Below are 144,179 nucleotides of genomic sequence, written 5' to 3'. Positions count from 1 at the left end.
AGAACCAGTGATTAATAAGCAAGAAGCTTTATAAGCATGCCGTTGTCTTTTGGGGTCCGTGATGTTGCATCTATAAACATTCACAGCTGTCAGTAAATAAAGGGTATGGCACCGCATCTTTCCATCAACGCGTTAATATTAGAGAGAACATGGTTATTTGCAGTCGCCATGGACACCTTCATTTTAAACAGGCTGTTTTTCCACAGCAGGCATTAAACTAGTATGTGAAAGCCCAGGCTTTATGAATAGGTGAGAGTGAGCTAGCATTCACACTATCAGGACTAGAGATAACACCAGATAATGGCTGTGCCTCGGCAGTGGGCCACTTTGAATCCATTTGCAGACGAAACATCAATCAGAGCAAACATGAAAGATATTATTGACAGTATATATTTGTGACAGATTTCACAGTTTATATATATATATATATATATATATTTTTCCGATCATTTTCTTGTGGAAAATTAGACTCTGAAGGTCAGAGTCATTAATTATCTACTCTTCACTAAGATTGGTTGAAATAAAACATGTTTAATAATGCTAATAATAGTAATTGAGTGAAGGGAATTGTCTCGCGAATTGTTTGTGTATTATGACATTTGAAAAGGACACCTTTCTGTTTGGGAGGTTAAGTACAAATCGAGACAAGTCGAAACAACCAGTCAGCACAATTGAATTGCAGTTGCCAATCGAACCCAGCAGCTCAAATCAATAGAACAGAGCCATTATTAGTTACACGTCTGATTTGGCTGCTGTAACAAATCACAGCGTCCACCATTATATTATTTCTCTAGGCCTAAAAGTCTCCGTTATGCAGCCACGGTGAAACTAATCCCAGCGTTTGGCTCCGGGTGCAGTGAGTGATGATGTATTGGGGTCACATTTAAATGTAACTTGAAAGTTGCGACTTCCCATCTATTTGGATGATTGATTTATCTGGTCAACACTCATTTCTTTAGTCAATATTCTCAGATCACATCATGGCTGTTGTGGAATTGATCTTTGTCTTCTCGTCCATTATGGGTTCCTGCACTGCATTTTAACATAAGTTATATATCCTGATACTCAATCAACATTTTAAATCTTGTGTCCAGTACAGTGGTTGAAAAATCCTCATCACTACTTGTGGTGCTGCTGATTGTCTCTCCCAGCAGCCAGTTGATTGCACTTAAATGTGACCACCGTGGACTCCAGGTGTAACTCAATCCCTGATTGGATAGAAACCTGCAGGTTCTGATCATGATCTGAGGCTACTGCTCCTATTTCTATTTGCTGTGCAGAATATCATTACAACTAATAACCTGAGGGGCTAGAATAGGTGTCCAAACTGTGCCATGGAGGGCCGAGATGCTGCATGGTTTCTTTCCAGCTGGTAACTAAAGCAAGTGATTTTAATTATCGACCCTTCCTTCAATTTGAGAGGAGTTCATTAGTGAGATCAGCTGCTGCAGAGATGGTTGGAAAGAAAACCTGGAGTGTCTCGGCCCTCCATGGCACGGCTTGGACACCTCCGCTCGATCTTCCTACAAATCTTTAAGCAAAGTAACTGCAATAATGTGAAGGCATTCATACATGGGTGTAGTACATTTCCCTTTAGAATGTGTGTTTGATTGACACACACACACACAAGAAAACTGCTGAGGTGTATATCTTGTCATTAATCTGTCTTCTAGTGGTGGTTCTGTGATAAATCACTGTCTGTTATTACGTCTGTCTCTGGGTCTCACGTGAGCTCAAGAACATCAAAAACTGAAGGACTGAAAAATACATTGGAGAGCTGAGAATACTTTTTGTAAACCTCAGAGGAGGCAGGAAAAAGAAAACTGTGAAAAACAGACTGGGAATTGTTATGTAAAAAATCAGTCTGACAGCTATATATGTATATATGTAAAAGTAGCAAAATACTTAATTTTGGAAATTAATAATTAAATAAAGGCTTTGTTATAATTCTAATAATGCAAATCACTGCGCATGACAGCCAAACAAGGCAAGATATTCACCATCAAGTTCTTGACTATTTCTTTGTTCCAGGTTTAATTAGAAAGTCCATCCAGTTTCCGGTCCTCCGTCGCGCTCACAGGAGCGTCTGTCAGGTTGTTTCTCTTTCAGTGGGATTATATAATGTAGTTGTTTTTATGTCACATAAATCAAATTCTCAGTAGAGAGGAGCATTCCAGGAAAAAAACAGACATGATGTGAACATGCTGACTTCTCGCGTTCTTCTGCACGATAGTCCTTTTGGGGCTGTATATAACTATTTTAAGTCCACGATTGCAATATCACCTCCTGACCCATTATATATTACGATGTAAACATGTTGCATTACTATATGTTGTTAGCAGGAGCAGAGGATTCAATGTATTTCATTACCCAATGTTTGCCTGTTAATGTGTTTCAATTATTTAATTTGCATTTTTGCATGACATTCCTTTGCCAAAATGCACAACTGTTGACAACGCATGTCAAAGTCTGGAATGACATGGAAGCGAGGACGTTTTGCTCCACCTGACTGAGCATGACTAGAGCCGGTGGCACGTCTCACAACTCCTGGAGGTTCGATCATGTCTTCTGCTTTCCTCCGGTTGGCAAACACCTACGATCCCTGCCTTGATTGTCGTATCAGTTTTCTTTTTCCCGCTGGCTAGTTTTTGTTATTTTATGTGGAATCTGGAAGTGAAAGCTGCCACGCCCCGATGACTGATGAGGTCTCTAAGATGGTCTAGTGCAGCACCATGCAGAGAGAATCTTTGCACTATCAGAGGCATTTTGTGAGCTTTAATAAGATAGGCGATCCAGTCAAGCATCGAGGGGAAGGTTGGATGTAATGCCAGAGTGATTTTACTACTCAGTGAGTACTGCTGAGAGTGAACTCTGTGGTATTAGTACTCACCTTGGGCTTGGACCTGACCTGAACAGATTTACCTAATCTGCTACTGCTATACCCGGAAGCATTCTGAGCAGGAACTGCTAATTCTGTATTTCCCCGGGTGGTTAAAATGATGGGAGGGCAGATATGCACACAGCGATATCCAAATAATATGCCAGTCAAATATTTGAAACTCGGACCAGCCTGGTGGCCTATTTAAAAGTAGTTTAAGATTCAGCTTTAGTTTGGAAAAGTCTACCGCAACTGAAAGCCTAAACTGCAATTATTAACTGCTTCTGACAGAAATAGGTGAGAGCTCGACTTAAAAGTTTTAATGAGGAATACACGATTGCACCCCCCGCAAGAGAAGGAATTAAAAGGATTTCATTTGCAATTAGTTTTAACGATTGTTTGTAGCCTGCTGCGGTATAATATTTTGTCAATATTCCATTCTCAATATTTTATCTACATGCAAAGAGAAGAGGTACTTTAATAAGTACCTCCAGCATATTTTTTTTTATCTGCACCCAAAGAAGACTGCTACTTAAATACCTCTAGCAGTCCATTTGATGTAATCAAGAGCATTTTGTCATCATGAAGCAGACGGAAAAGAAACCTGCCTCGAATTATTGACAAGAATTAATTTACTGAATTTTTAAAGCGCCGACATATTTCCTAAATCCCACATATTTTTGCTGCAAGATTTTCCAAAGCTACTTTATGTCTTATTGATTTAATACTGGCATGAAATAAATATAAACTGATTATGTTTTCACAGATTTAAAATCACTTGAATAGTTGAATCCTCAACTTCTTGTTATCTTGGAATGAACTTTGTACATGTTCCACATATTTTGCTCCATTAATGAGCTAAGTGAGATGCATGCTGCATGTTTGTTGTCCTTTATAATCCAAAACGAGCTCTTTTGTTCATTTGGCTCTGCAGTTCTTGTACGTCATCCTGACAGCTAAAGACACAGTTGTGCTGCTGGACAAAAGAGATTTTTGACAAGTATCCTGAATCTGTACGTCTCAGTTACCTTAGGTGGGTGTTTTAGAGAACAGATAATTTACTTCCCGAGGACAGCTGGCAGCGTCCACAAATGTCATGTATTTACTAAACTATTGGCTCTTAACTCATTGAGTGCCAGCCGTTTTCAGCTCAGCTTTATGCAGAGTGCCCCAGTTTTTGTGTATTTTTCCTGATTTTCCAAGCCCCACAGAATATTCTTTACTATGACTATGTACCAAATATATTAAATTAAAGATTAGTGTGTTCCTAGCATTTTTCATTCTGGAATTATTGGCTGTTAAAGAGAGACAGATTTCAATGTCAGGGTTGGCAGTGAACGTTTGGGTTTCAAAAAATGTCTTTACTACCTTTAACTCAGAGTTACCTGCATAGAACTGTATATTTTAAACATTTAGTGCGAATATCTATGACACTAGAAAAATAACTCAGTAGTTCATCTAATAAACGACATTTATGTAGTTATTTTTTTTTTTTTACCACGCCACTCGGATTGCTTGAAATATTTGTTGATTAAATAGTTCAGATGTCTTAGGCTAGTAATATCCAAAAGCTGAAAAGTAGGAGTGAAGTGGCTTTTGCAAGCTACTTTGGCAAACACTCACAATTTACGTGAATATTTGCATGAGTGATTTATGCTCAGGGCCTTTACCCCAAGAAGCCCAGCGCTCATCCTCAACATGCTCTCACAATCCCATTTGTGTCCGTGCATCTGAGACGGCAGCAGTGCTATTTGTTGCATAACGGTGTCTTGGAGGCAGATCACCAGCAGAGTAAAGTTTGTGTGAGTTAAATTTGGCTGGCGGAGGTCGAGCAAAACAAAAATGAAGAAGCTTGGATTCAGCTTCCTGCCGTTCTAGCAGCCTCATTCTATGAGTTACGTGCAGATCATTTTACATGTTAGCGTTGACATGCAGTGTTTAACGCAAACAGCTACAGCTACAGGTGAAGGTGATGGGAATTTAGGACCAAAGTATGGGGCAAATTAAAATTCTGAGTGATTCTTCCTCTTAATATGTCCATTTGTAGTCAAACCAACTGACCGACCAATGTCAGCATCCCCACAGCAAAAAAAGAAAAGGTATATAAACATTAAAATATGCTTTTTTCAGTACGTTTGCAACTAAACATATTTCGAATGGAACAAAAAAAGATTTGATGATGAATGTTGCCATCCAGGGATGCTCAACCTTGGTGCGGCCGTGAGAAAGATAATTGCCGGGGCCAGAGATGGAGACTCTGCGACTAATGAGGCAAGTCACTAATTAGCTGCCAGTGTTGCTGGCCTTTCTACTCTAACAGCATGAGTGTGGGAGGGTGCTGCAGGGTGTGTATGTGATGCAGGCAGAGGAGGATAAGTGGAAGCTTCCCGGCATGATCAGCAAGGACGCCTTTTTATTATGGCTTAAACGATGAAAGAGACCAATCTGATGACCGATGATACCTGTTTGTTCATATTCATAGACGTAATGCAGCAAAAATGTCTTCTTTACAACCGACAGCACGTAGCAACGCAAATCCTTTGCAGTTGGTCCACCAGATTCATCAAATTCACCTTTTACCCCATTTCTCTCCCTTGAATCGCCACAGTAGAGCCAGGTTTCCTGTGTCAGCAGCGTTATTGATACACTATGAGTGCGATCTGACAGCCGATCCTCACATGTATTGATTTCTTTATAGAGCTTTCAGGGCCAGTGGAAACTGATGTGTGGGATTCATTTTGCACACAGGAGGAACGGTGCTGTCAAAAACCCGCTCAGCCGCAGACATCCCTTTTTGGGTCTCCGTGAGCAGACGGTCCTCAGCCGTCCTCCAGCTGGTGCTCCTGCCATGGGTTCAAGTCAGTAGGCATCGTGATCCTCAAGGTGCAGTCAGCGCAGCTTTTCATACTGAATCCCCCCCCCCGAGCTGTTGTGGGTGAAGACCACAGTGCTGCTCACATGACATGGCCTCAAGAGGCCGAGAGACCTGTGTGCACTCTTTCTTCATCATCCAAATCTAGAAACGCATGCGTGTGAAGCCTTTTCAAAAGCCAATATGCTGGTGGTTTGTCACAGTCTGCATGCACAAATACGAAGTGCAAAATTATCACATATTAGTGATGTGGCACTTTTTAAATGTGAGAAACTGCAGCTTCAGCATCAGTTTGAGGCATGGGCGGTTAGACGTGGGCTTACTCCACTTCATGTCGATGTAATGGCTTTGCCCCCGTGCTTATACATCGACCTGATCCCATCTCGATCCCAGGTCATGCGTTGCTGTGTAGGTTCCCTCCCTATGGAACCTTGCGTGAAGGAGATGGAGAACATCGAATGTGCAAAGGCCTTCAGAAATCACTCTATATCTGAAGGCTATTTACCACCCCCCCCCCCAGCTCCTTATCTAGAGGCAAGAGGAGATGATGAGCGTTTACAGTCATTGCTAAAGAACAGAAAATTGGAGAGCAGTCACACTAATTGCGATCAATGTCTGCAAAGCCATCAGTCGGTGGTGCGAATGGCTTTCGGTGGCTTTGACTGTGATGTGCTCACCTTCGCTTGAGTACAAGTTTCATTACTTTAGCAATAAATTACAATAAAACCTGAGCCTTGAGAATAAATCCCAGAAATAAAGGTGCGATCTACGTCCATTTCTCACGGGATTTAAGGAAAGATTCTGCAGTAAATCAGCAGGAATGATCCCTGACATGCTCAACAATGGGAATTTCAATCTATTAACTTATGGAAAAACCCACAGTTGCTTGAGTTTCTAGATTTTCTTGCATGTAAAGAACAAACTTTCAGCATGAAGACAACGTGAAATAATAAGCTTGGCATTTTACCTCCAGCCTTTTTCTCGGAGGTGCGTGAAGATTTCTGTTGAGTGTGGCCCCCTCGTTTCCTTGTCAGAGCCGAGATTGTCCTTCCATTGCTTTTGAGGCGCAGCGTTGCTTCATCTCAAATCTCCGCGCCTTGTTGCATAAGCTTTGCCTAAGACATGCAAACTTTGTAATTGTCCCCTCGACTCCTCAGGCACTGATTGATCGGAATATATCTGTGGCACTTTTACCGCCGCCTCCTCTCCTTCCTGCTCAGCGCGGCTGTAAAATGAGTCTTGAGTGAGTGATGCAGAATACTAAACAGACTGGAAAGGTCAGTCAATATCTAATTGCTTTGTCAACTCAGTCTTTATTCACATGATAAATATTTAATATTGTCATAAAAAATGCAGAAGCTGGATTGTCTCACTTTGAATCACAGGTGGCATCGGGGAAAAGATCTCATTAGGCATTTTTCTTAATGAATGACATCTCTTCTGTCAGTAACATTCTGCTTTACATGGGAGCCCACGCCACGGGGAGAGATCACCTCGCCTCCAATGGGTGAAATGTGAAACAAAGGAAATGAGAGAATGTCTTATCTTTTCTGAGGATAAAAGATAAGACACCCTGCAGCTGCGGTGGGCATAGTAATTCCACCACTGTCTGCCTCCAACAGGGAAATGTGATAATGTATTTATTTGATGAGATTTTTGGTTTTAAAAAGGTTCACTTACGCTCCTTATCTCGCACACTAGAAGAAGATTTTGTCTCAATATCAGTGGTTTGAGGGGGATTTATCATTTCTCTCTGCCCAAAGATTATAAAGTTGTTCGTGCTGGTCTGGCGTTTGGTACCATCAGTTGCAAGACGAATGCAGCCTGTGTCGCTGATGTCACACTGACAGAAGCAGAAGAACCAAAGAGTGCAGATAAAACGTTACGCTCTGAGTCACGCACTGAGTCACGCACTGAAGAGAAAACTTTGTCAAGCCTGATTAACACTCGCAAGCTCCCGAGCAGGGAGGCAATTTCTTGTGTTAACACTGACATCCACTGTAATGCCCCTTGAGGGTAGATTTCTCTGTGTGTGTCTCTCTGCTGGTGTTGATGTGTGAAAGTAGCAGAGAGGGGGAGATGAAGGGCTTTCTTCCCTTCCCGTATAACATGTTGCATGAATCCCCACAGCGGCTCAAATGCAATAAACACAGTAATGAGGTGACACTGGATGTGTGCACCTGTGTAAGAGAGGCTAATTTGCACCTCCTGAGCACATCTTCATTTTAAAGAGCCATTGCATCGGAGCCATATTCCAGGAAATTCTATGAACTTTCTTTCAATTAAAAGTGAGCATGAGCAAAACAATGAAATGCCAGAAGACCGGTAATTGAAGTCTGGAGATCGTTTTCTATTTAACAGCTCCGACTTATGCATGGAAAAGGTGGCCAGAGTGCAGCTATATATATATTTTTTATTATTAAACATAATAAATTGTTGAGGTTATGGAGCTATGTTGAAACTTTCAATGCAATGGTTTGTTCTTTTGTGTTTGTGTATTCACAGTTATCATACTCATGGGAGCTGTGCCAGAAAAGTTGCCCTAAGTTTTATTCCAAACTTTTCTTTATGCATTTTATGTGTTTATTTATTTGTTGCTGCACCCGTCCCAAACATTTGTGCTCACTTTATCTCTCATTTAAAAAAAAAAACATTCATAGCCGCTTAGGTATTTCTGCCGTGCAGCAAGGTCATCCCTAGCAGCTCCATCACCTTTATTTATCTTTTTAGCCGTCACACTGGCAGATCAACTCTCCCACACCTGAAGCCTCCTTGCTGCACCACACACACACACACACACACACACACCTCATCTCCCACTCATTTCACTGCATGTGCGCCACCCTGCCTATGCCTGGTTGATTGACAGCAAATCACTCTGACTCGATTTGACAGGTTATATTGCTCACAAAGTCAGACAGAGATGGAGGGAGATAGAGAAAGTGGTGTGTTACAAAAAAAATTGAAATAAAAAAACTTAAATAATCAGAAATAAAGAAAAACAGGTCGATAGGCAGACAAGAAACAGAACTGTTCTCAGAAGCAGATGAACGGTGGCTCAGGTGTTTGGGTCTTGGGTTGGAAACCGGAGAGGGCTACAGGTTCAAGTCCCAGGCCAGACGGAATGCGGAGTGTGTGCTGGTGGCTGGAGGGGGGCCGGCCTAGACTCAGAGGACTGCTGAGGTGACCTTGAGCGAGGCACTGCCCCCAACTGCCCTAGGTGCACCGATAATGCTGCCGCCTTCACCTTATGCCCCTTTCCGCTTGCTACGGGGCCCCTATACATATATGCACGATTGTGTGATTGTTTCGAGGGGTCCCTTGTATAGGGTGTAAAACAAAAATCTCATAGCAGTGTGTTTAACGTCTCAATGACAAATAAAAAGCTTATTTCTTCTTTCTTCTGGTGGAAAACCCTGTGTGGAACTGTTGACTCTCAGAGGTGTGAAGTGCTCCAAAGCCTCCCAATCAGCAAACATAAATATGAACCCTCGACCTGAAGCAGCTTCAATGCTCACTTACACCCGACACATCATGAATAAATTCTGAAATGATGCGAAAAACAGAAAAAACAACAGCTTTCAATGCGAATCTAAAGAGACGCCCGAGATTGATTTAGACTTTCTCACCTCTGTTCTCAGGGCTGTGGGATAGACGGTTGACATTTACTTTAAGGATTTTCACTCAAATTAATTATTGATTTTTTTTAAAAATATATATATGTGATGATCATTTCAGTATACCAGGATCAATGAGTCTGATTACACAAAGATATTTAGGGAACTATGAGATTTTGTGAAATAATTTCTCAGTTTTACTTCAATTTGGAATGTAGGACTTTTCAATGTCTCATTTTCATAACATTACAAGGCACAAATGCCCGACAAACCGCCGGGAGGCACAAATGCCCGACAAACCGCCGGGAGGCACAAATGCAGTTACAAGATGAAACCAGGTGCTCTTCAGTATTTGCATTTTCCATTTATTTCAAATGTATGTGGCTCCATTTCGAATGTTGTTCCCGTTCGCTTTGATTTATGGTACAAGATGATGTATATGATGAAACTACATTTATTTATTTTTGTAATGACGATAACAAATATTCTACCCATGCATACACACAGTATGTATTATTGTCTCCTAAAGTAACCTTTATATTGTGCAAACAAATCAAGTCTGAAAAGAAACTTTTAACAAAAAGTGATATATCTGGCCTTTTTCTCCTGTCAATAATTATATAACTAGTAAAACAAAAACAAACAGACTATATTTCCAGACAGCTTCATCTTAAAGTTCATTCAATACCAACAGTTATTACAAATAGTCAAAGTAAATCCCCCACTTCTGAAGGGCTCTGGAAATCATTATGGTTTCCACTGAACAACAACTTACAAACAACACATTTAATCAAACGGTCCCTGAAAACTCCTGAACTGCAGAGCCCGTCTCCGTTCTCCTCTCATATCCTCCGTGCCGTATTGATTAATCATGCTGCTGCAGGATATCTCCTCACTTCTCCTGCCTGCAGCCATGTGTGGGCCAGGAGACCTTCCTTCACCATCGACATATAACAAGTGAAGAGTTATTTCATTGAAATAGACACATCATCCTCGGAATAGCTAGAAATAGCCCCCCCCCCCCCCCCCCTTACCTGGCAGGAGTTGAGGGTGAGGATGTGCTTCCTTTTCCGGACTCATTATAGCCTAATGATGAATCTCTGCTAATGGTTCTATCTTGTGCTGTTCACAATGGGCGTCTTGTTAATTGGCCTTTTGACAGCGATGCCCACCCACCGGTGACCAACTGGGGTTTGATAAAGGAGGTGCTCGCGATCCCTGCACTCCCTCCACGCTTCGTGTTTGGGGAGTTGAGTGAAGTGGGTGTTTGTTCTCCGGAACACGTTATGAAAGGTGAAGTACGCTTTGATGCACACGGCCACTCTTAAGAACCGCAAAAATAAACAATGTTTTTGAGTGTGTTTTGTATGTGAGCTTAGGAAAATCTGCCTTAAAATGAGGATCTGAATATTTTCTAGTCATGCCAGGTGTTTTTAAAGGTACTTTTTTTTTTTTTTTTTTACATTCAACAATCAAACAAGAACAGATCTGTCTGATAATAGTTTGTCCTCCAACCATAAGTCTGAGTAGACCTAAATGCAACACAGCCCATAGTTCTCAGATGGATTTCTGTTTTGTATCTAAACAACAGCCTTGTGCAAATCTGCATTCTGGGGATTGAGGGAAACCAATAGGGGGCAAACAGTTTCACTTTATAAACTCTGATTCCTCTCTATTTATTTCTCCACTTTTTTCTTATTTTGTCTGATTTTACTTGTTAGAATGGAAGGAAGACATCGCCTTCTGTGGACTGATCAATATGCAGCATTGGTGAAATGCAAATGATAACCCGTGCGTGGACTTGCTTATTTTGCCAGCCCTCACACAGACACAGTCCTGATGCTTAGTTCTCTCCCACGTACTGACTTTAACACATTCATTCACGAGTATTAAATTAGATTTAGGCCATCGAAGAATTACTGGGCATTGAAACTATGTTGTCGGGTCTTTAAGAGTTGCAGTCGATGAGGCAAGCTGTGAGAAATGTGATGCACTAAGATTTTATTTCATTCTGCGTTGACAGAGTCGAGTCAGTTTTATGGCTTCTCATAAATGGACAAAGTAATTAATATTGTAGAAATAAGGAAGCAGAGCCTGGTTTACGGAGCAGCTGAAATATGGTGGTAACCTCCAGGGGGCACTGAACGACCAAATTAACCTCAGGTCAACATAATTTATAAGACATTGTGCTCTGATTCCAGCAGGCACACTCTTGTCATTGCAACACACATCTCCATAAGGTCCGTGTCTGAGTCCTGCTAGAAAAATGTCTCCTCTGTTTTCTCTCTGGATCCATCCATACGGATGAAACAGGAGTTTATAATAGCAGCGCTTGAACAGTCTGAGTCTGGGAACTGTAAGAGGAAGGTCAATTAAGATGCCCAAAGTCTGGTCAAATTCTCCCATCATCTCTCTTTTTAGCTTCCAACCGCTTCTGCCCCTTTTGCCTCATTGGCTTCTATTCTTCATTGCTTCCTTCTCTCCTTTTTTGGGTCTCGTTTTACTTTTAATCCCTTCCTGCGTCCGCAGTATGCCTCAGCACGCCGTGTTTCTTTCCTCACTATTTCTGTGGCTCAGCTTCTTAATGGATTGATCTAAGTGCTCTTCTTGTGCTTTGGAGCTCCCTGCTGATAGAATAGAAAGCCTTTATTGTCATTGCATAGTGGATATACAACGAGATTAGGATCCTTATAGCAGCAGAAGCTCTGCCTTTAGGTGTAGTTTCCTTCTTTCGGGGGGGGGGGGGGGGGGCTACGGTTGAAGCCCTTGATGAGATGGCACAGTTGCAGACAGAATCATTAAGCTACCTAGATGTGACCCGTCACCGTATATCACAGCATCCAAAGATGTTTTTGACTTTTGTTTGCGTGCTTTTTCTCCCTGCAGGCATTACAGTCCTCCACTATAAACTGAAGAGTCATCAACTCGCTTGAGAACGGAGCACCCTGCCAGGCTCTCTATCACCTTGCATTCAACTTTTACAGTTACCCAACTACGCGTCAGTGGACATTGCCCTCTGCATCACTGGGAGTCGCTTGGTAGGACGTATCTCAAAAGGACAATCTCAAAAGCAGAGGTGATGCACGTCCTCTGGCCTCACTCCAAACCTTATTTGGATGGCAAATCCGATTAGAGTGCACAAAGACACCAAATCGGATCATATTTGCTGCGCCTTCCCTGATTAGGGATAATTGAAACGGGGGCCTCCTCCTGGGATCAGTGTGGGAATAACTGGGGTCTCAGTGCTTCACACCAGCTTCACCTCCTTCTCCGCTTTGGCTCGCCCCGCCCAAATATCGTCTCATCGAAGGTGGAAGAACGAAACAACTCAAGCAGATAGTTATCCATACTAATCGCTTGCACTAATAAAGCATGCAGATGGCTTGCTTAAAATAGCCTGTATTTGTCTCCCTTCAATGCTTTTATGTTGCTTTATCTCTGTATTTCACATCATAGCATGCATGACCTTAACAGGAATACTAGAACTGCGGGTTATCGTTGCCTCTAAGCAGAGCTGAGAATAACAAGGGCAAACATGCCGATCAGAATGCTTGTTAATTTTGAAACGGGGGGCCCTTGATTTCGCCCAGGGGGGGGGGGGTACAGAGATGTAAGGTTTTCAATTCCCGCCTGTGACAGCTGATTTCATTGGCTGAAACAGCAATGGCTATAGCTAACTAATAAAGCCCCATTAGCTGATTGAACGCACTTCCTTTGGCAAGCGTTGCATGACTGGGTGGACTGTGGCTGGCTTGTTTCCATGGTGCCAAAAGGACAGGGGCATTATGGAGTGATTAGGATCAACTGCAATGAAGAAATGGCATTGCTTGTTGGGTATGCATCATGATCTGCTTAACCCTTATGTTATGTTAAGGGTCAATTTGACCCGTTTCAGTTTTCGTGTTGACCAAAGTACTGGTTATCCTTTATTTTTCGTCATACAATTTTGTGACTTTTCCTCATCTTGGGTCATGAACTTGTGTGTAAAATCTGGACACCTTGATGTGTAGTATAATGTCTGTGCAGAGTTTGTATACGAATATGATGTTGGGGTCATTTTGACCCGGACACTTTAATGAGGGTAAGAAACTGTTCAGATCCAAAATAAACATTGATGTCTTTTATGTCCTTTATTTAGATTGCCCAATTATTTGTATTTTGACTCTCTCTGAATAGCTATTTTGACACAGAGACCCAGGTGTGAGTAGAGGAGGAACTTTTTCTCCCTTGTCCTTGTCACTGTTCTCATGTCATCTCTTTGACAAACACACCAAAAATGAGCTCCAGAAGGTTTACAGTTGATGCTACTTTGGCTTTAGTGATGCAGAGGAAGAGATTTCAGAGACCGGGGACAATGTTATTGATGATCCAGATTGTCAATTTTCCTCCAATGAGGAGGATTCAGAGGACGAGTCTGCCATTGTCTCTCCATCAGATGAAAACCAAGGAATGCAGCAATAATCATCCACAGAGGGGACATGGGCATCTAAAGTTGGTAATATAAAATGGTCAACAGCACCACACCAAAGCCGAGGTGGACTGTCATCTTCCAATGTCATCAAAAGGACTCCCGGTCCTACAAGATTTGCTGTCACACGAGTCGATGATATTCAATCAGCATTTCAGCTCTTCATATCCCCACCAATAGAGAAGATTATACTGGACATGACCAATTTGGAGGGAAGGCGTGTATTTCAAGAGAAATGGAAGCCACTGGATCAGACTGACTTGCATGCTTACATCGGGATTCTGGTATTAGCTGGAGTCTACAGGTCAAAGGGAGAAGCAACTGCAAGTCTGTGGAATGAAGAGAATGGAAGGCCAATCCTTTGAGCAACAATGTCTCTGGAGACATTTCACATGATATCTCGTGTGATCCGATTTGACAACCGCGACACCAGAGCTGTTGAACATTGAAAATCTGAGGAAATGGAGCAAGTCGAATGAAAAAAAAAAAGTGGTCATGAAGAGGAAAAAACTTCAAATAGTTCTTAAATATAGTGTTGGAATTAAAAATGTATTGTATACCTCTTTTCTAAATGTTCATATAATCTAAAATGAAGATGTTATTGGTTTAACGCGTTTTTTTTTACTGTTTTGAGTGGATTTACACAGTGCGGGTCAAAATGACCCTAACATAAACAACGTAATTATTTTTCAACATAATACAAGGGTTAATTCACACACATCAATATCCATGTCAAGCAATTATTATATGCCACTTATAATTAATTATAATTGCGTGTCCTGAAAAAAGAGCATATGTAACAATATTGGAAGGATTAGCACCTTGGACATTTAAACGGAAAGGAGGCTTTGTGTGCAACCACTAAGACTAAATACTAATTGCAGGTGGTGTGAGTGCTCTTGAATAGTTGGACCCCCCCCTTTCCCCTCAGCAGGGGGAGGTATTAGTATTGCATTACACTATTGAACTGTCATTCATTCACAAAAGGCTCGCTCACTGTCACTGTTGTGCTCTTTGATATGGTTCCACCTCCGCCAGGGTTGACCCGTAAATCTCCCTCATTCAACTGCTTCTGCTACTTTGCTGCCCCCCCGTTCTCCTCTAGACAGAAGCTATTGACCAGGAACATTAATAAGAAAAAGTGTTTCAGTCACACCCCATAAAGTTAGACGTGACAGTCATTAAGGAACAGAGGGAGGAGACAATGTGTCATGTGTTTGATGTGAATTCTTCCAAAGGCAGCGCACAGCGTAATAAAAGCCAAGTCAAGCTAACAATACGGGCCCTCTGTCACGGGGCGGGGCAGGAAAGAACCCAAGCGCGCGACTGAGCTGGGTAGAAATAGTGTCCGGGCTGATTGCTGACGGGTTGCAGGTGCTGACAGAATCACAGGTGATGGGAGTGAAGTGATTGCAGGCGGACTGTGAGGCGAAGACAGGGAGAGATAGTGAGGGAATGACCCCGCCCCGCCTCGATTATTGCTTACAAGTTTTCATATTTGCTAATTGCAAAAAACAACTTGTCCAGAGTGAGACATCTGTCGTACCATTGTTGTATTTGTAGATTGTCCCTGACATTGTCGGATTTCTAAGCTTGCCGAAAGGTTTTGTTCTGATTGCAAACATTCAGCATGAATGGAATTTTCAGGTGTCGAACCTCTTTATCAAGAACTGAGGTACTTTATCTCCTCGTCAATGTCTCTCTACCTCTGTGATTTTGTTCCTAGTATATTTGAATGCTGTATCCTTGAGGCCTGTACACATCAGTGCAAATTTGAGAGTGGGTATTGATGCGAGGGTGTGTTTGTGATAGTCCCATCCATCTTCTGTGCTCAGCAACGGGAGCTCAGGATGGCTTAAACTTGGCCCCCCCTGATCCGTTCTCATTTGGTTGGCATTTCGTTACGGGCCAAATACTCTTCCTGTGACATGGAAAGAATCACAAACGAGAACTCCTTCTGCACCTGCCCTCCTCTACGCTATTTCTCTTCTCTTCTCCACACCATCTTCTTGTAACCCCCCCCCCCACACACACACATTAAAAAATAGATGGGGAGGTTTTTTCTTGATTGTTCAGCAATATAAATTGCACATAATGATTTGCACACAGGGATGGTTTACCTGAGATAAGCTACCGGTACCTATACCTCTTTTATTGCGCAGCATTCTGTACACCTCGTGGTTCAACACAGAAGCCAACGTCAAGCCAAGGCAAACTTCATCGGGATTAAATGTGATTCCCTTTCATAGTGGCCCACTAGACTTGAGCTGCTGGTCCCACAACGGAGCCAGTCAATGTAATCACAAGTAAAGGTGAGCAGGGAGGTCACGAGAAGGAAGGGAGGCTGAAAGAGAGCTGTGTATGTGCCCTTCTGGGAAGTTGAGTGGGAGAAAAGGCTTCGCATCATCAAGCCTGGGAATGCAGAGACGGCCAGCTGGATCACAGAAGAGTGTGTGTGTCGAGAACTCGGAATCATCCTGTCTGCTCTTCCTGCTGTCAAAACTCCAACCTGAACCACTTGTTTTCCATCATTGCAATCCATTGCAACCCGCACATATGGAGCATCTTGTGGATGCACCATATATGTGGACTCACACTTTCATCCGGTGAAATACACAAAGGTTTGGTTTTCTGTGCTGCCCATGGGAATAAAGGCCCATTGGGTTGTTGTGTACACTGAGGTGAGCACTCAAGTCTAGTCAGCACAACATGGCTTGTCCGAGCCACTGGATCTCCCCACTGCTGAGCTCTGCAAGCAGCGTACATCTCAATTTGTTCTGGGAGGGATCAAATTCGATAGCCTTGCAAAATCTCACCAAGAGGAGAGGCGCATGCTGAATAAATGGAGAACTATCAGAAATACAGAGCTGTGTTTGGACTGTACTGAATCCAGTCAAAGAAATAAATAAAATATACGCATGCATGCTACCTACGGGGACGCATCATATTCACATGTCCTTGTGGATTAAAGGTGTGCCCTGTAAACATAGCAAATAGTATTCGTCCCATGCTGAATGACAGCGATAAGAATCTGAAGGCTTATTAATAATCCCAGCCTTCTGATGAATGTTATTAATCTTTTATTCAGAACAAACCCGACACGGAAAAGAGAAAAGTCCTTAAAGGTCTTGAGAAGGTTGAAGACCAGAGGTTTAGAAAGGACGACTCCGCTCTAATTACCATCATTACTCACACCAGACTCTGACATATCTGATCATCTTTACTGGAAATAAAAAAATAATAATAACTGATACCACGTAGGGAAATCTATTTCTTGCTGCTCTTTTACATTTTCCCTTCGTCAAGGTGGTGCGAGGTTAAATGAATCATCCTTTGACTACGGAAAGGAAAGGGCTTCTTGACAAACTATCATTTAAGACTTAATGAGCGTTTGACATTTATTTAAGATAAACATGTCACATTGTGACCTTTACTTCCATATGGCTGATTTCATCAATCAGCAACCAGAAGTCTGCTCACTATTAAGAAAAAAAAATGGTAGGTATCTCTATCTGCTTTAAAATGAGCTATTTGCAGTCCTGTATGAAATATCAGGTTTAAAAAAATAAAACAGTTATTCTCATATTTGACTGTTTGTTTTTAGTTTTTGTTTTGGTCGAATAAATTGAGGGAATTGTATTCTTTCCAAGATAGGTTGAATCATTAAAATGTAACTTTTGCACAAAGTGTCTGGTTGGATGAGGTCAATTTGAGAAATACAACAATACAAATTTGCATTCTTATTTTGCACCACGGTCATAAGGTGAGCTCATCTCGACCCTGAGTCTTCTAATCATTCCCTTCGCCAGATAAAACTGAGGCGCTGAGCGCCCGACATTCTGAGGAAAATTTCAGAAGGACACGCTTGCATCAATCTTTCGTAGCCAAACCGGGGTCAGACGAACCGAGTTGCACGTCAGGACCTCAGCAGGTCTCCTCTGGCTATAAGATCAGACAGAGTCCCCCAACTTTAGTGTCCTATCACACTATTGACACTCCAATGAACAGAATATTTGTTACACAAAACTTTATATTTCTGAACCTGCATTTTAGACCCATCTTCCTTCATTAACAATATGCCGATTTGATCACAGGTAGAGTTTCAAGACATCGCGGTTGTCTTCGTCGTGGAGAAGTAGAATCCAGGAGCAGAGCTGAAAGACGGAGCCGATACGGCAATTATTTTGGATTTTTAATGTGTAGAATTAGATTGTTTTTAGCCTAACCTGAAGGCTGATGCCCAGAAGCCTCCATCATCACAGCAAAAATGATAATATGAATAGAATGAAGAGCAGGGCCTAGGATACAGCCTCACATGGCTTTGGTTGCTACGGCTGATAGAGAGGTGATTCAGTTCATATGCAGACAGGAGGCGGTCCTGCTCACAGATTTGAACACAAAGCAAAGTGGATCGGCCTTGATGGAGCTGCTGCTCTCTGAGTGCCTTCTAGAACCATTCTTCCCACAAGCCTCGGCGTTGGATGGTGTATCTCAGATGCTGAAATCACATGACTTGGGGGGACGCAGAAATATGGATTAAAGTGTTGATTTGTAATTTTGTTGTTGTTGTTCAACTTCATCAAATATTGAGATTTAAAATGTAGGAGGGCATGCATTGAGATATTTGAATTATTCAAATAGTGGAACTATACATTAAAACACGCGCACGCACAGACACGCACACACACACGCACACTGTAGCTGTTCATCATGCACAAATGTCATTGCTCAGCTAAAATATGAAAATATACATTACCTATAATGTACTCAGTGCAATCCTTTACAAAGTGACACCACAGCATCAGAAACAGGGTGATGGAAAAGAAATGGGAGCGAGAGAGAGAGTGAGTGAGAGAGCGAGAGAGAGAGAGTTTGAAATGTCTTTAAATGAAATGACTGTTGAGTCTAGAAAGGCTTTGTGCTGATTTATTTACGTAGTGCTAAACCTACTGAATGAACTTTCATGGCCGCTCGGGAGGAGGATGTGCTCTAGGCCAGAATAGCCACAATACGTTTGCTGCGGATCAGGATGAAGGAGCAGATCCAGGATTTAGAACAGTTTTAAACATTTTCATTTCAGCGATGTTGATGGAAATCTGAGCATTTTGATATATTTCAGTGTGGATTGAAGTAAACATCTGGAGCCACCTCATTCAGACATTGTTAAAGAGCCATGCGTTTGATTTTGAATTAGCCATGATTGAATTAAAGGGTACCGCTGGCCCTCGGTGGAAGTCTGCAATCTGCTGTGAGCTGCTCTGGCTTTATATTTATTAATGAATTAATGACATTTACAGAAATAATAATAATAATAATAAAACACTGAAATATTATCGAGTGCATGTGCTCTCCTCAAGTTTAAAGTAAAAATCCTGCAACTGTTTACTTTTGTTTGCAATGTGGGACACGTTGTTTCAAAAATGGCTACTTTTTGGTTGCTAAACCCGCTCCGGTTATCATTAACTTGCATTACGGGCCACGAGGGGACGGAAAGCCTGACAGCTAAACCTGCAGTAAATTGGGGCCTGAACAAATAGTTATTTTCAGATGCTGAATATTGAAACACAGATTTACAGATTTCTCTTCTTTGCTGCACTTTGTTTGGAGCAGTCTTCCCTCCTGAGAGACATTGTTGTAGAGATCAATAACTCATCAAAAGGCCCATTAGCAGAGAGGATGAATCTAATGGGGTGGCAAAATGAAAAAAAGAGTTGGTTTAATCCAAAGCGGTAAAGCTTGATTTGAATTGTTGGTTGTGAAGAGGTACAGAAGGAGCAGTTACCAGCTGTATTTGAAATATTTTAGCCATTAGCACCAATTAATCCCAATTACAGCTTTGGGATTGACTTGAGATTTACATATTGTTGTAAATGTGATGAAAGAACTTGAAAGAAAAGTAAAAGCTGTATGAAATATGCTCGAATCCAAACGTAAATATCACATATCATATATTTCATTTTGTTGTGAGATGCTGGTGATAATTCTTCTGTGGAGCAAACGTGTGTGTTTTATTTTGGGTGTGTCTTGTTTGACTCTTACTTATAGCATCCATTAATACTGGAGTTTTACTAAACATGCTGATTGGTTTCCTGGACCCTGTAATGATCGTGAAGCAGAGCAGGTGGCCAGTCACTGCACTTCCTCATTCCTCCATTGTTTTCTTGTTAAAGGTAATCCATTTTTTGTGCATGAAACCCTTAAGTGTTTTGCTGCCTACGTCGAGTGCTTTCATTTATCAAACAGACGAACCATACCTCGGAGGACCGCTCACTTCTCCGTTCTATTTTACACAGCAAACATTTTATATTGTCCTCCATAAACAGCGGTGATAAGAATATGTAAGAGTGAGAGCTGCTCAAGCATCAGAATATAACTCTCTCTAGTTTTGCCTACTCTCCCTCTGCTGCTGCCGGCGCTCCCGGTTTCTGTTGACTTCTCCTTTTCCCGCTTCCATGTCGCTCTCGCCTCGTCTCCTCCCCTTCCCGTGTCTCATGAAGGCCTCCATTTGTCATCCATCAGGTGATGAGTGAAATGTTTTTCAGCCTACCTCCACTCCAGCACAAATGAGGTAACAGCTATTATACTTCATGGCTCCATGGCCGTGTAGAGACTTGGGTCAAATAATGTTTGAAAACTATTACTTTTTTTGGTGACTCCAAACTGGGGATTTTTCCACACGAGAGACCGACAAGCAAAGCATCATCTATCTGAGAGCAATCAATCCCCCCACCCACCAATTCCACATTTAATCCCCCCCCCCCAACCATCAGGGTCCTGAAACATTTCTGCAAGTTTTACAGAGCTTCCTCTAGCTCCAAAACACACACCATATCCTTTGTTAAAATTCTTATCTAAGCTGTCAATGTCAGTCCCCATGCTTTTTGTCACTCGCTGTGTGCTCGACTGAATGCAGCAAAAAGCAAAAAAGCAGACAGCAGATGTTGTAATGAATGAAAGATGAATAGCAGTGCCTTTGGGAACAAGGATATTTGATGTGGGTGTGACCTTAAGTTGAACTTTTGAACATCCAAAGACTTTCTAATAATTAAAATACGACAGGAGTTAAACCTTGACTTTCCTTTTGAAAAGCATTTAATTTACGTGTGAAAATGAACCTTTAAACCTTTAAAGCCCGCAGCATGAAGTAATAATCAGAGCACTCTAATATTTGGAAAATAAGGTCTTAATGGAACCTTTTGACAAAAAAAAAAAAAGAAAGAAAAAGAAACATACATTTTTATGTTCGCGCTCTAATTTATATAACTTTTGCAAAGTCCGGAACTTTTCTCATGGAAAATGCAGATGCATGTGTTTGTATCTATCAGCTTTTAGTAGACGTCTCAAAATCCCGAAAGGCCATGTGTATCAAATATGATATGTTTGGCAATAAAGGGTTAAAAGTCTTATGTGAAAGGTACGGTATGTTATGGGGGATTGCCAGAAAATATCGGAAGTCCAGCCTCTGAATAAACCTCATGATCAAATCTTCCCTGAAATTCCCTGAAATATGAGTTGGACCAAGAATGACGCAATAAAAATACATCTCACACAAATGGAGTGGAGAAAAATGCATCCATTCTCTGACAACGCTATTGTCATTACACACGTCGGGGAGGGATGAGTAAACTTTCTCACCACCCATAATCAGAGCCCACGGGTGGTTGCTACGGTGGTGGAGCTTATAGAGCAGGCAGCAGGAGCGCTGACAGGCAGGTGGACTGATGGGAAATTGCAGCAGCTTAAACAAGGCGCTAAATTGTGAGCATGTTTTTGATGACGATCGAGGAGAATGAGGCCCGTCATGTCGTGTATTTGAGATGACAGCAGTAGAACACGGTTGTCTGCCAGAACCGGCTGGCAGCTCTCACGCCATTACTAAACTCAATTGTTGATGCTTGTTATTATGTAGTTTTATCAAATCAACACATCATTTTTGGGACAAAAATATCAATCAACTTAAAAAATAACAATATTATTATTAAAAGCTAAGGCTAAAATGTAATAATTTTGAGGGGTTTGTTTGGGGGGGGGGGGGGGGGGATTTGAGAATTGTCCAGTATGAACTCTGTCTCTCTAACAGCTGAATTATGTTCCCACAACAGGCACTATGAACTCTTTTAACAAGCTCTAAATTGCTGTAAAGGTATACCATTATTTATCAAAGCTATAATGGTGGTAAAATAAATAACATGGGAGCAGGGGGGTGGAGTATTTCAGTTTAGAGGACTCTTAAAATATCAAATAACATTACATTTACGGGCTCAAATAAACAAAGCATGAAGTATGTAATAAGATTCCCCCCACCCCGACACACCACTGGCCATAATCAGGATTTAGTTACAGGCGAGCAGCGTAAATAAATAATAAACTTCCTTTAGTCAAAAGCTGGCAGGGCCACAGTACTTCAGACCTCGACACAAGACCTGAATTTACAGGCTGAACTGTTCATTTGTGACAGTAATATTTGGGCTTTGGGCCTGCAAGCGTTGCCTTCCCAGAGGCAATAGCTTTGGAAAGCTGGAAGCACAGTGTTCTTCTCATATTGGTGTTATTTAAAGGAAAACTTTTGCATGATCTCTGATCAGAGGATTGATGGCGCTCTTCTGAAACACTCATCTACACTAAATATGAAGCTACGACCAGGACTCAACCAGACAGACATTACGAATGGAAGCAGTGGGGGGGGGGGGACAGACATTCTGACTTTGAAGGTAAGCAAATCGGTCAGATGTCCCTTTGACACTTAGTTCTTCTCTATATGAACATAAAACATGTTAGGAGATATGGATTAAGTGTTTTATCCTCTTACAGCCATTATTATTAAGCATTAATTGCCGGCCTGATTAAGTACAAGCATGAGAATGGTCTACTCTAGGGTCTCCTCTAAATCTTGGAAAGGAAGCCAATTAGCTATACCAAACTATAAAATTCCTTTAAATCATATTCTATTGAATCTGTTTTGAATTAGATGCATTCTCTTGAGCCCAAAATGACTTTAGAATGCCAGTTATTGCTCCCCTTTGTATATTTGATGAATGCGTTGTGCAGAGCACTATTGAATAAACGTATTCTGGTACATGCAGCTGATACAGCTCTGTGCACAGATTCACTGACTTGTTAAAGACCAAAATTGAATGTGAGGTCTGACAGAGACATTTGTTGATGCGACTTCAGCAGAGCTCTCGCTCTTAAATTTACTTCCTTGCAGCTAGTGGGTAAACCCTGCAAGAATGATTGTTGATTTAGTCTTGTACCACCAGCATCAACACACTCACATTGGCGGCTGAATTGAGTTTTGAAATGTTTTCATTAATTCTATTTCATTTATTAATTTTTTCTCCCCCCTCCTCGTGATTTCGAACCAGTCCAAATTCTCTGTATTTTTTTTTTCAGAGAATACTGCAAAATATCTGCTGTGCCTGCTCCAAAAAATATCTGATGGCCTAAGAAGCTTCGCCTCTGCGTGGATAATGATTTAAATGCATATAAATAAGCTAAACATAAGAAAGGAGCTCTGCCACAGCCATCATGACGGTTCCTAAAAGCAGTGAAGAATTGTGAGGGTGACAAAAAATGGGAACCTTCCTTTTGAAGAAGCAGATGTGTAATGATTCCTAATGATTATGGACACTTTTCCTGCTTCACTGTCAGCTCCTCTGTGAATTACCAGTCATTTGATTGGAAAAGTTTCCACAAAGTCAATCATTATTCCATTTTAAATTTTGATTTCTGTTTATTTTTCTCCCAGACACTGTCTCAAATAGTATACTCTCATGATTGCCATCATTTAAGTAATCCTATTTTACATTACTTTGTTATGATATAATCTGGCTGGATATGAAGAGTCGATACGTTGACAGCATATTGTGCATCATTTTCCAGGACAATCAGAGCAGAGAAGCGTTATGCACAACTGAGCCTGAATTATAACTGCAGGTGATATTTGAAGAGGCTTTGGAGCAAACACATTGGGGGGTGGGGGTATACCAAGACTTTGAATGGACCAAGAGTGACTTTAAATATACTTCTGTATATAATAAAATAGCATTTTCATTCCTTTTATTTCTAGAACAGAATTTTCTGAATATTTTTTTTTTTTTATCAATTGTGTTTCATACTAACATTTTAACGCAATTGGAAACAACAACACAAACACGTCACACACAAAGACGAAGCAGCACGAGAAGCTGCAAACCTCGTCCTTGAAAAAAACAAACGTGGGATTCCGGTTCCTTTTTTCCTTCTGATTGTTTCTTCCCCTGTGTACTACTCTACTTATATTCAGTGCAGATAAAGTATTGTCACACTTCCTTGCTTTCCCCCCTGCACGCTCTAAAAACAGATTACATGCAGTGGACTGACAGCCAATGGGAACAAAGAAGTGGAGCAGAAGATTGAAGCGGTGACTCTAAGAACAGCACCACGACTGAACTGCAGCTCTGAAGGCAATGACATTGAGCAACAGCAGGAAGAGGCCGCCGGTAATGTAGAAAAACGACTTGGAGATAAAAGGTTATATGTCACATTTCTGCAAGACCCATCAGTCAGATAAGATAAAAGTAGCTATTAATGTCTGTGACATCATTTTAAAGGCAATTCTTAAGCCTAATTCATAAAACAACAGGTTTTCCATTTTACTAAAAGGATGTACTTGGCTGGATAAGCACTATTGCTGTAGGTTTAAGATTCACTTTACTCTCAAGTGCATTTCCAAACAACATTCTGAACACTAGAGTAGAAACCAATGATGGCTGTGCATCAAGTAGGGATCAATCATTTTCCTCACGATATCGGTGAAGCCAATAGCTCTCCAGTTTCAAATGTGCGTTGTGTTGTTTTGTGAGACCAAGGGGGAAACTACACTTATATTACTCACCAAAATACGTAGGTTTCTGCAAATAGCAAGTTTAAGGGAGTACTTTTACATACAGTAATGTCGTTTTCTCCCTGGCCTTGACTGGTGGGGAACAACACAGAAACCTGAAACTGAAATACAAGAAAATGCTTTCTAACAATAATCATTATCACGTTGCACATAAGTAACAAACAAATCCAAGTGATTTGAACTTGGATTAACTGCTCAAATTGTAAATTACTTTTTGAACATTTAAATCAGATGACATCTTCTAAAAAAGCTGGTCCTGGACTTCATTGCATGCAAACCAGAGCTGCATGACCTTCAAGTCAATTTAAATACTTCGGGTATCGTAAATATTTTGAGATAATTGGACAGAAAAATTGATCTTTTGTCGGTTCATTTGTTTGTGAACACAGACCCACACATAATTACAACCAAACATTCTTTAATCCTTCATTCTCCTTTCACATAGTTTGCCACTGACACTGCACCACGAGAGACACATCCCTGCTGTATACAAGAATTGCTGCTGCACTCATCAATAGGCCTTGTGAGTAAAAGTGGAGCTGACAGAGCCCTTCCGTTCGGAGCAGTTGCCCTCTGCACGACTGCAGAGGAAGCAGAGCAGCGCCAGAGCAGCTGGGCACGCTGAGGAGAATCAGGGCTTTTAGGGAAGCTGGCAGGGAACGATGGAGGATGCATAGTAGGTAATTGGAACACAGTGATAGCCGCCATTTTGGCTCGTAACCTAAATAACAGCTTTGATAGAGGTGAATAGGCCCATAAAGAGGGATGTGGTGGGGGCTGATAAGCGTCAGTGTGGCCTGGCTGGTGTTTCAAGGCTTTTGGCATCCTCAAGGAGTCTTAGCTTTCCCACAGCTGAGGTCTGGATCGATGGGATGGGCACCTGGGGTTCCAGATGTCTTGGGTTGGACTCTATGGTGACATCCCTCAATGGGCATTACTGCCCACAGTGACATTTACCGGTCAGCGTCTGCACAACGGAACCAGCGACACGGAGCCAGCTTCCTTTCTACCCACACATTTGTGTCTGAGTGAGCGTTGGTGGAATTTATGATTCCTCCAGTCTGCGATGAAAATCAGGATCTGTGCAGAGCTTCTGCACTCTTTGGAGTCTTGGGAAGCTGCACATACAGCAACAGATGTTAATGCAATAAGTGTAGGATTCCACACGAGACACAATTATCAAAGATGACAATGAATGGAAAATGTTTTCCTTTAAGCACAGCAGCAGTGGTGTTCTGCAGATTAGAGGCGCTTTGAAAAAGCGTCTGTAATCTGTTTGCTTTCACGGCATAGTGGCGTTAATCTGGGCTGAAGCTGCATTAAGGGCTGTTTTGCTTCAAAGCATGCCACTAATCAGAGAAAACATATTCAAGTGGAAGCTCTTCTGTATCGGGATGCAATTAAAGAATCATTTGACTGAATTCACCTATTTGCAGCCCGAGACGAGCAAACAAAGTGTTAAATCCATCAGGGCCTCTCTTTGGCCTCGGGTGGAAACAAGCACATGGTGAGGAGAAGCAAGGTGAGCTACAGAGATCAGCACTCGCTGCTGTGAAGTGTGTATGTGTGTGTGTCGGCTCAAGGATTCCACTGCATGACAGCCATCGGTAATCACTTTTATTTTCCCACTGGAAAAATAAAAAACTCACATTCTCATGACAGCTCATAAATTGTTTAGTAGCCTTCACTCTGCCCTGAGGTTGTTTAGTCAATATCTACTTCCATCCCTTTTCCTGGCTAATACAAACATAATCTAACAGTACATTAATCACGCTGTTTCCTCCTTTAAACCATTTTCCCACTGTGCTGACCGCACGTCCTCTAATTCCACAATCAATGACTCATTAATTTTGGCTGGATTAGCCACTGGCACTGAATAAGCACAGCTGCTCCAGTGGCTGGTTGGTAGTGGTCGGGGGGGGACATCATTTTGGGGCATTTGTGTAGTTAGTCCTGCTGATATTACTTCACAGACAGACCGGTGGATGTGCTCGGGGAAGTGCTGCGAGGCCGGTCTAAAGCACAGTGATCCATGTGAATGTGAGAAAATGTGTGTTTAATGGGATGTTCATGCTCCGTTACATGCCCGGCAGGAACAATCTCACTCCCTCACCTTGTTTGCCACTCAGAGGCTTTTGTACACAGGCTGCTAATTAACAAAGTTCCTGAATGCGTCATGAGCTAAATGGAGAAGGCTGGCCGCTATTGTGCAAGCAGTACAAACTTTCGATGACGAAAAGTACAGAGTAGGGAGTAGATCCCCCTGGATTCTTGAGGGGCAGGGCTGTGAGATGAAGAACACTGATTGGTGGAGAACACTTTTGCAGTGTTGGAAGTTTGGGACAATGGTTTTTCCATCAGACCATTTCTCCAATGTGCTTCAAGAAGCAGGTGGAAACACAAGGAGACATGGTTCCCATATCTAAAACACAGAAAGGTGCCCAAATAAATGTGATCATTTCACATTTGTATTAGGATTCTTTTATATCGTTCTTATACTAGGATATATTAGCAGGACCAGACTCCTAAAATACCAATGAAAGGATCCCAAGGAGCAAACAAAAAGAATAGTTGAGACTGAACATTACAGGTCAGGGGAAATAAAACCAAGTGAAGCCTCTTGGGCCAAATAGACCAGCTTCATGGCTCTTTGGTTACCAACCTCGTCCAGCCAGTACCCTGTGCCAGATCCACGGGCTCGCCAGCCAGGGTTTAATGATTTAGACATTAATGTCTTACAGGATGCGTGCAGTGTTTTACTTGAACAGATGCAGCCAGTCATATGTCTCATATTTTTTATGCACTTTAACAGTCTTTCCTCCGCTAACTAAACAAATTACTTCCTCCTACACGTCCACTTCAAGTTTCACATCAGACCGGTGTGGACAGGTGGAGAGAAAACAACTGCAGAATTCTGAAGTGTTTCTTATTAAACTTTAGAAAAAGATGCATTGTTTACATTAAAAAAAAGATATAGTTCCTTAATAGAATTCTCAATTAATGCGTTATCTTAGGTTAGAATAGAATAGAATAGAATTGTCCTTGCATAGTGGCTACACAATGAGCTTAGGATCGCTGCTGCGTCTTGTGTTTAGTAACAACATAAAATTCAAGTAGTAGAAGACTAAAACAACACAAATTTAAAGTGATAAACAGTGCATGCAGAGATTATGCAAAGGTTTTGTAATCTGGCATTTTTTATTTGAGTTGACACTGCCTGACTTTGCATGTACTACAATGTAACTGTGGCACAGTGCAATGTCGCCTCAGAAATAACATACTGTACAGCCCACCCCCCCCACCCCAAGAATACAGGGGGCGATGTAACCCATGACACATCATCCAGGAACTACAAATAACGGAAGAAAGTATGTGCAAATGCTTTGTAAAGAAAAAGTGAAAGGATCCATAAAGTCTATGTGTTTCATCCTCTGGAGAACATGCTGACAAAAACTTTTAAAAAAGCAATCCATCCACAAGATTTTAGGATATTTCAGCCTGCAACAAAGTTGTTGTGAGCACAACACCTCCTATAAACAAGATTCTGTCTATACCCCACCCCATCCATCAGGCAACACCTTATGCCCCTTTGACTTCTTTACAAGCGCTCTCACTGCTCCCTGACAGGCACACGCCCTGCTCTTACAACCTTTAGCTGTGACCTTTAGTAGACCCTAAATGCCACTTTGGGAGTCATTCATTGTCTCCGGCCTCTGCTGTCAAAGAGGAATGTCATTCGTGTCTGACTGATTGCCGCTGCATAGCTCATGTTGCTGACAAATTTGCAGACTGATGAATCTGCTGGTTGTGTGTGCACGGTGTGTGTGTGTGTGTGTGGGAAATGTTCATTATGTGTGAAGCCATTAATTATTCATCAATCAAGATTTGCGAGGTCAATGTGGAACGTTTTCCTGTTAGACAATGGGCAAAAAAGACAGTATCCTGCCTTTTCCAACCTTAACTTGCATTCTTGCACAAACACACGTCATAATTTACTTCCCTTGTGTCCATGTAGAGATCTCTATTTTCTCAATTTAAGGTCGAGAGATTGATTCTGCAACCAGACAGCGCTGGATCGTACACCGGACTGCATCAGCACCCTCCCTGTGCCAAATAAAGAGTGTGGTGATTAATAACACTCTTTCCATTATCCTCTGCACACAGATGGGACATCAGGTTGAAGGTTGATGGAGAACAGCATGGCGTGTGGTATTGTACCCCCTCATACAGATTAGAGTTTGGACTTTAGACAGCGTCCCTCTCCACCTTTACCTCGCTGCCTCATGCCATTTGTATCCTTCAGGTATCCTTCTGCTGCTGCCAATGCCATTAGTCACCGCAGGGCCTCGCTGAAGACTTCTTTTTAAAAAAAAACTGGCAGAGGGAGTCCGCCCGTTTCTTCCAGTCTGATTCTGAGTGATTTATGAAGTGCTGGTGTGTGCTAATGATGCTGTGGTTCTACAGGGCTTTGTTGGAAAAATATCAAAGTCTCTGAAGTTGTCATAGCAAACCACGGTGGACAGAGGAGACTTTATATCACTGCTTTCCCTCCAGCTTGACGCTGCCTTGGTGCCATAAAGCAAAGAAAATGAAACTTGAAGGAGGAAAAGGCAAACCGCATCACTCACACTCTGACAAGTCTGTGGTGTACGAAGCGTTCTTTAATTTATGCACAGTAACACAAGAAAACATGTAAAAAGAGTTAGTTGCGACTGAGCCACCGAGTAAACTAATATCGGTTATACACTCTGAACAGAAAGTGGATGAATGGATTTCATCTATAGCACATGGTTAGCACTCCAGTTGGGGTTCAGGATAGACTTTGCTACACTCCGTCCGTACAGCAAATAGCATTAACATCCAACACATATTTAAATCAAAAGTCAATAGAATAGCGAACACTATCAAAATTCAAAAACATGTTTTTTTTTTATTTTTACAAAAAATAGAAAAAGTACGGTGACAACAACTGAACTTGAAGCAGGCTGATATGGATATTCCCCATTACTCTTCAGAATTCACACATTGTTTTTTTTTTTCAAAAAAGAAATGTTTTATTCTTTCTACATTTGAAACATTGAATAAATGTATTTAGAAAAACTACAGACATATGTTTTGTACAGGACGTTTGAAGCCTATCTACCCATCGACAGCAAAAAAAAAAATGTTTTACAGAGAAATTCAATCACTGCTAGCTGCTAAAGCCCGTTAACAGAAAGAAAATTAAGAAAAACAAACATGACCACAGAATTAAAATATCTACATCCTGATTGGAGGACTGGGGTGGGATCCATCTGGAGATTACAGCAGCAGTAAATGCCATCAGGCATTGCCACGGTCTCTATTTTTATGACCTCCAAAACCAGTCGCAAATTTAAGACCAACAAAAAGGCTGCTTGCATGTACCAAAACTTGGAATGCAATCAATCATGCAAAATGAAACATGTCAGATGAAATCATGCAAAGCAGTTTCGTGGTTATTTCTCATCGTTACAAATACAGGTCTGTTTTGGAGGCATCACAGGAGAGTCATAAGGGATTACATTTCCCACAGTCTCGGTGAGTTGATTTCTTTTTCCCCATTTTGTCCACATGTGGGAAATCCAGTTGCCTGTATCTCAGTGAGAGTCAAAAAAAGAACACTCCAAGTGTACCCCAAGGCACCTGAGAGAAAATGGGTATTCTCCTCTGTTGGCAACACTGTGTGTGTCTGTGTTTGTATGCCAGCAGTCTCAGAGTGGGACTATCCCAAGCACGGAGTCACAAAAATAGAATACAGTGAGATGATAGGGATGATGTGCCTTGTGCGGAGTCGAAAGGACTGAATTGAGGGTTAATAGTCATCGTACGTGTTGAGGTCGGTGAAGTATGCGTTGGTGTAGGTCTTTCCGGCAAGCTGAGGGTTGAAGTACTTATTTTTTTCCTCCAGAATCAGATTGTTTTTGTTGAAGGCCTGCGGATAAAAAAAAAAGAAAAAAGATGGACAGGAGAAAAGGAGATGAGTCAGTATGGACTTGTTTGCGACACATGGATCAAGTGATTATTCAGCCCAGATGGCAAGATAAAAGCAAATCCACCCAACCCAAACAAGAGGAAAAAAAAAAGAGCAACATAAATTAATGGGAGGCCGCTCAGTGAACGAAACATACATTTCACAGAGCAAGGTCAAAGCATTTCCAAGCAGGCAGGAGAAATGATAAGCCACCACAGTGCTGCATTATTTTGATGCGCGTCCGTATGTCCACCTCTGTCATCCCTAATACACAGCATCAGCAGTTTTTATGCTCTTCAGATTGTTGGTCCTCGAGGACAATCTAAACCATAAAAATCTATCAAAAAAGGCTATTTTCTATCAACCAATAAGGAAGAGGCATGGGGGGGGGGGGGGGGGGGGCACGTCTCCGTCTCCGTGTGACACAGTCGACACGGAATGAGCTTCTCATGTTGTGCTCAATACAGCATCAGCTACTCGCAAAACGGATGCGCTCATATGCAGTCTGTCGTGGAAAGTGTGTGCGGGGAATCCCTCGGGGCCGTGTATTTGAACACTAGATAATGCAGCTTTTGTTGCTGATGGATGCTTATAACAGACACTGATAGGGAAAGAGTGTGCTGGACAAAAAAAAACCTTATGTATTTAGCATTTTTACTCCAGAGGGCGTATAATCAACACTCCAGGAAGATCTCAGCAGGTGGCCCCATGGCTGCTTTTAAACAGCTGTGCTGAGATGCTTGTTAGCATCATCTAATTTGTCTTTGCAACCGAAAACTCTTTAATTGGCTTAAGAATGATCACATTTGAGTTTTCCTTGCAGCAAACAACATTTGCCGAAACTGTAATGCGGCATTGGTGACAGAGAGGTAACAGCGGACCGTTTTTGGAACGGCATCACCATCATTCTCAAACCATCAAATCAAACCATTAAGCGAAAGCGGAGGACAGAACAAGAAGACAAACATAAAAAACAAAAAACGCATGCAAATGGAGGCACTTGTTGAAAGAGAAAGAAATAAAGTGGTGGTGGGGGGGGGTACAGTGCCTTCTCACAAGCAAGGAGGGAGAAGGGGGGGGATGGAGGGGTCTGAGCAGATGAAGAGAAACTAGAGTCTGTACTCCAACCTGCCACACACAGGAAGTGCCACGGGGAGTGCAAGGGCAGGGCACGGTGGGGGGGGGAAGAGGAAGTGGTGGTGGTTGGGGTCAAAGAGCTTGTTGGGGATGCAAGAGGCGGGATGTTGTAGAGGTCAGAGGTCAGTGGTTAGTAGAAAATCTCCAGGCCACGCATGGACACCCCCATGTTAGAAGAGAGAGGCTGGTGCATGGCGGGGTCGTCCAAGGGCAAGAGTACTGACACGTCTGGCTGCAGGGAGGAGACGAATGGGCAAGAGTCACCCTCAAAGAAAGCCGCATTCTGTTTCACAGGAAGCCTGCAAATGTGATAACTATACAAAAAACTGCAGTTTAATGGTGATGAGTTTGTGATCATAAACCAGACTGCTGGAAAAACACCAGTTGGCCAACAAACCAGCATCTATGATACATTGCACATAATAATACGACTGGGATCATCAGGATTTGAGCCAAAAGTATGGCATTAGGTGTTCATCATTCCTGCATATAAACACTGGAAGGAGGCATATCATGGTTCTGCACACTTAATGACTGAAAACTCACAGCATCATCCGAACCGTTTAGGCTCACAGAGTGACGGCTAGAAAAAAGTGGCAGCATTCATGTTTTGGTGCAGCTCCTTTTGTATTTCCCATACATTTCCTATATTCATATTCACCCGAATCTGCAACGGACCTAAATGATTTATGCTCCTTGCACTCGACTCTAATTGCATGACTGATGAACGCTTTTCACACCTTTAGCACACAATGAAATTACGGCAGACTCAGAAGTGTTTGCTCTGAGGCAGAGGATCCGATCTCTCCGTGGCATTTTAATATGTCTGAAATGCTTTCGTAAATTAAGAGTTAACTTAATTTATAATGCATATCTGAGACTGATATAAAAACATGAGCAGAATGAAAACTAAAATTCTTTCGTTTCACAGTAAAATCAACTTTATAGTGACGTCTACACTATGATCTAGTAGTGTAAAGCTTGGAAGGATGACCGAAACATCCACTAAATCTCTCCCCTGAGGGGAAATTGTCCAATCACATCTTGGCATTGTCTAAGCTTTGAATTTTCGGAAGTTAAGTCTACTTTCCAAGTGGCTCTGGACGAGCATTAATCACCAGCTCAGTCTCTCACTGAAGGCCTGATGTGTCAGTGGATAAGAGGCTTTCTGCATGATGAGAGTAGCCGGATCTCTGGCACCGGCTCTGGTGCGCATGGCTGCTGCACTTTAGCACGTAATAATGACACACAGAGCCTGAATTAGTGGAAAAACACAGGGACGCAGAGCGCCCTCGCTAATTACCTCCAGCACCAACACATTAACAAGTAATTGCATTATTATGCCATGAGGAAGCAGTGTATAAACACCGACACAGGACAGTCACACACTGAGACACACAGCAGAACACAAACGAAGAGAGAATGTACGCTTAACTGCTTATCTGCTACGCGACGTGAGAGCAATAGTGTGCGACAGAAAGTGGTGTGACGGTGAGAGTCATGCAGCAAGTGTATTTAATCACGACTGACAAAGCAAACAACTTGCTCACTGACTCAATATGACATTAACTGCAAGGAAATATCCCAAACTCAGTGAATGCAGAGCAACCCCGTCCACAGACCTTGATGGCTTCCACCGAGTCGTACTTGTCCAGCTTATTGATGTGGTTGGTGATGCTGGTGTTGAGCGGGGCGGCCGAGATGGGGTGGATGACAGTGGCGTCGTGCGACTGCTGTTGGTAGCGCTGGCAGTACGAGTAGACCAGCAGGGTGACCAGACAGCCGAGGATGGAGCTGCTGAGTCCCACGGCAATCATGTGGAAGAGGTTGAAGTCTGGAGGAAGAAGAAGGGAAAGAAAGGAAAGAGAGAGCAAAGATGATTCTGTTCAGTTTACAGGAAGCAGGTCAAGTCTAGTTCTACTCATATAGCACCAAATCACAAAGTGACTTTATTCTGCAGAGACCCAACATTCCCCACAAGCAAGAACACGGACAGAGTAGCGAGAGGACATTGTGCCTTTTAACAGACAGAAACCTCGAGCAGATCCAACACCCAAGGTGGCTGGTCCTTTACTTTGACAGTTTGGGGTAAAAGAGAGCATTTTAATCAATTACATGAAATGGATCCATGTTTTGTTTTTCTTTCTCTTGCTTGGACAGATCCTGAGGGCAGCCATTCTGTAGTGCACATAAATCGGAATTTGGATTATGGTTTAATTGAATTAAAAGGGACTGTTCAACCTTGATGGAAGAATGTGCTCAATTGAGTGCCGTTCTAATTTACATTGAAATTCTTGTGGGTGACTTCCTGCTATGTCATTTAAAGAGATTGATGATATTAATACATTAATAGAGAAAAATAATGCTTTTTACAAGATTATTATATTCTACTATATTACTATTAGGGACAGTTAAAAAGCACTTAAAACATCTTTTAATTATTCATGGTAAATAGAAAAATTGTTCTTTCACAATAATGGCAGCCTAATGCAAAAACAAATCCCCACTGGTTCTATCATAATTTAGACACAAACTGAACATTATGTTTCACTGGAGAGGCATAAACCAGCTGAGACATAAGTTCGCTATCAGTTGCACAATAAAAACACCATTTCATAATGATTTCAGCTCTCTGCTGGCTTTCATTTATGTTCGAAATAATTCTGTGGTAGAAAATAATAATTTTCTTTACCCCGAGCATCGTCTGCAGGCTGCAGAAGCCCAGAACAGACTGCAAGAAGGTTTCCAAACCTTACTTCTCTTCACGAGGCTAGTTGATATGCATGCAATTCAGATGAGTGCATGGTTTTTGTCAGCTCATCCTCATATCTGGATTTTTGTGGCTGGGCTGTTGAGAATTATTTTTAATGATTCCTAAATCTCCAGCTGCAACTTGAGCAATCGAGGCCGTTGGCTTCCTAGAAATAGATTTTTAATATATAGATGAAATAATTCTATGCTTTCAAGACATCAAGGCAAGGAAATCCTATTTACCAATAGTGCAGCTGTGACTCCCCCCCCCAGATGTGATCTTCATGGTAGCTCGGTTTATATGCCGTTAAGGAGGATTGGAAAGTTGTGCCAAAGATGCTTTACATTTGCAATGCCAAGTGTTGTCCTCCCATATATCGCTCAATACACACACATAGAGAAAAAAAAACTACCTCCACAGCGCCTCTCCTCTTGGCTGGAGCGTGCAATCGAGACTTCTGATGAAGGAGAAGAAACAGCAAAAGGCAGCAGAATTAGAGCCCAAACCATGCTCACATATTCTCCTGTTAGCATGACAAATTGTACCCTTGAAGGTGAGTGTGCAGATGAAAGCTGTGCTCAATATGAAACAAATTATCATAAAAACTCAAATGAGCTAATCAAGGCTGTGGCAACCCGGAGTGGTGCATGAAACGCATCAGCTCTCATTAGAGGAAATGAAGTACAAGACATTGCTAATGAACCTTAATGCACTACCTTTTCCATTAACGGGGATGGATGGTAAGGTATAAAGAAATGGTTGACTCTATGGAGACCCGTAAAGAGTTTTACATGTCTATTAAATCCCTGTTAATTAATAAAGAAAAGGTTACACATTTTTCCTTTAATCGAACGTTTATTCTGTCTAATACTTAATAAGCCATTAAGTTCAAACACTCCATGTAACTTTTTTCCAGACACATACAAACACTTCGAAGCAACTGTACTGGATACAATGTAAATAACACAAGCCTTTGTTGCAGGGGAGGCGTTTAATGATCTCTGCGTTGTGAAGATCGATGCTCCGGAGCGTCTTGCATTACCAGCTGTCAATAGGGCGATGCTTGTCTAAGCAGATATCAATACTAATGGTGTCTGTGGGTTCAGCTTGTGGATGCTAAAAGTTTGGACTCACTTGTTGCATTGATTTTATTTTCTTCCCGTCAGTTATTTTAGTGTAAATACAGGATAGTTTTGGAAATAAATACATAATTTAGATCTTAATTGGTTTTGGCACCAACATATTAATACTGCCAGATCTGCTCTCATCAATATTGTAAAAATCAGTTTTTCCAGTGCTTTTGATTCAAGTCCTAGCAAATATTTTGACCAAATATGATAAAGATAAATAACAGGGACATTTGGCATAGGAATAAGGCTGAATATAAAAACAAATAGCTACAGTTACAGCAACAGAATTACACTACAATTAACGCTGACATTACTTTTAGATTTTATGAAAAAGGTTGCATTCTGAAAGGGTAAATGATGACTGAATCCATAAATAGTTACAAATGCATTACATGCTTATGTATATGACTTGGTACAGAAAATAGCATACAGGGACCATTTAGAAAAAGTAAAACTGCTGGTGTAAGAGCTTTTTGCATGGCCTGACTAGACTCTTAGGCTCATAATAAAACTAATATAGCAGCAGGGTTGTTGGAATGAGTAGTTAGACTGCCCTTAAGTGAAGCAACTGGGTTCACCCCCCCCCCCCATGTAATCACCTGCTGCACTCAGGAGTCCTTGGGCAAGACAATAATCCCAACTATCCCCAAAAGCGCTGCCCTGACAATGAACCTGCCCTCTGACCTGCAGAGAGCACCTCAGAGCGAACAGTAATGCATTTGATTATCGCAGAATTCTTGGAAGGAAAAGTAATTACCACTGCGGGCATATGGCAGCGCAGGATGAGTGTGTGCTAGAATCTGTGTGCTAAGTCATACATGAGTGCCAAAGACTCTCCTGAAGAAAAGACACAACTGTCTGTGTGTGTGTGTGTGTGTGTGTGTGTGTGTGTGATCACCTGGAATAAAATTAGAGTCAGAAGCGCATGTCCTTGTCTGGCTGTTGTTTCCTAAGCACTGGCTTCCAGTAGGAAACAGGACATCACAATGACGCACACGCATCTGGGCTCCGCTGGAGTCACAGTGGGACCACTCTGACCAGCTGGACCAGCTCTCTGGAAAAGGCGATGACAGTATCTCACAGCGTGGCCAAGTGTGTGTGTCCATAAATACAGTTTGTGTGTAACCTCAGCTGCACATTAGTCTTGCTTGAACTAAAGAAAATAAGCAATGGTCCTGTGACAGATTGGTGGCCAAGTCAGCTGCTTATCGCTGAAGTGTGTGTGTGTGTGTGTGTGTACCTGGACAGGGTTGCGTGTTGCACAGCGCCTCCTCAGTGTGCAGACCCAGGCAGATGTCCCCACCGTAAGCCGGTGGAGGGTTGCTGCAGGTCCGCGTCCTCATGTAGTGCCCCCCTCCACATGTCACAGAGCACTTGGACCATGAAGACCAGCATGACCAGCTACCATCCACTAAACCGGAATATCAGTGTTGCTTTTAATGATACAGAAGTACAAGGTTCTTTGGTACATAAAGATGCAGTTAAAGTTCACGGTTTCCTGATCTCCAAGAAAAAAGCTTTCCTGTTTTCTAGGATTTAGGTTCCAGGCCATTTCAAAAGACAATTTATTGTGAAAATCTAGTAATTGGAAGTCATTCCAAGCCGTTTCAAACAATGATGCATGACGCGTGAAGATGGAGTAATTACTAAATGTGTGTGTGTGTGTGTGAGTGTTTTGAGGTGGCAGGAAGTGTGCTTCGCCCAGCTGTTCCAGCAAATGCCTGACCCCCCCCCCCCCCCCCTCCTCCAGAACTCAACCATCTTTCCTCTGATTAATAAAGATAAATGAGGCATCACAATCCACTTGTTGTTGTTGTTCCTCTTTTCATGGGGTGCCAAGTGGCAAACAACACCCAGTTAAGGATGTGAAAATCCATGACAGTATCAGCACACAAAGACGATATAAATAGATGAATCAGCCGTGATGGGGGGGGGGGGGGGGGGGAGAGAGAGCAATACAATGTGGGGAATCTTTGGCTGAATCACAGAGGAAGTAAATATCATCGGGATAAAAGTCTACTGGCAGAAGCTCGTCCTTTTCAGACGTGCTACAGACCGGCTTTTAAAGACACGATGATGGCTGCCAGCACGCTGCAGCTAACTGAAGTTGCGATGCTTTTTTTTTGTCATCTCTGTGTAATTTCTCTATCACAAAGTGACATGGTTGTCGATTCGTGGCGGTCGATGACAGATAGTCTCATCTCAGGTGCAGGCACAAGAAAAACACGTATACTCATTTGTTTCCATACCGGATAGATTGGTAAGGATGACACATATTTTCTCCTTCTCCTCCAGAGTCCAATAACAGATAAAAAAAAAGCCACTGGATTAACCACAGGAGAATTAAAATTGGTCTACCAGCATGGTCTGCCAACCTTTCAAGGATATCTCACTTTCAGTGCGGTGTTAATTGAGTTTGCATCAGTATTCATTGCTATTCAGCAGGATCGGTTGAACCAGTTCCTTTGGGGGGTGGGGGTGAGATGTAATAACTATGCAAGCACTGTAGCACAGTAAGCGTACTGCATGTGTCAAAGTAAACCTCAACACTTGACTCCAGGGGAACGCCTGTGGCAGAGCCCTCTTGAATAAAACACATCTGATGCTTTTAGATCCATCCGAAATCTTCATCTGAGATTACAGCTGGTAGCGACTTACCCTGCTAGATGCTGCGCTCGACTCTTTGAGAGACGAATGACGCTCACTTTTAATGAATGAATTAGGAGGCTGTAAAAATACTATTGACGACCGTTCACACGCTTGTGCTGTTTTGCTCGCATATGGATAGGGCAGGCAGCTATGAAGACAGATTGCGGCTGCTGAAGATGATGGGGAGATCCAGGTTTTTAGTGGGATACCTGAGCCCTGCTCAATGGGGCTTGGCTATTAATCACGCGAGACGCTTGCCTGTTCGATGCCTGTGCTGGGGACCAGGTGTACTCTATGCAAAAGCAAGAACTAGATTTCCATTTAGACAGCTTGTCAGAGCATTCTTTTACTAATCAGAAATCTTCCTCTCACTCTTGTCCTGCGTTTTGTCTCGACTGTCGAAAATGCATCGTCTCAAGGCTTTCCACAACAGAATGGGCCTCCCACGGCAGGGTACATAATTACCCAGCAATGTAATTACACAGCGGAGCGCCATGGGGACTGCCTTGATTCCTGGTGTAAATTGAGTCTTATCTGCAACTGATTTCTTTTGTGGCTCCTGATGATTTGGTAAGTCATTTTGTCAGGGCAATTCTTTATACATTAATCAAGGAGAAAGCATGCGTTGAGTGTCTGAATGTAAAACAGAGCTGTTAAAGGAACAGACTTCTGCTCCTGAAAACATTCTCAGGTGTTATCTTTATTTAACTAGCGGAGCAAGTGTAGTTAGCGCGGGTGTGTGTGTGTGTGTGTAACAGAAATTGACTTTTAGCATTTTGTATATGCATGCATTTCTTACCGGGACAAGGCGTGATGTTGCACTCCTGATACTCTTGCGCTGGCCCCAGGCAGGTCTGGCCTCCATACCTGGGCTCAGGGTTAGTGCAGGTCCTCTTGCGGCTGCGAATTCCCCGGCTGCAGTCTCTGCTGCATTGGGACCAGGAATTCCAGGATGACCAACCGCCATTTACAGCGTGGCCTGACATCCTACCGAGACGAAGCACCTCTCCTGTTGGAAAAAGAGAGGATAAATCATAAAAAAAAATCAGTCCAGTCATATCGCTAGATATTTCCCATCAGACCTACAACCTTTTAATGTCCTTTACAAACTAAAGAGGATGATATTAGCCCTCCCTTACGTACATAAATGTGCACACATGTCGAACACAAGAAGTGGGCAAAGAGAAGAGCGACCCTTGATAAAAGCTGAAAAGCTGTTGGAGCATCAGTACTTCACTTTCATTTGATCTGTGCTGAAAGAGCAGTGCCCACCTAATGTGTTTTGAGTTGTTATTAACTCTCTGCCAAAAAGATTAGATTCACGTGCATCTGTTTGTTTGCAAGATTACAGAAAAACTCATTGAGAACTTTTTTTGAAATTTGAAGTGAGGATTGGGCATTTAATAAATAGAAGTTTGGATCTGGATAAAGAGATAGCTCAAGTATTTATTTATTTATTTATTTTTACATACAGTTTTTCCTGTAGCGCTGCAAACAAAAACTAAAACTCCCCTGACTGAATCGATTGCTTGACCTTCCTGTCAGAGGAAATAAGTAATCACAGGCGCAGTCTGCAGAAAAAGCCACCTCCAGAGGGTCATAAGTCATGACTGAGAGTTTATTTTCCTTTGAATCCATGCATTGCCTCTGGGTGAAACTGTGCATATTGTATCTTTTACACTGGCACGTTAGCGATGTTATTTTGAAGATTTTAGGATGCTGATGTCAGCATTTAACGTTAACCCCCTCTGTGATTAAGCATAGAGCTGCCAACATGGCTATAAACAATGATGTGAAGGGCCCAGAACTATTAATGGTGCTTTATTCCTGCTTTTGTGGCCGTTAATGCCCCCAGAGGTTTCAAACTAGCTTAAAGGCCATTTTGTTTTTAGTGTCTATCCTACAGTGCTAGTTCAGTAATGCTTGTCTATAATGGGATGAACTCAGTAAATAATAAAATAAAATTTATCTTCAATTTCTGCATGTAGATGTTCAAATATAAAAGAAAATGGGTTTGTATCTGGTTAAAAAGAATATTAATCATATCAATCAGCCATGCATTCGTTAGTGAAAATGATTTTAAACTTAGTATTTCTCAGCTGTGAGGTGCCAATGCTGAACTTTGTAGAACAGAAATGCAGCACATGAAAATGTGGCTGATGACTTCTGCTGCGGTTGCAATGGTCTGTGCGACTAAGGGACAAAAATGGGCTTGTTCCACGAGCCAGAAAACCACCTGGATGGTTGATGGTTGGCTATTAACTAGCTACCCCTGCGGGTGGTGGAGCAGGTTGGAGCATATTCTACATTCAAAATATCACATCATTCCTGATGAAGTAACACTATTGTGAAATAAAGTGCTTGAAGTGTCTGCCTCACCACCGGAGACAGTCAATGGATTCTGGAGCGTTTGAGTTAATGCAGTAAGCTGAGGTGTCAAGGAATACACAACCTATGCTGTTGAAAACGCACACATACTTGGTCTTATTTAAGTAAGCATGTAACTAAAAAAAAGTACTTTTGTTCAGGATTTTTATTTTAAATATTGTATTAGTAGTATCACAAGACAAAATTCTCCAAAGACGTCTTTTTCTCGTTCTCTGAAAATGAATTCTGGGGGGGCCGTGATGGTTCCGTCAACACTCAGACGTGGCCCTTCCTCAAACAACATCAGCTGACAAATCTGTGCAGCGGGACGACTTAAATAGAGAAGTCCTAATGAAATATGAAACAGTGATTCGTATTACAACAAAATTAGAGCATGCATTAGTCAGTACTTGGAAACGAGCAGAATGGGAGCGGAAGCTTCTGGCCTTTTTGAATGAAGACTAAACTCATTTGTTTGAGTCAATGATAATCACCTGCAATGAATTACAGTCAATATCCGAGTCCTGTGATGATTCACTCATTCAGCAATCTTCTCCATTATCTACCTTTTTAGATAACAATGGATGACCTCACTCTGAGGATGGGCTGATGATGATGATGATGAATATATTTATTAGATAGAATGTTAGGGCAGTACAAGTACAGTCAAACAATATGATGTATTACAGCTGCCTCTGCACTACACAATTCTCTTTTCTGCTGTTCCAGTTCCAATCTCTTTGCCTCTGAGGGGAAAATATTTTGTGATGTTGAAACAGAATCTGTCTGATTGTTCATTTAATCTCATGAATCTTTCCTTTGACTATCTTGCTTGCTCCTGTTTTATCCCCTCCTTCCTCTCTGTCTCTCGTTCCCATTCCCCTTATCTAGCTTTCCGTCTACACCTCGCCACCCCTCCCTCCGTCCTCAGGCCCAGTCATGTTGTTTTGCCAGCTTGCTCTTTTCACTGTCAGTTAATGTGGCGTGGCTGCTTTTTATTCCCAGGGAGATTAATAGTGTGTTTGCCTAGCTCGGATCCTCGACCCCTCCGTACCTATGTCCAACCTCGGCGGTGCACAGGCCTGCTTGCGCTGACGTTAAACTAGTGTGAGTGCTGACACGCCCGTGGAGGCTCCTGCTGTTTATCAATTCTGAGCAGGCAGAGGCACGGACAATCCCGTCTGCCACTGTGACCCACAGTCTTTATCATACCCTCTGTAGCCCGAGGGACCGGATTGCTGCTCTTCTTTAAAGGCACTGAGCGCTTTATAATCATCCTCATGCAAGCATATCACAGGAGCCAGATCTGGATGCACAAACCAATGCAGCGAAGCGCAAACGCAAACATGGCTACTTAACCATGCCAGTCCTCACCCTGCGTGCACATCACTTGGTTGACTTTGCTTGCTTAAGCTTTGGCCTGAGTCTCCTCTCATGTGCTGTGTATTTTTTTTTTTTGTTAACGGTACTTCACAGTGGCTGCCCTCCCATTGTCGAAACAACCAGCATGTTGTGCTCCCCCCTTCAAATAGAGGGCGACTGGATATATCGATCACCACAAGAACCGCACACAGCCGGAGAGAATTAATCCTCCCTTCCCTGATGAGCTGAATCAAACGTGAGAGGGCCCCATCGCAGCATCCGACAGTCCCCCTGCGTCCAAGAAAGTAGGGCACAAGAATCCTCCTCCCTGACACTGCTCAACCTTACACCCGGCTCAAAGGCAAAATATGCTGCAAACAAACTCCTTAACTTAACTCAGAGAGAATATACACGCATGCATGTGCAGGAAAACTAGGAAAAGGGAAGCAATGCTGTGCAATCTAAAGTACCGCATAAGCAACTGTAAAGCTATTCAAACAGCGGAAGAAATAAGAACAGCGAGATATGGAAGAGAGAAATAGAAAGGCAGCTGCTATCTGGGGAGACAGCTCTGCTTTTAGACAGACGGATGTGAGAGACAGAGAGGGGGAGAAAAAATTTACAAGCGAAGACAGATGCAGCGTCATGTGGGAGTTTTGTCAACACCAGAGAAGCTGGACCTAAAAGAAAGAAATCATCTCCTTGTTCCTGGATGTCCTCGATTCAGGACTCCACCATCACTCCCCTTCACTGTGCTTCCCTCCCTCCCGATCAGAGCAGGTAAGCAATGCCTCCCTAAGGAGTCGTATATCGTGGCTGTTACGTTCCAAGACCCCCCGCGATTGGTGAACATCCGAAAAGTAGCGACACCATATTTATTTGAATATTTTATGAGTATTTTTACCTTTATGAACCCTCCCCAGTGCACCCACTACTATGACCCTTTTCTGACATCCTATTTTCAATCATCCGTGAAGGAATTCTAAAAGCTTTTGTGTGAGTTTGTGTGGGAATTATTGACCTTTAATTCAGTAGCGAGGTCCGGTTCATTCCAAAGGTTTCTGATTGGATTGAGGTCAGGGCTCTGTACGGGCCAGTCAAGTTCCACTCCACAAAAAACTCTTCATGGACCTTGATTTTTGCACTAAGGCAAGAACGAAAATGGGCCTTTCCAGAACTAGTTTTGTCTAGAATGTATTGGCATGCTGAAAACATGACAATGTCCCTTCACTGGAACTAATACTTTTGTCCATATGGTACAGGCTGCCGTGGTGTGAGTACCGGTACATTACCGACTGAACATTTACATTTATCATGCTCAGGTAGCTTTATTGATTGTCTGTCAGCATTGTTTGGGCTTATAAGGGTGCAATGACTGAACACATAATATTAGCTGCTGCTGCTTCATTGTTCAAGTGTTGAGTTTGATTTTCTGACAAACTCAGTCAGCATGATGGAAGATTTTTAGCGACGCACTGATAAGCCTCATCGCTCAAAGCTGCAAAACCGGCACAACTCTGACAAGAAAATTAAGGCAAATAAATAATATTGTGATGGATCACCTTCCACATGCAGGTGTCAAGTGAAATGACGCAAAATGAACTAAAGCTGAACTGAACGACTTTAAAAGTGGAACATTAGCCAAAATGGTAATTGTGTTACGCTGTAGCCAATCCTAAAGGTCAAAACTCTGGATAATGAGGCTGTTGAAGGCCCATTTATTGTGATAGTGGGTAACAGTAGGTGCTCTAACAGAAACTTCCTTTCCTTGGTATTCTCAGCTACAGCAGCACTGCTCTCTACTTCGAGGTAGCCTTCAACCTGATTGGTCAAAGAATGCACCAAAGGAGAAAGTCGACCAATGGCAGAGAAGACAGATGACGACACACTCCTGACCGAGTCTGAATGCGCGAGAGCAGAAAGTTGGCACTGGGAGTTGTTAATCTTTATTAATTTCATGAATTAATCTTAATTTAATTTTGTTAAAACCTTCTAGTGCCGGGTTTAAGAGCACAGAGCTTTACTTTCATTCAAGCATTCTGAGCTAAGACTTGCTTTGTGCTTTCTAATGACCAATTGTGTTTATTTCATAGGCCCTGCTGATGTCACCAAAATCTACCTTTGTGCGATGCTGTGGGCAAATGTGAAAAAAAAAGGCAGCATGTCATTGGCGGCCTGATAGCAACCCTGCAAATCCAGTGTCAAGGATAATTGCAATGAGGCTGTGAACTCCATCTGACCGTAATCTGGCGATAGGGCAAAGGTTACATGCTTAACTGAAGCATAATAGAGAGCAGGAGCCATGGAGAGGGAGATCTGTGCTATAATAGATTTAGTAATTTCATTTTAAGGCAGTGTGCCAGGTTAGCAGGCAAGAAAGACAGACGGAGGGTGAAAGGAAGGGAAATGAATGACCTACTGTATTTAATTTATTGCTATATAAAAGCAATTAATTGTAACCGCCGATATGGCTATTGATTTTCTTTTTTTTTGTTTTAAAAGCCCATTCTATGGCGTGCACAGTTTTAATGAAGACTTTTTGGGAGATTCAAGAGCGAGATTCCAATTTCCATCTAGATTTACTCCACCTTTGATATCACCAGTGTCTGGGGGGGATCTTTAGCAGAATCGTGTCTGGCCTTTTAACATTATGGGCCTGTGTCTTATGAAGATGCTCGACAGTGATGGAGTCCAATCACCAAAGACGTTGCAAAAGTGTGCTATATCACACCCTTCATGCTGTAACATTTAATTATTATCCAGGATTAATTCTGAATCTAAATTTAAATTCAGATTTATTAGCAGTCTGCTGGAACAGACAGCGCCGTGACCAGGCATACTGTGTAGCTCTCCTCAACTGTGTCCACTCATTAGCTCACATAGCTTCATTTCCTCCTTGACAAACCGTGAGACGAAAGATAATTCTGACTGTAGCAAGAGACAGAAAAAACAATAAGGACACTGGAAGGGTTGCCATCCGTCAAAACCATCCTTCAGCAGCGTCTTGTGTCTACTCGGTGCCTACTCATGACAGCCTTGCGGGAGAAACTAATCTGTCGCCCATGAGAAGGCCCCGGCCTTGATATCAGATAGAGCTGAAGTGAAAACCATCAGGCGTCCGACACACCGCCGTTTCTCTCCAGGAGAAATGAAGCCATCACTCACTGACAGAAGCTAGGGAAAATTACAAATTCATACCTTCTACAGAGATATCTTTCATCTCCCCACTCTTTGTTTTACTTTAGCGGGTCGGCTTCAATCTTTATGATGTCACGAGAAAATTCTGAGCCTTTCTAAGCTTGATGTTAATAAAGCTGCACCGTAAAACTAACCTCAGAGATATTGATCACATCGAGAGGGGCATATCTGTTCCATTGAAGTATGACTTCACAGAAAGCATCGTTTAAATTGTCGGTTTTGTGCAGAGGGCTGACCGAGAGCAGCAGAGACAAAGTAGCTAATAAGAGAAGCTACTTAGTTCTAGGCTGACTAATGATGGACGTGAAGCTGGCTTCAATCCTGGTGACAGTTGGGCTGTGAATTCCACTTGCATGCCGAAGATAACAGCCCGATAAGGTTTTGGTTGCTTTCTACAGCTTAGTCATGGTTTAGCAACTGAATGAAACAATATGCATGGGGCTGGTAACTCGGTATATTAATAGTTTGGAGAAGGTTGCATTTAAAAGGGCTAAACAGGCTTCCCAAAACAAAATAGGAAACTGTAGAGAATGAACTAATGGATCTGTTCTGACATGAACTGCACATCATTTGTCAATAGTTACATTGAAATGTAAAGAAGTATAATAATTGACTGAAGCTACAACAGTTACAGAATACCCTACTGCATTGAGTAGTATTTCATGTCTTTTCTTTTGCTCTTTGTTTTGGAGTTGAGGAAGCTCAGGGTAAGTCAAGCAACCCGTGCCAAAGTCACTTTGATTAGTATTATGGGTTGCAAAAATATATTTGTCCTGATGTTAAAATCTAGAAAGTTCAATTAGGGTTCCGTACAAAAAAAAAACCCTGCTACATTCTGATTGATTCTTATGATCCCTTTATATTTATACAAGAAATACTAGCTCTGATCTGTCATGTCTCCTGGATCCATCAGTTACTGGAGCGAACGGTGTCTCTTTAGCCAGGGACATGTAGCAGCCTTCCAAGGCGCCGTGGTGCAGCCAGTAGAACGGCTTTTACGGCAGTCTTGCTTTATGAAATGCGCTCACTGGGAACATTTAAAAGAATCTGCCAATGCTTTCTACAAATTCATGGTACACGCATTAGTTTAATAACCTGGCTAACAGCGGTTGATACGATCTGCTGGGGACAGTTGTTATTTCAGCTGACAAAATAAAATGTCACCAGTGAGGAATGGGAAGCCTGTTTTTGTCTACCTCTTTGTGGAATAAATGCATATTTGCCAACATTATATATGAGAATATAAAACTTAGCAGGAATTGTAACAATACAAAAGGAAGGACAGAGCTTCCCCACATTCCTGCCTATCCCTTTTAATTGAAATCCAGATCTAAACTCTAATCAGACTCGTGCACCATCGACATGGTTCAGATAAAGGTAGCAGAAAAATACTAATTCTGCATCCACCTCTTTGTCTGGATCTACTCTACAAAATATTTTTGCCACATGCAGACTCTTCCTCTAAGGTTCATTAAATCTGTGAACTAGTTGACACAACGCATGATTTAAACAGTGTGCACACAAAAAAAAGAACATAAAAAACTGCCTCGTGTCAGTGTTAATGTATAACCGTCATGTTAACGCAGACTGCATTAAGACGTGAAGAGTCACATAACAGCAGCAAAAGGAAAGCCATGTTTTACAAATTGCCTGTAGGATTTCACACTTAAAATGCGTCTCTAAGTCTGTAGCATGCAGCAAGAGAGGTCTTTAGCTCGTTACAGATCTTAAGCAATTAACTTATTGCTATCATTAAGCTATGATCCCTGATATGAAACCAGTCAGTCTGCTATATAAAAGAACTCTGTATAATGCTTGGTTAATTCATACGTTCATAATTCATCTCTCATAATTAAGACAGATAGAGATTTTACTATAAGAGACAACCAGAGGAAAAGAAAGAGGCGCGGCGGAGCGGTTGGGTAGGTCGCTAAAATATCTGCACAATTTATTATCTTAAATGATAGGGGGGGTAATTGTCCATATCTGTGCATCACAAATTAGACATTCAGGTGTCCGCCAATAACGTGCTGCATCCCCAACTACACTACAGCAGGACAAACGTCAGGATTATCTGTGGCTCTTATGCTCGAAGCTACAAACGTGGTGACATTCTGCCTCTGCAGGAAGTGGCAAAGAAGCGGACTTCTTATTGAGTAGCCGGGAAGCAGCGTCAATGAGACAGCGAGCTTGAAAAACACTCCTTTAAAGATCATGCATAAGTGTCAGTCGAGAAAACAAAAGAGGGAGAGGCTGGCTGCAGGGGAGAGAGAGCGACAGTCCCTTTCAACTCTCTGAATGATAAATGCGTTTGGATATAAGAGGTTGCTTTTTTCACAAACACAATCTGAACACACATTTTACCTCTGATTACTGTTTTCAGTAGCAAGTTGCATAAAGGATGCCAATTTGAAATGCTTTTACACACCACGGTTTAAAATTATTGTAATCTTCTTTGCTTTTACAATTTGGCGACCTTCTCTGCCATCTTTACTGGGAGAGAAATGGCAGAATATCAGTTCTGTGTTTAAAAGAACAGACTACCGGATCTGTTACTTTATTATGGGAGGTGTCTATGCTGAACTGAGAGGTGCACGGCTTTGGTTTTTATACATTTAGTTTATCTTAAGCTACCTGCTAGGAAGCATCCTTGCTTCAGCTAGTAACCCTGTGTTATTACAGGACATCCCTGCAGCCGCCCCATGCTGTCAGTCAGGTGGGCTAGGCTAATATTTGAAGCTAATGGTCTATTAATATTCCCAAACTCTCTGTCTGCTAAGCAATGAAAGTTAAAGGAAAGAAGTAATGATATAAATTATCTTTACTTAAGGTCTATTGCAAATTATTGCAATTATTTCTCAGTGAGGAATTGATTATACTTTCCAAGAAACTTCTCCAATCGAAAATAAGCCCCTCGATGCACAAACGTAATCTGTATTGGTTGAGAGAGCATTCGTTTTGGGTGCCGAGATAGATCCTCAGAGGGATCTTTGCTCTGGTGGTGGACATCAATACAAAGCACCGCGTGAATGCAATTATTCTGCAGTGGCTGCTTGCTTTGAGCGAGGCCGACATGCCGATGTGCATGCAGACACACAACAAACAGCTGCACATATTCTAGCACAAAAAGGGGGATAAAAAGCACTTCAAGCACCACCAGCGCTCTTAAGATGGATGGTAAGTTTGATAATGGTTGAAATGAAGAAGTGGATCCGCGGGAGCCCATCTGCTTTTCAGACAGTTATGACCTGAAACTCCTCTGAGAAGTGAATCATATTGAAGTCTGGCGATGAACAATCATCGCGGGACAAGAAGAGAGTAGCGCATAGAGACAAAGCACACCTCAATACGTCTCGCCTTCACCCTGCAAGCAGAGTGAGGAAAGAAAACTTTCACATTCTATACCGAAGTTTTTTTTGTTTATTCTTCTTCAATGCAGTTGTCATCAAATGTACATGTTTGTGCTGAAAATGAAGAACTGCACTTCTGGATGAACGAGGGTCTGATTTCGGAAAGAGATGTATTTCATTTATTAAAAAAAACATATATATAATCCACCTTTTTCATATCAAATCCCAATTGTATTCATCAGGCCACGATTTGACATCAAAACTGTCTTCAGCAAATAATAATTTAGTTCAAATGCCAGCGTTGGACAAAAGTGCGGTAGCATTATGACACTTCACTGCTGTTAAGAACCTTTAGCATGCAAAATAAACTCTGAGTCTATTAAGCCTCTAACTAGTCTCACTCTCATCCATCTCACTGCTGGTAATTTGCACCTCAGAGAGCTGATCTGACACGGGCTGCTGTTATTCCAGATGAAACTGTATGAAAGCAACACCTCTGTTTGTGCACCGGTTGTCGGAGGGATTTGAAGCTTATGCCACGCAGCTCGCAGAGCTCCATCTGCCTGCACAGGCTGACACGTGGGTACGAGTGAGAGCTGCGCCTACCAGCCATCACTTTTCATTTGGTATAATTAACACAGAAGCTACTGTGATGGTGAAGCTACTGGTGACAACCTCTAATGAAACACATAGTGTCTGCGACTTCCTCCCGCTAATCAGGAACAAAACAGACCTATTAAAGCTCAAGTCTTTGTTCGCTAATGCTTCAGATGTGTAGCTGTCACTTCTCTTAAAGCCTTGAGTGTGCAGTCGGGGTTTTCTCTGTTCTTGTCAGCACCCTTTTTTTTAAACCCTTCAGGAACATTTAAGTGTCGGCTTCAGATCGTGAAGAGAACAGCTTGTGCGGGTGACAGTGACGGCAGAAGGATTAATAATCAGGAGTGAGCCGATGGAGGGAGATCACATGAGAGAGAGAAACATGCAGGCTGACCCTGGTTATTACAGCAGCATGTGGTGTGTGAGCGGTGTGGCGACAGACCACCCAGAGGCACACACGGACTCAAAGTGATGGGAGGCCACCGCAGCTCAGCTAGGCGCTAACTCCAAAGCTCTTAAAAGAAAATCGGCTTTTTCCTGAGCAAGGCCATAAACAAACCCGAACTGCTGCATCTGTATTTGGAGCGCCTTTGCTGTGGCGCGGTGCCACCCTATAATGTGGATGTTTCCACTTAACAACTTAAACAACTTGTCAATTAGCAGCCTGTTTGCACAAACATCCTCAATTCACAGGGGGTGACGGATGAGAAGTGTTTGTCTGCGCAAGGCGATAATTTGAGTCGAGCATTTGCTCCGACGTGGGACGGCTAAAATGAGTTGTAAACTGCTTATCGGCTTTGTGGATCGGATGCTCATTAACAGGACCGGTGCTTTGATCTGCTGATGAAGCTGAGGAAAACGGGGACAACGCGAGAGCTGATTGAGACTGCTCCTTCAACATCATCGGGTCAAAGGGGGGGGAAGTTTGATAGAAGCAAAGAGGAAAGATCTAATAAACAACAGACAGACGGACTGGCTTGAAGCGAGCAGACCTCATTCGGAGTGTGAGATAGTTGCAAAGAGGCCATCTGTCTCCTCCAGTCTCCACTCACCATCGGTGGAGCAGCCGGTGGATCCGTCGCTGGAGCAGTAGCGCATCTCGATCCTTTGCCTGCCCACTTCCAGCAGGCTGGGATCTGGGATGCGCGCTTTGCACGTGTAGCGGAAGCGCTGCTCGTAGTGGCCACCGTTGTCAGAGATGTTGACCGGGGTCCAGGGAGTCCAGGGCGTGGTCTTCTTCAGGTCAGGACATGGCAAGGAGTTGCACGACTGGTACTCCTGCAACGAGAGCCACAGAGAGCATTTTGCTGGATTGAGCGTTTATTTTCATGGTGAGCATGTTTGTCGTGTCTGAGAGTAGATAATCACAAATAGTTGAAAGCAATAATTACACACGACAAGCTCAGACGGGAATTAATGCTGTGCTTCCAGACGCTGATAATAGACAGGACAATGGCTTTGGAAATTATCTGCAGTGACTACTAAATTAAAGAGCTTAGTTTATGAGGAAATAAACAGCCTTTTTTTTAAACACTTTTATCATCAGTCATCCTTCAAAGCCTCTTCATTCCAGTTCTGGCTGGTTTACTCGATTGCATGATGCCAGATCCAGCATTGCTCATCCCCCCAAAACACCCGTCAAACCCAGCAAGCACATTCTGCCTGAATAAAATGCAGCACGAAAGCACCGACTAAGGATGCATTCACAGTTAGGCTACTTGTACATGGTAAGAGGTAAACAAGGCAGGCAGGAGAGGACATTGATAAAGTTTAATATACAAGCAAAGGAAGGAGGAGTAAGAGAAGGGTCGAGAAGTTGAATGGAAAAAATAGATGGAAGGGAGAGAATAATAACTGCTTCTTCCATCTACACCTGGCTGTGAGAGCCAACAGTAAAAATGAAACAGTGGAGCAGTGAAGCTCTAACAGTATGATGTGTGTGTCTCATTTAAAAGCTTCTTCTGTGTGTGTGTGTGTGTGTGCGCGCCTTATATATTACGATATGATTCAAAAAGATAATAGGTGGGTAATAGACCCCCTTTTTACCCAGCTAAATGAATAAAAAGGTGGAGGTAGCGATACGTCTGGAGGAAACGACACACAGAGGAGGAGAGATGACTGCCATTTCCCCCCCCATACGTGTTTATGTATGCTGAATAGCCCTTGAGTGACTGCCAGACCTTGGCAAAATAAGATAAGAGTTCCTTTCTGCACATCCGTCTGCTTGTCACACACGGGATCGCTGACAGGTCAGCCGAGGAGAGGTGCGCCGTACATTATACGGTGTGCAGGTCCGTCTCACCTCCTCTTCTGTGCTCTCCCTATAGCTCTACACGTCCATCTTTCTATCTTTAAACTCTTTCAGCATCTCCTTCCCCCCCGCCCCCACATCCTGTTTAGAACTGGCATTGCGTCAGCTCTCTCTCTCTCTTCCTCCTCTTGTTTCTTTTTGTCTCTGCACCTCTCAATCTGCTCTCATCTCTGTCCTCCTCTTCCCTCCCCGTGACTCCCTTTCCCAGTTTACCAAGGTTAAGAACACAGGGAAGATTCAGATTCTGTTAGGCCCAAGTGATGAATGAGGGTGTCGCCTCCACTGCACTTCCTGCCTGTCTCCATCTAGCGTGGTAATCATTTACAGACATTAATATTTAATATCACAGACCAGCTCACAATCTGTGGTTATCAGCAACTAATGAAAAGGGGGGGGGGGGGGGGGGGCTGGGGGGGCAATGATCTGTGTGTGTTTGTTGTTAATGGTGGCCAAACATAATAAATATTTAATGAGACTTGTCTGGTAAGCGTTTTTTTTTTCTCTCTCTTTCCTGTTTTCTCCTAGGATTAGTGTTGAAGCAGAAGTCTTAGAAGATAATTACTGGATTTAGAGCTAAACCTCATTCAAAGTCTGCGACGGCATTCACATCGACTGCAGCTAAATATATATATATATGCAGCAAGGTGGTCAGCGTGTTGAGTCACACAGATGTCCCATTGACTGAGCAAACTTCAGAGGCTGCGTGGCGTGCTGCGAGGACCCACAGCTATAAAGGGAACCTTCTCACCCAGGGCTCTCTTTTTTGGGGCCGATTTTTGCTTCTTCTCCTGTTGTGAGATTCTGTAACCTTGGATCTCTCTTCGGGCCAATGGAGTCATTTAAATGAAACAATCAGAGAGGGGAAATTGGCTGCGATTGTCACAACTCGTTCCAAAGTAAGGCATTTGGAAGATGTATTTTAGGCAGCACTAAAAGGATTTGGTGGCAGTTATAAAATAAGAAAGCGGTGCTTTAAATCCAAAATGTTACATTTTCTCTTATGAACAAAAAAATATTCCAAGAGGAAAAATAATGATATTATGAAAGAGTGAATTTGAGGCCATTCATTACATCCTTTCCATTGATGTTATAGACCCATGAATTGTAATCATTCAGGTGATCAAATGTGCCAGGATTTAGATAAAGAGCAACAGTGACGCTTTGTACAACCGACAAACAGCTGTTGAGTGGGAATGATGCAAAATTAATTTGGGATATTTATACGGGAGGTAAGTGGCCACTTGTTGATGATTGTGGGTCTGATAAAAGTATTTGTGTGACTGGCCTGTCTGTTGACTGTAATTTTGAGAATCAAATAAAAACAGCTGAATAGTAATCATAAAAAATAATGCTGCAAGCAATGCTAATAATCTGGGATGGCAAAAATTGGAATACTGTCTTGAAGGCATGATGGTGGTCCCTAGTCTCACCCCTCTATCACACGAGGGCCTGAGATATGAAAAAAGAGGTTGACCCGCTGCGGTGGACAAGGACATCCAATAACAAATGCCAAAGGGCAGGAGACACTGGTTTATTGCCTTTTCTTGGACCAAAAAAAAAGGAACCTCTTATATTGGCTGAAACCTGAATATAAAATCTGCTAGAATAACAAAAACATAACCCGTCCACCTGCTTTGAGTAGCAATTTTCATAACATTTTGAATAATGCATTTAAAAATGGACCTTAGAATGTAAAATAAAAATCAGTTTGTCTCCGCTCATAAAGTTCCTTCATTCAAGCACACACTTACGCCCCCCTCTAGGAAATGGCATTTGCAGAGCCAGAGCAGGGAATAGGTCATTTTAGTCATACATTACATGTGTAATTTTACTGTGTAAATGTGCCTATGAGGAAAAAAACAACAACAACAGATGCTGAGGCGTAAAGATGGTGAAAATGGACTTTTTAAATGTGACATTTCACCAAAATGAGGACATGTTTCCACCGCGCTCTCGTCTCAATTTTAGAGGTATTAACTGAGACCGAAAATCTGGTGGGGAAAAGCTGCTAAATGTAACAAGTGGCATGTGGAATGCAAAATCGAATTCAATGAGTGGTCTGATTTCGACTCCTATCCTGGAGAGCAGATATTTTATGCCTTGCAATACCTTTAACTGGCAGCTGCCAGAGAGGAGAGGGATGAAATGTGTTTTTGGCTGGAGCTCAGGAAAAGAGGCCTGATAGCATCTTCACAGCCTCACACAAGGCTGCCTGGTTAGTCAGGATGGAAGTGGTGGTCAGGCTGTATGTGTGTGTGTGTGCGTGCATGTCAACTGAGTCCAAATTTGACTTAAGGCTGCCGCTCTGGCACTGATTTGTCTGTGTGTGTGAAGTACTTGTAGTTTATGGCTGCGCTATGGATTCAGGCAACTCCTATCTCACTCTGTCTCCATACTTAGACCTTCTCTGCTTAGTTTGTAGCCGTTATATGCCGAGGGAATACAAGCTGCGGAGGAAGAAGAGCAAGGGAAGACAAATAGAGGGCCTGCACGTCAGCATTGAGTCTGGGGAAGTACAAGCCCCTAGCCTTTCTTCTTATTTCTGTTATTGAAGAAGATATATGAATTTGAAGTAGAGAGTGAAATGTGTGTATCTTTTACTTTGCATTTGGAGAGAGCAGCTTGTGCAAAGGCTCTGTGTGGTGCCGGGCCAGCTGTGGGAGGTGAATAATAAGGCATCGTGCCTCTCCAGTCTTCTACCCTCATTACAGTCATTATGCTTCTTATTGGGATGGCAGAGCCGTGAGAGCAAGAGGTGGGGGAGAGGGGCTGGAAGCGTGCATGTGTGTTGGCGACAGAGTTGTACCCTGACGTTTAAGTGAGCGGTCCAGATGTGAGATGTGAGAGTGACAAATCTCTGTGCCTGCATCTTCATTGTGGCCGAGTCCACGGAGACGGAGTGTTAATGTTCCTCAAGTCTCGGTGACACAGAAGTTCAATTAGCAGCACCAACCGCAACACACTTTATCAAATGTTGTTTCTCTCTCTCTCTCTCTCTGTTTCTCTCCCCTCTGTCCCGCTGCCAGCCAGAAGCAGGTCTCCTGGCTCTGTAACAATGCGCACACACTCCAAGACTATAACACCGAACAATATACAAAGAGCACGCAAGTGTGTTCAGTCTGGCGACACAAACATTGCATTTTCTACAGGTAAATAGAACAGCCCATCAACAGTTATGTTTTTTGACTTATTTAACACTGAGTGAAAGAGAGAGGATTCAGCAGGGAAGAATGTTTCTTGGTTTTGAAAGATGTCTGATGTGCTTTATTGCAGAAAGTAGAAAATACCAAAAGCCTGCTGATATCTGAAGCACATCTTCTTTCATCCAATACTCAGAATTAAAGAGAATCCCAGGGTGCCATTTACAGGCAAGTCGTAGCTTTTTAAACTTTGGATCAAATTTTTTTTTTAATATTAATATTTAATATTAATTCTGTTCCAACATAAAATATGTTGGAACAGAATTGATTTGTTTTGCATTTACTGGTGTCAATGGGCTTAAATATCACAAATACCAAACATGTGGCATTAAATTACACGTAGTTACAAAAGAAATATGGACGTTGAAGAAACATTCAGATCCTTCACTTCTATTTACAATTTACCAAAAGTAGTCACAATTAATTATGAATATAAAATTGTGTAGGTAATTATACTATATTATAGTAAAGACCCAATATCCTGCAAATATCCATTGTTTTACGCATTTTAAAATTAATATTGCTGCTGCATCTTGTGCTGATTGCAGTTATTGTGTTTTCATCTAGAGCAATAGCACATATCTCAAAAGTAAACTTTATTTATAACATCGTGTTCCATTTTCAATCAAAGGAAATTTGCCCGAGTTAAATAAAACAACAATCAAATGACCAATCATGTGTTTCTTTGATTAATCGTATGGATACAGCGTTGTCAGCCAGCAGCATCACCCGAGTGAGAGACGGGTGATGTGGTGTTAATGCAGCAGCTTCTGCCCCATTGAATGTAAATTAATAAATTATTAGTGATTAAAATGTTTAATTTCTCATATAAAATTGTTATCGAGTTATTACAGGGAAGCATCTGTGTGGGTTTTACCAGTCAGAGACAAAGCTGAAGTAAAAGTGTTTTTGCTATGATGCATTATGCAGGTGAGTTTTTTCCTGCTTCGAGATATAAAAGCCAAAATAAAAAGAGAACTTGTAGCTGATAACAAAACTGAATGAAGCACGAATAATAATAATACAAGTAAACATTGCTTCTATTTCTTTTAGGCACTGGAACATTGATTCTGTTGAAAAGAACTTGCCATTAATCCTGGGTCTGGGTCTGCAGCCTTGAGAAACTGCATGTGGCTGTTAACGCGACGTGGGACCTGCACGAAAAGCTTTCATGCACGGTTTTAGCAACAATACACCTTAGCCTCTAAATTATCTTCCGTCCTACCCTTTAATGAATACGGACTCATTGCTTCATTGCTTTTGAAATAAAAGATGTCCATGTTCTGCTTCATGAGAGGTTGGCTGACTGAGCTCACAGCTTCTTTTCTGGTAGAGTTTTTGCACCACTACGCATGAGATGACGGGGATAGCACAGTCCTCGAGGTGCAGTACATCACTACCGAGCCACCGAAGCTTCACTTGTTTCTTTCCAGCCCATATTTTACCATCTCTTCGGGGGATTCAAGCCTGTGGTGCAGATAGAGTAAAAAGAGAGAGGGATGGAGCAGCGCTGCATGGACCAGAGCTTCCACTGATGAAGTTACAGCCATGTGGCCTTTTGCGTCAGCAAAATGAGGCACCGAGCACCTCAGGACTAAGTTCTTCCATGATAAGAAGATAGCTGGGGCTTAGGGCAATGACATGCAGGACAACATTAACGCAGGTTTGATGAGAATTAAGCACCAAGGGAATTTATTCCTTTAATCATGCATGTGGCAGCATCTTGTTTTAAGGGTAGCAGGTTGCAAAGTCCGAGGAGAGACTTTTGTTTAAGGTCCTTGACCCGAATTCACTCTCATCCGACTCTGCCGTCAGGTCCCTCTGGAGCGGTTGTAAGTATTGAGAAGTTTGCTTCAGGGTTGAACAGGAAATCATAAAAGGGCAATATATTCTCTGTTAAACGTTTTTTCTTGTAGCACATCTCGTCAGCCCAACACTTAAAAAAATATATAAGACATCTCCGTCATACGGCGAGCAGATGCGAGCTCGCCGCTGTTGATTAAAGTCTGGCACACGCCTGAAGCTGACCACAGGTGGCTAGACGGTGATATCGAGCCTGGCAGAATGCACCCGCGCACATACGTCTAAGATGCAAGCAGCGTTCGTCTCCTCAGTTCTCTGCAGGGTGTCCGGTCTGACAACATAGCAGTGATGACAGACGCTGCAACGTGTGTGCGTGAGATTATGTGTCTGGTCTCCTTCTGTTTAATTAAACATGGATCTGGCCAGGGGAGCAGAACACAGACAGATGGAACGTAAAAAAAAAAGAACTCCGCCACACTTACGACTATTTTTTCAGGTGGGGCGGGGGGGGATTCCGGTTGAAATTAAAACTAAATATTTGCAACATCTTTGATCTTCAAACAACGAATTACAATTGTTATACCCGTAGCTGCACTGTGAAGGTGCAAGACGTTTCAAAAGCTCTTGCCCGTCTTCACCACTTGGGCTTTAACTGCATTGAAGGAATATACATGAATAAAAGCATTTTTTTTTTCTTTGATCTGAATAAATACGCAGCTATTTGTACAAGTTGGTGAAGCTGTCCAACTAAAGTCCTCCCCAGGAAAGAGAAGGCGTCTGTGAAATGCGCATGTAATTAAACCTCTGGTGGCTGCCATGGCCCCAATTATGTCCATGTTGCTCTGCTGGAAGACAGGAAGTAAATGAGTAAACAAAACAAAAGGGGACGACAAGTAAAACTGAGAGATAATAAGTGCCAAAGACAGGAGAGGGCGTCGGTGAAACGTAGCGAGCGAGGCGCTCTTTGGACCCGGCTGGGCTCCATCCTAATGTGTCTACTTTGTTTCTAATCACTAAAAAACCCATCCCCAGCTGAAACCAAAGGAAACGCTCACTCCCGTCTCCGACTCAGTCAGCCCGAACACATCTCCCAACATCAAAAACACCCACGACTACAGACAGTCAAAGACAGGCTTCCCCCAGCCGGAAAGATCAGTGACAAGCTCCTCAGATTCCCGTGCGCTTGCCATCATTTCACTTTTCTGAAGCTCCTCCAGGAATGGCGCTGCATTCCCAGGATGCTTCAGCGAGGATAATGGTCGCTATGCAATGGCAGAAACATGACAGCTGGCATCTGAGGGTAGCGTTACAAACTGAGAGGCACACACAGCAGCCGATGATAGCGTGTGATTTCTAAATTGTGACTTAATGGGAGGTCAGTCTTTTCACTTTCGCAGCTACTAATGTGTCACGGGCAATTATTTGGTTCTATATACACTCTTAAGGTTGCAAAGCCTTGTGTGGGATGTTTCCTAAAGCTGGCAGTGTGTTAAGTTTCACCACAGAACATTACGTGACCTGCGGGAATGCGTTTTCAGCATTTTAATTTATATCTTTATATATCAAAACGCGAAAAAGCGCATTTACATAAAAGAAAACAGTATCAACGATGCCTTCGTGTTCATTCTTGATTAGAACCATTTCAGCCTTTCACTTACACCGACTCAATCTTTCTCTCAAAATGCTGAAGCAAAATAAACAAAAATCAAACAGAACACACTTCAAGGATCCGATGCTTCCACCCTGGCCTATATTTCTTCAATGCATTTCTAAAGAGGGACATGAGCGGCTACAGCTATCACATTCATCCACTTTTTACTCCTGCCAGTCTGTGGATGAGAGCTCGTGCGCGTTTGAGTGAAAATAGCAACAGAAATCAAATGAGCATCACATAATTCTGTCAACAAGAAGAAGGCTCGTATTTCAACACTTCCTCGCCGCATCCTTGCCTTGGAGAAAGCTTTGCAGCGTAAAAATAAGCCTGTTCATATGTGGGGTGATTACTAAATGTGTGTGTGTGGTATTAAATAGGCCTGGGTAATAACTAAATACGGCTGGGGGATTTGGTCACGTTCGACGGTCCAATTCCAACACCGGAGACTGTTCCTCGCATCAGATGACGGAAGATGAACAATGAACAGACAACAGAAAGACGACTGTATGACAGACCTGACCACACCCGGAACAGTCGTTGCCGTTTTCACAGGTCCTGCGCCGCGATTGGATGCCTCCGCCGCAAGGCACATTGCACCGTTCCCACGCCGACCACGCTGACCAGTAGACATGAGGAGGGCAGGGTAGGTGTTCATTGCAGTACCTGGGAGGGAAGAGGTACGAGAGCAGGGAATCAGAAGTAGAATAAACATCTACTCAGCATTTATAAGCAGTGCTGAGTGTGTGAAATATTACACACTGTAGCAAGGAACTCCTGAGGGAAATAAGTGGCGCTAGTTTTTTCGGGTAACTTTGTCTGAGGCCTGCTCTTCAGTCAATTAGTCCAAAACCTCGGAAGTCCCCAAAATGTCCCATTGTACCAAAACCCTACTTATCACACAGCGCATTATCCCCAAATCCTAATCCCATTTCTCCGAAGGCCCATTGTTCTGAAAAATCACTCTCTTGCTATGCATTAGAGGACGACTTCAGGTAGCTGTCGTTATCATGTAACAATGTGGATAACAGTTCAGCGCACCAAACCTCTCGGTTAAAGAAATGATTGTTTCTGTAAAAGAATGGTTCTAAATGTGTCTTAAATCACGCAGGTGAAAACCGAGTCTGTGTGTGGGAACAATGGCAGTGCTTTTGGATAACAGATCAAATGGACTCTTGGTTAGACGAGACATTCGAAATAATGGGCCGATGGAACAATGGCATAGCCCCTCTGTTTCTGTGCTGTTTGACAATGGGCTGGAAGTATACAGCGGGATAATCTGAGGTTTAGGGCTGGTGCTAGAATGCAGATTTAGAGCGCAGCAAGACTTAAAAAAAAATTGTTGTAAAAGATGCTAAAAGTTCCATCACAAAGAATGATCCCCATTTCACCCATTGATAATAAAGCATTACGCTTACTAGGTCTTTAAAATCCTGGATGGTGCGATAGCTCAACTGCGTGTGTGAAATAAAACTATTATATTTGACTGAGTAGAGGAATTACACGTGAAGGATTGTGAGGATGTCGCCACACTGCTGAATCCTTGGCACTGAACTTTAAAACAACAACAACAACAACAACAAATAGTTCATACCACAAGACAAAGGATCTTGGGGAAAAAAAGTGCGTAAATTTCACTTTGATTAAACCCTCCCTTGTTTTGTTGATGTGGCAGAGACCAAGAGGAGCTCATACCACCACAGACAGGCCTTTCTGTCCCTGGTGTAACCGACAGTGTTGCACTCAATTACGGCGGCGAACGTTCCATCTGAACATTTAATGAACATGTATATGCATTTTGGATAATTCATCGGCACAGCCTATTTAAAAAGCCACAGCGACGCATCCATCAATTACTAACTACATCGTTTTACAAGACAGGATTACCACAATGTCTAAAATACTTAATTACTTAGTCCTCATTATACAATAACAGACAATTGCCAGGGTTATTAAAGCTATATCATTTATTTTAATTATTTTACGCATCTTATAAAACTGCTTTCATTGCTTTTTTGTCGTGTTTCGGCACATGGCTACCTTTTGAGGATAACTGAGTTTGTAGGAACTGAAGTAGCTTTAACTTAATACCCTTCCTCCAGAGGCTCAGGCTGGGAATTTCCATTGCAGCATTCTCAAAAATTCTCCTATTGTCCGTAACAAATCAAAATCTTTGCATACCCTGGTTGTTAAAATCCTCCGAGCAGAGTATTCCCTTCCCACTTTGACTAATCTGCGTGTTTGTAGTTGGACGATACAGCTGGGATGAGGGGAGCGGAAAAGTGAGGAAGAGCATGGATTACAATCTCAGACGGGCCTGGGAGGAAGGAGAAAGACGCCTGCGCTCACGCCCAAAGAAAAACTGCTGCAATCAATATGGAGCAGATTTAGAGCTCCAAAATCATCACCAAACACTCTTTAATCATTGCAAGCCCAATCAGAGGCTTTAGCTCATCTTATCCTCTCCTCTTTAACGACACAGAGTGCTGATCAGACTAAAAATGATGCTAATTACTCACCATAGGCTGAGTAAGCAGCGTGAACAATGTCAGAATGCTAAGGGGAAATACCAACAGAAGGTTCATAAATGCCGGCATTAGCTCGCCAGATTTAAGCCCGTGGCGCCGCCGTACGCGGCCGGTTTCAGCACATAAAACTCTACATGCTGCAAACAATCAAGAGGCGGTTGGAATGTACACAGCAGAAAGGTGAGAGAAGAGCATCACCTCTAAACTAATACTGAAATATGCACGCGCATTGAATATGAGCGCTCACCTTATGGAGAGACATCTGAACATACATCTAGGAGTGTAATACAAGCAGCACTCAAGGCGGCGCGGGGAGAGCAAAGTGAGTTGTGAGGCTTATTGGAGATGCTTCACACGTCTCAGAGGAGGCCTGCCTGCACCCCGTAAAAATAAAAGCCTCTCACTGCTTTAAAAGAATCATTCAGTGAGCAAATGCCTAATAAAGTGTCGGTCCTGTTCATGCTACGGCGATTAAGCTTGTAAAGACGACGCTAACTATTTCACACAAGGGCGGGGGGGGGGGGGACGACGACTACAAACAGATGCGGTGCAAGTCTTTGAAGCCCATCAAAGAAGATCTATTAAAGCATCATCGGGGTTACACACACCTGAAATATGTAGACATGTTCACATTGATGTCCGCCTCGCTCTCTCTCTCGGACATATGCACACACCCACATGCACACACAGAACCACAAACACTTCGTAGTATCTCTATCTTGTTCTCCCCCTGACAGACTAAAAGTGACAGTACATAATTCATCTCTCTCTCTCTGCAAAATTAATTTTCCAACCCTAACAGTTAGCTCCTAAGTGGCCTAAGAATCTTTAAAAAGCTGAACCGAGCAGGAACTGGGAGATAAACAAAGGGAATTAAAGAACACGGACACATAGGAGGTGGTCAAACCGGTTTTCTCGTTTCTCGACCCCCTGTGGTCATTAGAGCCAGCCAGCAGCGTTCTGGTGTGGGTTTCATGAGTAACTGGACTGTGGCAATCACTTTGTGTATTTTCCTCTGAGCTCCTGGTGAGACAGTCCTTGAGAAAGTGAGCGGCAGCGGGTGAGTAAAGGGAAGGTGGTGGATTGGAGGAGTACAAGAGGGAAAAAAAAGACGAGATCTAAGGTTCCTTGAAGGTCATGCACTATTTCTCAACCTGTTTCTGTTGCCATGGTAATGACTGGTAACAATTGATTTCTTCCCTTTCCTTCCCTGTGCAGTCTGGACCGCATTTATTTATACAAAACTGCCCTGATGTCAGGTCTAAAAACATGACCATGGTGCTTCCCCACATCATGCAGACACCATGGATGGGAAAGAATGGCTCACATAATTAAGAAACAACATCCTCTATTAGAACCGATTGCAAAGTCATAAGTCTAATTCATGTATTTTCTTTTTTAAAACCAGTCCAGTTTTCCTCAGACATTTTTGGATTAGGCAAACGAAGAATTTAAGTTTGAGAATACCAGAATAAATCGAAAGATGAGTAGAAGCTCTCAGCTCTTGACCTTTTCTACCTGGGCTGCATTGTACATTGTCTCTTTGTGCTGCTTCACAATTACTCCCCTTGGGGGGGGGGGGGGGGGGGGGGGGGGGGAGTTAAAAAAGAAAACGATTTTTCTTCTGGCCTTGAAGGTTGCTTAGAAACTACACAAACATCTTTAAAAAGATGATTATTCTATGCCAAAGCCTCCAAAGCTTCAAACTGTAGACAGTGTGTGAAAGCCAGATAATCACCCAAGCACAGGCCCATCCCCCCCTCAGTTCCTAATTGGCTGTCACAAAGTTGGACAGAAGTGAGGAAAGGAAAAAAAGAAAACGTCTTCATCAAAGTGATAATAAATAATAGGTTCAGAATTACAGAAGGCATTTTCTTTTTCTTTTCTTAACATGCACAAAATGCATGCACACATATTTGCTATGAATAAACAATTGCGCGCGTCTGTTTTATCGTCTACCTCTCCTCGCGATTCTGGCCCACACACACTCGTCCGCCGTGGCGAGGAGTGGGATTGCTGCAGGAGCGCTGGCGGACCTGGAATCCGATGCCGCAGCTGGTACTGCAGGGAGACCAGGAGGTCCAGGGAGTCCACGCTCCATTTCTATGCAAACACAAAGCGCAACATCAATATAAGATAATCTAGTCACCGTTGGAGAGATGATGGATGCTGATGGACACAACAAGATTATAACGAGAGTCACATCAATCTCATGAACGCATGGTGCATCTCAAAGAGTGCCTTTCTCTCCATGCCGAAGATTTAAATGATAGTTTAGAAACTGAGTCGTGTTGTTGTGTTTTTCTGAATGTGAGACTGAAACAACTCTAATTTAGAAAACAGAGCAACACTGAACAAATAATTGTCAGGTGTTGTTGTTCTGCGAGATGCTGCTATATTCACTAACTAAAGAAATAAAAGTGACTGGAGGCAACCTGGTGTCTTGAGCGGCAATAAATAATAGAAAAAGTGCTAACTCCAAAAACTACAGAATAAATGTACTAACTAGCCAGTACATTTATTCTGTAGTTTTTGGACATTTGAAATGGGAATTTAAGGGAAATGGTTAAAATAACTGATAACTGACTTTCCAGCTCAGTTATCAGTTATTGATACGCAATCAACACACAAAGACAGGAATAAATCAAACATACAAAATGTTTCTTTTGCGACGATAAGCTGCACTTATCTGCTCTAGTGATTTCTGCGCTCTTTCACACATTAATTACAGGAAAAGATCAACCGGTAGATAAATGAACTAAATAATGAGAGTGATCCGAGTTGCTTGGCAATTCATCTCACACACTTCTCATCTTTAACAAAGATAAAATGGGGTGACATGCACTGTTTAGCAAGAACAGCAGCGTCTAAATTCATTTTAACTCCAACAGTTGAAAAGAAAACGCCCAATCAACACTTTTTCTATTCCCAAACTGACAATGAATGCGCAACACATTCCAAGTAAGCGTTTGCGTATGTCTTGTGAGAATGAAGGCAATAAAGTACCAAGCACACCATCCTTTTTTGTATTTTTATGGACACATACTGTAGCTTCATACATATTCAGAGAGGCTGACAAAAAAAAAAAGATTTCTAAATTAGCACTTATCCATCACGAGGATTTACCTGGAGCAGTTGGCGACCTCCACACTGATGCCGTGGCACTTCTCGCCTCCACACTGAGGGGTGGGCTTATCGCAGGCCCGTGTTCGACACAGGCAAGACCCCGTGCTGCCTCCATCATTATGACTGCATGCGGACCAGCCTGACCAGGCCCCAAAACCCCCATCAACAGTCACATTACGGATCTGTTAACAATATAAAGGGCGGGGGAAAAAAATGAAGTAATGGGCTTTTATCAGAAAGTGGTCAGTGCGTAAGACCGCTCTCTGGGACGCGTTGCTCCGGGAAACGCAGCCCAAAGGTACAAATTGATTTTTCACAAATAGACACAGAAATAGCTGCATTATATTATCTACAACCCATCAGAAATTGCGCAGGCATACAGAAAAATAAAATTCTGTCAACACGTGGTAGATACGAGAGATTTCGGAAAAGCGAATGAGAAATTCAGAGAGGCAAATCAATGGTCTGAATGGAGCCATTCAAAAGACAGGAATAAGGGGAAATGAAAGAGGCAACATAAATAGACATCTAGAATGAATGAATGAAACCGGAAGGCTCTGAATTATAAGTGATGTTCTGGCCATTTGAGCTAAATACAAAAAGGCACCGGTGTGGATTCAGGGCTGCAGATGATATGAGCCATATCGCTGCCACATTTCAGGGTGATGTAAAAATGCAAAAAAAACCCCAAAAAACAATTTCGTACAGATGCAGAAATAATGTCTGCGCTCAGCTGCTACTGGTGATAGAACAAATTTGCATGGATACAACAAACATTTGCATTAATGGGGTGCAGAGATAGCCTGAGAAGACTGCATCTTTGCAATAGCCATACAACATAGACTATAATTTGAAGTTCATATCACAAAACAAGAATGCCAGAGATATATCCCGCATGTCACCGATCTTTGCAGTTACCCTATCTGATCATAAAGAGGGCCATTTTCCTTATTTTTGCGGTATATCGTGAGCTTTTCATTTAACTGTTCCCTCATTCGCAGTCTTAATAAAAAGCAGAGCGAACAATTCCTGGCTCCAGCTTGATATTTATCGCATGCGTTGAGTTTGGTACTGAACTTTAATGTTACCTTCAGCAAGAGAGCGAATAGTGTATTTCTTGAAATAAATTTGACTCAACGGGGGGGGGGGGGGGGAGGGTGAGTGACTCCGGCAGGGGAGGAGGAAGTCGAATTAGGAAGATTTGGAATGGTTGCTGGGCAGAAAAGATTACAGAGCCCTTCAACAATATCTCCAGTGGGCCCCACTGGATGCTAATTTTTATTTAAATGCTTAACTATTAATTTGAAATACAGCCAACAGTGACTTGATGAAACAATAATGTGCGAGCATGTTAATGCACATGTGTGTGAGGTCGTGTGTCTATGTAAATGCACACGCGAGTTATATTTAGGCAAGTGTCTGCCATCGCTCTGCTGACAGATGCCACTGGGTGCTAAGTGGCTTGGCAGCCAAACACTGCTTGGAACATGAAGCCACATTAAAGGGTAACAGAGGCACACGGCGCTCTCCGCTGTGACCGGCCTGAGAATGACATCTGTGAAGCACTTAGGAAAAAGCAGAGCCCTGCTCAGATTGATAGGCTCGACACCCGCTAAAATTGCTGCCAAATTCGGTGCGTGTTAAACTAAATGGAAGAGCTGTTTTGCTAATGAACAAGCAAGCCGAATGAATGAGGCAGCACTCTCGATAACTCTCAAGATATGTGCTGCTCCTTAAATTGAAGTCATTCAGTCGCAAGATGACTACTTCAATAAAGATGGGCTTCCTCGACTTGAGTTTCGGGGCTGTGAGTGTGGAGAGAGAAGCACAGATGAACGCGATGTTTTCACATCGAGAGGACAGCATGGATAGAAGTGAGATAGTTGCGTTTTGTCGTATCTTTATCGTTTAAAGACAAGGAAGGCAGCAATGAAGAAATGAAAGACTGATGTCTGGATGAATCATGCAACAACTCACCGGGCATTTTGTGATGCTCTGTTCCCACTGGCTCATTCGAACACTTTCTTCCAGCGTGGTGCATTTCTTCAATAGCAGGTCCCAACCACAGTATGGATCCCTGGCGCCCACACAGGATCTAAGAGCCAAAAAAAAACCACACAACATGGTAACCTATTACATGAACTTTTATTGAAACTGACATACGTGAATACAGCGGGTTCTGCAATCTGTGACAAAACATGAAATCAAATATCACGTTCAGACAGGATCCTCACGATTGTAAAGTGTTTGCAACGCTCTACAATACTTAACTGTATTAACAGCCTAAAATAATGTCCTAATAGGCAGATCTGACTCAAATAGCTTACAAACCCAACAAATATTCGCCTTGGGTCTACTGCAGCAAAGATAGCTAGGTCTGTCTCTGGCCTATCTGCTGTGTGTTGTTTACTGCCTGAAATAAAAAGCCTGACGCTACCCTTTTCATGCAAATACGAGTCTGCAGCGACAGCACAATGACACACTTCTCATCTTAAAAAAAAACAGCGCTGCCTGACATGCTGTGAGTGAAACGTAACCAAAGATGCCCGTGGCTTTCCTCACAATGAAGAAAGAGCATGCACCAAACCGTGTGCACGGGTGCAAGGACTCAATGCCAAAACATATAGACAGGTCGACTGCATGCACGCATTGGAAGACGCAAACAGGGAGGCCGAGTTATGCACAAGGATATCAGGGGGGCTAAAGACAGACGTTCAAAATGAAAGGTTCTGTCCAACAAGCTGAAGCCCATCTTTCAGAGGCGCTTGAGGGTTTTGAGGATTGTACACTGTAGGGAATTTCCATATTAGATGGGATTCCACAACGTGTTTACATGCCGACAGAACAACAGGGACGCACCACGTTTAGTTTGTTATTGTAATGACACAACAGTGACATCACACAACACAGATAAACATGGGCTTAGATTGGCTGGGGCAAAGTCCCGCCTTCAGGGGACAGAATGACTTGAGGACGAAGCAGGAAGCATCTTCATTCCAATGAAGCGCGGGCACGAGAGCTGTGTTGGAATCTCAGCGCTGATATCTGACCTAACTTGTACTGATCTGTTAATTATATAAATGTCTTAATCTTAACCCACATTCTCCTCATTGATTACGCACCCACTAAGGAGAACAAAGAACCGGAAGAGGGTTTGGTAAAACCCTACAGAAACCTATGATCAGAGAGCTACACGGCAATCACAGTCAAAACAAAGAGCCCTCTAACATTGCTGATAGCCTCAAGCAAAGGGAACCCTGGGATGTAACCCTCCCTTTACTGTCGCCAATATGCGTTTACCTCTTTTACCTGTTCGGTTTCATCGGACTCTTTTGCGTTCTCTTGGGAAAAACAACAACAACAAAAAAAAACTGTGAAAGCTCCAAAAGAGGTAATAAAGTGCCATAATGGCTGCTGCATATATCACAGAGGCCCGGCTGCAGCATGATAACAGCTCATAGTGCCGGAAATAAGGAATGCGGATATGACTGCTTTTACTGGACGGCATGATGGATGAAATCTAAATCTAATGGTGGGACTTTACAACCTCTACAGCCTCTGTGCTGGGTTTTTTTGGGCAGAAAATGCCCAATTCAGTGACAATAGGGAGACAGTGAGATGGATGAACTGAGGGCAGCCGTGGGCACCTCTGGTGGTTCAGGCAAAATCTGAGCAAAAGGATTTTAGACCTCAGCAAATATCCCTGACAAGCAAACAGGCCTGGTCTTCTCAGATAAAAAGCATCTTATGAAACTGGGAACTTCAAAACTTTGTTGTCTGCATATTTGCTTTTGACAGCATAAATTGAGATTAATGGCATCAGTTCATAAATTAACTCACTCTCTGCTCTTGTGGTAGCTGCATCTCTTGAGTGGGATCTTGATGACCTGGTCTCTCACACCCACGTAAAGTTCGCTCCGGCTGTGCAAGATCAGCAAGCTACGGATCGGCTGCCTCTTCCTGGGTGGGAACAACTCAAACTCCTCCAGCAGGCAGCTTCCCGTGGATTGATTGAGAGGGGAAAGCACTTTCCTGATAGTCCCATAATCTGGAAGAGGAGAGGTGGGATTTGATCAGTGATCGTCTGTTAGTTACTCATCTGCATGAGAAAAGGTGGCGTGATTGGCAGAGAAATGAGAGGAGAGGATGAGCAGCAGTGTTCGAGAGGGAAAAACATCAAAAGATATATTCTGCACAAGCAAAACCGCGATCTCAACAACCACTGCCTTTTTCAAACAGGCTTGTGGTGGCTTCCACGCCGAACCTGGTTAAACCATCAGCATGCAGCGCTTTAGGTGTGACCAGGGAATTGGAATGGCTTCTAGGGGATAGACTTTGCAGTTCTGAGAAATAGGAATGTGGGTGTGCATGTCATTGTGACTGTGCCTTGACCTTCATCTTATGTAAGGTAGGCCCAGTGATGGGGGCAGATTTTCTTTTGGGAAGGCTAAAACAAACATCATCTATTATACATGAAATCCCCGAGGTGAAGAAAAAAATAATTAGGTACATAAGCCAAGGAAAGAAGGGTGAATTGCTAATAGGTAGTTTCGGAGTAAGGAGTAAGGAGCGGATTGCCTCGAGCAGTCCCGGGAAACAACATGATAGAGTAATGACATTACAATTTCAAGTAAAGAGTTGTGTAAGTATTACAATTTAAAATTACAAGATCATAAATTATAAAAACTGTTAATTGCAATGGGAAGCGACTCGTTCCCTGTCTTTCTGTCTTACCTAACTCATCTTAACAAGTGGTTAATTCTTTTTACTTGGGTCAAGTGGGAAGTTCTCTCGGGTCACAAATGCTAATGAAGCGTCTTTGAGTTTCCAGAAAAGCGCTACATAAATAAAATGCATTATTATTATTATTATATTACGAAGGCTGAAGATCAAAGAGGAAGAATTCTGCCTCGTGCCACATGTTAAACTCCAGAACCCTATATCTTGACATCTCTGGCCCCCCAGATGCAGATATCAGCTACCCCCCCCCCCCCCCCCCCATTCCAAGAGCATTTCAGCGTTAATTATTGAATGTGATTAGGTGCAGTATGTGTGCTACCCAATGGCCTTGGCAGTGTTCCAGATGTTTTCATTAGCGTCTGGGTATTGTCTGTCGAGCTGATGCTACATTGATCACAACACAACGCAAACAATGAGAGGGTTTTTTTTTGAGGGAAATGCCAAGCACAGAGCCAGTTAACTGGAACAAGTTGTGTGTGTGTGCGTGTGTGTGCGTGCTTGTACGTGTGATATCCCAAAATAACACCGACGCTATATCAGGAGGATCACGCTGACATTTCCCAGTGGCCCCCATGGTACATTAGCACAGTGAAGTGGGTCACTGTGTTCAACTCCTGTTCGGTACATCCCCTCCTAATCCATACTGTTTGTTTATCATGAAACAAAACAGACACTAAACACTGCTGGGTATCTTATCTCACTGATACTGCTTTCAGCACTCTGTCAAGTCTCGCGTCACACATTGGCACACCGGTTTGATCAAACAGTCTTTGGATAAGCAGGCAGCGCCAGCAGTTCAAATGGCAACGACAAGGCGGGGTTATATCATAGCAGTGTGCGTGTGTGTGTTGTATTCTTTTGAAACATGGCTGTTGGATGTTCCATGCCGTCCACTATCCCTTGACGGGAGCGATATGTGATGCGAGTCGGTGCATATGGAGGACATATGGAGGTAAAGTGGGATCAAAACCATGTCAGAGAAGAAATCTTTGATGCCGCGCTACAACTCCAGATCTTCTGGATTCCTTATTCTGCAAGCAGGCCTTTGTCTAATGCCTGAAGTCCCTTTTAAAGGCTTTTATCTCCTGAACTTGGCAGTATAAATTTCTAATAATCAATACCAATGACAATGAAAGCATTATATAATGTTGCTAATTAGTTAATAAGAGTTTAACACTCTTCAATCTGCTTTTTTAAGAATGCGCAGGTGTGATTTGCTCAGATTTAAGTGACAAATGACTTCACGACAGCTCATCTTGTTTCCAGAATTGTTGCTCAAAAGTATGCGAGCTTTCTTCCTCCACCCACATCAAACCTGTGAACACAGACAAAAATAAATGCTATTTTTTCCCAGGGATATAACCACAAAGGAAATCTTGTGTTGTTTGTGCAAGGCCCCATCACTCCTGTTTAGAAAAATAAAGAGACTATATATTGTGTGCCGTGTGTGTGTGTGGACAAAAAGAGACAGCAAACATAGGGAAAAGCTTATAACTGACACACTGTTGTAGAACCTACCAGTAGCCAAGAATATGATGTGAAACAGAATGTCTTTCCCCTGCACCACATCCACTGCCACATGAGTGAAGCGTACATTGTCCTCCATGAAGTAGGGCACGGGTACCACAGGCTGAACCACCTCATGCATCAGCAAAAACTTCTGAGCATCCTGCAGATTCCTTTCAGTCAGGTTCACATAGGAGCCGGAGTCGATGGTTCCACACTGAGGGGGGTGGGAAGACAGAAAGCACACGTTTGATTGACAAGAAAAAATGTTTTGCTGTTCAGGGAGGCAAGCAGCTTTTTATTTTTTTTGTCCAGAAGTATCTCCAGAGACGGGAAAAGAGAGACCCTTGTATGATGAAATGAGCATGCATTAGAGAACTGTTGCCTCGTCGCGATGGCTTGCTATCCTCATAACCTGAAGGCTTCCCAGTAGTGGCAGGAGGAGTGAATTACAGTTAAACATTTTAACTGCAAAGTATCTATCTATTTTATTAGATTCTTATTTGCATAGATATTGGTGGTGAGTTTTATTGTTTCCCAAAACTAATGATTCAGATCTTTAAAGGTGTTTTTTGGGGGAGCTTTATTACTAACACGAAAATATTATTCAAAAGACTCTAAAATAAAAAAAGTGTCAACATTACTTGCATACAAATGTTAAGACCTACCTGGAAAACCATCCAGAGCAACAGAACTATCCCGTGAAAATAGATTCATATGTTTTTATCGGGTATTCCTGGCAGAACGTCATCCTCTCAGGACGACCGACATTCAATCCAGATTAATCCCCACAGCTCCTGCTTGTAATGTCAAATATCTAATATGTAATATAATTCCCGAAGTAATTTTATTACATTAAATTTAATAATGTGAACTGTTTCAAAAGCATACATGTTTTTTTTATTGCACTCCTATCTGCCTTTAATAATGAAAGGATTTATTCATTTGCTCTAGTTAATTTTTTTAAAATACATTTATATTACTGTATATGCAAAACAAAATTAACCTAATACATAAAGACAGTTAAGAATAAATGTAAGCCTAATGTATGAAATCAAGTACAGAACAGAAATTGCTTTAGTAATTTATTGTAATTTATGTAAGTTATTTATTGTCATTTTGCATCAGTGGTGTAATTTATTTTAGATTAATTGTTAGTTTGCACTGGCGGTGTAAAAACATTTTATTTTTGTTTTTCTAATGTTACGTTGCATCAATTGCGTAATTTAATATTGGTTTTATTTTTATTTGTATTGTTAATTGTGGATGATTTATGTACGAAGGACTTTCAACGGAAACAAGCCCGCAAGGGCTTTTTTGAAATGCTCCTCTTAGACCAGATGTTTGACGTTATTTGTACTGTAATACATGCTACTGTGTGACTGTACTTGTACTCTAACATTCTATCTAATAAATATATATATATATTCACAAGCTAGATCGCCCGAAATACTGTTGTCACTAAACTGAAACCAAAAATGAGATTGATTTTATTCTTTTAATGCAGTGCATTTTTTTCCTGCAAAGCAGAAAAGTCATGAAGTCGGTCCAACTGCTGCAGAGCTGGATGTGCACAGGTAGCCATGCATGTCGCTCCTCAGTAGAAGAAGTCCAAGACTGGGGTCAGGACTGTGGATTAAAGTGTCACTCACAAAGAAATGGCTTACTCCCAGACACAGGAGAGAAAACAAAAACAAGCCGTGCGCCACAATTACTCAAACCCAAATGGCTGCTTTTGGTTTGAATCACAGCATCACAGAGGTGCTGCACGAAACACCCCCAGGCTAAGTATGCATGGCTTCATTATACTTAGTTGAGACTGGACTCAGTCGTGATTAGTTCCAGAGGAGTAGATACAGTAGCACGGGCACCAGACACTTTACACAGATCAATTCCCGGTCTTCCGTAGGTTGACGGATGAGAATAATAGCGGGATTCCCATTGATGGGCAATGGATCGGTGCCCTCGCCACATCAGGAAATGAGAAATTAAAGTCCAGAAGGACATGGAAATGTTACACTATGTACCCTGAAAGCGCTGAACACACACACACACACACACACGTACACGTGTGGGCTGTATGAAAGGTGTCTAAGATTTCCTTTGGGGGTTTGTCCTTGCATTGCCTGCGTGTGTGTGAATTTGAAAGTGTCTGCATGATTGCATTTCCTCCACACTATGACAAAGTTAGACATGACCTGAAACGGTTTATGACATCTGTGAATGTACATGGAGATAAATGTGGCGATTTCCTCCCGGCAGTCAAGGTGAGGGACAGAACCATCATTTGGCTGCGGGCCCATCAAATCCTGTGCTGTCTCGCTCATCATTATTGCACTGGGCTCAGCCAGGACAAGTGCCAATGAGAAATTAGGTGGAATCAAAGCCTGTTTTTTTTTTTTTTTGCTTAAAATGCATCCAACAGTTCTTTAACATTACGGCACCCCCCGGTAAAATCTGATTATAATATTTGACAGTGTTAAAAATAAAATATGTAACCAATAAGAGGGAAGTGCGGAAAAAAAGTCATATTTTTTTGCACTTGAAATCCCGGAAGATATCAAACCTTTCCATCAGCATTTGACTCAGACGCTCACATATCGTATGGAGCTTAACAATGAATTGTTTTTTACAGTAGGTAATTACAGTGTGACAGAAAACCTATACAATACAGGCATGGTATTAGCTGCAAAAAACATGACTCACTGTTTGAATAAACCCAGCAGGATCAATCGGTGTTTTTGTAATAAATGGAGGCGATTTTCTCTGCAGACACACTTGAAATTAAGCTCTCAATCATGAATCAGTATGAATGCTGAATTCACCATCATGATTAGAACCACCGGTCTGCAGTAGACGGTGCATGTGTCCAGCTGGCATTTATACGTATATACATGCTATTCTCTACCTAAGTTTGTGTTTGTGTACGTGTACAAAGGAATGAAAAAAAGAAAATACTTGAGCCATAAATCCCACGGTCGTAAATCTAATCTTCCAACATTGACAAGTGCTTGATGAAGATGTCACTGAAACCTAGATAAAGTGTGCATCGGTCCAGCGGTGAGGAGCAGCTATTTTGCTGGAGCTAAACTGAAGAGATGTGGATGGATGTTGAAGCTGATCCTGGTTTATCCTTGAGGAAAACAGCATTATGGTGTATAGGAAGCGCTCTACCATGTAGCGGGAGTCAAATAAATCGACGGGCCGGCACTGTTCAGGTAGAGCAAATTAGATTCCCTGACAGTAAGTGAATTTTTGACATGTAGATAATGCCACACGTTCATGCATATTTTCCTGAAAAAACCGTGACAGGTTGCATTTTTCCTGCACGAGTATGTCATTATACATAAAGCATGTGCAACTTCTCGATATCAGGCGTCGCAAACGCTCGCGCATCTCCTGACTTGATGGAAACATGATTGAGAACCCACGATGGAAACCGTATGGAAGGCGTGTGCCGTCCTTTGACAGCCGCAGCTCAGGGAGAATTCAATCCCTCATGTAGAGCTGCATGGATTAGCCCCCCCCCCTCTCACTGTCAGCTAAGCCTGCGACAACCAAGAGCCACTTTTAGTAATAAAACATTCCCTCCAGGTCACCAGTAAGGAGCAGTGTCTAAAACTGGGATAAGGTACCCCTTCGCTGCTCGGTTCACTCCTCTAGGCTTTAGGGACTATAAACATAAAGTGCCACTTGTGCAAAACAAGGGCAGTTTATTAGTGAGGGACTACAGTTCAGAGACGTCTTAGAGGAGTGATTGTGCCATTGTAAAAATCACTGGGTTTTATAACGAGCGGTCGTAATGTGTGAGCTCATGAACAGAAAGAGGGATGATTGAAAGAGATTGGAAATTAATGAGAGTGAAGGGCTTTCTGGGTCTGAGGCTGGCTGGTCAGGGTGAATCCATTTATTTAGCAGGACACACATACATACGACATACATAAATTCCCCTCGGCACTCGCCCAGACATTTTTATAGCTTGGCTGATTGGGCACTGGGTTTTGGTATAAACCATCTTAAGCATGAGTAAACTAACAATTAGGCTGAACCTTCATTCACATGCACGCACACTTTAGAGATTGCATAACTGAATCATCATCATCATCATCATCATCATGCCAGAGTTTCCGTTTGTCCAGCGCTTTGATTGGCTTTGATAGTGTTACTTCATTTTCACAGCTTATTAGCAAATGTTAAAATACAAAATCTAATTTAGATGGTGAACGGCTAAATAGAATCCTATCATTTTAATCATGTCAGCATCGTGGCATTAGCATTCATGTCAATCGTACCCCCCCCCCCAGAGGCAATGGCATGGCTGGACGGGGTTAGTACTGTTACCTGAAAGTCTGGGTTGGGGTTGGGATAGGGCAGCCATGCTGACCGTGAGTTCTCCTGATACTTGAAGGGTCCGCTGAAAACCTGTGATATGGCACTGAGATTGAAGGCACACACCGCCGAGGCAGCAATGCTGTTTCTGAATATCAGGGAGGGGGGGGGGGGGGGGCACCAACATGCATGGGAGAGAGAGAGAAACGGAAGCATTAGAGGAAAGAAATATGGAAAAGGACTCCCTAGCCCTAGCAGACGACCTGTTCAGTTTGTTTTGGCGTTTGTAAACCTGACCTCTCCATGCTTGTACTGCTTTCAGTCGATAAAAAAGGAACGAAAGAAAGAAATCAAATAGCGGACAGACAGACAGCATTGCAAGCGATCGTCATGATTGGATTATAAATCCAGCGATGGAATGCAATTAAGATGTCTGCGGTGTCTGATTAACTGTACACATCTCAGGCCTGAAATACAGCTATGGCTTTTTAATCTGTCATTTTCAACAAGTAGCAGGCTGCCCTCGCTGAAGAGAAAGTCAAGAACGAGAGCATTAACTCTCAACTCAAAACCGTGAGACTTGGGCGATGTGAATTATAACCCAAGGCAGCTGTTCATTAAACTCTGTGCCTGCAGGGGGAAACGTTTCCAATACCCTTCAAAAGACTCCTTTTTCAGCAAAGTGAGGGCATTGACCATAAAGAATGAATTACTCAGCTTTTAATAATGGCACTTACAAATGTGCCTGTGAGTGTGTGTGTATTTGTGATTATGAGTGGGTGATAAAAAAGATGAAGAGACAAAAAGAGGAGCGTTTGTAAAAACAGGAAGTAATTGCTTTCATCCATGGACGCATCCCATCTCATACGTTGCCATTGTGCATGATACGGCGAACACTTCCGAAAAACGATGGTAAAATTCTTCCTCTCTAAAAACAAGACGGCAGAGGAATAAGTGCTGCCGTTTGTACGATGGCTCGAGTGTTTATGGAGGGAGATTTCTATTGGAACTTCAATTTTAGAGGATGCTGTAAACGTGACATGTAAACGTCGTCGTCACACATCACTCAAGTTTATATACTCACTGCGGATTGCACACATGCCACGTTAATGTGGATGCAGTTGAAGCGTTTGTGTTTTCACAAATGACAATGTGATGCCAAAAACACTCTGAATAATACATGAAGCTGGTCTGCATTTGTTTCACAAAAATTGCGTACAAAGTGTAATAAAAAAAGAAGAAGAAAATATTGAGGACTTGGGGAAACAGAACATTGTGAAAAGGTTTTAAAAAAAATAAAAATAAAAAAGTGTAGTGTGTAGTGCAGCTAAACTGGCTATAAGTGTGAAATAAAGAAAATATTGTCTTTCAACAGGAGGAAACATTTAGCCTACCTGTGATTCCTCTCTGGATCTTTGCGGATCATTAACTGGTGCAGGATGTGGACTGTGCTCTCCATAAATGCATGCAGCCATCAAGAAAATATTTAAGACACATTTTGCAGAGCTCTTGTTTTGGAATGTTCGCTGCACACTGTGCCGTCACCCTGGAGTTAACGTTGATGTATCAACACCAATTTGCTAGCTTCAGCTGTCAAAATGGACAGCTGTTGGCTAGAATATGGGATGTTAATTTTCACAACATGATTCTGAAGTCAAGAAAAAGTGTTTAAAAGATGTATTTTTGTCACCATTAGGTGTTGTAAACTGCAGGAGTCGGGAGAAAAGGAGGTTTGACAGGAATAGGAACAGTAATTGAAGGGGCCTGGCTTTAGCTTCCAGGGGAACGGCGTCTTAAGATGAGGTAAATACGGTACCGTTTTTTCTTTTTTGTAAAATCACGTTACTTACACGTTGGTGGTAAAAATGCCGTAGAGTAGCTCCAGCTCGGGAAGATAAAATGTTCCCTGCAGCTCATTGTAGTTGAAGGGGATCTCTCCCGGCCGGGAGCAGTTCAGCCGAGCCTTCATGAAGGTGGTCCACGTGTCCTCCAGCAGGAAGCGGCCACCGATGTCGTTCTTACAGACGCGGCCTGCTCGAGAAAACACCGTCCTACCACAGTCGTGTTCCACGGCATTCTCCCGGAAGAAGAAGAAGGTGAAGTTGCCAATATCGTAGGAGGAGACAAAGTTCGGTTCTGCAGAACAGGCAAAAAGAGCAGAGGAAAGTGAGTGGGATCAAACAGATGGAAATAAAAATTGAAGGACGCTGAGACAAAGGTGAAAAGTGCAGAGAGAAGAAGAAGAAATACCGACAGAGCAATATCTAAGGCTGTGGGAGTGTGCTGTGACTGATGGCGCCTCAACACGAGGCCCACACAGCAGCAGGCGATCAGGATTAATAACTGCAGGCCATGTTATTAATGTCATCATGTTGTAATAAGAAAACTCATTTTTCATTCCCCAAACCCAAAGGTTGGGGTAAGAAATGAGCAAAGCAGGGTAACAGATGTCAGCCCATCTGAAACACGCAACCTCCGTGACACCGTCGCCGCAAAGGCGTTCGTCTTTATGTACGGCATTATTGCCTCTAAACCGCACACTTTATTCTCACCGGCAGCGATTTAATTCAGCCTTAAATGAAAGTGTTCCCCGTCCACCTCATTCCAACCCCCTTTCTCCTCTGAACCTTCGGAGGGCAGCGCAGGTGGAGACGGAGGAGGAAAATCAATTCGCCATAAAATCAGTTATTAAGCCTCTTCCCCCAGAAGGTTTCTGCCGAGCAATGTATGTGGAGGCTTTTAATTTATTTGTTCAATTTCGCTTAAACGTGAATCAGATAAAAGTCACTCGGTGACAAGATACTCGATTGAGCTGCTCCTCTGTAGGCTGGACACCCTAAGCTGCCTTAAGTCCTCCGCTCTGCACCGAGTAGGTTCGTGCATGATGTCATACTCCTCAGAGAAGGCAGGATCTTGGTAACTTTAGAAATAACTATTCACAAAAAGGCTCCTTCCTACTTCATGCAGTCGTGCTCATGTGAATGTACAGAGTTCAGCTCATGTTTGATCAGCATCTTCCATGCTTTTGCGTTTTTTTTTTAACCCTGATCCCCACCAGCTGCAGAGATGATGCACAAACGCTGCCACAGGGAAAGCAAACAGATTATTTTCCTCCTTCATTGTGCTTCTTTATCTTTACATAAACTGTAACATCTCCATCTGGACCCTAACCTTTGGCAGCCCCCTTACCGTTCAGCCACTTGGAGTTGTACTGCGCGGTGCGCAGCGGTGGCAGGCCGCCCAGGCTGCGGTAGATGGCGGGGTCTCGGCCAGAGAAGTCCATGGCGGTGGCAGCATAAAGCTCCCCGCTGGAGGTGATGAGGGCAGTGGAGTTGTGGAGGGGGTTGTAAGGGCATCGAGCCATTCCGCTGATCTGGTCATGAATCTCTGTCAAATTTGTTAGCTGTAAAAAAAAAAAAAAAAAAGGTGTGTGATAAAAGTTTCACGTTTATAATGGAAGGATGAAAAATAGATTTTAACATGATGCAGATATTGCATTGTGAAACATTTTTTTATTGGCTATAACAGGAGCATTTCATGGCTCAGAAGCAAAAACGAGATTTATTCTCCTCTCTTTTCTAAATAATAGCTCATTGTTAAAAATGTGTAAAACAAAAATCACATTAAAATTCAAACTGGAGACGTCTTGTAATGTTCGGTTCCTTCCTGCCAATATGCAAATAGCCATGATAGGACAAAAACAAAAACACTTAACCTCATTATGTTTTGCTTTAAATCTACTGTGAAACACAAAGAAAGATACACAAACTAAACCTTTAGCAGCAGGAAGTATAATCAAAGAACACATTTAAAATAATTGGCAGCATAAAACACACAAACAGGGGAGCTGCTCAAGTCCAATATTACGACACTACCGGCTCAGGGAGTGACTGTATATAATCCATGGCTTTTAAACAGACTCCTAAATGAAATATTTGACTTGGGTTTCGGATATGAGGACATTTAGTGTCTCATTATAACATAATAAGTCCACAACTTTGAGAAGCTCCAGAGTTCAAGATAGATGAACTCTGGCAGCTTAAAAAAAAAAAAAAAAACTTTTACAGCATGACCCGAGTTTAGCCACAGCATAGTACACTGGGTAGTAGTTTAAAAATACAAGCAATGACTCAGTAACTCAGAGTAATACATTTTTTAAATCCAAGAAGTAATTATATTTTATGGTGTAAAAGTCAACACAGTATAAGGGGATTATCACACACTTTCTACTTTCATCCAAGCTCACCAAGTTCTGAGGGTAAATGCATCATGCAAAGTAAAAAGATCCAATAATCTAAGGTCTTGATATTTACAATTAATCCATTTGCATTTTTTTTTAATCCCATGTGACAGCATGAATCATATAAACTCAATCTCATGGATTTAAAGGAAAACTGGCAACCACTTTTGTCAATATCCCAGAGCTGCTCAGTTTGGATCGAGCGTTCTGTTCAGTCCGGCCACCTCCACCCAACCCAAAGCTCCAAACAACAGAGCAGCCCTGTCTGAGATGAAAGCCTGGCATTGAAGGGAATCATTCTATGGACCGGAATAGCTGTGTTTGGGTCAATTGGGCCATTTAGAAAAACAAGCGGAGGAGTGATAAATAAATAGGCTGCAGTGCTTTCATTGAGTCTTTAGGAAGGGGAGTGAAAGTTGTCTCTGTAGAGTGCCTAGCAGCTGGGCGAGAAAGACACTGGGGTGACAGTAAAGGCTTCTGAAAGACACTTCCTTCCAAAGAGGCAGCTAAAACTAAGAGACTCAACAGCGCTAGCCTCAGATTTACAATACAGGCCCTCTTCTTGTGAACGGAAAAGAGCATTTCCTAAAATCACAGCTCTCTACTGATGATGTTTGTAAATGAACTGTTTCTTCAGGGAAAGGCCACATCTTTACCATTTGAATATTATAGATTGTATCCATCCAAATCATAAAAAAATGGTGAAATTGCATTAAAGATGATCTAATCACAATTTATTTTTGTATTGTCCTTATTTTTACTTAGATATTAGAATCAACTTGTGTCACAAGAATTTGTTTCCCTATATTACCAGTACTTGATTAAAAACAACAACAACTTGAATTGAATTTGGTCTATACATTGGCAAAGTACTAAATACAAAAGAGCAATGCAATAAAATAAGAGAACACTGACACTGCATCATCTCAGAATGGTGAGAAAGGCAATAAAACGGTTGATGTAAAGACACTGGCCTGACTGTTATTGCGGAAAACCCATCACGCCATGATCCCTCTCATTATCACCACCATCACCGGCATCAGTGAGGACAGCGTGGCTAAAAGTCGGGTTAATTAACAGCTGTTTAATCTATAACCTCAAAGCAATTATTAAACTAAAGTACACTGCTCCAACTCTGTTCATCCATCACGGCGGGTAGTAAATCTGTCAGACCGTGATTCCATTGCTCTTTCGATGGACGACTAGTGTTTCACATTAACGGACATTCAGTGGGCAAATATGACAGCGCTCGATGAAATACTGCCATAATAATGTCATGACATTTCAACTATATGTATTTTCACAGCGGTAAACAACATTATGAGCATGTGACCTTTGGATGTAGTGCTTTTGGACCAAAAAAAATAAAAGAAATGTCATCCTAATAGTAAAGTCCTGCCTCCACCTCCTGTGGTGTCCCACGGAGGATGAACGCACATCTGCTCTCAGGTTAGAACCGATTCTCTGACATTTTAAATCATGGTCTATACTTAACGTCTGCAGGCACTTGTCACCGACAATGGCAGATTAACATTTCCTAGTTCAGACAAATATGTTGTTGGAACTGCAGCAATTAAAGACCTCTGACCTACACAAGCATCCGAAAGACATCCGTTTGTTTAATAAATAAATAAACGTAAAATAAATAAATAACCAAATGGACCCACGAGTAAGGGCAAAGTAGCGACGATGAATCCACAATATGTTTATTACCAAAGTAGTGAGAGATACAAAAAGTTTGACCGTTACACTTCTTGAATAATTAATTTAACATATCTTATAATTAGACACATTAGGCTGCACAGAGAAGGCAAGTAAGCACAAACGGTACATTTTGTGTCGCCGACATCATGAGCCAATTACACCGTCATTAGGTGTGTTGATCGACCTTGGCTTTTTCCTCCGACATTGTCAGTTCCATAAATAACATTTCAATCATCACACTCACAAAGTTGTCAGGCTTGCCCAGCATGAAATATTACTGCTATTCAAGGATAACGACTTGTCGAGATGTGCTCTTGAGTTAATAATACATGCCATTTTGTTGATCTATATTACTTTATTAATATGTGCAACACAAACTGTGTTTCCTCATATATGATAAATATCAAAACATTTGATTTTAAATGTTGATCTAATTTTCCTTCAGATGTTTGTGTTTAACAGGAGCTGGCTATGAAGACTTTTGCAGTGACGGCCTTTCCACCAGCAAGCCTGGCCCAGAATGAGATATTTACTCACTGTATTGGCAAGGTCTAAAAGCTCTTAAAGGATTTCAGAGAAGGACATCATTACAATGGATGATACTGCAGTTTGATTTGATTCGGGCTATTGGCCCAAGAGACAAACTGGACGGACAAGGACACAATCTGCAGAGTCTTTCAGAGTTTGCAGTCTGTGGAAATGAATGGGACCGAAAATGACCTCATTATGATCCTCATCAGTGTTCAAGGGCAGATGCGGTCATGTTTGAATGAAGGCATTATTTTTTGAGTTTATATCTTACTTGCATCAAAATTTGTTAAATGGTGAAAAAGCCGAATTAGGAGCAAAGGAAGACAGCCATGTCATGTGACGCTGTCATATTGTTTATGTTTTTTTTTTTTTGTATTCAATCTAGTGACTCGGCTTTCCATGGATGCTTTATAATCTGTAGGGATTTCTGGCAACCGACACAGCAGAGGGATTTTAATTTGAAAGCGATGCAGGAAGTTTCGAATTACCGTCAATGCTTTTGGTGGAGAAAATGTAAAAAACATAAATGATCAAAATGAGTCTTTCTGGAAAAATATGAACAATTATACTGAAAAATTACAAATGAAACAGAGGCATTCACATTTATATTCACATCATGTGAACTATTCCACACTGTAACAGGGATAATTACTCCAGTATAAAACTACAGGTGAGGGAAATGCCAGTTAACACATTCTTTTAAAGTCAATTTTAATTTAAATAAATCACATTACCGTTCGGTTGGTGCAGATGGGGGTGAAGGCATTGGTCCCACAGGTAAACAGCCTGTTCCCATTCACCAGCAGCACCCTGATATAGTTCTGGCACTCCTCCTGCGGAAACACACCAGCAAGCACACATATCAAGACTAGCACTTAGCGGTGGCACCATTACCCATCCGTTGACCAGCAGCAGCGTTAGGCAGAGGGGCAAAACAACACTTTATACCTATAAATGAGACAAACACCTGGAACTGTGGGAGGACCGCTCCAAAACGTGGCAAAGCTTGACAGAGTCAAATCAAGGCTAATGCTCAGACGGCTCAGCCATGTCACATCTTAATTCGAGAGGGAGCGGATTTGTTCAGGGATCTGAATGAGGTGGAGGACAGATAAACATTTAGCAGCGGTGGGCGAGGACCACTCAGGATGAATTCAGAAGGTTACCTTGTTTTTCTCTTTGACTAGTCAAAAAGGAAAATTAAATTGTAGCCTGCCACGCATGCCATTAATGCATTCTGCTCCCTAAATTAATCTGAGCTACCATTCTCTAAGTTACGGTGACCTATACTCAAACGAAAAAAGAAGGAGGACAGCTGAGCAGATGGAGGAAGCGATCGCATGATTGATCGCCTCTGACCAATCATGAGCTCACCTTTCTATCAATACAACAAATCTAACAACACTCAGTAACCCTGTCAGACGGCACAGCTTCATTTTGTCCTAAGACAAGATCATAAACTCATAAGGGTCCCCTGAAACTGAAAGGGCCCACAGCTTGGTTGGTGAGGGGCCCCTCGTAGAAAAATTTAAAGCATTGTAAATTTTCTACTGTCTGACCCACCCGAGGCGGGGCGGCCTTCGCTCCCTCTCCTTCCCCTCTCAAGGGTCTGATTTAGTAGTGAGGGGCACTGTAGTGAAGACAAAGGGAGGGTGATTGCAGAGACTTTTATCCCCCCCCCGAAGTGAAGATGAGTTGACTGGTTTGGTTTCCTGGTAGTAAGTAAACTCAAACCATGCACATGTGCGTGTGTGTAATAATGCTTTCTATCTGTCGTGCTGATTATGGCACGGTGAATACGTGTGGGTGAGGTGGTTGGTGGTACTGGGGGTGGGTTGCGTGGGTTCTGCATGATTTAGTTATTTTCCTCAGTTTGTTTCGAGAGTTAATATCAGCATATTTAATATTTGCACAGCCAAAGAGTCCTGACTTGTTTATGAAAACATCTTGACAAATGGTCCGTGCCTGACAGTAATACAGAAGCTGCCGTGCTTGGCTTTCGTATTATGAAACACAACAGGCGCAGCAATCAAGTCCTGTCAAATCAATTTATCTCTCCTTACTTTACCCCACTGAAGTAAATCAAATACACAAGAGACAAGAGGACATGTGTATTGGTGGGGAAAAAAATATTACAGTCGCTTGTAAATCCACTCAAAGTACAGGTACTGCATCTCTGTAATGGCTTAAGCGATGGGATATTGCTGTGCACTGAGCCTGGGAATAAACCATCGAAAGCCCCGCCAACAGGAGAATTAACATTGTTGACATAGAAATTATGGTGAAAAATGCTTTGGATACAGTCGTGAGACAAACAACGGAAGGCAGATTTAAGCAATGGAAATAATTAATTTTACTACGTGGACAGAGAAAATGTATGCAATTCATTCATCTTTTCTGTAACATAATGAAATAATGTTATCTTGAATTGCTAAATTTCCCCAAAACTAGACCATATAGATTTAACCCATTGTGAAGCATTCATGCTTTGGGAGGTTTAATAGTCTGCCTCACGGCAGGTATTGTAACGTCATTAAGGGTCGTGTTTAATACGTTGTCTCCTTGCTTCGTTCATGTCCTACTTGGTACAGTCATTTTATTGTATGGGAAGCTTGTGTCGTGAAGTCATTGTGTCAGGGGGGGTGAGGAGACCACAGAGCAATTCCTAATGAAAGCCTGCGGCGGATAATTCAAAATGGTCCCCAATTGTGAGGTGTAATTTTCACACATAATTCTCATTATGTGTGATGAGACTTCATTTCAAAATGAGCTAGGATTTGAAACTTCTTAGCGCGTCAGACCAGCTAGTGAGGTTTAGCCCAGGTGCTCGGGTTTACCTCCAACTATTGCTTAAAATGTTTCATCTGTGATCAGACAGGGATGAACATCACAATTGAAATGTAACTGGCCACCAATAGCAGTGGCAGATTGATAGTAGCGATATCAAATAGAAAACCACGAAATCAGGAGAGGCCTTTAATGGAGGATGTCTGAAAAGATGATATTGTCTCACATCGATCGTGTTTGAAGGTCCAGTTTGGTTTATTTATTGTCTCTGGTGACAGTGGGTGAAATGTCGACTGCCTGTACAGTATGAGGTGTGTTTTTTTGTAACTCTTTTTCTTGTTATGTGAATAGTCATGTCTGAACTCCAACCAGTTTGTTACCTCCTAAAATGTTGATCATGTTACCCAGCGCAGAGTTAGTGTTCGTGTTTGATGAGTTTTATTTGTACTCATTGAAATGCTTTTTTTTCTTCTTCTTCTTCTTTTTTAAAGGTTCAAATTTAGATTGCAAATCAAAGTCAAAGAAGTTACCATAAACTGTTCCTTGCGCAGTAAATGGTTAAGTCTTTTAATACTACTCTTAGTGGAGCTCATCCTCAGAAAGGAGCAGGGAGCAAAACAATTTGACTCGCAGCAGGGGCAGCGCACAAGGACTGAGGTAGCCTCAGACTGTAATTCAGCATGGCTATAAGTGCCGGCCAACCCGTGCATGCCTGCAATGGGCCCCTAACCACCTATCAAGGAGGATAAATACACGGCGGCGGCGCACACAAAGAGCAAGCAGGGCAGGACAGTTCACCCACAGGTCAAGTTCAGCTTGTAAATAGTTGTTTCACTGGCCAGATGAAAACGGCTCAACACACACAGATCAGAATTCAACTGCAAAGCAATGGGAAGTCCCACAATGCTGGGTCTCCAAATTAAGACCCACATACAGAGCAGGGATTCCTCTGCAAATATTATTTGTTAAAACTAAAAATGATTTGTGCTCTCTGAAGGGAGATCTGCGACCGCTGCTTCTAGACAGTCGTGGGTAGACGAGGATTTCTCTAACCATAATCCTCTCTGATGCCTAGGTGGGAAAGTCCCACATCTGGAGGCCTTCAGTTCAACTTGTAAACAGAGTTCATCCACGTGCTATTTTTGTAGACGACCAAATCCGCGGCTTTAAAGAGCGAAGCGCTGCAATTTTGAAAAGCAGTAGCGGAGGTGTGTTTCCTAGTCGGTGATTTTACACATTGACGTTTGTAATTATCTTCCGTGTGCTTTGTGGAGCCTCAGGAATTAACCTCAATTGACTTTATTGATATCAATACTTTCAGTAAGCTGCTAACTAATCACCCTGAAACCAAGTAATGAACCTGACAGGGTTTCACAAAGACATTTAGAACAGCGTGTCATTTCAAAGGCTCAGTCATCACTTTAACTCACCTCAGATTTTCCACGGCTGAAGCAAGCACCCTTAGTGAATTTGTCGCAGTGCCACTCAGCCTCCTGCAGAGAGGGAGAGAAAAACAACACAAGGCTCCCAATCAACCATCAAGAAGAAGAAGCAAACAACTTTTGAGGCGGTGCCACCATGAACCATTTTGGAGAACACTTGGGAAGCCCAAACACATCAATGATGGGCTCAAATCTCAGCCTTTTTGAAATCAGTTTGATATCTGGTGAGCTAATTAAAGCAAAACACCACAGTATAGAGAAAATAAGATGAAACAGGACACTGTACTGTGATGATTGTAGATGTTGCTTCGGCCCTGATTTCTGGGTGTCGGCTTTTTTTAGCTTTGAGTGGGAGTAATGGATTAAAACTGAAAAGTAAAGGGATTTGACTTCTGCACTGTAAATCCAAGATATACATATGCACTTATTGTACATGCACGTATGTTAAATACAGACACAGGATCCAATTAAGGTGCCTACCGAGAAGAGACCTCAGGAAATGAGAGGCGAGTGAATGCAGAACCAAATGTCAGTTTGATTTATGAGCGAAGTAAAAGGAGGGATCTTAAGACATAACATGCAAATCCCCGGAGAGGGTTGTCGATGTGATTTACATGTGGGGGGAAGCAGAGAGACGCCTTATACATTTTAGTGAAGGATGGAGTTGAATAAAACCTGAACTTGTCTCCTCCGAGGGTGAAGACGCACCAGCGCACTCCAATTTCTAGCATTTAATTCCATTGTGACCTCAGGGGGGGGGGGGGGCTCTCATTGATAAAAGTTCTCTATTCATGAAATGAATGTTGGCCTCTGGACAGCAGCTGGCCACTAAGGCACTTACCCCTGTGACAGGCGGATTTAGGTGACACTCCCACTTACTCCATGTGACTATAGCAAGGAGAAAGATAGCGGCCGGTGCAATAGTAAAGCTCAATGTCACAAAGATATGCTCCATATTCATCTTGGTTCTTGGACATAAAGATATAACGTTCTCGTAGTTCTAAACTGTCTTGTTGCCACTGGCAAAGGATTTCACTCCCAGTGGGGCCACAGTAAATATCACTAACCGAAAGAGATATTAGATTTCACACTGGTATCAGGACTGTTTTATGCCAGGATGAGACGGCAGAGGCAAACTGAACCCCCCCCCCCCCCCCCCCCCCCAAAGCGCTTAGGAAAACTTTGTTCATTTGCTCTTTGAAAAGACTCAGCGAGCTTCCACTGTGTGTTTTATGACAAGGCCTTTGCTTTCTGCCTCAGTGGCCTTTGGGAGACGGAGAGACACCCTTTATGCCACAAACTTGCATAAACACAGACACGCAGGCAGAAACAGGAGGGAGCTCAGTGGGAGGGCAGGGCTTGGGATGTGCTATTAGGGAGAATAAGATATGAGCATTAATGGGAGCTGGTTCCACTCTTTCTCTTCTCTGTGTGCATGTGTGTGTGTGTGTGCGTGCATGTGTGTCAGTTCCCATTCCAGGCCAGGACTATTCTTGGGCTGTGCAACCACCACAGTCAAACCACACACATCAGCACAAGCAGCGCCCCAGCATGCCCTAGCAGAGTAGAACGTGGATTCTGAAATCCAATTTCACTAATTCCTAGGAGGTGGTGGTGGAGGCAGGATTAAACCTGCTAACGGCATGAAACGGAAATCACTCGTTTGTTGTAAAAATAAATAAATCAGTCATAATATGATCAAAAATATTGTGAAGCAACGTTATTCCCATTACATTAAGGGAATATGATGGCACCAATGACCATTCAGGTCACCCTTTCTGGCTGCCCGGTCTCAAATGATCCAGGCCTGCAAAGGCATGCCAGTTTCATCAATAAACATTAAAAGCTCATTATCATGCAACTGTTCAGCCACTGTACTCCTCGGAGGATTGTGCCTTGAACTGAAATATGTCCGCAATGTGCAGTCATGAAATAATAATAATAATTGGTTTCATCAAAAGACGGTGCATCACAAAGACCTTTTTCCTGTGCCTTTGTCAGGTTAAATGAAGTGAAATAGAGATTAGAGGGCAAATGAAGAAGATTGGGGAACAAAATAAGTTTAATAAATTAAATTTAGTAAGCAGAGCGTGTTGCCGAACTGGCCCAAAAGAAAGAATAATGCTATCCTGCTGCTGTGACGATGTTTGGAGCAATGCTTCCATAGGATTTAGAGCTAGCAGAGATTATTATGGCTCGTTGAAACTATTTATTTATTGGCCATCGTTTTCATTGGCGGTAATAAATTGTCATCATCAAAGTAAAGAGGAAAAACCTGCAGCAAATTCAGACCTGGCAAAAATATTTATTTTCACATCAGTGTTTAATGATAAACAGATCTAAATGAGCCAACACTTTATCCAGAGTGTCTAAACCATTTTATTTTGAGTTAAAAGTCAAAGCGAGCACACCCCAAGCTGCCAATCTCCATTGTTTAGCTATCACAAATATCACAAGCACTTCAGATCAGAAGCTATGCCGGGTTATCAAGCAATTTTGACACAGGTCCCCAAAAAATACATTTCTCCTGGCCAAATAATTACAAAAGGATGAAATTATGGATTAATTTTTAGGAGTGCCACAAACATGACAAAATCACTCCATAAAATTAGGAAATTATTTTGTGCCACATGTGTGTAAGGAAGCCAAGAGGATGCAAGCCGTTTCAGCCAAAGCAGGCTTTTAATGCAAAATGCACTCAACCAGCTTGGCCACAGCAGACGCCAGCTCTCATGCTTTACGGCCCTGAAAGCGGCTAATCTCAGAGAAGCCTGGGGAAAAACGTTTTTGGGTTTTGGTGAGCAACTTTAAGGCGGTGTCATCTGGAAAAGCAGTTTTCTCTAAACATTCCTAAGAAAAAAAAAAGGATACTTACAATGAATTCTTCAAATAAAAATTCAAACCTTTTTATTCCAAACACATTTGGCTCACCTCACGGTTTAAAACCTGCATAGCGATCTGATTTCTACATGTTCTTGACAATAATTCACCCCATCCCAGGTCGCGCTGAGTAACTGTAGTTGTTTTAAGACTAAACGGTGCCCTCGCCAAAACGGAAAAAAATAAGGTCAATGTTAAAACCAACCAGAACAATCCTTTAAACAAGATTATGTGATGAAGATGCAGAAATTCACAGAGAGGCGGCAACATCTTTCATCAGTTGGCAGCCTTCATTTTTTTTTTGCTTCAGTGAAGCTGAAGGAATCCCCTCCTAAGATATGTTATGCTCGACGAGTCCACCCTCTCCCTCCTGTCTCCTGTCCCCTGTCCCCCGTAATGGGTGCAAGCCTCAGAGATGAACCATTGTGCTCCGAACTCCCACGGCAAGGACCGCTGTCACCAGGAGGTGGGCGGCTGCAGGAAAGTTACCAAGAGAGCGAGTGGGCAGAGTGGGAGATAGAAACCGAGACAGAAGAAAGGACAGGGACACACAGACAGAACAAACACAACAAAGAGTCCAACTCAGGAGTCAGCCGGAACAAGGGAGACAGCGTGGGTAGAGCGCGGTAGTCAGTGAGTGGGAGGAGGGAGTGAGGAGCCGAATTCTGAAACAACACTGTTCCAGACATGTTATTGAAAATATTTTTGCATAAAATCTGTCCAAAAAAATCCACCCGGCTGCCGACAGCTGTCCAGCTGCATGAGATGACGAGAGCTGTTCGTCTCATCACAAGGAGATGGTGGGTCGAGAGAGAGAGAGAGAGAGAGAGGCGGACAAAGCCTGTCGGGGAAATCTAATCTTTTTTTTGAGGAGCTGATATTATCTTTTTGATGCACTGGCATAATATTTACCATTCAGGCTGGAAGCAAGATGTGAGCTCAGGGGAGATTTACATATGAAATTGGTTCTGATGCCTGGGTGAACGTGTGTAGGCCTGAGTCACTACACAGATCACCAATAAAAAGAGAAGAGCATGTCATATATTTATCCTCACACAGCCTTCCCGCTTCGACGGTATGCACTGATATCTGTTTCTTTGTATTTCCAATCTCAATCGTGCCGTTTATTCTATGCATTTAAATGGCCACGTTAGCAGGTTAAACTCGTAATTGAATTAGCAATGCTTCCAGATAGCAGCGGAGGCTCGGTCGCTGTTAGCTACTGATTAGCGGGGCTAATTGCCTGTCTGACAAAGTGCAGTGCAGCATGTGGGACTGGAGAGTGTCTTTTGTGTGAACTCTGGAGTCCGCTTCTATCTTAGCGTACTGAGGGAAGTGAAGAAAAATGGATGAACAATATACATCTCAGCCGCAGACGGCGTCTGTTGTCGCGCGCAGTTCTTATTGATAGTGTTTTCATGTGCCAGCGCAGAAGGAAAAGAGAGGCTGCGGTGAATAGCTGCTATTTTTCTCCTCCGCTGCTGCTGTATCGAGTGGTGAACAATGCCAGTGGAATTCCTCATTCCAGTGCTTATTGACGAATGCTGTTCCACAATGTTCCTGCTGAAACTCAGCCTCGGTCTCTGCATCCTGTTTGGACTTTGCTTTGAAAAAGCGGGCTCACATTGGATTCCTATAAGGGATTCCTTTTTTTCAAAGTAATGTTTCCTCACACTGGCATCGCTGCTTCGGATATCACGGCCCAAACCAGCTCTCATTGGCTCTGAAAATGAGACTCTGCGAACTTTTAGGACCAGCATATAAGTGTGTTTCCTGTTATTAGGCCAGGTGTTCAAGGGTTAAGAGTTAGAAAGGAGCGTGGGGGGGAGGCAGGGCACACTTTAATTCAAAATTCAATTTGATTATTTGAGGGGCTCATTGGCAGTTGGAAAAAACAAGGCTGAGTGGTACATGAAGCCTATTTGGCCATCCGTCAGCGCTGGCAACAGAAATTTGAAATTGAACAAAATACAAATGCAGAAGTGCCAATCATCGGTGTTTGTTCCCACTGCATTGGGCCATGGAAGCTGGCAATGCCAGTATTGATTGGCCGGCCCATAGTTAACAGCAGATTGAGGGCAGGGAGCTGTGTGAGGGACAGTGGGGGGGGGGGGGGCATAAGGACAATACCAAACAGATGTAAGATGCGGAGTGGCGTTCACCTGGAGATGGAGGAAGGGCGCTTTGCTTTACAAAGACTGTGGCAGCGCTAGTGTCTCTGTAGCAGTGCATGCTAAATAATTTTTCTACTGCAGGGCTTTGAAATCAGCACAAAGGGCGGGGGGGGGGGGGGGGGGGTATCAACTTTTTGTTCTTGACAGTGATTCCCAGATCAGCAAGGATGAGGGGATTAAGCAGTGCCGCTGAGTCATTTCACATCTTAGTGTTTTTGGCAGGACTTGGCTGTGATGTTGGTCGATAGCTGCAGAGTGTTCACCTTGGGATGGGCATCGTTGTTTTGTTTGGAGAACGACATGCGATGCCTTTGTATGACCGGGGATATTTACCTGAGATATAGGTAACTTTACATCTTACAGGCTGCTGGTTTTTATTGTTGCTTCCATGAATGACATCATTTATTGACTAGACTAAAAACAGATACTTCAATCACGGCCAAAATGAGGAGCCACTCTTTAGCCTCCATAGATTTTCAGTTACATGCTGGCAAGTTTGTTTGTTTTTATATGTAGCATTTATGATTCTGAAAATGTCCCTCCTCAGACAAAGCTGTATATCTCTCTTAAGCAACTGAACCCTTTCCACTCCCAAGGCTTACTGATGTGAAAAACCATGGGCAATATAAGAGTATTGCACCAAAATCGGTCCTCTCTCCAACAACTCAAGTTCTCTGCTTGTTTTTGTTTTTTGAGATTATGGTTTCTGTGCTTAGACCCTTATCGATCTTTGAGTCTAAACTCGATATGCACAACAGAGTGAGTTTAAACCAGCATTGTTGAGGTGCCATCCTGTCACTCTAAACCCTTCATAATACAATGGAAAAACTACCAAGTACCAGGTTTATTCTTAAAAACCTCCATGTTCTTCTGCAACCAAGGGCAGGTAAAGCGGGTGGGATTGATTTTGCCTTTGTACAGCATCGGACATTGGCTACTGCTGTCCTCATAAATGTTTCATGCATGTACGTACAAGATGGTAATTATATCCACCTCTTTAGAGCAGTATAGGCTGCTTGCATTACACCAGCCTTGTTCTCTGTCAAACCATACACAGCCTCCCTCTTAGCGCTGCCAGCCATGCACGAACAAATCACTGCCACTGGGCATTATCTGACAGGGCTGATGCACGGGGATGGGGTGGAATCACAAAGACAAGTGTAGGTGTAGCTTTTTTGCTTGTTTTTATTCTGGAGCAAAGAAAGACTGAGCCTTATGCAACTCTTTTGAACGCTGCTGCAACCGGAACTTCTGGGGTGCTGCTTGTGCTCAAACTTAATCTGATCCTTGTCGCAGCGTTCAGTGTCACGTGATCTCGTAAATCAATTTAATCAATCAGCGACTGCACGTAACACGAGAAGAGCAACATTGCCAAAGGGGAAATCCATTCAAATGTTTCAACAAAAAATAAGGATGACAAATATATTTAAAGCCAGCCGTAGAGGCGATTGAGTCTGAGCAATGCAGCTCTGGTTTTACACCAGGATGAAACAGATTTCAGATGGAGGTGGATGAAAGAAAACCACCTCAGTAGTCGAACTTAGATGTCCCCTTGACTTTAAAGATGTGGTGCAGTCAAATGCAAAGCAGGGACCAGTGCACAGGCCATCTTAAACGGGCTACAAACCGTGGCAGGGATTACCGGTCCTGCTTTCATAAATGAAGACGTCTCAGATAAGAGGGATTTATTTGTTCTATGGAAATCTCCTGCGACGGGCCAGCCAGGCGCAGAATGAAATAAAGGCCGGGGGATGATCGGGTGCACAGAGAATCTTTAAAAGACAACTATGTCCCGGTGTGCAACTTTAAAAGACTGGCCCTACAACAATCCTCGTCTCTCTCTCTCTCCGTGGTAGCTCTTCTGCTCTCACCACTCTAATTCCTTTTAGGATGTCCCCTCCGATCGTTCCTTTCCCACAAATCCCCTCTTGCTTCTAATTTTATTTGACTGTTTACTTATTTTTCACTTTCTAAACTGATTTACATCAACGCAGCTCGCACTCAGCATCACTCTCCCTTTTTTTTTGCATCCAGCTACTCTCGCCCTACGGTTTCTCCTTCTCTCCCTCCTCATGTGCGCTCCTTTTCCAGGGTATAAATGGCAAACATTGTCAAAGAGGCCGTGCTGCTATCGCGTAGAAATACAAAGTTATGTCAATGTTTGTACGATATCACGGTGGGACACAAGTTGCTTAGGGCCACAGGAGGGTGTGGATGCGAACAAGAGTGAAAACAGGAGGATGAAGAATTCACAAAGAAAATAGGACATCATAAGAGAGAAGGCCACAGAAAGACCAAATAATTCTTCAGCGTGTTTTTGTGCAGATTTCCAATTATTAGATATTCTTCAGTGGATTTTTTTTTTTCAAACTTGAAAGCTTGAGGAGAACAGAAGATTCATTCATTCATTGATGCATTTTCCAACCGATTTGTCCGGCACCGCGTCGCGGGGAGAACAGAAGAGTTTAACCAAAATGGTGGGATCAAATTTGAAAAATTACACCAGGGATTAAGATCTTAAAAACACGGAAATGTACTGCTGCAGTGTATATGTCAGTAAAAATGCATGTAAACGCATATTCTAATTGGATTTGAAGACTTTTTTACCTCCCTCTGTGTGTGAACCCACAGTGCCGTTAACCAAACCCACTGTCTTTCCACTGGATGGGAAGTTGTTGTGACATGTGAAATGTTAAACCGTTTGACTGTAACGGATTTAGCTTGTGGCAGCTGGCAGCTTGGTGGAACTGTAGCACAGTGTTTGAGGCAGGCAGTGCTCTGGATGCCACTTCCAGTGTGGCTGTGAAAGCCATACAAGAAGATAGTGTGGGACACTCAGAAAGGTGGGTGAGACGGGGGGGGGGGATGGAGAAGCAAAGAGACACTGAAGAAAATAATCAACACTCACCTGGATCAGTGTCAGGTCCTCCAGATTGAGTCTGAACAGGTGATTTCTGTAAGAAGAAGGTAAAGAATTTTCAGCAAACCAAGAAAACAGTTTGTTTCTTTGCATTCTTCACAAATTAATGCAGCTTCGCAGTAAAGAAAAAAAAAGAAAGGAATAAAGAAAAAATAATTGTACTGAATTGCTGACAGATTGCAGGCACTGCCTCTTTTGCCTGTTTTACAGATGGAGCTCTTGAGATAGTTTTAAATGTGAATCCATTCATTACTTTTTGTTCCAACTCGACAATCATCTCAAAGAGCAGATGTTGCTATTTGATGAAGAGTAGATGTCTAATATCTGAGTTAAAAAGTCAGACACAACACACAAACACACAACAGCCATGTCTCAGTGTGGCTCCGGGCCCCGCGTTTTATTGTATTGACATTTGCATCGATCCCTCTTCCCTTCCATTATCGCTAAGCCCTCTAACTCAGCTGCAGTTAAAATAATCGGCACAGAGAATTGACATGAACTAACCCTTTTTGAGTGCTCCAAATACCTGTGCCGATGGAATTAGCTGTAGTTGGAGCTAAATATAAAAGACAAGATAGGAAAAACCTCTCAATCTGTTTATTGCATTATGTGATTACAAAATGCTTACAGTCTCAGGGAAAATCTCCCCTTCGACCTTTACTGTTCTGACATTCACACATGAACAATTTACCCGATTAGCCTTTTCCATTTAAGTTCCCAGGGTGCATTAGTGAATTCCCTGAGCTCACTTTGTTTGCTGTTGCCTCTTCCTGCCGCCTCCTCTGTTATCCCCTGCTCACATTGTACTGAGGGTTTCTTTCTATTGACAACCAGGCCATTAAGCGCACACTTCATTAACCGGAGACTCACACATGGTGAATGTACACTATACATCGAGTCTTTGTGTACACACACACACACACGCACACGGCTGGGCTTGACAAAAGACAAAATTCCTCAAAGCCATTTTTTTGGCTTTCCTATAGAGACTGATGTGAAAGACACGACAATAAACGGATGCACAATGAAAAGAAAACACCGAAGGAAGACAAATGAGACGGCGATAAGAACAAACAGACTCAGATGTTTTACCTTGCACCGACGATCAGTTCGTTCTGGCCAGGGTCAAAGGTCAGCTGGGAGTAATCCACTGTGCCCTCTGCTTTGAACCTGAAGATCCATGGCTCCATTTCTGTTGGCGACACCAGAGGACACAACGGCCGTGAGCCAATCAGAAGCAAGAATTTCAGACTGAAGACGACTGTTGGGGCCGGTGAACGCTTTCAAAGGCCTGCAGTGAATTGTCTAAAGATGTTCAGTGCTGTAAAGTGCTAAAGGCTAATTTGAAAATAACAAGAAGTTGTGCTGCTGCTACGGCTTTCTACTGATTTGTATATTTAATTTAGCCTGATGCTGAATTAAAATGGTGATGCTCAGAGTTCTTAATATTGCATCAGAACTGAAAAGGCAGGGCTAAACAAAATCAACTGCATCCATATACAGTAGGACAAATATATAATGAACATTTAACTCACTTAAACAATTGAGTTTCAAATTTACCCTCAGATCAAACACAAAACAGAGATGTGAGGAGGAATATCGATGTTAATCGGTCAATCATTGATGGAAGTACATTGATTTAAATATTGTTTAAATGTACTTCGTGTCAGTGTTTATCTTTATGTTGCTGATGGTAATACTCACACACTCCACAACATTTTTTTAACAGCACTTACAAACACAAAATGAAATTGGATTGTACGTTAACTGTTGTAAAAAAAAAACAACAGGTGACTTAAGAGTTTACAGAGTATTTACGATTCACTTCAACTGCAATTTAAATGTGTAATATAATATATTACATTACAATATTGTATACAGTAATCATATTGTTCTAGTAAAATTTAATGCAGGACTCTTATTAGTAATGAACAATAACAAACTCAACTTCTACTCGACTCATGATCTAAATTCATAATACACTAAATGAGAAACCAAAACTTTTGGATGGGCCTAACCCGACTTGAATTCTGTTGATGAAAGAAATAATAAAAGATGCTTCAAACAGTCCTCAGTTGATAAGGTTACCCGTTTAAAAAAGTAATTTGGCATGGTTCGCAGGACTGCTACATTAATGCGCTTCAGCTTTTCTTTTATCCATGCAAACAAAAATGTACCTGAAACTTCCATTTGCAAATACAAAATAAAGAAGCACAGCTTCTTGTGATTCAGTGAGTATTTCTTTGATGTTTTAACCATAACAGCTCGACCGTCACATCATGACTCTGGATGAGCCGTGAACTTCTGACTTCTGATGGGGCTTGACCTTGTCCCCTCCTGCATGATATGTCTTATATTTGCTAACATGAAGAGAGAGCAAGAGAGACATCCCAGACAGGCACTGACAGCTCATCCACAACCTGCCTGTTCTCATGGCGCCCAGCCCATTAACCCCTGACCAATCGAATCACAGACCCCCCCTGTGGTTTGTCCAGCGATGAGGACAGCCTGTCTGCTGTCTGGTTACCCGATAGGTTTGGATGTCACGTCCTTTCTCCATTCTAAACTATATTACTGCTCATGTAGGTCGGATACACTTGCCAAACATCATGATATATTGGACATTTCCCCCCAATTGGCTATAAATGTCTTTGCTTTCCTTTTTTTTGAGGATGCTGCCAAAACCGGAATTCTCAGCAGTGGAAGCCAAAATGATGTGAAATCATTCAAAACTACATTTGAGAGCTGTTCCCTGACAATAAGCATTTCAAAGGGACCCTTTTTGTTAATTGACTTTTTTTCCATCGGGGGCCAGAACGCAAGGAGGGGACAGCTTGAATGTGTTTTACCAAACACATTATCTGCTTCTTCAGGCACACCCGTCAGACACTATTGTAAATGAAAGCACGCTCTCCCTTGGCCGCACCAAAAGCAAACGCTTTGGATTTCATGGCAAACGTGGGATTTCGAAGCGTTCGCAAGACAACAACAGGCAGCGCCGGAAAACGTGCGCTTCCAAAGAACATCTGCCTCCTCCAAATCACGTAGCGAGACCGAACTCTGGCTCCCCTAACAAAACAACATCATATGCTGTGAGACGATGCAACTGTATGCAAAGATGTTCTCTCTTGTTCTCTTTCAAGTCTCTTGCGGCGGGTGCAAGAAACCTGCAAGAGGAAACTGCATGCCATGTCTGGGGTTGCAGCCCAATACATTTTCATTAGCCATGGTGAGAGAAATATCAGGGCGATCAGGACCAACGTCGCCCCGGAAGAATTAATTTTCCTTAATGGCTCCTGCTCTGCTTATTCTGGAGGGAAGCACAAAGTTTTGGATGTGCCAATCCTCTGGCTCCGCTGAGCTTGTTTTTCACGCCATCGAGAGGATCTCTGGAATACAAATGCAGCTGTGACACCCCCCCCGTGAGGGAGGACGGCGCTTGACGAACCTGGCTTCTCCCCATAAATCTCCCCGACTCACCAGGGGAGTCTCGCTAACGGGGGTGATGGAGTGTGTGTCTGGATGTGCGCGAGACGGAAAGGTAGGAGAGAGGATATTTGTTGGTAAAACGGGCCAAAGGTTTTAATTGAACACAGCAGCGCTCAAGGGATTTATGGCCCTTTGTGACGAGGCCAAGGACCATTCATAAACATTCATAACCAGCGTGGATGGGCCCTCCCAAGGCTGAGCAGCTAAATATACGCAGCTTCATCAAGTCAAACTCAGGGGGCTTTAGCAGTTAGGCTTTACTGCAAGGAAACAAAAACGTCTCTCTTAAGACGATTCTTCAAAAGCAACGCTGATGGATCCAGGGTTCGCTTCACCATTGAGACAAATCACACTCATCCAGACTTGTGACATTTATTTGCTTTTGGTTGGGTTGTAATATCTCGGGGGCATCCACAGGGGTTTAATGCCCCCGTAAAAATAACCATCGTTAAACCAGCAGAGAAGGAAAAATGAGTGTGACCCCCCCCCAGCTAATAAATACTTCTGCCCTGTAGAGGTGCATGTGAGGGCACAGATGATCCAGCTGCCCAGGCCCACGAAGCTGAGTAGAGTAGTTCGCAAAATGAAAAAAAATAATGACAGGCTGAAAAAATATTATGACCCTGGATTGGATGACACCCCCTTGCCCATTCTCAAAGGTTAGTGTTCTATACAGTTCTGCCAGGTCGGCAACAACGGCAACATCTGGAACCAATGTTGAACCTTGAATGGGTTTTCTGTGTGCAGTGTAAATAGAGTGTGGCAGCAGGCGCTCACATAAATGAAGAGCCAATCCCCCCCCTAAATGCAGGCCTGTGGTTCTGGGCAGCAGAAAGAATGGCAACAATTTGGTCAACTTGATGTGAGGAAATGACTTGGCTGAGCGGTGCAAAAACAAACACCTGCTCAGTTTAAAGTCTCAGCAAAAGGCAAGGTCAGTAAAAACCCGTGCTCAAAGCTTCTACCTATTATATGTTATTCCAAGCAAGAAGGGAAAAGTGCATTTTACAACTAAATGTGCTATGGCTCAAATTACAGTGGCAGTATTGTGGCCCTCGGGGCGCACAAGCAAACCACCATGAAACCACAAATAAGTGTGCAATAAAATATTTAAATCCATTGTGTATTTGGGCGCATACTCCATCGGTTCAAGGGGCAAAGGGGGGGGGGGGGAAGAAATTTCTTTGGTCAAACGTGATATAAAAATGACATGTGGGAGTTTTATTGAAGCAGGACACAAATTCAATATATATGGACAGGCCTGTTCTAATATGGGTAGTCTGCCCTGCATTAAAATAAAACATGGCAGTAACAGAACTGCTTTTGGACATGAATAGGTGATGTTTTGAGCTCTGAAGATCACCGAGGATTTTAAAATCACCCACAAGCGACCCATTTAAATGATCTCTAATACTAGCTGTAGCCTAGTATTTCCCTTTCTGCTATCACTCCCCTCGGTCTGACGATGTGTTTAGGCGTTCAGGGACGATAAAAGACGAGCTCGGCCTGTGGCTGTAAAAGAAGTCTGCCGGGTCCACTCCTCAGAGACGTGGCCCTCGTCCTGGCCTGTGAAGGCATTGTTTACTGCACAGTTTATAACCTCTAAAAGCCTCTGAGGCTACACCCAGCAACACTTGTTAAAGGCAACACTTCATTAATACTGTATATTTCATGGGCTTTACGCTACAGTGGCACTGTTAAAGCTCGGTCAGAAAGTCTTTGCCAAACCATGCGCTTAACCAAGAATAGACTTGGAGTCTTTCCACACTGCGCCTAAAATTGTTGTTTATATTCCAGACATTTACATCTGCTGAGGTTATATGCAGACTTTCTGAGTTCACGTGTCACAGAGCTACTGAACTGAAGAGGCCACGTTCTTTCTGAAACCCTGCATTTCTCAAAACCACCATAGAAAGCAGAAAGTGGTCTTTAGACTATAGCACTATTTCACCACAGTTGCGGATCTGTCAGCCAAATTTTGTTCCCAGTCAGAAAAACCACTTTCCCCAGTGGGGTCAAATCCATGTGAACCACACCCCTCCACAGCCGGGTGAAAATTACACCAAAGAAAGAAACGCTGTCGCTGGAACTCACTCGGGAAAACCTAGACATTAATCTAATGTGCCAAGTTGTAAAGCTTTATTTTTAAATGTTTATCCAGACCAACAACTGTCAGCTGTTTCAATTCATTAGACCATTTAATAATTCTTTCAAGTTATTGTTGCTCCTTCAAGCAATGCTGTATAATGGCAATAAAGGGAGTTCTACTTTATTCTAGTGGGATAATGTGAAAAATGAGTTTCTTCTTCCATGTGGTCAAATTGCTTATTTAGAATGTCTAAAATTATAAAGCAGTCCATCATCTCAAAGTCCTCCTGTTTCAAATGCTGAATATACATATATATATTTAATGCATTATAAATTGCATCCATTTGAAGATCATTCGAAAAATCAATGCGTGATCAAAACAAATAACAGGTTTGTGTGTGTGTGTACACATAAACTTCTATCTATTTCAGCCTATTCTGCATTGACTGACCCATTTAAGTTTTAATTGTAGTGAAAGAAATAAAAAAGTAAGGGCTGTAATTTGGTGCGTCTGACAAACCTTTGTGTACTGTACAACTACAGCAACACAAATATCACAGGGAAGAAAATGATTAATGTGCATCTTAATGAGACCATGAGAATTAGCATCTGCGCCGCAAACATGCTGATTCTCACACAATATGAGAGTAACTAAGATCGGGATGCAAGAAAACAATTAGTAATGATAAAACTTGAGTAAAGAGAAAGTTCTGGTGCATTCGGTCCCTGAATGATGACAATAGAAACTTTTACAAGTCAGCCTTGAAAAGACATCACATGTATAGATGAAGGTGATCAACATCAGGCATGCTGAAGATGCTTCTGCATCATTTCAAGTCAATTAAATGCACAATAATTCCACCTTTAGACAGATAGATGCAGATGTATTGCGTTGACTTGTCACCTCCAGCCTTCTTACCCACCATTTAAACATCCAGTTTCAAATACTGACGATGTGACAGGACGCCATTAAATGTACATCGAGCCTTGAAATACCGCACTGACACCGCCCACAGCTACTGAAGACCGAAACGCTGTCAAAGAATGTACCTCGGGACATTCACGAAAGGTGGAAAAAAACATATCAACATTTTTCATGGCTGATTATTTCTCTGGCAGTCCCAGTAAAAATCTGTCCACAATATGGTTTCTGAATTATACTTCCGGGAATAGGAAGACCTTTTTCATGCTTCGAGCAGCGCAGATGGATTTATTACAAAATGGAATGGGAGCAGACATTTTAGTAACAACCTGGCAAAAGAGAAAACCAAACTGTGTGTGAGCAGCTCGATAGCCCAGAAGGTGTTTTACCAGATTAATTATTGTCAATTATGTTTGTGACAGATGCCTTTTCTCCCTCTGATGCAAACCAAAATTACAAAATACAAATACTGTGAACCTGAAAGTAAACCTGGGCGGAATAAATGTAAACATATCCTTTTTTTTTTTTTATCACTTTAAACTGCCCTTCTAACTTTAATCTCATTCAACGGTTGCAGGTTACTCAGACCAAAGATGCTGAACCAGACAGTGAAGCCTCAAATAAATCCTTTTCTTCTTCTCTTCTATATGTGTTACTGAACCATGTCTAATTGCTTAAAGTAATTGCAACCATTTGTATTTTATTTTATTAATGCTACTATATTTCACTCGGCATTAAGCCTCTGAAGCTTAATGGGCCATTCTGGGACATTATAGAAAACAAACGCATTGACCACTGGCTTCTCTCTGAGCGCCATCATGCAGAAAACACAAGGTGGGAACATATCAAATTAACTGGGCTGTTAGTCTTCATCATTTCACTCAATTGGCACCGATGGAAGAGAGAAACCTCAGCTAACAATGACGTGGCCAAAGCCGTCAGTAAAGCAGCCAAGCGTGTGTGTGTGTGTGTGTGTGTGCGTGCTGATGCTGACTGAGACTCTGAATGCACGTGGCGCTTCGGATCTTCTCGCGAGCCTCGCTCTAGACAGACTGCGATTATCTGACAGGAACTCTGCCGGACCGAAAACAGCTCAATGCCATTTTGCCGTGCCGCAGTGGGCAGACAAGACTGCATCGAGCGCTATTGATATTTTCTTTCGACTACGTTTCGCCGCATTTCATTGCAGTTTAGGCGTTCAATAGCAAATGCAAGGCAACGGATGAGGCAGATGAATTCTGATGCAGAATACTTTGTGTCTAGAAATTGCAGAGCAGTTGTAGTAATTAAAGGCCTAAGAAGTAGGTTGTGGCTGTTTAGTGTCTCAAGGGGAGGAAGGGAAGAACAAAGAGAGAGAAAAGGAGAAGGAGGGTCACGAGAGAGAGGATGGAGAAAGTTTATATAAGTATTCCTGAACCAATGTTCTTCATGCAATATCTGTTTTACATAGTAATGAACCTCAGCCAACGCTTTTATAAAGGGCCCAACTCCCTCCAGGATGCCCCTTATCGTAATGCTGTCACCCATTAGGCTATCTTTTGTCCCCCCCCCCGTCCTGACGTGTTTGAAACCTGCTGCTTGTAACGCCTACAAAAGCTGGAAAAAGATAAATGTATTCTCCTTCTGCTGTCTTCATTTGAGTCAAAGGGAATCAGTAACTATTCACATTCGGTTTCATTTATGTTTTACCGACAACGAAAACACAGAGTTTGAAAAATTTAAACCGTTTTAATACACAAAACGGTTCAGCTGTGTTTGTTTACAGGCCCATCGTCCCCTTTGGTTGTGGATGTATTGCCGCGTCGCAGGAAAAGGTAAAAGAGCCAACGCAGCATCGACATAATGAACGAGTACAGAGCCGAGTATCCTAATCGGGTTAGCCAGACATGCTAATGGCTGTGCCTTGACAACAAATCACAATCTGTTGCCGACAATCCTTTGTTTATTCGTCAATTTAGACTTAAGTCGCGTTTGTAGGGCTTTGATTCACTGTTTCATTTACATAGACAAGTATTGCTACGATGTAACCAAAGATCTTGACTTGTTAATGTTATGCAAAAGACACATTGTGCACTACCCACCAAGTGTTGTTTTTTTTTAAACACACAAGCACTGCACAGTGGTGTTTGATGAATGCATTGCTGCTGAATGTCTTCACAGCAGTTGGGACAAAATAAGCAGGTCTGGACCAGCCAAAACGTGATTCAAATACAGACCAGTGAATTGCAAAGTAAAAAGAATAATTGTCTGTAGTTTCATTAGTTAACAATAAAGATTAAAAAAAGCTTCACATTTGCAAGCATCTCCCAATTAGTCTGTAAACTACTAGTTTAACTACTTCTACAGTTGCACCACACCCAAACATTACAGACTGAACAAAGAAAAGCTCACACACAGCTACAGACGTCGTGTGCTTAACAACAGACCGACCTGACTGTGGGATGAGTGGGTGCTCCGTCTTGTGACAGGGTGATTCGGGCAGCAGCACCGGCCCTCTCCTGCAGGCAACCCATTCAGGCCGCAGGACCAGCATGCACTGCAGCAGCAGCAGTGCATGCTGGGAAGCAGGGCGTCCCATGAGGGGCCTGGGCTTGGGCTCACTTCTCCTCAGGCCTCACAGGCCAAGAGCATTGGAGAGACAGACCTGAAAGGACATTAAGCACAGATTTGAGCTTTGACATGAGACATTACGTCGCATCATAACCCGTCTCGGTAGCGCATCGGCCCAATTAACGAGGATTCACTCTGAGCGATGGAGAGCTTAAAAAATAAATGAGAAACGACGACGAGAAGTGTGTGGATGGGATTCAGAGAAAGTGTTGAGCCACAGCTGCTCCCCCCCCCCATCTACACCCAGAAACCTCTCACCTCTGACACCCGTCGTATGAATAACGCAGAGCTCTACATGAAGTCACACACCTCGTCTGTGTGTGCGTGTGTGCGTCAGCGCATGTACTCGAGTATCTAAACTCATGTGATGATGAAGGCCAGCTGGACGAGTGCCGTCATTCATGTGTTATTCATTCGAGTCTAATGTATCTAGTCAGAGCGATATACGTAAGAGGCCGCACCGCGCTCCACGTGGGGGGGTGATCAAAAGCAATAGCTGTGCTTCAAGTAAAATGTCTATATTCACAATCAAACCCCAAAAGATGCTGAAAATTATTATTATTTCATGCGTACGGAAAATTACATTTTCCCAGATTTCATTGGCTGCAAAATAGTTTTTACAACGCAGATGGGCATGGCTTCGTTTCCCCGTCAAGGTGAATAATGAGCAACCTGTAACAGCTACATTGTTACTTTTTTAATCATTTATATGTTATTACCAAGAAGCATTCCTGGTGTTGACTGTAAACCACGTTTTGAGCAGCATGTGCAGTGGAGTGAATAAAAGTGCAGCAGATCTTAGTCGTAATGCGCCGCTAATGGAAAGCATTTGCTTTGGTACGGCTTTCTCGACAGACAATGCATTCCGTAGCCGAACCAGAGGAGAATGCTGATTATTGTTATTATGTGTGAAATAAGCTTTTCATCTGTTGTCAAGTCAATGATGGGGTGAGGGGGGGGGGGGCGTGCTTCATCGAGCGAGGACAGAACAATCTCCCCTCTGTGACAGAGTTGATTTAGTGTGAATGGTGGGATGCAAATGAGCAAAAAAACCCTATTAATATCATGTTTGCTGCAGGAAGGCAGGGCGATATGAGGGAATCTGCAGGTTGGTAAAAAAGAGAAACAGTAAAGTACCATAAGCTCTCATCAGACAAACCGATCGTCTCTGAAGTACGAATGCTTCGCGCTGAGAGCTTGGAGGGGACGTGGGGTAGAACGTACTGGAAGACGTCTCTATCTTTGCCTGCTTTTCTTAATGCTACGAGAGTGGTGGCTTTATTTAATGTTCTCCTTCGGGGGAAAGTTTACTCTGCCTTTAGTGTGCATGAATAAGCTGTGCGACCTTGATGCCTCCGTGGATTTCGTTCAAAGCTAAGTGAAATGCACAGACAGTTGTTATGTGTGCTTTCCACCCACAGAGTAACATAAAACACCCGTCAGCCATGACAGGGAGAGCGTGTGACAAGCAGTGCCAGTTGCCTCCCTCTTCCTTTTCCCTTTGGTCTTGACGGCTCACACATGCGCGTATGTACACACTCGCAATTCTGCTTTAGTCAAACCTGTCGTTTTACAAGGTTCTTTTCTTTGTCTGCTGGTGTTCCTTGACAGTTTTTAATGTTTTTTCTTCACCAAAAAAAACCATTTTACCTGTTGCTGCCGAGAGCGAGAGCGCCCTCCTCCTCAGATAGTGTCGAGCTACAATTTTGTCCTCCAAGTCTGCACTCAAGGGAAATATTGAATGTTCTGCTGGGGGCACAGGTGAATTTGGACATGCAGGAAATGGGATTTTGATTTGTGCGTGTAAATATGCATGGTCAGGAAGGGCTGTGGTATAGTCTCAAAGCAATCCCTTTCTCATAGAACAAACTAGGAAAGCAGAACACAACTGTCACTAAAACATGAGCATCAAAGTATAAATGTCTCACGGCAACCTGTTAATAGTGGCGGAACGTCACATTGTGTCCGTGCATGCGGTTTTTAAAATTGTAATTAAAAATAAAGTGAAAGTGACATGTTTTTTTGTTTCAAATTTCATTCAAATGCACCTATTTTGGTTATTTTTTTCTGTTCATCTGTAATCAGTGAATCTTAAAATACTTCCCTCTTTATAATTGCATTAAAATAAACTGCGGTAATAAAAACCCATTTCGACAATAAAAATGCATAAAATTCAGATGCTGCTTTAAAGACCCACAGATAACCCCATGTGTTCCCACACAGGCATTATAACTAACGGAGCACGCACAGGAAGCCATGACTTGATTTAAAACCTAACCATTATAGCGTTCACTCCCATGAGGTGATGCTCACTGGATCCCATTTTATCTTTTATCTTCATCTCCACCGACTGGTCCTGTGGGAGAAAACCGGAAGAGCTGCCTGTGCTGTTTGGTGGTCTGAACTCTAAATCATCTCCAGGGCCTTCACTACACCCACCTCCTCCTCCTCCTCCTCCTCCTCCTCCTCATCCTCCTCCTCTTACTTCTGCTCCCAATCCTACTACTTTATTTCACACCTGTGCTAATATGAACACACACACACACACCTGCAGCTCTTTTCATCCACGCCCCAGTGAGAGCACAGAGATCAACACATCAGAATTCCCCCCACTGTTCTGTTATTGGCTGAGGGCTGAAAGGTGATGCTGACGTTTCAGATATGCACAACCATATTTTAACATAATTTTAATACTTTTGGAAATGTAAGCTTCAGTCACCAGTGGTGGCTTTACATTTGCATTTCAAAGAAGAGAAAAGAGGTATGTGAAATAATCCTTTACACAAGAAATGTTCAGTACAATAAATAGGATATAAAATGTAGTATTACAACAGAACTAGAAAAGCGCTCAGAGCACGCAGACCTCCGCCAAGCAGCTCATTCCCCTCCTAACTGGATTTACCCCGTCCACATGGTGATGTGGATCATCATCAAAAGGTTCATCCAGATCCGTCTACTCTAGAACGTTTTGAGTTATCTTGCGAACAGACGGACAGACGACAGACAAATGTCGGCGATTACATAACCTCCTCGGCGGCGGTAATAACCACTAGTTTTTGTTTAAATACTTCAAAGGGTTCTGATCATACTTATCAGTAAAATGATAACCTTTATTGGAGGACTTAATGCAAGATGCAATAGAACATTTTCGACTTGCGATGTCACAACTTATCATAAAGGAGCTTAATTGAAACCTTTACACGGAAATGTTTCACTTACCATGAAAGAATGAGGAATACCACATTTTCAGATTATGTTCACTGTTGCAGGAAATGTATAATTTTGAAACACATTAAAAGAGATAATGTGCATTACCACCAGCAGCCCAGCTTATGTTGTTCCAGAGAAAATGTTAACCACGTCTGCCATTAAACAGCATTTCATCGTGTGGATACGTTCATCATTACTGCATGTAAATACAGGCAGGCAGTGAGTTTGGGGACTTAAATGGCAAATTCTTAATAAATACAAGAAGAATGCAAAGTTCACAAACAGTAAAAACCTGTAAAACTATGTATTTAACTCAATCAAATGTAAAGATAAATGACAAGTCACAAAAAGAGAGTAATCAATTGAAGCCTCCCTGCATTAAGAGCTGCAGGGCAGATCATATAAAGAGCAGCATTGATTTTCCCTGAGGGAGACTTCATGGCGGCGGAATTGCACGATGCATAATAATGAACAGACTGAATGAAACGGCAGCTTTCTATTTGTCACATTGACGCTCACGTATAAATTCATTTGTCAAACGTGAGTGGTGTTCCATCTGTCCAAACACAGTCATGTGGGATGAGATCGGGGTCACAACACAGTGCTGATAGATGATTCGCTCGCCCTCTCTCTCTCTCACTCTATCACCCTCTCCCCAGACAGACAGGACACACACCAGTAAAAACAAGCCAGACTTTTCTTTAGACCACAGCACATGAATTCCATACGGAGCTGCATTTTTTTATATATATATATATAATAGCTGTATGTCCAACGGCGTTATTTGCCGACGAGCTATTTTCAATCGTTGTTGCTATTCTGTATCTTTGCCAAGTTGTTGTCAATTAGACAAAACCTCAATCACAAACATTCTGTGTGTCCATCTCAAAAAAGACAGCTGACTGAACATGAGGCTTACAGACTGATCCAAATTATTGATTGATAGAATAACACAATTAGGACATAGTCAAATTCTCACCGCCACGAGGGGATGATTCAGAAGCTAAATTGTCAGGCTGCCAGACTGAATGACAAAGGAGCGGACAAAATAGCATCCTGGGTGACTGACTGACAGAGACACTGATGAGCAGCCTAAGTGAGTGAATGACTGCTGCGTAAAACACAACATGATTGGCAGGCCAGGCGGCAAACTGGCTCACTTGCCTCCTTTTCCGGCTGTCATGAGGGCTTTGTCAAAGTCCTCAATTTATCTGTCTGCCCCTTTCTGTGTCTTCTCCCTTTCATTGTCCCTCTGCCTCATTGCTTAATGCTCTCAGTCCATTGCAGTCCACTGGGCATCTCACGGCGGCTCAGCAGAGGGTGACAGAGAGAATGGCATCACCATCAGAGGCTCATGGATGCACAGCAAGGCTCTTCTTTGCTTGATGACCCACAATATCAGGTAAAAATGGCCCCCATACGGAGGAATCTTCGACGTTCCACATGAGCGGTGCTGAAAAGGCCCATCGGATCAGATAGCCCGCTTGCTGCAGACGCCTCATCTGAGATGCACAGTTTGCACATGTGTGGCTTGTCTTGTTTCACCTTCACCTTTACACGGTAAAATCACTGGCACTATGGAACATCTTCATCCAGGACAGTACTTGAACTTCCTTTTTTTTTATTGTAATGCATTTGCTCTTATTGTCTCCTACTTCTGACTGCTGCCGGGGGGTAATTACTGAGAGACGTCACGCTTCTTAGAAATACACTGGGACATCGTTTCACAAACAAATCGCTTTACAAACACAAATTTGACAAACACCCATTGCACCAGCTCCTGCGCTCGGCGAGGTTGCTTTGTACACAGCGTTGCTTGCAGCGTTCGTCGTTGTGCTCTCTCTCTCCTTTTTTAAGCACGTGATACGTGTGATGTTTTTTTGTTTTGTTAAATTTACCCTCATTATGGCTCCTAAGAAATTCTGAATTGCGACTGGTAGTGCTGCTAAGAAACATTCTCTATGTTTGACACATAAAAATCCATAAAAAAGGTTTAAAACAAGCTTGTCTGGGCTGGAGAACGGATTAAATGGATTTACATTCATTTAAATGGGGGGGAATTGTCTTGGTTGACAAACATTTTGGGTCACTGAGTCAAAGAACGGATTAAAGTTGCAAACTGAGGTTCTACTTTATGTTAAAAAAAAAAAAGCAGTTCCATGCTCTTTGGTATATTGGAGGACTCTGTACAATATGCATATAATTATTAGGGTTTTTATTTCTTTGTACACATTTCCACATTTCTATACGGTGGTGGAAGAAATTGATCACCAAGAAACGACATATTTGCCGGCACATAATGCAACTCTGAGGCTGAACCCCATTATGTCCAGCAGACAGGTTTGTGCTGGAATAACCGGTGAACCAGTTTAAATACTGGATCAGTTCGTGCGTGTCTGCGTGCAGACTTGAGGCCGCCCGCCTTGCATTTCGAGACCAGAACTGTGCTGTTCTGTGTAAACGGTGCTCTCAGCATATGGAGGGAAAGGACACAGTCGATAAGGAACGGCACAAGAGCAGCTTCTCTTGTGGTTGTCTGAAAGCAAGGCGAGTACTCCTACTCAAAGTTTGTCTCACAAAACTTGCGATAAAACTTTTAGGAGTAAACAGACTTGAAGTGAATTGAAGAAAATGTCCCCCCTCCTCTTTCTCCTGAGTAATTGTTGAACACAGCCATAAGGCTCCCTGGTATTCTTTCAGTGTTTCCACACTACATGCTGAAAAACACAATGAATCTCAAACACACCAAAGTCTGTGTGGACTGAAATGAAAAGGCTATTTTCGACTAACCCTGATGAGTCTCCCGACCACAACCATAGCTTTGGTACCAGCTAAATCTAGGACATATATCACATACATTTGCCACAGAAACACACACACACACTCTCTCTCTACTGTATTCCTTAAAAACAAACCCAGCAATTTAATCCGAGTCCCACCCTAAATCTCCAGATTCCCAAATCCTGCTGTTATTTTTACTCAGCTCTGACATTCACGCTGATGCATTACCGAATGTCTGCACGCAGTCTTTGGGAGGACCTGCAGGAAAGGTTTCAGCAGCAGGCGAGATGTGGCGGTGAAAGGTGACATCATGACAGAAAAGATGTCAACAAATGTGTGTGAGAGAGAGAGAGCTCTCAGAGCTTCTAGATCACCGGCATGACCTGGTCGTGTTGAGCTGCCTCGGTGGTCGCTGGAAGTAGATGAACGTATGACTGTGACTTGAAACTATTGCAGAAAACCTGGCAGAGCCTTTGTATTGAAAATTGTTCATTGTAAATGTAGGTCAAGGTCAGTCGGGACTTGCAGCCCACACACAGCTGACTTCAGACATTTAATCCTTTCTGAAGGGAACTATGAAAACAGATAAAGGTATTAAAGTTTATCGCTTATTAAAGGCAAAGTTTGCCATCTTTGTAAGAATTCGCAATTGCTTTGTTTGCTAAGAGTTAGATGAAGATTAATTCATCTTTCAAGCCCATGTCAGGAATAAGAATTTATCACCAGAAGCCACATTATCTGAGCACAAAGACTGGAAATGTGTCGGGGGGGGGATTTTAAAATGATTTAAAATGATGGCAAATATATATAAGATCGAAACTTTGCTGTAAAGTTTCTATTAAAAAAAAAAGTCCCTGAACCAATAAACCAAGCGAGAAGCAGCACAGAACCTCATCCAGATCCGTGGACGCAGCATGCTCTGCAGTAAACACTATTCCACAAGCCCCAGCTCTACCGCTATGGCAAGACTGCTGCTGAGAAACGTCTGTTTCATAATGTCAACTCGTAAAAGAAATAAAAAAAACCCTCCTGTGGCTGACCCAAGCGCTGATGGACTGTTGAGACAGCTCTCCCTGTGAACTGAGCTTTCATGACACTGAGAGCGGCTCAGACAGATGCCTGAGGGCCCGGACCGTGTGTCACAACTGCTGTACGTGTCAAGAAAGCGCAGTTTACAGGGGGGGGGAATTGTCACGGCAAGCTTGGAGGTCTGGTGTGGCTTAATTCTCAGAGAACTATGTCTCACTGGGAGTCGGTATTTCCATACGAACCGCAGCAAGGTGGTACAAAGTCGACACTCTGACAGGAAACAAATGTGTGAGGTTGCTTTTCCTGACGTGAAGTTCACAGCGCTCCTTCAAGCACAAAATGTAAGCGCTAAAGATTATCATGAAGTCTAAAATATCCACCCGTCCAGCGTGGGGAAGATCAGAGCGATCCCCTCATTGAAGTTTTTTATAAGAATTTTCAGTCTTTTTTCCAGCATTTATTTTTTCTGGATAGAATTTTGGCATCAAAGATTTCTTGCACCTCGAAGGCTTTGTTCTCTGAGTGCTGAGTTAGTGGGGGGGATCCACATGAGAGGGCCAGTGTTATCTGACGACTGATGAAGACGTGCTGGAGCTACGCACAGTAAACCCATGGCTCTTCACACGCGCACGGGTTCATGGGGTTGCAAGGAGCATAAAGCCCACCAGCTGAGGGATGGTGACATTTTTAAAACTTTAATTACATGCTTCGCTAACGGGTAGCACCCAGTCTCCCTTGGTGCAACATTAGACTATCAGAGTGTACAGCTGTACAAGACACGAGCCTAAAACTGACAAACACTGAAGGGAAGAAGTAAAGCGAGGGCACTAGAGAGACCGCCTGCTAACAACAGGCCCGGCTCATTGATCTATACCTTCAAAATGGCAGAGAAGCATCTTACAGGGGAATTAAATGCAACCGTGGCCCTAACCAGACTCTAAATTAAAAGGAAATTACATTCATCCAAGGGTAAATTCCTCCTCTTCAGCTGAGATCACGAGGGCAGCAAGGAGAGACTTTTCTTTCTTTATGCTCTGAACTTTGGAATCATCCAATTACCTATATCGTAATCAATCATATCAGCTTTAGCGGTGACAGGATATAACAGGGGGAATGATGGATGAAATCTCTTAAAGAGAGATTCCACTGCCGGGGAGGTCGGCCCTCTTTGGTTACAGCAGCAGAAAAGCCTTTTTACTGCTCGTTGGTTCTCCAACAGTAGATGCAGGAAAAAAGTGCATTTACTCTGATACTGCAGGATTATTAAGAATTAAAATGTATTTCCTGTTCGGGAGATTACAGCTAATGAGGTAATGTAATGTGCAAGATAAGGGATGACTTTATTTTCAGTCAGCAAAAGGTATCAGATTTCATTGCGGTATCTTTATCCGTCTTTAGTCCCAAGCAGTCACTGAATGACAGGGGAGCCAGGAGAAAAGCACTTTTTCATCAATCTTACAACCTGTTTTTAAACCAACATATTCAAGATCGCAAGCCGAATGGGCTGCCAAACTACAGCTCAGAAATTATACGCCTGCAAAACAATAACAACCGCCTCTTTGGCACGAAGCAACCGAAAATATACACACATGAGAAGTCAAACATGCAGGGAGGGAGCAACAAGAAAGCTTCCTTGAGATAAGTCATCTTACTGTATCTGGGAAAAATGTGACAGGGTTAGTAAATTAGCTCTTGGCTCCACTGGAACCAATTAATTGCTGTGTGTGTGAGTGTGTGTGTGTGTGTGTCTGTTGAGTAGCATGGCCCACTCAGCCTGTAATTTGTCCCTTTAACACCAGAGACAAAGTCACAACGTTAATGAGATGAGAGTGTTAGATTTGGTTAATGGCAGCTGTTTGCATCAGAAGTCTGTGTGTGTGTGTGTGTGTGTGTGTGCGTGTGTGTGTGTGTGTGTGTGTGTCCATCTTGCAGAACATGTCTTCAAGGGGTAAAAGTGGAACAACAGAGAAGAGGTGTCGGAGACAGCGCCTGCAGGCATCCGATGTCACCGTGTGTCTCCTCGACCAAGTAAACAGACGTCGGCTCGTCTACGTCTTTCTCCCTCTCTTTCTTATTCCGCATGCTCATGAGTCTGAAAGATTGTGTTTCACAGAGAGCTAAAGGGGCGAGTCCACTCTGACAGATCCCCCCCCCCAAATAGAGACACCTGAGACTTTCTGAACAGACCAGCGCACCTTAGCCTGAGGCAACTTTGCATCTCTGGATTTATTGAGGCCATGTGAAAGTTAAAACTTCACAAAACCTACCAGATGTATTGCTAACATGATTTGTCTCTGCCTCCTTATTCATGTTCACTTCTGCAGGCAGCAGGGCCTAAGGCTCACGCCTCTAATTGGGCCTTTGATTCCCAGTCCAGAAGTCCAGAAGAGGATTTAATTAGTCACTCGCACAATTAGTGAAGACGAAATTTGATATGTATTGAGCCCAAATTTACATGCATGGTATTATATGTGTAATACTTCTGTAAATGGTAAATGGTAGAAACAAGTAAGTCATGTAATCTACCCAAATAACCACAACAACAGAATGTTTTAATCGAGAACGGGTATTCAATTTTTTTTTTTCCACTGTGAATATATTTACTTCATTGGTGCATCTTCTGTGGTTCCATTTGAATAAAGTCAGCAGCAACTCTGGTGGTCATAGGACGCACACATTAAAACTTTCTGGTTAATAAGCTTACTTTCATCCAGTGAGGATGGAAGTGAATAAATCAAATGATTTGTGCTGGACCTTTGAAATCAACACATTAAAGAGCCGAGCTTTTAACATCCGGACTCAGTGATTAGGAATCTGCTGGGAGGCAGTAATTACGCTTCCTTTGTGTGGAGGCCAAACTGTTTTTCAAGATGCATAACAGCCTCTCACAACATTGTCTTGGATGGGGGGGGGATAAAAAACAAGTAGGGGTAAAGGTTGCAATCACAAATATTCATAGATGGGGAGACAGCCATCTTTAGTTGTATCAAGATATCACAGTTGTTGTATTTTAGGGGAACTATAATGCTAGTCCTACTTACAATTCACAAAGTGGTAAAAAAAAAAAAAACAGCAGATTTTATTCTCTATAACCTCTAAATATAGTACACAAACTCTACTTCATGACATCAGCTGGCTTATTATCCTTAATACTATCCTCCTGAGTGCAGCATGAATATTCACCACTCTATATATAAAAAGCCACTGACAGTTTTAGCAACGCTACGCTAAACCTAACTCACACAAGTCAACGCAACGGTGCTACTGCAAATTATAAATAGCGCCATCGCTATCTACATCAGTAACATCAGTACATACTGAAGTTCAAAGTCTTAATGGTCAAGACGGCCTTCGGCGCTCGCTCCTTAACCGCTGTGACAAACCGTTCTCTGAAGGTCGTTGTCTTCTGTAGGGGTCAATTGGAAGGTCAAAAAGAAGAAACGAGTCAGATCACAAACTGACAGCGTGTCAAAGGTGACGTAGCGTTTAAATGAACGATTTCCACCTCGTGGGTATGTAGAAAAGAAAGTTAACCAAGTTAAAGGTTATCTTCTAACAGCGGTGTCAAACGGAAATTTACGCAGGAATCCATAATGTTCCGATTACGTGAAGCAATTTTACGGCCGCGTGGAGGGGGGCGGTGCATTTGAGGAGCCGCCACACTTTGCAGTCAAGGACAGGATGGAGGGCAGGCGCAGAATGTTTAAGGGACATAAAAAGAAAATTGAAGCTAAAGCAGATTTTCTGTAGGTGTCACTATTGATGCTGATCCCTCCAGGCGTCACGCTATACGCGGTCACTAACCGGGCCTCGCTATAGTGTTTCCACCCCGTCTCGTTCGCAGATCAATGACACTTTTCCCACCTTTAAAGTTGAGGCAGAAGCTGTGAGCCGCACAGTAAATCCACTCTGCCAAATCATCGACATGCCAACAGTCGATGGAGAGGGAGGAGGCTCGAATATGAGGGTGGCTAAGACGAGATCACAGTCGTGCAGAAGAAATAAAAGACACACAAATGGCTTTGAGGAATTACCTTTTAAAACTGGAGGGCGCAGTTGATCTGCTGTATCAGTATCGGATTTTGACCGCACGACAAAGCCGCATTAAATTCCATCATTGGTTGTGCTCTGTTTATTTGCAGTGCAAGCAATTTTTCTGTAATGAAGTGCCGCTGATACTAAATCATCACTTCCTGAATATGTGTCAACAATGAATGCATTTTAATGTGAAAATAGCTGCAGGCCTTTGTTGTGTGAAAATGAACAAGCTGACAGTGTAATTTATAGTAATCTAAAATTAACGGGTTTGCCTCTCCGGTTTTCCTAAAAGTATAATTTCATTTTGTCGTAAAGTGAAGTTGTGGTTGTCTCGGCTTACAAAGACTGACGATCATATTAACGACAGACTTTTAGCAACAATATTAAAACAGACAAATGGTGGAGCACACAAGAAGAAAACCACTTGATGTGGAAATGACAATAGATTGGCCTGACAACGATGTATTCGGCAGGGGCGAGTGAAATATCTTGCTCGAGGGCACAACGGTAGTGTCAATTGGCAGCTTTCAAGTCCATCGCCGTGCACTAGATTTGACACAGGATAACTTTGACCTGTTGGTTGTACTACCTTGTACTAAAACCAGCAGGATGCATCCTCTGGGTACCTTGAACGGCTGCTGCGGTTTCCTCAGCAGTCCCTGCAGAAGAAGCAGAATGACTCTATAATTCCTTGAGCCGCTTCTGCTGTACTTTCGGCTTGTCCCCTGAGGGGTCGCCACAGCAAATCAACCTTCTCCACTTCACCCTGTCCTTTGCATCGTCCTCCCCAACACCAGCCTCTCTCATGTCCTCCCTCACTATGTCCATGTATCTTCTCCTGGGTCGACCTCTAGCCTTGTTCCCTCGCAGTTCCATCCTCAGCATCCTTCTACCCATATAGTCCCTATCTCTCCTCTGGACATGTCCAAACCATCAAAGTCTGGCTTCTCTGACCTTATCTCCAAAGCGTCTAACCTTCACTGTCCCTTTTATTGTGTCCCATAAAAGAAATATGCATTTTGAACAATATTTGATTGTATTTATTTGTTTGCCAGTTGTAATTCTTGCCACTTTATAGCCTTTACTTCAGTGGATAATTTTCAGTTTTTTAAATAATATTTAAAGTCTACCTCTGCTGACCTAAATAAATGTAATGCAAAACAATGCTAAATTGCACACCAACTACCTTGCAAGCACACGAACACGCAACACAGCCTTCAAACAACAGTGCTACTTTCAGCTGACGTCAAAGCTGCCTTCCCTTCAGGGCTCCATTTGACTAACAGCTCTTAAAATTCTAAAATGTCACTGTGCTCAAAAAACACTACCAACACTAAACGTGTGCGCGCTCAAATTGATCTAAAATGAACCGAGCAACAAACAAAAATCACTTTGACAATGTGTCATCACTTCCATCATAAAAACTGAAAGAAGTAAGGGCCAAGAAAGGTGGCCATGAAAACGATGTGTTGGGACAAATCACATATCCAAATGTTACATTTTCATCTGTGTAAGTCGTCAAAAAAAACAAAATAAGCAAAAAGGCCACCGTTCTACCTTGTAGAAAGGCGGGTGGTTGGTCTATAATTGTTCAAAGAATGCATGTGTCAGCAGATATAGGAGCAGGTGTGTGTGTGTGTGTGTGTGTGTGTGTGTAAACATGCTGAGCAGCTTCAGGCTTCATGTTGGCGTTTAATGAGTTTTGTAGGTGAAACTGCAAAGTTTCCGGGACACAAACTGCGATTGGGTCAGTATTAACTCTCTGAGCCTCCATGTCTGCAGGACACGTTACTCACGTTACTGATTAGGCAGGAATGAGTCAGGCGCTTTGAACCCCCAAACTCATAAATGAAAGCGCGCCAAAGGACAAAATGTCACGAAGACGTACCCAAAAAAGGGGTTTATAGCTTTCCTCTCTTTTACTCTTTCAGTACACACACACACACACACACACACACACACACGGCCACATCTCCTCCCAAAACGACAATAGGATACCGTCCAATCAGCAGCATCGGCTCGATCAACCACCCCGACAGATGAAGAGACACATGCGGTGGTGTGGCATGTGTGTGTCTATAGCTCTGTGACAGGTCTAATTTAAGCTCACTTGCTAAATATGCAGCACCGTGCTGCTCTGCCCCTCAGAACGCCGTTCTGTGACACTTCTGATGGCTCAACATCAAAGCGGAACTTCATGGCTGTAAACTACAATATATTCATTCACTTTCTATGTTCAGGCCCATTTCATTTTGCTGCAGAGATGAAACAAGTTATCTCGGCCAGAAAACTTACTTGACACATAGTAATTTATAAATACCATCCAATGTACTCATGATGACTGTCACAGGTTGTGGTCGTGGTTAACCCCCCGCCCCCCCTCATTGCTGTAAATCTCCAGGAGGTCATCACAAGAATGCCGGGTGCGTTTAATGTGTGCTCCCGACTGCTGTTGAAGCACCGGCCCTGAGGTACACCTGGGCTTGATTGTAGGCTGAAAACAGATGTTCCTGCATGTATGTGTGTTTACCTGTGTTGTGGGGTGTGTTCGGCAGGTCAGAACCATGTGTGCATAAAGTGTGTGTTCACAGCTGTCTTTCTAACCCAAACGCATCTATTACTGCTCAGATGCCTTTATGAGCGAGTGGAAGTGAACCTGACCCACTCGTGTCGGTTTTTGTTCATTTGCCTCGTGTTTATTTTGTTGTTCACACTTTTCCCAGAGTTGTGAGCAGCTGCCGATATGCAGTTTGTAGTCTCTTCCTCCATGCATGGATATTATGGATGTGTCATGGGACAAATTGTTTATATATATATATATATATCCTCATATCACTGAACACATTCCCAATTTAAAAAAGCAGACAAAGGAAGCAAACTCTCCTGCTATTTTTAGTCCCGTAGCAGAACCAAAAATCCAAAAGTGCATTCTCACATAGTTGCTTTGACTTGTGCTGCTTGGATGCTTGTAGCCGGTGTACAAAGTCACAACAAATTTAGGTGTGTACGTGCATGACGATACCATAGCTGAGCTGTGATTTATGCTCCACCAACTTCATCTGGATTCCTGCATATATTAAATTTGCTGCCTCTTCTATTTTTATTTCAAGTGAATGTATGTGAATATATATATATATACATATATATATATATATATATATTCACACCCTTGCGTGAATATAAACATGCATGAGAGCAAATGGAGGGAATTATTAAAAGAGAAATTTAGATGGAAGTCGTTCAGGTGCATTTCACAGGGAGGAAACGATGGATTGGAAATGTGTGGCTTTAATATGTCGAGAGGCTGCGACTTGCATGAATAACAAGCACCACATGCCATAAAACTACGATTCCTCACAATTCCTCAATCCCCAGCGTGTAAGCTATGTGTCAGGAGAGCAGTCCCACAGCGGTGGCCAGGCACAGCTGGAAAAGCAACAATTCTCCCTTCATTTTATTTAAACCACGAGAGAGCGGAAACAGCGGTATTCCTGCACGGCCTTCAACAGGAGCCACAGCTCCAGGTGCAACACAGTGGAGGTCTGTTTAACATCCTTCTAATCCAATCACACATCTCTTTCGTTTCTTAGTCCACAAGCATTTAATATTTAAATTACAATCACATCATCCATCGTGATGCAAAACATGAACAGAATCGGAGCCATTTCAAAATAAAGGCAGACTTTAATAAAGCTGCTCCACCAGAAGCTAACCGTAACAACCAGGGGTTGCTTTAAAACAAAACAGGCCGGGGTAGGAAGATGAAATTGGGTGAGATGGAGCTTAAATTCCTCTGGCTTGTTTTTTTATACGGGCTTATGAAACAAACGACTGTTATAGTAAAGGGGAAATTGACTGTAAAATCCCATCCTCCCTCTATCACACCCCTCAGACTGGAGAAAATCTGGGAGTAAAGGTTCAATAAAAAAAACGGCAGCTTGTAAATAAACATAAACAACGCTAGGTGTAAATGAGCCTAACAGGAGTAAAAAGAAGAAAAAAAGGTGGGTTAGTTCTCTCTACAACTGTGAGAGTGGGTGTCTGCATCGTGGGACCATGTCTGGAGGTGATAAAGCAGCAGAGAGCACATAAATAATGACTTAATGATCTCCTCCACCCTTTGCTGTAATGATGACGATGGCGTTTTCCAAGCTAGGGCGCTGGTTGGGGGGGGGGGGGGGGAAGCAATCCACATGTGGCCTCCAGGTGCGCTCAACTCCATCTCTGTTACTTCTTAACCTCGCCGCTCCAAAAGGCCGCTTTCACTTTGTCCGACTTTTGTTATCCCACCATCGCATCCATCCAGAAATATATTCATTCCCGCTGAACATTCATCTTGTAGAAGAAGAAAAAAATGTCTCTAACATGTGCAAGCTTTCTGCTCTCGAGAGAATAACGCAGCTCGATCTACATTAATCAACCAGTCAAGTTCCATTGTTATGTAATTTAACAGTGTGTGTGTGTGTAGATCTGGATTAAAAACAGGCAATTCAAAGTGGCAGAATGTGTGACAAAATGCATAATTACATATGCAGTTAAATTATAGTCGAACCACCGGGGGAGAAACATCAGCGTGATTTGCGTCATTGTTTCTGTAGGTATGTTCCATAGCTGCAAACTACGTAACCCGACACTGCAATTAACACCACTCACCTGCTTCCCGGTAATCACACTCCAGGGCTAAATACGGAGGCAGATGGTTCATGTTCAAACATTTTAGCCCTTTCAGCTAAAGATATTTTCATCACTTTTCCAGCTACTGAAAAGTACATTTGACTCAGGAGTCTGGATGTCAGAGAAATAGGACAACTGAGAAGCATTGTTGGGTGGCATTCAATGACGAAATCAAGTGAGGGTGACAATTCAGGATGCTTTATTTGATCTCCAGCTATACACCGGTACAGACACGAAAAAGAACAAGAACAATCTTAAGAGGCTCGCATCATCCGAGTGTAAGCAGCCTGGCGGTATAAAGCGGGAGTTTCCTCCTCAGATTTTGTCTGCTTTTCTGAAGTCAATAAAAAGATGTCAGGCCTGCAGGAAAGAATCCCCCTTTGCCCTCGACCGCTGCAGAGGAACGAGTACTTTTCTATCCAGAGTGTCTTTGGGGAACAGTGAGGAGCACAGAATAGATCAGGGTGCTGCAGGGGCCTTTGCTTCAGAAGTGCAAAGGTCTATTTTTAATGACAACAAGAGCACGGCAACAAAGTGTTGTGATCGGGAAAGTCCAGAGGAGATTTATCCTCTGCATAGGAGGATCCTGTCTTAAGTCCTGCAGCAGCTTGAGTGAAAAACAACTGTGAAGATTTCCTGCAACAGAATCCACTTTTTTTATTGATTTGACTGAACTGGTCGTCATTATGAAAGTGATTCCGGTTAGCCTGCTGCTGCTAGTCGGTGAGAGCGCACGTTTTCATCGCCTCTCGTGACGATACTCGGCAAGATTAAACCCTTGAAAATTGTATATATATATATATATAGACAATTAGAATGAACCGCTTGCTGCACCTACAGACGCTGTGTATCTTATTGATGACGGGGTGAGGGTCAAGGTCGTGCCTGGTCCAACAGAGTCTTTGAGAAACTGGAGCCTTTGCTTTCAGTTACCGTGCCGACCCTCTGGAGGCCTGACTCGTGCACCTGAGAGAGGAGCTGGAAGAAGCAGCTATTAATACCCTTCATATTCACACACAGACACAAACAGGATTTTCTCGGTCCACTTCATACGTCCTTGAATGTGGTTTTTTTCCGCACACATGTACTTTATTTGTTCTGGAGTATTCCGTCTTCACGAGACCAGAGGAAGTACCGGTAAATCCCAGGGAATCTTTAACAAATCCTTTTGATTCCCAGAACGGCAAATAAAGCGCAGGCAGAGAGAGACTCGCTGAACGTAACGCACTTCTCAGGGGAGTTCGGTAACACAATAGAGCCCGAGCAGAAGAAAAGAGACTCTCTCTTGTTTCATGACCAGCATCGTCAGACCGCTGTCAGAGCCAACCAACACTGCATGGAATAAAAAGATACTCCCGGCAATGCCTCGAGAATTACTCCATCGTCTTTTACAGCAACTGATATCCTAATCACCGAAAGACAGCACCTGGCTAGACTTTTAATAGACACAATGCGCCAAAACAAATGATCCACTAGACGCCAAACTCTCAATCGTGTGCAACAGCATTCACCTCCTAATGAGCGGTTCTTCTTGTGCTCAGAGAGCTCAACCTGCAATCGACAAAATAATGTGTTCACGGCTGGCCGATAGCCAGGCGGGCAGGCCCGGCTTCTAACTGAGGGTTCATTCTCCTCGACAGTTTGTTCAAGAGAGAATGAAATGTTCCCCAGGAATAATAAGTTTTTGTTATTCTGTGTCCGTGCTTCCGAGCAGACCACACAGCCGCCGCGTGGTTTCACCCCCAGAACAGACTGCACATTCACATTTACGCCTGACACACACACACACACACACACACACACACACACAGGTAAAAGGCATAACTCATGAGGGTCTACTGTCTGGAGTGCATGTGGCGCTCGCAGGCAAGGTTTTGGGAAACAATACAGTTGGTGTGCGTGAAGGAGCGCTCGGCGGTCAGGGCCAGGTGACTGGGAGCTCTTAATCACGTTTCAGTTTATGCTTCAATTTGATTTCAAGGACATTTGACTGGTTTCTTTCGTACAAGGAGGTCAACAATTCTAATAACAGTAATAATCCTACTTAAAACACATTTGCTTCATAGAGACGCACCTGTAGTCTTAATGCCCTCTGAAACCCCCCCTACGCCATTTCCAGTAAAGATCCTGCATTTAGAATCATTTAAATAGCACATTATGGGCAAACAATTTAGTAAAGTGGAAGAGGTTCTCTTGCAGAAAAAGGACTCCCATATGACTATTTCTGACATCATTGTATTTGTAAAAATAATGCAGCAGTGTATCAGTTGCATATTTGGAAATGTTAAATAGCGTGACTGACAAAAACCAGTGAAAACATGTGCAGTTTAGAAAGCTGAAGGTGACTCAGACGAGCACATCTACAGTTCGGAGAGATTTTAGTGCATGAAAAAACGGAAACTGTTGAAAAGGTCCACTTCATCCTCTCGTGCAAAGCTCACCTTAATCCTAATTTTCCACTCATTTAGTTTCCTTTTATCACCTCTCTCGCTGCCTGCTTTTCTCTTTCATGTCTCGTCTCATCCTGCCTGTGTCTCTGTCCGTCCCTCTCGGAGGACTTCTAACTCTGCCAGCTGAATCCTGCAGACAGATGCATCCAGGCTAAACCCCCGTCTCTGGAGAGAAGCTCTTACTTGTACTGTACAGTATATGAAACAACTTCCGCTCAAACCGCTGGGCCTACCCGTCTGCTCGTCAATCCAGGTATCAACCCTTCTGTCTCCATGTGATTCCTCTTCCTTTTTTCTTTTGCCCTTTTCTTTCTTAAAAGCAGGCACTTCCCCTCTTTGTCTGGGGAAACTTGAGTTCTTATCTTTGTACCTCCCCTCTAATCTACATCTGTATCTCTCTTCTGTTCCCATTCTTCCTGCACAGCTGAACTACACGCAATGTGTGACGCTTTATCTTTCCGATGCCATCGCAAACTTTTATACAAGGCTGGATAAAAACAATACACCGCACGCTAGAATTTCTCGTCCTCCTGCTGAGGAAAGTATTCCTTTGATAATTTAAACGTTCTCTTCCTTCGAGGATGTGGCCGAAAGATTAGCCCTTTCGTCATGTTTTCAAAAGTCGAGATAAATGTTTTCATTTGCTGGAGATGAAAGGATCTTCCATATTTCTGTCCTCTCGCTGATCCAATTACAGCCTCTCTGGCAGTTTGCAGTGGTGCGATAGATGCAAATCACACAGTTCTCAACGTGCGATATCAAAACGGCTTCTTAACGTGTGATGATATGCTCTGCGGAGATAACACGAGGAAGAGCGTCCCGCGGACGAGAAGAAAACGGAGCACCCATCAAAGATTTCAGCTTTGGATGTAAAAGCACATGCATGGCAAACACGACATGACATGACACAAACAGCCGTGCGAAACCACGCATCCAGGCCTCTGCTTTAGTGACTATACAAAGCGGCCTGTCAAATTCTCTCACCTCAGACGTGCGAGTCGCGGCCTGAGAAGAGAAGAATCTCCTGCAACAGAGAAACGTACGGGCTGAGAGCAGCCATCAGACGATCCTCTCAGTCATACTTCAAAGTCATTCATCTCCCGCAGAAAGACAGCTGGGTGATGGCCCAAAGAGGGGGGGGGGGGGTCTCTCTCTCACTGTGTGTTTGGCGACAACTCATGACTCATTTCACCCTTCAAATGGCCCTGTGGTGCTCCATCAGTCAATAAACAAAGACCAGCAGAGCCTCTCTGCTCTTTCTTTCACGATGTGCCGTTTTCTTTTCACCCCCCCCCACCCCTCTCTTTACACTGCACCCCTCTCACGTCCTCGACACATCCGGGCGGGTGCTCTACCTCGTTTTGGCGCCTGTGAAAGTGAAACAAACTCCAAACTTAGACGACTTCACAATAGTCGACAGACGTTTGGATCCATCTCTGTTTAACCTTTCAAACATCCACTTGGTTTGATCCTCAGTGTGGGAGCGGGGGGGGGGGATTACTTAATCGTGACCCAAATAGAATCTCCCTCTTCTTCTGGCACTGGGCCGGTGGTCAAAATACACATTCCTCTGCTCCATCATCTGGGTTTGAGGTTGTAGCGGAGAGCGGGACGGCGCTAATGTAGCGACGCTAATTCTCTTTGACGTGTGGACATGAAACTGGATGTTTTAGTCAAAACCACAGACATTCACTCTTGGATTTCACCAGCGGCAATAAAAGTGCATCCAGGATCATGTGCACTGTCGCTCGCCTATGCTTCCCTGCCAGCCAAAATCATTTCCTGCACCTGCTCCCGTCTTCCGTTTCCACAGTTTAGCGTGCACGTGCTACGAGGTCTGATCACAGTCGCTGCGCGTTTGCTTCCAAATGAGATTCATTTCACCTGCAGCTCATCGTTGAAATAAATCTTTATCCTGTACGTGTGTATTTTCATATCCAGCTGCTCAGCATTACAGTCTAATATTCTTGTCACTAAGCGTGCTTTGAAAGTACGGCAGGCAGTTATAGTGTGGTCACGCAGCAGAACTTTCAGAGCTGACCTTGACAGGAAGCGATGTGGCGTCTTTCTGTTTGCAAGGCAGCAACCTCGCCGTCGCGTGGGCCTTTGTGCGGATAAACAACAGCTGCTGCGCGGTGGCATTGTGCGCCCCACTTGATAGCGTCCTCGTGATCTCTTTGGCCTTCAGAGGGCAAAAGCGGTGTGGGCGATAGACTTTTTGCAGCGGGTTTCATTTCCTCTGTGGCGCACGTGGCGCACGATTCCTCGGCAGGAAATACTGGAGTAGCCATAGCAACAATGCAAGATCTCTACTACATAACCAAGGATGACAGAAAAGAATCATTGTTTGCTTGCACCATGGCGACTTTCTTTGTTGAAGAGGTGGGTCAGAAATGCATCCGATTGTGCTCCTGCTGGCGCAAATAGGAGCTGAAAATTGGCATAAATATTTTGGAATGGGCATTTTCTCGCATGCGGGCAGATTCTCTGGAGCGACTACTGCCGTGTTTGAATCAGAACTGGCAGGATGACCAGGGGAGGAATGAGATCACGGCACAGCGGTGACCAAAGGACAAAGCCCAGGATGAAGGAACGGTACGCGACTTCAACGGCTGTTTGAGTTCCCAGTTGATTCGCATTAGAGCAATAAATCATCCACTGCCAAGCATTTGTAAAATGTGGGGGGGGGGAGGGCTTCCATGCAGTTCACAGCCAATAAATGCCGATCCTTTGTGAGGCTGTGTGTGCAGGGACAAAATATCTCAAAGCACCATCTTGCTGTTGTCAGATAAATAAGTAACCAAAGGGCCCTAAAGAGCACGGAGGGGCCAGAGGGTAATGGCTGTTTGGTTTACATGTGCATGATAATACCTTTCACTTTCTCCCCCAGCAGGGTTTGACCCCCCCGAGGGTATACCCGAAACACAAAGGTCGACGACAATGGGCTTGTCATTCAATGGGTTTCCGTGGTGACCACACAGTCCGCGGATGCCGCCGGGGTCATTTTCATGATGCCGTTCTCCTGGCTGGGACTAATTGCTGTGTTTGAGCTGGTTTTCTATTTCAGTGCTTGAGCGAATTCCCAACACAGTGAAAATATCAATCATGTTAATCATAGGCTGCTCTTCGCTACGTGGCTGATTTCAGTACCGTCGGCCTTTTATGCGCTCCGACTGTAATGGAGTACGAGTGTGTCATTTAAGGATGCAACAGCCGCTATGGAGTAATCTGCCAATACTTTTCTCAATTAGTCAACAAAGGCTTTGCTCTGTAAGATTTCAGAAAATACACTTTACATTTACATCATGTTTTTTTTTAATCCGGTCTGTGTGGCTTTCAGTCATCCAGGTCATGGTAAATCACAAAAAAGACGTGAAGGGTGAACTGAATGTGTTTCTTCAGTTTAGAAACAAAGCCTCTTGGATGAGGTGAAACGTCTTCAATCAAACTTCAATCAAAGTCCAGTGGATTCTTCATTTTTTGCTCTTCGTGATTTACATTTACTGGCTTACTTATTAACATTGGCATTCTAGCCTAATGCATGGCTTAAAAGATGTTTCGTTTATCAAAATAAATGTTTTTTTTCCCGAAATTCTTCTAATTTGTTTGGTCAAAAAAAATGTCAGCAGCAAATGCTCATTTCCACTCTAAAAGTCCAAGGTGAATTCTTTCACTGCTTGCTTTCAATCAAAACAAATCCAATATATTCAGTTTGCAGAGGCAAAGCTACAGCTTTGCTAGATTTGAAAGCAGAGCAGCTGCAACCTGCATTTTTTTTTTTTTTATGGTCATTAAAATTGTTGCTTAAAAGGATTTGGTAGAAATCAATTCATCACAAGATGGATGGATTCTCTTGACAACTTAAGGCAAAAGGCTTTATTTAAAACGATTCTTTGATTTAGCACTTTCACATCATCCCCATCTCACTCTGTTTCAATTGGCATTTGTCCTACATCTCTCTTTTTTGTCTCTTATCCCCCCCAGGATACATCCAATGTAAAAAAAAAAAAAACTTTCCTTGATGCCACGAATCCTAAGTGTTTCCACCAACTGGATATTTCTCCTGTTTTCTATTTGTAAGCAGTGTGTGACCAGACAGATGATCCGCAGCATCCTCCTGGGTCTGAGGACACGCGATCAGAGGAAGCCGACGGTGTTTATCAGAACTACAGCTTTCAAGTCCCCAAAAGTTAGCCTGAACAAAACAACCACAAGAGCTGCAGGAATACCAATGGAGCGGAAAAAGAGTGCACATTATGCGTTTATAATCTGGATGCTGCAGAGTCAAAATTTGCATGTTTCCTAAAAAAAAAGGTGTTGGCTACAGGGTTGAATCAACAGAAGTGAGGAAGTGGCTCAGTTAATGATTACGTCAAATCATACACTGTTGGAGATTAGCATCATCTAAACCTGCTGCAGGGCGAGCAAGCGCCAAGGATGGAGCTGCAAGTTCACTGAGGAGCAGCGACCTCATGCAGCACCTGAACCAAATACCTGAGCTCCTTAACGCCAAATGAATCCTTTCAGCTTTGAATATTTCACTGGAATAATCTTGAACCTGCATCAATGAGAGATTGAGTCCCACTTCAGACAGAGCTCTTAAGCTCTTTTCCTACTTGTTAAATAAGCTTTTTGATATAGTTTTGTAAAAACCAAGGGAGGAAATCCACAAACGCTCAGCACTGGCTCGTAAAAAAAAAAAAAAGGATATGTAGAATGAGAGAACCCTGGGATAAGCTTACACTCATAAAAGGTGCCACATTCTATCCACCTCCTGTATGCACTCAAAGTAAGGACACCAAGTCATCAAAAGCAAACAGAGAATTTCATTCCATCTACAAATACAAATAAAAACACAGGGAACGATCCACAGCCCCGACAGAAACGATGCTCTCCTCATATTCAACATCATAACGTAAATAAATAAGCAGAAAAAAAACGAATGTGACATTTTACATTTAAAGACATTTTCAGAGCTGCTGCCTATTTTATGTTCTTACAGATTTGGCATGCATCTCCCAAAATGCAACAGATACGAGAAGGCGCAGCTCATCCCTCCGCTGCACTCTGCCAGCACCACCAAGCGGCTGGACGTCACGGAGCAAAACGCAAAACTTCTAAAACTGGTTATTTACGTTGAAAGATTTTTGGATTTGCCCTTTTTTTTTTTTGGTCCGTGGCTCTGGAAGTGCGCCGGAATATCCCTCGTTATATACGCGACACATTTCAACCCAGTTTATGGTGTGGCGTGCGTCATTGGCACGGATGAAGCAGAAACACTAAATACCTCGCGTAAAGAATAAGAATACCTGTTTTTGTGTTTTTAAATGCGTGTATAATTTCTGACCCGACAATCCACACAGATAAAAGAAGGTCTTACCAAGTGAGGTCCCCAACTCTCGTTCATCTATAAGGGATGAGGCTGCGCGTCTTGTCCGCGAGAGAAGAGTGATGTGGAGCAAAAACAATACGACCTGGAAATGATAGATCCTACCGAGCACGGGGAAACTCCTCCGTCTGCACAGATTCCTATGGTCTCTCTCTCTCTCTCTCTCCTTCCTCCGGAGTCCGGCGTGCTATTTCTGCCCCAGAGAGACGCGCTCCGTGCCGGTGGCTGCTGAGCGCACGGCGTGTAATCGGACACCGCTCAGTCGCGCTGCGCCACAGACAATGCGCCTCCGCTGTTGGGGAGGGTTTTACGCGGGTGCCAAAAAAAAGAAAAAAGAAAAAAGAAAGGCAGCGGGGCCGCAAAACATCTGTCCTTAACACAAAACAGCCACAGCTTGGGCACAGAAATAAAAGCGCGTCCAATTCTCCTCTGAACCGCAGCTGCGCATTTCACGAGTGGGTGAGGGATTTGATGTCTGACGAGTGCGCCCCCCCACCCACTTTGCGCGTCCACTTCGGCAATGAGAGACGTGGCAGCGGTGCACAGCTGTCCTGCAGGTGGAGGAGAGGAGCAGAGCCCACGAAACGCTTGATCTCCACGTGAATGAGTGAGGCGTGGGTGGGTTTGGGGCCGCTTTCACTACATTCACCTCGTTTCAGTATGGTGCTGAAGCTGATGGCGTCTCCTGGGAACGGGTTTCTGCCAGAGAGGTCAGAGGTGAACATCAGCCTCAAAGCAGCAGTCACTCCTTCAGCATCAGCAGAATAACTCAGAGCACAGACCTCCGCCAAGCTGCTCAATGTTAAAATTGAATATTTTTTCCTGACCTCATTCTGGATCAGATACAGAAGACATTTTTCATGATAGTGCATATCGGACCCCTTTATGACATTGATTTTTGGTGAACAACTTTAATGCCTATTTTAGAAGATGTGATTGTTTTTTTTTTTTTTTTTTTAAAGCCTCCATTATAAGTACAGTAAATGGGAACGTCACGATCACGAGAGTATCCGCAATACGGATCTGATCCAGATGAGAGTTGGCGGTGAGATAGAGGTCCCCACCCTACACGACTGTCAAATTCCATAAACATCAGTAAACAATCAACCGAGATATTGAGGAACACATTTTTGAAACCGCATTGACTGAAATTTACTGAACATTTCAAAGTGATTCGGAATCTAGGATCTCTTCTGGATCATCACCAGAATGTAATCATCTGTTCATGGCAACATTCCCAACATTTCCTGAATCTTTCATCATGATCCGTCTATAACATTTTGAGTTATGTTGCTAACCGACAGACAAACAAACGAACAAACGCCGGCAAAAACAGGTACATTTAACAGTTGAAGTTATTCACACAGGATTAATGTTTCCTTTCCGTCAGATATATTTGGATTTAGTCTCAAGGACACACCAGCAGAGGAATCTTCCTGAACGTGGGCCTCGAGCCTTGTCAGACAAAACTGTTACCGCTGGGACACGATTGTGCCATTTAACGAAACAAAAGTAGGAGCTAAATTCTCCCCACGCGCCTCTATTTTAAATAGGAGCTCAATGATCTTTTCCGAAGGTGTCGTATTTATGTGCGTGTGTGTATGCGCGTGTTTGTGAGGAGAGCGGCTGCGCTTTGCTCCTTGGTGTGTTTTTAATAGCGACATCAGCAGTTCAATTACCTGTGAACACAACCCCTATCAAGCTCCAACAGCCCAAAGCGAGACAAACATATAGCTCTGGGGCTACGGTGAGCTAGCGTCTGTCTCTTTCCACAGACGTGCAGCAGAGTCGACAGCAGACCATTAATATATAAACCGTGTTCAATAGGGAAATCGGCCTCGGCTCCTGCATACGGGAATGAACACACAGTTCTGGTCATTTCCTTATTGTGTCTAAACCACAATGAGGGCGAAGAAAAGCTTCATTTCAAATGCAACATTAGGAGTTCTCTCCTTTTTCTTCATGCGCATCGAGCAGATCTGCCCTTTTGAAATATAAGAAATTGCTCTGAGATAAGGCACGATAATGGCAGCATCAAATGTAATGAAGCAACTTTTAAAACCGGGGGGGGGGGGGCATCAGTCTAATATGGTTTTGTCAACTTTTTTTTAGTGATTCAGGAATGTCTACTACTTTCTGTCCTGCATGTATTGCACACTTAGATAATAGATGTCTGTACCTCCTCGCTGTGTGAAGCGTAACGCACAGATCCAGCTAAACGTCAGGCTTCAGCTGCCGAAGCTGCAGAGCTTAGATTTCATCAGTCAAAACAAGGCAGCGACTCGTCAGGCTCAGTGATGGATGGTTTGGAACGCATTCTCGATGGGAGGTCTGAGACGAGATGAAATAAACTTGCATCTGGTGTTCTAATGTGTGTGTGTGTGTGAGAGAGAGAGAGAGAGTATGTGTGTATGGGCATGTGTGCAGATGTGTGTGTTTTGTTTCATCTCTTTGCTTTTTGAAGAATTGGAGCTTTATATTTATTTAACTCTACTGGGCAGTACTACTTTTATCTGCACGGCAAAAGGACATCCTAGAGGGGACTGAATATGAATTTGGCGACAGGGAGCATCGATCCTTTGTTGTGGTTCCTTTCTATTATTGTGTGCTTGCTGTGTTTGCGTCGACATAACGTGATGGAAGGAGCTGCGCTACCAACAGCCGGCCAACCCCACGCTTCGGCGCCAAACTTCAGTTGACCGTAGCCAAGCCCCCAAATCCCTCTTTCAAGTAGGCCATCTGTTATGCAGCTTCTCTGCGGCTTCAAGCCCAGGTCAGCTCCCACCTTGCAAACACAGACAGCTCTCACTGGGGTGTGAAAAACACACACTGGCTCACGGACACTTCAATGCAACATTTTTCACACGTGAAGGCTTAGCCACGGTCGCACGTCGGCGTTTAAACACGAGCGTGATGGTGCAAGAATGTCTGTCCAGTGGACTGACTCGAGAATGCAGGTGGGCGAGAGAGTTGAAGGGTCATTTGTGAGGAGTGTTGGAGCTGTGGGATGAAAGGGGGGGGAGGGTCGGCGGGCATAAAGGGAGGGAGACGACAAAAATTAAAGAGAGAGAGAGAGAGAAAAGCCGCATCCATTGCTCAATCTCAGCTCCTTACCTGCAGCCTCAATGAGCCATCCCACGTTGCAGCGGCGCCAAACCCACGCGACTCCTCAGGCTTACTGCACCTTATATGTCCCTCCAGTAGCATCGGGGGGGGGGGGGGGGCTTGGAATCCCAGGACGTCATCTGGCTCTCTCTGCAGGAGGAAAGATTGAAGAACAACGCACACGTCACAGCATCAGAGGAAGCGATTAAGATTCGGTTTCTCTCTGTGTTAATTTAATCATCTGACAATCTGACAGTTCTGACGTTGATGCTCTCCATTAGATTAGAGGCGTTGCTATTTATGATCTCTTCCAGAGCGTCACCCTTTCACTTTTCATTCTACACGATCGTCGGGGTCAGCATTTTGCATTTTAACATCCTATAGCATCTTATTTCAGTGTTGGCATTGCCTGCATACCACCAGCATGCCTGGCCTTTGTTTTGCCACGTAGTACAAGGACAGACTGTCGTGAAGTTGAATGCTAAATTGCCTGAAGTTTGGACTCCCTGCTGTAACGTCATCATGAAAGTTTACTCCATCTACAACTTATTCTGAGGCTGTCCAGTCTCCCTCAGACAATGTACTGTAGAGAAGTGATTGAGCGGTTTCAGGGCCCGGTCTGTCCAAAGGTAGTGAATGAATGGACTGCAAGAGATAATGAAATGCAGCACCAGAGTCCAAGGGGGTCATCTTTCTCACTTTCTGCCCAGATTCTGGCTGGCTGTATTTGTCTTTGTCCTCCCCTCTATCGCTCATGATGGATCGTGAAAAGAATATGGCTGATGGTGAGTTTCTTCTGCTTTTTTTTTTTTAAATCAGCATTAGCAAAGTGGCAAAGTTAAGGGCTGGAGAGACGAACTCCGAAATTCAGTCACGCCAACTGAAGACTTGTGGGGCTTAAATTCACGGGCCCCCCCTGGGAGGCTTGGAGATCAGATTAATTAATGTCAAAACAGAGCGGGCGAGGCTGTAGAGGGCAATTATGCATTGCCATGGTGTTTGCCATTCACAGTGAAGAGTGCGGTCGGATTTCATTCTGTGGTCGAAAACATATTTCAATTCCAGTCAGTAATTTTGAGAAGCCCAAAGCAATTTCAGTAAATATAAAGCAGGGCGGAGGGCAGGACAAATAAAGCCACTTAAGTTAAAAAGTCAATGCCATGCATAATCCATGCACAGAAAGCAACGTGGGGGGGGGGGACTAACACCATGTCTGTGAGACACAGCAGCGCTTAGCGGTGGGGGAATATCGTTCAATTAAAATGTTAAAACGTCCAGGAAAAACAAACGAACCGCCAGACGACACCTAATGGAGTGAAACCTGCATGCTAGCCGAGGCGGTCAGCGCGAGCTGCGCTGCTCGACACGCATGCCTCATTCTCCTAAATCATCACCGAACACACCCATCCAATTTGGTGGTCTATTTAAGACGCAAACACCCCCCCCCCCCCCCCCCCCCCATCTCTGCCGCTGCCTGTCAAAGCCACTGCCGTTATACTTCAGTGGCCTGCCTGTCCCGTCCCACCTGCCGGCTCCTGCTGGAGGGGGTCCAGATGTTCCCTCATCAGTCCCCAGTGTCTCCACAGCATCTAAAGAGGAGCAATGAAATGGGCTTTTAGCCACCTTCTGATGCTGAAGAACAATTTATCTGGCTGAGAAATCTATTGTGTGTGTTTGAGTTAAAATATATTAAAGAGGATCCTGCATTACTGTGGTAATAATGCTGTAGGCTAAAAATAGCATCTTATTTTCAGAGAATCAGGCTGCTGTCGGTGCAAATTCCCGACTTCCCTTTCATACTCAATGGAATTTTACAGCGCAGATTAAGTGATCAAATAAATTGCCTGTTAGTCCTTGTGCACAGAGCACAACGCTTAACTTCTTTGGGCACATCTAATCTTACGGGGCGACTGGCCTCTTGCCACGTAGCGTCATCTTGAGATCAAACACGGTTGCGACCAACCAGATGTGTGTGTATTGTGTCTTTGCCCCTTTGTCCTGCTCGCGCTAACATGGAAAAACAAAAGGGAGCAACTCTCCCAGGAATTTTTACGTGCTCAAAGGTGTGCACAAACAAATCAAGATTGCTCTTCTCGCTGCGTTTACATCTCTAGGACATTGGGAAACTTTCTAGATGTGTGGTCTGCTTCATGGGTCTGCAAACAAAGACATAAAAAAAGTGTTTACAGTTTGGATTGACTCACTGTGAAATACGGGCAGCTTTGGCGGAAATATTTAACACCTTTGGATATGTATACTTTTGTAAATGTAACACTGATGTTGTTGATGAATATTATTTCCTTTATTTCTAGATGTGGAAGTAATCTTGAACCGCATCAAAAACCTCCATTAACTGAATATCAGCATTTTATTTTCACAGGGATGTTATCATTTCTCATTATTCTCAGTAATGAGCCTGTATTTCAGTAACGAAACTCATTAAAAACAATTTCCTGTTGGAAATACAGACATCCATCATATCTGCACACTTCTCATAGGGGCCAAATACAAAGAGATGCAAACTATCCATTCTGTTCATTGAGACAGAAGCTTTGCTGACAAGCGAGGGGGTGCTGGGGTAATTGTTTCTGCCTTACTTTAGACAAGTTAATTAATTTCACTTACTGGCTGAAATCCAGTTGGAGGTTGGAAGTCAATGATGGGCCAGGCTGTGTGGAGGAGATAGCGTCTACAACTGTATTTACTTTCCCAGTAAATGAAGAATAAACTTTATGTCGGGGTACAGATTTAATTGTGAATATATAGTATACAGACATATTTCTCTCTGAACTTGTCTTTAGATCTCTTCCGCCAGGCGCTCAGGAGACTGACTGTCTGCACGGAGGAGAATGGGAACAACTGCAATTATGAGATGGACGAAACTGCTTGTTTTCAGGAAATTAAGGCCACTCCGCAAAAAGGAAGACGCTCTTTGCCTCGACTTTGAATGTGCCCCTACAGCCTACACACCATCACCGTTGCCACTTTCACCTTTTTTTCTTGGGACAAGATGAAAGCGAATATCTGAAGACTTCATTCGAGCTATAAAGAGGCAGTTCGTGTGAAGTAAATTGCCTCTAAAAGCATTTAAAGACGTACCGAATGGCCGTAATGGCTTAATGGGACCGGCCAGAATCCCTGCTTCGGCAGTAAATTGAAAAAGCACCAACAACTCGCGGAACAAGACTACAAACGTACTCTGGGGTATTTAACAGTGAATATGCACTGCTTAATAATTAAGTCGCATAACTAATCAATGAGAATAATTAAGAGTAGACTCGGAGGTTGTGTCACTGCCGTCGCAAATGTGTGGCCTCAATGCTGTCCGGCCCTGCAGATCGCTTTGTTGTAAATTTACGGCATTTTAAAATTAGGAATTAGTAGAAAGCTTTGATATAATCTGCAGGAACAAACTCTGCAAGACAATGTTCGGACCGACATGAACAAACATCCACATTTCGTAGCTGAGAGACAAGACTCCATAAAAATTAAACCTAGTAAGGGGTGGAGATGTGAGAAGTCCAATCACATACGTGCATGCACCCATCATGGTGGCTTACCTGGCAAAATGTGCACAGTATTTGTAGTATTTGAGCTAAACACAAAGTAATTAACATCTGTATTGAATCGCAAACCAAATTTTTAATTAAGTTTAAATCAATGATCCCAATGAAGGCATCAAACGTCATGAAAATCTAATACTGCAGTCATTTTGATGGTTATTTCTGAGTCTTCCAATCATCAGGATTCCTCGTGTAACAAATACGAGTATAACGATCATTGCCGTTAGATTGTCATCAAATGGACTTGATGACTAAATGAAACAGCATTAAATACAGCTGATAAAATGTAAAAGTCACGGACCGAGGCAGGTAAGAACCTAAACGCACGACAGGAGCAGGGGAATCCAGAAACTGAGCTGTATGGTTCGTTTCCAGGTAGTCAGTCCAAACCAGCAGACAAATCTGTCATGATTCTGTTCTTCCTGATGCGTCTGAGCTGGAGCAGGGTGAGCAGGGGGTGGGACTGGAGCTGGAGTAGGAGTGGCAGCCCTACTCAGCGTCCAGTTCGGCCCAGCCCCCGTGACAAAATCAGGGTAGGGGCAGGCGATGAGGCAGTTCCAGAAATCAGGCAGAGATGATAAACCGTGTGACCAGAACAAACGGGCAGAAAGAGCCAAAGGAGCAGGCAAAGAAACAGAGTCCAGGGGTCAAAACACGGGAGGTCAATTCAGAACGCTGGAAGATAGGAATCATCACTAACAATCTGGCAAGGGTGTGGTGTCTGAGCTGAGTATAGTAGAGTCAGGGCTGATGGGAGATTAGCTGCAGGTGAGCCTGGGAGCACAGGTGAACGGAATGAGCTGATTGCAGGAGGAGGATGTGGAAGACAGGAGAAGTTAATGCATGGAAAAACACAGGCCCGCCCCAAGCTGTCACAATAAATGTAATAAGAGAACTTTCAGTACCCGTTTAAAACAAACTGCAAACCCTTGATGTGTTCGTGACCTTCCGTCCACAAGTGAGACATTTTGTTAACCGTTGCCAGGAGATGAAAGTCATTCTGGTGTGATCGTGGTCTTCCGTGTGAATCACGCCAAGCGAATATTACAAGCTGTTTGCAACAGATTTAATAAATTAAAAATGTATTGCGTCCCAATCCATTATTCATTCAGCCAGTCATCAGATGTCTGGGCGAGTCAACAGCAGTAACGGACGGCTCCGGAGACTTTCATTCTCAAGCTGATCGTGTTCAGAAATCCTCATTTGCTTTCATAAGGCCAGAATTCGTTCCGTTTCTCTCCGTGGTGATAACTTTGTAGAAATGATCTCAGTGAGTCTGAGTTTTAAGAAGCAAAATGGGAGTTATTTCTTCATTGTGGACTTGGAAGCTTTCCCTCATGAAAAACACTGATTTCCCAAGTGTGACCTTTTGGCTGGAATCGGCAAATGAATGAACGCCTGACTTCGGTGCTCATTCGAGCCAAGTGCACACTCCTCATTTCAGCAACACGTGTATTCCCATAATAGCTACATGGAGCCTAATCAACCCTTGATTGATTGGTTAATTGGTTTCAATCCCTCAGCATTACCCCAGTGACCGATTGGTGCAACCTCGGGAGGATTGTGGGATTTGTGTCAACATTTCACGCCATCTCATTCATTCATTCTGCTGCTCCTCTGCTGAGCGTGAAGCATGAGATTGGATTTGCAGCGTAATGGAAATAAAGGACATTGTTTCTCATCTCCGAGCGAGGACCGAGCTGATAAAGCCACCGACGCACCCAGCTGGAAAAGTTGATCAAAAAGGTCCACGCAGGAAGCAGGAAATGTGTTTTCCTTGCTCGCTTGTCACCTGAAAATATTTGGGCTTCTCAGCGCTGGCGATCGATTTGCGGTGGCGTTTTACGACGGAAGAGCTGGAGTGAATGAAGGAGGTCGCCATCGAGGGATTACACGCTGCGATGTGACGTTTTATCCAAGAAGCTGGTGAACGCTACCGGTTTATAACCGCTCATGCTATCCAAACGCGAAACCTCATCCAGAGGAATAGAATGATCTCCTTTTCTTTTAGGTTTAAAGGAATTCAATTTTTTTTCTCTTTGACTGCAGCCCTTTATTTCCATTCACTGACTTTGAATCGAGTCTAATTACCAGATAATTAATTCTTATCAGCTCTTCATTACAATAACACTGTCCCAGAAGCAGACCCTGCTTTAACTAAAACACTGCTACCATCGCAGCTTTACGTTTTTATACGGACACGCAGGACGTAAGAGCAGAGAGAGTGGGGGGGGGGGGGGGGGGATCCATTGATTCGGTGGACCATCATTATCTCTAGACTCATGATGATGTCCGTCAGAAACTAAGGGTGATTTTTCCGTTGCAGGTTTGTGATGCTGCAGAAGTTATTTCCATACTATGTGTAGCACAGATGCCAAGGTTTGGAAATAATGGAGATTGTCATTCGAATGCATTTTTCTTGCATCGTATTGCATGTTATTGCCAAGGAGATTCCCCTTTTCTTGGTTCCTTATGAGACGGAAACGCAGAACAGTCGCTGTGAAACAGTGATCGTCTAATGAGAAAATGGAAAGAGCTTGTGTCTCTAAACTGAAGACTTGATTCAATGCAGGAGACGGGAGATAAACAAAGCTTCCTGCAGGTTTACTCTCAATATTAGCCTGCTTCTCAATCTTGGAAACAATTAGTGTTATGATTCACAGAGGACTTGAAGGTGAAATGCACAACATCACTGCCTCCATGAGAGATATTAATAATATATATATATATATATATATATATTACACCAAAGCACCAGGATCTCAGACACAAAGAAAACATTCACTTAATTTATTCAATTAGGTTTGAATAAAAAGGAAAGCCTCTTCTGAATACACACATAACTAATATTATTTTACTGTATTATGCCTTTCTCACCTCAGATGTTTTCAACAACATATTTATGAATGACTGCGGTTTAGTTACCAACACAAAGAACACAGTTTGGACAGCAGAAAATGTACAATTATAGCTACACCTGCTCTCGCTGATAAATTTGATCCGCAAAAACAGAACTGGAAAAAATGTGTGCATTTTATTAATTTGAGCATGAAGCATCTGATTGTGCCGACATGTGACCTTCTCACTGAGCTGCAAATCCTAGTGTCAGGTTCTTCAATGCGAGGCCTTGATCGTGATTTTTACGGATAATATTGAATTTCAATTTGCGATTGACAAATCCGCAGATAGACAATGAAAATAATCCTCATCCTACAGCATTGCAAAGATATGTGTAATGGTGATAAGGAAGACAAACAACAACTGAATTATATTATTAACAAACCAGAATTAACTTCTTGACCTGCAACTTCTGCTATAAAACAGACGTAAAATCTGGACTAAACAGCGGCAGGCGCTGACAAATCATACCTTTTAATCTCGTCACTTTTTCATCATAAATGTCACACATCAGAAGAGTAGCATCAAACAGAGCGTTGACGTGGAGGCATCCGTCCTAACAAGTGTGATAGACTGCTGATCTGTGGGTGGCCGTGCACACACGACACACACACAAGAGCCTCAGTCGAACTCCCTGCTGTCCTTTCAGACACATTCCAAGTACATCCCCTTGCAGTGGAAAAATGACAAATCTTGGCACCATCAAACTCATTAAAATACAAACAAGCTGCTGTGTCAATACACACACACACACACACCCACACACACCAAGCCCAGCTGTAGTTTTCTCACACACACACATCATCATCAATCTCGGCATGTGAACACAAATTCAACACAGACAAGCAGCGGGTTCGACTGCCTGTCATCTGCAGTGGACTCACACATTAAGGCTGGACGCTGGTTTTTAAAGGAGCTCCATTTACCCAGCAGGTAGAGAGTTTGGCTCAGACATCGGGATTCAATTAAAATGTAAATTCTCACTAAGCTGATAAAAGGGAACAGCAGGGCCCTCAGTTCCTCGTACGCCACACAGGAGGCGCAGTTTTAGTTTTCCTACGAGAGCTGGGGGGGGGGGGGGGGCTCTTGTCTGGGACTGCAGGTGAGAAAGGAAGGCCAGCAGGCAGAGAGGGAAATTAATATAAGGTCAGACGTCGTCGGGATTCAGGCCATTCAGAGTCTCTGCTGTTTCACTCGTCCTCTTACCCTTTCCCTTTTCTTCTCCACATCAAATGTCCTCTCTGTGCGTTGCAGGTCTTTGTCTGGTGGGCTGACAGCTCCCACAAAAAAACTACATCTGCTCTGCACCTGCAAACTGAACAAGCAAGGAGACATTGTTTGCAGAAAGCTGCCATGCTCCTTCTGCTCGCGGTAACACGAAAGAAATCAGCAATGCACTCACGTCAAATAATAATAATATATATATTTATATATATACTGAAGGGCAAATGCAACACTTTGGAATGCTGAAAGCAGATGAGAACTCCTATACATTTCTGCACCCATCTCCAAAGCATTCCTTAAACCAACTCTCAGCAGGTTTCTGAGAGTGTTGAAGCAATACCAGTGGGATAGATGAACGTTTTGCTTCACAGCCGGCGCTGAAGCGAGCCGCAGGTCCACCAGGGGGAGAGAAACGTTCCAGTTTTCATCATTCCGACCCAGCAAGCGGTGGATGAGAGGTGCGCCTCGCTTGCCTGGATAATAACTTTTTATTCACAGGCATTCTTTGGGATTGAAAATGTTAAACTCATGACACCTGTGACCAGCAACCTCACCCTGTAGGAAGAGAGCGCCACCTGGTGGGACCGCAGGTATGGGAGGCCATTGTGGACCATAGCCCAGAAGAAAATAACAAATGATTATATCCAATACTTAAAAAGGACAATCTGATACGGTGACTGCCACGTCATTATACTCAAACACAGGCCTGTCTGCAGCAGGTGCTCATCCGTCCCTCCTGACATTCAGGCATCCTCACTTATCCTGTCATCGCACAGATGCGCCGGCAGACACGTCTCTGCCCTCTAGATAATATCTGCGCTGGCTGGCCAAGGAGAAATGATGAACCTGCTTATCACGCAGCTGACACTTGATGCTGTTGACTGCCAGCACGGAGCCCGGTATACATGAATCAAGCCACCTATGATTGCACCTCTAAAAAGCCCTTCATTTGACACTAGACTATACGGCTTTGACCAATCAGTGAATAGCATTATCATTATTATTATTATCCCTTTTTGTTTTTAAATGAACACAAATTCAGCAAAGTCCCCTAAAAGGGTCACAAAATAAATCTAAAGGGCAGCGATATGATTCATTGTGAAAAGAGATTAAAGTTCCACTCCTGCTTACTCCCACTGAATGTTTCCTAAAATTAGATCTATGTAAAAATTATGAGAAATTTATTCTGTGGGCCTCAAATAGGATAAGAAATTCTCAAACTCAAACATCCGCAAGAAGATGAGAGAAATGAAAATGTCTCGACACCTGAACGAAGAGCAAAAAATCGATCTGTAGAATAATCTCCAGTAAAGCGTAGGCATTGCATAAATAGGCTTGGTTACTTTCAAGTTTTCATTTCATTCATCTTTAAAATATTCTGTCATATTTTAATGTTTGGACTCACAATAGCGGCTCCTAAATCCAGCAGCGAGATTTAGAACACATAATCTTTAGGAAAACAATATATAAATGTAATGAAAGTGGTCCAATTTTGATATTGTTGATATTTGACATTTGGAACATTTCATCAAACAATTAAATAAAGTATGACAGAACAAAAAGTCATAAGATCAGTGCTCGGATAGGGAACTAAAGAAATCTTTCCCTTTGTTGTGTGTTTTGAGTCTGTGGCAAGATAAAAATTTCAGCATTTTAAAATGAGGCATTTGAGCCAGCTAGTGATGGGCATCCTCTTCTGAAATGACTTTTATGCCCAGGGGGGGGGGGGGGGGGGGTCTGTATCAGAAATAGTTTTTGGCATCATTTCCATCCTCACCCATGCCTGGAATGTGCTGAATTTAAAAAGGCGTGGCTTTCTCCACATCCTTCGCACACACACCACCCTCAAATGACCCGTCCTTTTGAGAATCGCTGCACTTTTCTGCAAAGGAGAGCGCAGTCCATCTTTAATGAGACAACAAGGGTAATTGAGCCATCGCTTCTCTTTCTCATACAGCCTTGGATTCTTTGGCAATCTTGAGAGGCTTCCAGTGAATATCCTCTAGGAGAGCGTTTCATCAATTACACAGCTGCTTATACCGAGACATCATGACTAGCAAGGCACTTTACATGATGGATAGCTGCCTGTTTTCCAAAATGCAAATATTTCCGCTGAAAGCGTCAATTACTCAAGGAAAACCAAGTGCACTGTACATGGGAGTAGCAGACAGAGACTGCTTATCTGGCTTTAATTCATGCATGAATCAGCAAACGAGAGCTGTGTTATTGATGGATTACCTTCATTTCATTGTTTATAGCGATATCTGAATACCCGCTTCAAAACAAGAAATAATAGAACCAAGAAAGCGCCCGACTGATGCTTTATTTTTCCCAGATGTCACAGTTTCAATGGGAGCATAATGTTAACCTTCACTTAAAAAGTACTGTATAAATACATAAACTGTATACTACAGCTGTACACGTTGTGTACAGTAACCCCTTTATTCCTTGATACATAACTAATACAGTTGTTCATTTTCACATTCTTCCATCTTTTTTCTTCTCACTTATCTTACATACAATGTACTCATTCATTCATTACCTCTGCTGAGGCGGAGGTAATGTTAGCAACAAGAGAAGAGATTATGGATTATGTATCACTTTGATATTTTCTGTAACATTGCAGTCAAACAAGCTTTAAAATTTGTTTGTTAATATCTCAGTTGATTATGTTTATGGAATTTGACGCAGTCATACGGTGGGGATCTCTGTCTCACCACGGAATGTTATTTGGATCGTATCCGGATTGTGGATACTGTTGTGTTACAAAAAAATCTGAATATGACCATTTACTTATAGTAAAGGCTTAAAAAAAAATCTTATCTTGCAACTCACCAAAAATGACAGCCATAAAGGGGTCCGATGTGCACTATCGTGCAAAATGTCTTCTGGATGTGATCCAGAATGAGGTCAATAAATCTGTTAAAAATGCACATCAACTATGATTCACTTTTACTTTTCGTGGTTTGTGTATAAAGATACCAATAACAATTTAGAACCTTTCAATGATGATCCAGATCACCATGTGGACGGTGTAAATGCAATTAGGAGAGCAATGAGCTGCTCGGCTGAGGTCTATGCTCTCTGAGAGCTTTTCTCATTCATTAATTTTATTAATCACTTAACTTGTTTAGGGTCACGGGGGTGGGGGTAGAGCCTGTTAGGCTTTAGGTAGGAAACACCATGGACACCAGCTTTTATATCTGCTCTTTCCTTTTGAGTTTCTTTTTTTACATATATAAACTTTAACTTTTATAGCACACATCTAGTCCTCCCCATGTCAAAATAGAAACTTCAGACTAAATTCTTTCGCTCAGTTAGGACAGATAGAGCTCGTATTGGGATTTTTCTGATCTTTTCCAAAAGAACAACAATTGCCTATTCTAGCTGACATTGGAATACACACTGAACAAGTCAGTTTATGACATTGTGAGTCGTTCCAGCTCGGATTGGCTACGATATGACAAATAAACGTCCTTGGCTGTATTCAACAACACAATCCACAACAGTCCTGCACAATTGATCTTGATCGAGCCCAATTACTTTTTCCCCCCATCTGCAAGAGAAACATTTTGCAACACATGTCGGTGTTATTCTTTGTCAGAAAAAGGTGTAATATGAGACATCAATCAATACTAAAGCAATAAAAAAACGCCGCAGACATATCAGCAACAGGTGCAGCAACTCAGACACCATCAATAGTGCAACACTGCTCTCTAGTGACGCACCGCAGGTTCACTTTTTAACCAAAATGTTCCAACGCATCGCACTGTATAGTGTACTTAACTGTGATTCTATAATAACTGTTCAAATCATGTAAAATATAAAAGTGACACGAGCAAGACTAGAAACAACAGTTTAATACTGAAGACCCCCCCCCCCCCAAGACAAACAAAAAATGTGCTGAATCTCATAAAGTTACTGGACTTGAAGACAAACAGGACATGAAAAGGCCTGTAACTCTGGGTTACGCCACCCTCCTCCTCCTCATGCTGCTGCTGCTGCTGCTTTGTGATGTCAATGACTTGCAGCTTCACTGTTAAACCGCAGGAAGGCTTTCTTACAGGCAGTGACAGCTGCTCCATTTGTCATCACAGTACAATGGATTATCATTCAACCATACGACATCTGGACATGTCTTAGATTCAGATTCCCTCTTCATCACTTCCCCTAAATACTTTTTTTACAGCATCAATTCTGTTTTCCTTCAGTCTTTTTCTCCAAACTGTTCAGAAACTGTACAGACTATATTGAAATGGATTATTTGAGACCACCATTTTACAGTTATTCATGGACTGTCTGAAATGCAGGGCCAGAAAAGCACGGCACAATAATAATATTTCAAAAAAAGCATTACTACACCAGGGAAAACAAACAGCAGTTTGTGACCTCTGCCAGCCTGTGGTTCATTAAAAAGAAGATTACAAGGAACAGAACATTTCACATAAAAATATACATTTTGTTTTTGGTTCGTCTTCACTTTGCAATAATCCTGGAAAAAAGTCTAAATTCATGTTTTGACAATGACTTTGCAGCAAGAGAATAAAAAAGAAGCCTTGAACTCACCTTCGTGACACTGTATGTTTGGAGCCTTGGCGCAAAGTGTATCTTTTTAGTCAGAATTGTTTCACATATTACATTACATTTTCCTCATTTCAATTTCCTACAACTGCAGAAGGGATTATAACAATTAAATAAAAGGCTTCGTGTCTCGCTGATTTCCCCGCAGCCTTTTCTTTTCTTGCATAAAGCTGCAAAATAACAGCAGCAGACAAAATTTAGCATTTATTCATCTGGATCTCGACCAACTCCTTCTCAAACTAGGAGGTCAGGGGCATGGCCGACCCGGCTGGGAGGAGGCTTCTGCGGTCCTGACCGAGGCACGCAGGCTTGCCATCAATTATTGCCAAACTCAGATTACTGCATTTTAAAAACAATTAAAAGTATTAAAAAAAAAAAAAAAAAGTCTGTAGCAAAAACCACCGAGCGCACACAAACACACACTTGCATCCAAATAAACATCTGCTCTCATGTGAAGAGAGTTAGGCTGGCAACGATCACTGAGGTTCAATGTCGGAAGGCAGTGCATGGAAAAGGCAAACTGGCATCAAGGACTCATTGGGCGGACCTGCTCGCTCTCTGGCACAGGGCCGTCTTGTGTGGGGATAGCTGGTGTGTAGGGGGGCGGGGCTTCATTTACGCTACTGGATTCTGGTCCATCGGAAATGAGAGGCGTGTGGTGGGAGGGGCAGGAAGCGGTATCCTCGTCGCCGTGAGCACACTCGCTGTAAGGAGGGGGCTTCAGACCTTCCTCTAAAACAGAAGAGGGAAACAGGTCAACTCTTTTCAACAGTGAGTATGTCTGACGTTAGGCCCAAACAATAAATCAGATTGATCCGGTCTGCTCTTATGAACAAACAGATTGCCAACAGATTTTTCAGGCCCAAAACCTGTTCACACGCATACGTGAAAATGGCGTCCTTGGAAGTCTGCACCAAAAAAGGAGTTTTTAAAAATATGCGTTTAGAAGAATGAATGGGATTAAAGGAGATTATCAGAGAGCCTGCAAGAGAATTTAGATTTCAAAAACCAGAGTTGGCTCGCTGTCAAGGAAACCAGTGGTTAAAATCTGCATGTTTTAATAGCCGGCAGAGTCTTGTGAATTTGATTAGCTTTGCTTCGGCCAACACATTTGAAAGCGGACACACACAAATAAATCTGCTTTTTCGCCACTGTGTGCCACTCACACCTTTTTGCTCTTCTTGCTATCATCTATGCTCATCCCCTAATTCTGGTTTTTCCTCTACGTGGGCACCCAGGGACATTTCATGAGCTCACACGCTGGGAAAAGTATTAATTTAATGAAATCACAACAGCAACATTAAGCTGGTGAAAGGTTCTGAGTGTTGGTTTTTAGACACTTTGGTTTCTGTCAAACATGCTCGGTGTTCAAACATGTGTGAGCTCATTTAAACCAGAGGGGACTAAGAGCTGTAGCTGAGGTGCATTTCAGAAAATAAATAACCAATGTGGGATACAGAGACATGACTCAGGGACTGAGACATTTATAATTGATCACCACGGACCGTTGCTGGTTTCTTTAATAAGTTTGAGATTTCTCAGAAAAAATGAAGAAAACATTTACTGTTTTTTTTTTTTTAAAGCTTGACTTTGTGTTCTCCTAAACCACATGTAGCAAATCAAGCTGCGCTGCAGACTTTCTCTTCGTGACTCTGTGCTCTCTGTGGCAGCAAAACTAGCGATTATAGGATGAATAAAGCAGGAACATGTCAAGGGTTAACGGTGCTGTACCTCCAGAGACAGCTTCATATGGTGGCGGCATGTCCAGCTGGGAGAAAGAGGCAGCTGGAGGAAGAGTTGTGGAGGGCTCCTCTACCGACAGGTCGTCCTGGAGACCGTACCAACTGGGCCAGACCGAGGTTTGCTACACAGGGAAGGAGCCACACAGTGATTCATGCAGTCGAAAGAAGCCCTGATGAACGGAAGATTTCACCTGTACATGAAAAATAAATCACTTTGGCCTATTTATTGATTCAGTAAGGTCATAAATTCATTTAAAAAAATAGTTGAGTTGGTTTAAATGACCCAGTGTTGAACAGCAGAAATCCATTCATTCATCTTCTTCACAGAAACGACTTGACATGTGGGTTGTGAAACTTCTAGAACATCAGTTTAACGAAGAAACTGCACTTGTGCAAAAGCAAGTTGAAATAGTCAAATGCAACACTGCATATTTAAACAGTGCTAACAATAAAAAAATACTGACTCGGCTGGTTTTATTGAACGCATCACTCGATAATGCTGAAAATACAAACCGTTTGCCCCTGCGGGTCTACACTACATTTTTACAAAGTATGATGCTTTGATAATTCTTCAATAACACCAGGTACATTTGATAAAAGTACCGTAAACAAAGTTTGTAGTTTTCATGTCATGACAACCGAAGCGAGAACACAGCCATCAGCACAAACAACTAACAGGCTACAGAAGCTGCGTCTAAGGTCACTGATGCCGCTACTACTGGGGAAAACCGTCTATGCTGATGCCCCTATGGAGACGGGGCAATATTCTTGGAACGGATCGAGACATTGCCTCTCTTCTGTGCTTAAACCAGACTTTCCTGAACAGCGAGGAATGTTTTCACTCCAAACTTGATGAACAACTCATAAAGTCATTTAAACAAAATGTTGGAGCACGTCGTCTGCTGGTGGCTCAAACAAACAGAAAAGGGTTGGGTGTGTTACATCAGGCTGTAACGCTCTGCATGGTCAGGACCAATCAGGATCATCGATTACACCCATAACGTCGCGTAAGATGGATCACAAAGAATTGCGATACGTTTATGATCTCTCCATGCACGAAGAACAAATGAGAAGCAGTCAGTTTTAATCGGACGGCCACAGAAGGAGCTTTGTGTTTTACCCGCGTTAGCAAGGTAATAGCAACAGTAGCAGGAAGCAGGCAGACCGACGGCTAGATCCTTTGGCCTCCTGTTGTTGGCAGTGTGTTAAGACTGATAAGGAAAGCCGGGACACAGACTGACAACAGCTCAGAGAGCACAC

General features: G+C 42.8%; 1 protein-coding gene across 1 annotated transcript; it reads right to left on the bottom strand.

Moving 5' to 3' along the window:
* Positions 1-30,553: 30,553 nt before the first annotated feature.
* Positions 30,554-102,203, bottom strand: sema5a (sema domain, seven thrombospondin repeats (type 1 and type 1-like), transmembrane domain (TM) and short cytoplasmic domain, (semaphorin) 5A). The gene is made up of 21 exons (XM_068747893.1): positions 102,056-102,203; positions 94,219-94,318; positions 93,115-93,160; positions 85,141-85,203; positions 81,658-81,756; positions 77,638-77,851; positions 76,299-76,584; positions 74,461-74,596; positions 70,132-70,336; positions 67,714-67,921; positions 65,851-65,968; positions 63,874-64,055; positions 62,707-62,850; positions 58,738-58,885; positions 50,307-50,532; positions 39,180-39,389; positions 36,972-37,142; positions 36,630-36,785; positions 35,014-35,058; positions 33,472-33,683; positions 30,554-30,673 (listed from the first exon to the last, which is right to left on the bottom strand). Exons 1-21 carry the CDS (start codon positions 102,201-102,203, stop codon positions 30,554-30,556), a joined length of 3,237 nt encoding a protein of 1,078 aa, XP_068603994.1.
* Between the last annotated feature and the right edge of the window lie 41,976 nt (positions 102,204-144,179).

Source organism: Brachionichthys hirsutus, chromosome 14 (assembly GCF_040956055.1).
Source record: "Brachionichthys hirsutus isolate HB-005 chromosome 14, CSIRO-AGI_Bhir_v1, whole genome shotgun sequence".
NCBI lineage: Eukaryota > Metazoa > Chordata > Actinopteri > Lophiiformes > Brachionichthyidae > Brachionichthys > Brachionichthys hirsutus.
Note: the sequence above shows the minus strand (reverse complement) of the source record. Positions and strands in the feature narration are given on the sequence as shown.

Coding starts and splice junctions, on each gene's coding strand:
- sema5a (XM_068747893.1), bottom strand. CDS start 102,203: ATGGGACGCCCTGCTTCCCAGCATGCACTGCTGCTGCTGCAGTGCATG. Junction 93,161..94,218: donor GAACTGATCGTCGGTGCAAG/GTAAAACATCTG, acceptor TTCTTCTTACAG/AAATCACCTGTTCAGACTCA. Junction 37,143..39,179: donor CAACATCACGCCTTGTCCCG/GTAAGAAATGCA, acceptor ATTCCGGTTTAG/TGGATGGTAGCTGGTCATGC.